Raw genomic sequence first — 144,179 nt, forward strand, 5'->3', positions numbered from 1 at the left:
CTATTCTCTTTTCAATTTTAACAGTGCTTTGTATACTTTAAACACTAGCTCTTTTTTCTATCACCTTGCAGATATTTCATGTTCATCAGCCTACGTGGTGTTTTTTTGAAAGTTTTCAATTTTTACATATTCAACATTTTAAATCTTGGTTATATATCTTTCTGGCCTTTATTTCAGGCTAAGAAAGGTCTTTACCATTTCAATATTATAAAGTATGCCTTTATAGCTTCTTCTAGTTTTTTAACAATTTTATCTTAATACTTAGTCTTTGTTCAATCTGGAATTTTTCTTTATATGGACTGTAGTAATCTAGCTTTATTTTTTTTTAATGGCTGGTTAACTATCCCAAAACTTTATTAAAGAATCTATCTTTTTTTTTTACAAATTTTAATACCACTTTTACATATGCTTATTTCCCATATACACCTAGTTCTATTTCTTTTCTACATTACTGATTTATCTATTAATTTATGCATCAAATTGACACTGTTTTAATTACTCCAGCTTTATAACATGTTCTAAAAGTCACTTTTCAGAACTTTCTCTTTTAATTTCTGATTATTCTCACATATTTTGTCTATATCAACATTGGAATAAACTTGTCATGGTTCAAAAACAAAATAAAGTTTCATTAGGATTGGTATTATTAGTGCATTATGATCACAGATTGATTTAGAGAAACCGACAATTTTATACTAATGAGTCTTCTTATCCAATACTAATGATGCAAGATGAGTCCCCGTCTAGCTAAATATTCTATATATATCCCCAGTAGAGTCTTGAAGTTTCTTCATAGTTGTCCGTGATATTTCTTGCTAAGTTTATCCCTAGGTAATTTATATTTCATGCTGCTATTCTAGGTGGCATCTTTTTCTTTTATATTTTTATATACAATAAACTATACTTAAAGTGTACAATTTTGAAAGTTTTCATATATGTATACAGCAGTGAAAGCAACACTACAACCAATACAGTGAACATATCCATCACCTCAGAAGTTTTCTTGTGCCTCCGTACTGCCCCCCTCCTCACTGTCCCCACATTTTGTCCCCAGGCAACCACTCATCTTAGTTTTTTTTTTTCTTTCACTATAAATGAGTTTGCATTTTCTCAAACTTTATATATATGGAGTAACACAGTATATACTTATACTTTTTTGCCTAGTTTATTCCACTCAGCATCATTATTTTGAGATTTATCCATATTATGTACATCAACATTTCATTTTTTTTTGTTTTTTTGCTGAGTAGTTTTCTATCATATGGATATACCACAATATGTTTAGCCATTCATCTGTTGATGAACATTTGAGTTGTTTTTTAACTTGGCTGTTAAAAATAAAGCTGCTATAAACATTCTTATACAAGTCTTTGTATGAGCACGTGCTTTCATTTCTGTTGGAGAAATACCAAGGAATGGAATGGCTGGATTATATGGTAGGTGTATGTGTAATTTCTTAGGAAACTGCCAAACTGTTTTCCAATGTAATGTCATTTTACATCCCTACCAGCAGGGTCTGAGGGTTCCAGTTCCTCCATACCCTCACTGATACTCGCTTACTATGTCACTCTTTTTACATACAGCCATTTGAATAAGTATGTAATGGCATATCATGGTTTAAATTGCATTTCCCTATTCACTAATACTATTGAACACCTTTTCATGTACTTATTTGCCATCCATATGTCTTCGTTAGTGAAGTGTCTCTCAAATCTTTTTCACATTTTTCTTCAGTTGTTTATTATTGGAGTTTTGAGAGTTCTTTAGGTATTCTGGATACAAGACCTTTTTTCAGGTATATGATTTACCAATATTCTCTCCCAGTCTGTGGCCTGTCTTTTCATTCTCTTTACACTGTCTCTGACGAACACAGACTTTAAGTTTTGTTCATGTATAATTTATCAGATTATTATTTTATGGGTCATGCTTTTGATTTTCATATCTAAGAAATTTTTCCTAACCTAGTCGTTTTCAATGAGAGCTTATTTTTCTCCCTAGAAGTCTCCGGAGACTTCAGAAAGTCTGAAGACATTTTTGCTTTACACAAATGGGAAGGTACTACCAGCTTCTAATGAGTAGAGACCAGGGATGCAGCTAAACTTCCCACAATGCATAGGACAACCACTCACAACAAAGAATTATCTGGCCCCAAATGTCAATAGTACTGAGGTGGTTTTTTTTATGGGTTTTATTATTTTCTTTGTGTTCTCATCTCTTATCAGATAACTACTGTGTTGTTGTCACTGCTGCTGTTATTGTTTTCCATCCCTACCTGAGCAACTGGAAGGTACTCAAGCAGTTTTCAGCTCCATTTGTAGTTACCTGCTCTTGAGGTGAAAACACTCTCTAAACGTTCTACATTGGAAACATATGCCTCTTGACAGTCATTACTTTTCACAGAAAACTCTTTGTTGTTATTTAACTGTCCCTGTGTCTGTCTTGTATTTACCATAATCAAAAACCTGTAGTCTATGCTTATTCTGTTATTATTATAGTCTTTTGGACCGTGCATTGGAACTTTTCTTTGAACATCAGGATACGGTGGCAAAGCATCATCCAAGGGCATTTTACACATACTTCACAACGGGATAATCTTTATCTTGTTTTACTTCCATCTGTTAAAATACAGACAACAGTTTTTCCTCACGAGTTTCAAGGGTCTTATTATTCCAAGGTGATTATGACTTGTCCTGAAATGAATAATAACCATCTTGGTCTATCTGTAGCCAGATATAAGGGTTACATTAAAAAGGAATATATTCTATGAGGTTGTTATCCTGACACTTTTGTCAAGCATCTGCACTAAGATGAATATGGCTCCTAATATTATTTATCTTCAGAAACTTGTTTCAGTGGATCGATTTATTGTTTACTTAGAGGACGGAAATGATGGTCTGGCTGAACACTCACATAGCTTTTGATTTCCAAAGAAACGTTCTGCTTTTTAAGCAGACTACTAATTTCTTTTTTTTTTAATACATCTTTATTGGAGTATAATTGCTTTACAGTGCTGTGTTAGTTTCTGCTGTACAACAAAGTGAAACAGCTATATGCATACATATATCCCCATAACCCCTCCCTCTTGAGCCTCCCTCCCACCCTCCCTATCCCACCCCTCTAGGTGGTCACAAAGCACAAAGCTGATCTCCTTGTGCTATGCAACACCTTCCCACTAGCTATCTATTTTACATTTGGTAGTGTATATATGTCAATGCTACTCTCTCACTACGTCCCAGCCTCCCCTCCCCTCTCTGTGTCCTCAAGTCCATTCTCAACTTAGCAGACTACTAATTTCTTGGTTCAATTCTGAGCCAAAATCTAACTTTCAAAGAAGATTATGTGCTATTGGTGGACAGTAGGTCTATAAGCCCTTTAGGAAGCTTCAGCAATTGTCCTCAAAGCTCCCCAAAGGCTGAAGGAGAACAGAATATAGCATAATATAAGATTTGAAAGTCAGTTCTTTGGTCAAAAATAAGTTGAATAAATAAGCAAAGAAGTCTTTGAGAAAGCCTTCATTTGACAAAGTAGAAGTATCCATCTTCTCTCTCATTTATACTATGACTTAGAAAATACATTTATATTACAAGTCATTCCTTAGACAGTGTATCCAGATAAACAGATACCAGAGCTGGCTCTCTTTTTGCTTTACCAAGCTTTATTTCCCGAAGGCACATCAACAATGTGAACTAAATGGTATCATTCCACAATTCACTTCTCGGTGCTTAAGTCAGGTGGTGACACTCCTGAGTTTAGCCACCTTGAATAATAGGTTGGAAAAAAATATATAAAGAGGAGTTGGAAGCTGATAAATAGACTCAATTCTTCTATTTCTCAGATGGATGAACTTAAAAACAAATCAGGCTAATCTGAGACTTCACTTGGGAGCTGTTAGTTCTAAGTTTAAGCTGCCACTGAATAATGTCTTGCCAAAAAATAAAGTCCTGCAGTCAATCCTTTAGCGTATGTCTCATTCCAAGGCACTGCCTTCATGACTTTTGTGCTAAGTTGTCACTATGATTGAATTGTGAACTTGTTCTCTTTGACCTCTAGAAACTTTGAGACTTGTCGCAAAGATTTTTTAAGGTCAAGATTATATTGAGAGACATTATTCTATGTAGATAAATCCCATGGAAAGAAGGATAAAGTAATGAATTGTCAAGACATAAAAGATTGTAGAAAGAAATATTAAATGTAGAAAATGTTTTTTAAAAATGTGTGTGTATGAATGAGAATCTTCTTCAGAAAGCAAGCTTGCACTCTGAAGGAAGATAAAAGTAAAAGGACTGGAGAACTTCCCCAAACAAGGGATTATTATAAACCCCCTTACATCATAAATGAAAACATATTTAAATCATTGATTAATATTTAAAAATTCTTAATTTAGGAATGCAAAGTTATTTTTTTTTCCTGAGAAACTACCCCAGGGGTTGAAATTGCTCAATAAGAACATCTGCACATCTGTTCTGAAAGCTTTGAGTTCAGAAGTTAATAGCTAGTCAATATATTGTGTAACTTGTAGGGATGGAATAAATAAGGTCTTTAATAATAATTAATTTTCTCCAATATTAGTACACCATTAATATGGCATCTAGAATTCCCTTAAAGTGTCATTGGAAATCCCCCGTATATATTTTTGCACCGTGAAAAAGTCAGGAAATTATTTTGAGGTTATCAAAGTGATGTAATTGCCAATATTGCTCATTCCAAAGCTAAGTTAAGAAATCCAGGGACTTCCCTGGTGGCACAGTGGTTAAGAATCCGCCTGCCAATGCAGGCGACGCGGGTTCGAGCCCTGGTCTGGGAAGATCCCACATGCCGCGGAGCAACAAAGCCCGTGCGCCACAACTACTGAGCCTGCACTCTAGAGCCCGCAAGCCACAACTACCGAGCCCGCGTGCCACAACTACTGAAGCCCACGTGCCTAGAGCCCATGCTCCGCAAGAAAAAGAAGACACCACAATGAGAAGCCCGCACACCGCAATGAAGACCCATGCAGCCAAAAATAAATAAATAAATTTATAAAAGAAAAAAAAAAAGAAATCCAAATTCCTTCCAATATATATAATATACGGTGGAAACAGGACTTTCTAGAATGATATTCCACTGGGTGGGACATACATAAAGAAGAATCTACAGTAAAAGGAAAGGGAAAAAGAAATGCTCAGGGCTTCCCTGGTGGCACAGTGGTTGAGAGTCCGCCTGCCAATGCAGGGGACACGGGTTCGTGCCCCAGTCTGGGAAGATCCCACATGCTGCAGAGCGGCTGGGACCGTGAGCTATGGCCGCTGAGCCTGCGCGTCCGGAGCCTGTGCTCCGCAACGGGAGAGGCCACAACAGTGAGAGGCCCGCGTACCGCCAAAAAAAAAAAAAAAAAAAAGAGAAATGCTCAGACATGATCTAATGATATAAAGGACTTAATGATAAAGAAGATTTTAATACTAGAAAAGTTAGGAGATTTGGAATTGCATTTAGCTCTGCTGTTTCTATGCAATAGAAACTTGGGAAATTTACTGGCTCTCTCCAAACCTAAGTTTCTCCTTTCGTAAAATGGGTTTAACGTTACTTATCTTGATGCATTATTATGAAGATTAGGCAAAATAATGCAGTCAAAAATACTTTATAAGCTGCAAAGCAGCTGCTGTGGTTATTGTTGTTTTTGTTGTTGCCATGCTGTTGTTCACGTGGTTTGCATACACTTTATCAATTGTTCTCAAACAAGGCTGTGCATTAACATCCACAGTGGAACATCTTCAAGATTCACATACCTGGACTCCATCTGAGTGTTGAAGGTGGGCTCTAACATATCTATTTGGAAAAGGCTATCCAGACAATTCTGATGTGCCGCCCTTAAGAACCATGAGGTTTATACTCTACTCTCAGGCCTCAGACTTCCTGGTCCCTAGTATTTTATAACTACCATGAACTAGACCACAAGCAGGCATCCTTTCTTACATGCCAAAAAACAAAAACAAAACAGTTTGGCACACATTTTCAGACTCCTTCTATGCCTATACCATGTACACACATGCACACACAGTATTTTACATAAAAAGTATCATACATCAATTTGGAAATCCACTTTTTTTTTTTTTTTCGGTACGCGGGCCTCTCACTGTTGTGGCCTCTCCTGTTGCGGAGCACAGGCTCCAGACGCACAGGCTTGGCAGCCATGGCTCACGGGCTCAGCCGCTCTGCGACATGTGGGATCTTCCCGGACCAGGGGCATAAACCCGTGTCCCCTGCATCGGCAGGCGGACTCTCAACCACTGTGCCACCAGGGAAGCCCAGAAATCCACTCTTTTTACTCAACAATATATTATGGGCACTTTTCTATGTCATATATATTTTTATGCACATAGTATAACAGTGGTATACTATTGAATATATTCAGTACTCTTAGAAGAAATAGCAATGATATAATACACTGAAATAAGAGAGCATCAAAACTGCAGGGTAATCCCAGACCTTTCCACGGCAGGAAATGACTGCACTAAGCCATCTGGGAAGGCCCTACATCATGAGCCAATATCCTGTCAGCTCATAGTTGTTCATGTCTCAAGTGTATGAGGCCCCAGGAAAAGGAAAACAGACACATGATTACCCTGCCTAACTCTAAACTCCCTTTTAGCCATCTGGCTTCATCATTCCTGGTTTGACTTAATCATCCATCCTGAGGTTTTAATTGAAACTTCCATTGATACCACATGGTCTTTAAATTAGCTTCAGTTTTGGTTCCACACACGAAATGGATGTTCATAAATCCAGCTCAAATGAGTGGGTAGCATACATAATTTGAAGGCTCCACCAGGGATAGAGCTAAAAAGCCAGACCGATAAACATACCCATATTAAATATTCAGTAAAGACAACAGTGGAGTCAGAAGACACAAATACTCACACTCACATACACGAGAACAGGCTAAAATAAAGATTAGACCAAAATCAATAAAAATCAAAAGTTTTTGAAGAACATCACATGTTAAGACTCATCGCATTTAATAGGAAGTAATTTCGAAACAGGAATGAAAGAAAAATCTTGGATCCTGTGCTGTGTTTGAAGTTCTGAGTCAGTTATCAATCAACAAAGACATGTGGAATATATGGTTTCTGGTCCCATCATGACCCTTCCAACGTGAAAAAAGCAACACCCTCCTCCCCCAGCCACTGGGCCCAGTACTCATCTTCATCTAGGCTTCCTTGAAACTAAAACTTTTAAATAAATTCCCAACATGTAAGACCTCTACTCTCAATCCTCCACACATCATAATTTTCATGATACTGTGCACTTCCTTGCCCTAACCCTGGCTCTCTCTCTTATCCCATCTTTCATACCCTTCCAGGGACCCTATAAAATTGTTCCAGAATTCATTCGCTAATTCCTCTATGTCTTTGCCCTCTTCTCCAAATTTTCTATCCACCATCTACTATATCTGCAACCCAGCTCTTATCTTAAAAGTCTCTCAAGTTATCTCAAGAATAACATCACATTATTTTCTCACATCCCATATACCCTCAATCTAGGAAGCAGGACTGATGTTCTCTTGTTCTCCATTGCTACTTTTGGATCATAATCTCTTCATTCTCCTGAAATGGAAAAGAAAGGGAAGGGAAGGGAAGGAAAAATACTCTTTGAGGCTTACATCGTTTAATGACATCAAACTCTCCACTTCTTAAATGCTGTTATCTTCTGAAGTCAGGATCACTGTCTGCAGCTCACTAGGGAATTTGATTCCTGGTTTGTAATTGTCCCCACCATCCCCAAGACACCATCCTTGTGTGTCATCCAAGTCGCCTTGGATCACCTGGCTCAATGCTTTGGCCTCTCAGTTCTTCAGTCTCTACACCTCCGATGAGCATGATCTCGCCTTGGACTTCTCTATGTCCAAAGCAATAATTCAACTATACCCTATTCTTTGACTATTAACTCTTATCCTCTCAGCTTGGTTTTTTAAAATTACTTCTGTTACAACAATCCTTTGACTTCATCGTGGTCTCCAGTCTAATGCTCACTCTACTTCCTCCCAATTTATCTGTCTTTCTTCTATATTTCCCTTCTGAGACCGTTTAGAATACATGCTTCATTGTTTCAATAAGACACTTGGCAATGCTATACATTTCATTGCCTTTCTGCTTTGTTCATTACTCCCCTCTAGGAAACCCCAAAACTGAATGTGTGTGACTCTCTGCTTTCCTGATGCCTACCTCTCAGCAGCTGAGTGCAGTCAGAGACAATCACACACCAGGCCAGATCAGCTCCATTATAAACCCTCAATCACCAGCCTCAAATGGGATCTTCAGCACTGCCTAACAACCTCATCACCTTTCTCTGGTTCGGTTTGTTCACTCTTAAACTCACCTCAATGATTGTGACACAAGTTTTCAGTTCTCCTCAAACCACTCTCCTTGTCTCTCAAACTCAGCAAATCACCTTTTCATAAAGAGGTAGGAACTTTACAAAGAACGTAAAGACCATCAGGAAGGATTTGCTTCATTTCCTTGATACCAGACAAATGTCAATCTACACGTCCAATCATCTAGATTTCTTTTTTCCTGGGAAAATAAAAGAGCGGTCTCTTTTTCTAACTCACTCTAAATTCTCTACCACCTGTGCGTTGGACTCGGTGCTTTCCTGCATGAGTTAAGAACGTTTTGCTACTTCTCTTTCCTGTATATTCCCTCCCAGTCAATTGAACTTTTCCATTAGTTTTACATAAAGTTTCTGCCATTAAAAATGAAAAATCCGGGCTTCCCTGGTGGCGCAGTGGTTGAGAGTCCGCCTGCCGATGCAGGGGATGCGGGCTCGTGCCCCGGTCCGGAAAGATCCCACATGCCGTGGAGCGGCTGGCCTGTGAGCCATGGCCGCTGAGCCTGCGCGTCCGGAGCCTGTGCTCCGCAACGGGAGAGGCCACAACAGTGAGAGGCCCACATAACGCCAAAAAAAAAAAAAAACCCCACAAACATCAAATATTCCCCCAAACCTGGTCATTTTTCATTATTTTTAAACTCAGGACATAGCACCACCACCCAAGCAATTGCTCAAACCAGAAACCTACATGTTCGTATTGACACCTCACTTTCTCTCTACGGTACATTCCAAATTCTCATCAATTTCTGTTAGAATTATGTCCTAAATATCCCTTAGCATTGCCCATTTTGTCCATCTACACACTACTGCTCTAGTCCAGGCTGTCAGGAACCCTGACCTGAACAGGTAGTTTCTCCATCTTTATTCCTCATCTACCCTCTCCTTACCCAGTTTCTGCCTCAGTTCACTACTCAATCGTCGTTCTTTTCAGGGAAGCCTTCCCTTATCTTCTCCACAAAGTCAGTTCCTTCTATCCTCTATCTTGGCTCTCTTCACAATTGCATTTATACATTTGTTTGTAAAATTATGTGATTAATGTCTCTCCCCCCATGTTCAATGGTAAGTGACCTAAGGACAAGGACAAATCTGTTTTCTACCCATTGTTTTATCCCTGGATTTAGAACAGTCTTTAAGCACATAGCCAGCAGTCAGTAAATATTGGTTGAATCAGTGAACTGCCTGAAGAGGACTGAAACTCTTTTAACTCTGGTGCAGCACTGTTTTATCCAAGAGAATTATTTTATGAACCAAACAGCTCCCAGAGTCAGTTCTCAGTTCTATGATTCTATACCCTGTGATTCTATCCCTCCTCTCAGAAGCCGGCACTTCCCCTCTCTTTGCTTACCCATTTGAGAAACATCATCAGTAGGGAAGATAAGTAAGGAAAGCAAGGAAAAGATCAATAAAAGGCATGTCCCTATTCTTCTATTAAAGATATAAAAGTTAATTTTACTGTGTACCTGGTTCAATGTCATCGCCTTAAAGTGTCTTCAGGTGCATCCCACAGGACACTAGAGGATATAGGCCTAAAGTAAGCTATAGACAAGTTGTTCCTCCATCCTAGGGGACAATTTAATGAAAAATCCATGCATGGAATAGCTTCATCTATTATTTTAGGAAACAATATGCTTGAAACAACTCAGCACTATTTGTCCTTATGATATGGTGTGGAACTCTCATCTTTAATTGTTTATCTAACATACTTGCAAACTCACATTGCATGAATTTAAACTTTGCCAATCATCACTCCTACTTCACTCTATTACTGATGGGTATGGTCTGCTTTAGTCTAGTTAGCACATTATACTGGATGACATTCCAAAAGAACAACTGTGCATTTTCTCTAAGCACACACGATGGATTACTATCCCAATAGCTTTTTGGGCACAAATGTTGACTCTGGTAATTTAACCCATGACCCTATCTCTGAATTTCATTATACAGCCCTTGAGCACTTTGGTAAAGCAATAAGTCTCAATCAGCCAAAAAGAGGTAAAATGCTTAAACTATAACACTCCAATCTTGGAACCAGCCATTTCTAGCAGAAATTTCATAGAGAAGATCTTTAATTTAAAAAGAAAACAAGATAAAACCTCAGTAACAGGGGGTATAAATTGGTGAACTAGCACAACCCCAGACTGCTGCAACAGAGGTGGCATGTGAGAGAGATGCATGTAGCAACCTAACTTCTGCGCTGTGGTGGATCCTTTTTCATTTTAAATTTGAGCTACCAGCTAATCTTAATGCAAAAGAAAAGCCCCAACCAGTATAAACCGGTACAGTCCTTCTGAGAAGAAGTTTAGCAGTATGCATATAGACACCTTGGATCTTAGCAGAGATGGAATTCAAACACTTGATTTTAATCATCACTGTAGTCATGATTCCAGTGCCTAAAAGAAGTAAGCCAGATAAACTGCCCTTCTTTGTTACTGAATGGCAGTTTTCCTCTGGGTGTGCCAAATATAACAGCAATTGCATGCTATGACCAAAAGATGTAAAATCTATCCACTGCTCTTTTTTTAAAAAATCTGCTTACTGTTTAGACACTGGATGAAGTTATGGCAGTGTTCTCTAGAGGAAATTGAGTTTGACAACTTTTTGAAAACCCCTAGAATAGGCAATTTCTAACTGGACTTTGAAAACTGAAACTATGTCTACCTTTTCAAATATAAAAAATATTAAAGTTAAGAAACACGTTTGTTTCCTAGAAAAATTAACCATTTCCCAAAGACCAGCAATGCTTAGCATTAATGAAAGTTGCCATCACCTGTTATAACCTCTCTCCAAACAAAGTCTAAATACTTATACAACTGGCAGGCTAATTGCTTAATAAACACACCCCAGCAATGCTGTCAGCTCTGGAGAAAAATTATTTCACTGACTACACCTAGTCCTAACAGGAGAGAGGGACCCATGTGCCAAATCAAATGAAATGTGTGCAATGGGAGCAAACCCATGGGCTCTGGTATTTTGGACAAAGAGGAGACTCAGAAGAGATTTTGGGGAATTGAGGGTAATTCTGAGACACAATTCAGAAGCAGGTATTCTGAGTTCTTTACACTCTGTAGTCTCCTGTCTCACTTTGAGAATCAACTGTACGGAGTTATCAGTCCCTTCTTTAGAAGATCCAACACAAAATATATAGTGTGACTCTGTTCCACATCTTTGAGGCTGGATTGCCTCCTAAGTCGGGATGTATGTTTGCTGATTAGTGGATCAGTTAGTTTGCTAATTTTCTCTACGTTCAATTGAGTACTCATTACCTGTTTATGTAATGAAAATGTTTTCCCTTTTTTTCATGAAAGTGCTACTACAATATAACAGGGATATATTAACTTTGATGCATAGTCAAGCTAACTTTTAAAATCTGAAGAAATATTTCTGCAAAAGAAGGTATATTCTACATGCTAAGGTGACAGGGAGGAGGGTGATTATTATAAAGCGGTGATGAGGAAAGGATTTAGGGCTTTTCACAATTACCAGCTGATCAAGATGATAAAAGCTTGAATAGATCTAAACTTCCCTGCCCATATTTTTTTGGGGGGGTAGGGGGGGTACTGGTGGTTGAAGACAATGTCTTTTGCATACACCTTCTGACCTCTTTGAGAGGGTAGGGGTTCTAATGCAATTTTACAACCTTTCCTAGGTCAGAAATGAATCACTCAGTTAACCTCAAAATTCTATTACCTTTCATGAGATGGATGCAATAGTTAGGTGCCTCTTTTCTCTAGCAATATTAGACAGCAAACTGCAACTTGACAGAGAAACTTCTCACTGGAAAATCTTAAGAATTAAATGGTTCATTTGTTACAAGACGTAAAATATATCGTCTGGGAAATATGCACAATAATCTTAGTGTGACTAATGTTAGAGCCACAGATGAAATCACCATTTGTGAATTCCATTGCTTCCAGAGAGGGGAAAAAAATCATTAATGGGATAGCAAGTGTTAGAAACTTTAGCCCTATAAAGGAGCATTTTACTAAAGCTTTCCTGCAAACATCTGGTTTAGATAGTATTTGGCTGGTCGTGCCCTGGGAAGTGGAGTGAAGTAAGCAATAGCTTATGGGATAGGATGTGAAGAGGACAAAAGAGAGCTTTTCCCATTAGGACAATATAGTGCCTAAAATTCCCATCATTAATCGTTCCTATGAGTAAAATGTTTTGTATATTATATATATATATTTTTTTAATTACTTATTTCACACTGCATGTGTTTGTATTCACTATAATCCTAATAAATTTGCATTATAATTAATGGACCATCAGAAGATACAAGTTATAATTTCATCACAAATGACATAGGTAGTAAGACCCAGGTGGTCTTTCTCTTAGTATAGGACTAATAAAAAGCATATATTTTGCAGCCTGTCAGGCTGGGTTTGAATCATAACTTCACCCCTAACGTTTGGTCTTGGACCTCACATCCCACATCTGTAAATAAGAACTTAAAAAACCTACTTAGAAGGCCATTCAAAGATTAAACAAAATAATCCACATCAAGACATAACATGTACAAATAAGTATTAAATGTTATTACACAGAGGAAAACAATTCCATAAAAATCATGAATATTTCTGCTTCTCTAGTGCTTATAGCTTGGAATGTCATACATATTCAAGATAACAGAAACCACCTGCAAATAATTTTTAGGTTTTTGTTGTTGTTGTTTTATACCTTCTTCTAGGGAGGGCATGTTATCTCCACGTCGCCTCTCAACACCACAGCTTTCTCATCCATTAAATCAGATGTACGGATTAAGTGTGCAGATTTTTTTAATATTTGATTTTTTTAGTTGACGAGATACTGTTCATTCAAATGAAACTTTCCCAGAAGCTCAACTATTAAGAATAGATAAAATTGAAGCTGCTCTGTTTAAAGTTGGTGTTGGGTTGGTGGCAGAACTTACTACCTTATTTCTGTCAATAGTGTATGATCCTAAATACAAACTCAATGTTTTTTCAAAACCATATAGGGAAAGATCAAAGGCAACTGCTGGTAAATGAAGTGATACATCAAGAAGAAAATTTTAATAGTGTTATTTGCTTACTGGTTTCATTCCACTGGTTATTTTAAAACTAGGTTTTAAAGACACAGGCCTGAATTTCCTATTGCAAAACTCTTTCACGAAGCCATGTTTCAACAACAAATGAAGAGAATGGCATTGTGGAATAAGATCAAGTATTTTTAAGTGCTGAAATTATGAAGAAATAATAATAATAGCTAATAAACATTGAGGACCTAGTTATGTATCAAGGAGACAGTTCTAAGCATTTTATATGGATTAGTCCATTTAATTCCCATGACAATGTTATAGAATCAAATGCCTTTTATAACATCCTGTTTTACAAATGAGAAATCTCAACAATATTAAGTAACTTGATCAAGGTCATATAGTTTGTAGAGCCGCTGGAATTTGCACCCGGACAGTCTAAAACTCTACTAATGTGGTCTTAAAAATATTTCAAAGATCTTATTCAATTTTGACAAATTAAAAGAGAAGAATCTCATAGAAGTATACATGAAATAATAATGTAAAGTCATGTACATATAAATAAAATACACTAAACTCCATAGAGGTTAGAGAACTTATTAGTTGGTGATCAAGAACCTTTAAAAATTTAGTTGTTCTTTCATAATATCTAACATGTATTTCTATTTCATTTTCACCATTCAGTTTTTTAACTGTAAATTACCTTACAAAGTAATGTTTAAAAAGAAACACAAAATATTAAACTGTAATTTTTTTAACAAAGCAGATTATTGCAAATTATAAAAACTATTTTGACCCTAAGAAAAACTGGACAAAGTGTTAGATTTCACTGTAATAATATTTTATTTCCTACAGTAAGTCTACAAATAAGCTCAAGAGCAACCTCTGTGTGGCCTTCCTTTACAGAAAAGGAAACGATACTAGTTGCTGAGAGGTAAGGACTTGTCGGTTTTCCCTTGATGAGGGCTACTCTACTTTCCTTTGAGACTATCCCCATCTCGTGGAGTCTCTGACACCCTAGGGCCTGCCATGTGGAAATTCCCGTCTGCTTTCCAGCCAAGAGGCTGGAGGGTCCTCTGACCAATACAATCCCTGATGACCTGGGCAGTAATCCCCAACTCCAAAGGGATGTCTATACATTTTGCGTGCATGCGTCCCAAAGCGTCTCAGTCTGAGAGACCTAGAGTGGTTCAAATGGCTCCAAACCGTCTTTTGAAGTCTTATCTCCTGCCTGTTCCTATTACTTTGGTTTACCAGCAGGAAGACTGTTTTGCTCCATTAATGCGCAGGAGATGCGAGGGAGATGAATGTCCTCCCTATTGAGAGGGCCGGCTGCTGTGGCAGATGCTGTCTGTTTAAACATCTCCGCTCCCAGACGAAGTGCCCCGGTGCTAAGAGTGCCTGACACCAGAATCAAGGTTGTCAAACTCCAGCACCTTCGCCCCCCTGACGGCTTTCCTCCCTCTTCCCTGGGTGCCAGTGGCGCTTCAGCAGTGCCTATTCTTCACAGCCCCAGAGACTTAATAGCCAGGCCCCCGCTGGGAAAGAGGTGAGGTTATTTTCGGGATAATCAGTCCATATCATTAAAAAAAAGAAAGAAAGAAATCAAAACCTTCGGAGCGACAAGAGGAATGTTTTCATTTCCGATACGTGCAATTCAAGTCCTTATATAACACGAAGGCAACCCATCCATTAAGCATCAACTACTTTAACGCTTAGGAATGAGGACAGCTGAGAGTCTTGTTAGGACTCCCAGTGCACATGGGCGAGGGTTGTTCAAGGGAGGCTTTTAAAAAAGTAGCTTATGACTTCTAAGTGAGCCATGAAATCAATTTCGTGAAGGGAAATAATCAGGTTTTAAAAAATGGAAAAGAGCGAAGAATTAAAACACCCACAACCATATTTTAAATGTCTTATTTACTACAACACACTAACTATAGGTAACATACATGTAAGCTATGAAGCAAATAAAATCATGACCCCCTAACGCTGTTACTTGAATACTATCCCTACATAGAACCTGTGCGGTCCTTTCCTATCCCATCTCTCCCCTCCTCATCACCACCCAGAGGTAACTATTATCATGAATTACGTTTCTCATTCTTAGTGTTCATGTTCAGAACCACAATAATCCCTTATTGAAAACGCTTAGAACTGTATGTGTCTCAGATTTGGATTTTTTTTCCCCCAGAAAGATGATATAGGTCATATCTTCTGTATTATGAACACTCCTAACAGATCAACAGTCTGGAGAAAATTCTGTAGTTAAACTCATTAATATACCCAAGGCAAAATGAGTGAATATTCACGTCTCTAACAGAGAAACATTACTAATAGCCTCATGTCTGTTTTTGCCACCAAATAAGGTTGCATATGAAAATAAACTTTCATATTTCATGGACTTATGGGTTTTGCAAATGCAGTTAAAGGAGCCTATGTCTGTACTTAAATGTACCAAATTTTCTTATCTAGTTCATCCTTTTTGTATTTTGTTTAAGAAACCTTTTCTACCCTGGAATTAAAGGCATTCTTTTAAAATGTTTTCTCTTATTTGTAAATTTTTACCTTTCCTAATATATTTAATTTATCTGGAAATATATTTTTTCTGTATGTTAAGTGAGAGGGTTCTAATTTCTTTCTTTTCCTCTATGGATAAATAATTATCCATATTTAATTATAAGACACCATCTTGGTTATATATTTTATTTCCATATATGAGGAGGTCTATTTCCATATATGAGGAGGTCTATTTCCAGGCTTGCTATTCCACTGATCAATTTTTACCTTTGCACAAATACCACACTCTCTTAATTAGCTTAGCTTAATAGACCTGGTAGCTGGTAAGGCAATTCTCTTAACCTTATTCTTATTCATCAGGAGTATCCTGACTCTTCTTGACCCCTTGATCTTCTATTCAAATATTATCATAAGCTTGTCAGGTTCCTCAAAAGCCCCTTTTGGGAGTTTGATTGGATTTGCCCTGAAACTCTCATTTAATTTACAGAAAATTGACATCTTAGCAGTATTGATTCTTCCTAACTCTGATATCTCTGCATTTACTTATTTTGTAATGTCTTTCAATAATGTTTTATAATTTTCTCCATACTGGTATTTCACTTATAGTGTTACATTTATTCCCAGGTACTTTATAATTTTTGTTTATATTGGGAATAGTGTCTTTTAAGTTGTTTTCTCTATTTGTTGCTGGTGTTCAAAAATGCAGTTTATTTTTGTATTTGATCTATCCAATCACTTTCCTAATTTTTCTTATTAACTCTAACAACTACTCGATATGTGTTTAGATTTTCTATACAGTTATCCTATTTGTAGGAAATAGTTTTGTTTCTTTCTTTCCAAAAGTTATATTCATTACTTTTTCTTATATTTCATTGGTCAGAAACTCTAGTACAATGTTGAAATAAAGAGCAATAATAGCAATTCTTGTCTTGTTCCTAATTTTAAAATTCATCATTAAGAATGATTTTTTGTAAAGTTTTGATAAATACTTATATTGCTATGTTGGAAAGGATGATAATTGTGAATGAATGTTCAATTATCCTGAATGATTTTCTGCTTCAAGTGAGATGATCAAATGGCTTTCTCCTTTCATCTGCAAATGTGATGAAACACGGTAATTGGTTTTATAATGTTAAAATACCTCTACATTCCCGGAATAAGCTCAATTTGATCACAATGTATTATCATTTTTATACACTGCTGGGTTTGTTTTGATAATATTGTTTTTCTTTTTGGCACTAATGTTCATGTGTAAGATTGTTCTATAATTTTCCTTTCACATACTGTCCTCATCTGTATTTTGGTATTAGAAGCTTGTACTAGAAAATAAGTTTCCTCTTTGTCTGTTACTTGGAAGATTTTGTATAAGGTTGGAATTATGTGTTTTCCTTAAAAATTTAAAGAATTCATTGATAAAATTGGGCTTGCTATTTTCTTTTCTTTTTTTCTTTTTTTTTTTTTTTTTTGCGGTACGTGGGCCTCTCACTGCCGTGGCCTCTCCCCCTGCGGAGCACAGGCTCTGGACGCGCAGGCTCAGCGGCCATGGCTCACGGGACCAGCCGCTCCGCGGCATATGGGATCTTCCCGGACCGGGGCATGAACCCGTGTCCCCTGCATCGGCAGGCGGACTCCCAACCACTGCGCCACCAGAGAAGCCCGGGCTTGCTATTTTCAATGTGGGGAAATTTTTAATTACTGATCTGGATTTCCATTTCTTATTGAGTCAGTTTCAGTAAGTTATAGTTTTCTACAAATCTATGCCATCTATTTTTTCAAATTTTTGATAAAAATTTTGTTACTATTACTTGTGCCTTGTCTCTTTGACTTGATAAATTCTGCCACAGGTTTATCTGTATTACTAGTCTTTTAAAGTGACTAACTTTTTGTTGTTGTTGATCCTCTTCATTATATCTGCTTTCTATTCGATTTTTATTTATAATCTATTTTCTTCTACTTTCTTTGGATTTTGTTGATTTTTTAAATAAAATCTTATTAATCATCATCAGATAAATTTTCAGCCTTTCTTCTTTTCTATTATAAGCATCAAGAGCCATATAAACACACACACACAGCCTTCAAAATATTCAGTACTCTTTGTTTTATTATAAGTATTTTATTATTATTCTGCTCTAGTTATTTGTTATTTTCCAAATGGATGATGGTTGTAAACTTTACCCTTTAATCTATTATTTCTATCTTAATAGTATTAAATCTATATAATCCAATTTTTTGAAATGCATAAAGGTCTAATATATAAAACTTCATATGTAGTAGAAAAGAATATGTATTCTCCAATGGTTGGAAATATGGTTCTATGCACGACCATTAAATCAAACTTGCTAATACATTGTTCAAATCCTCCATATTGTTACATATTTTCTTCTGTTTGTCCTGAAAATAACCAAAAAGACAACAGGAATTGGTGAATTTGTGAATTCCTTTATAGTTCTATCATGTTTGGTTTTATGTATTTTAGCGCTATTTTGTCAGATCCACACAAGTTTAGAATTGTTATATTTTTCTGGTGAATTGAACTTCTCTCTGTTTTACAGGGATTTATCCTTAATAATGCTTTGTGTTTTAAATTTTATTTTGTTCCATTTTAATACAGCTATCACAGCTTTCTTCCTTGCTTCCTTGTTTTTTTTTCTATTTCTTTCTTCCTTTTTCTATTTACATTCACCAAATTGAGCAATAGAATATCACCAGTTCCCCAGGAGCTCCTTGGTGTCCCCTACCAAGTAACCACTCAAAACTTCCTTTATACTTTTGTTTACTGTGTTCCTGGTTATCTTGTCTTCCATTCTTTTATCATCAGTCTCTCTGGGTTTCTGTTTCTCTTAAATTCAGTCTGACAGTCTCTATCTTTTAACTCCTAGTAGTTAAATTTCTATAACTGGGAAAATCATTACATTTCTGTTTATAATATAAATAACCTGTGAATTTAATATAACTACATATATTACTCTTTTTATCAGATTGTTGTTTATAAATATTTATGTCTTTACTCTTACATCATGAAAGGAGAATATTTGCCCATTCCATCAATCTTGGGATTAGCCATAGGACTTGCTTTGGCAAATAGCATGTTAGCAGATGTAATGCAGTGTAGCACTGAATTATGCTTATATGTTTCTCCACTGTAGCCATGAGGAAAACACCCCTAGGTTAGCCAGCTGGCTCTAGGAGGAGGGCGAGAGACATGTGGAGCAACTCCAAACCATTTTAGCTCAGCCAAACTGGTCACCAATCCTTAAATTTGTCTAAAGACCCATGAGCGTGGATGCTTATATATTAATCCACTGAGTTGTGGAATGATTGTTACTAAGCAATTTTGTGACAATAGTTAATGATACATTCTTATCGCTATACTACTTTGTTTCTACTATTTTGACTTCCTGCTTCTTATTTGTCCCACTGTTATCTCCTTTTTCTTTATGTAAGGTGATATGATTGAGGTCTCTATTGGCTTGTTTATTTGCTCTTTCTCATTGTAATTCATCCTTCTATTTATTTGGAGGTTGTATGTTCTAGTTCTCTTTCTTGATAAATACTCTTGAAATTTTATGACACATCATTAAAAAAGTCTAAAGTCAATATCTTATCTTTTCTCCTAAAAAAAAAACACACAAGAATTTCAGAATAAATTGATTTCAATCATTCCTTCCCAGCATACATGCTACTGTTTCCTAGTAGGTCAGTTTTTTTTTTTTTCTCCCAAATTAGGTGTTATCAAAATTAGTATTTCATACAGGTTATTTTTGCCTAGATTTTTTTCATTCTTTCTTGCAACTTAGACATTTCATCTTCTCTTTTCTAAAATACAGCTTTTGTAAGTGAAGGTTTTTAATTGTATATTCTGCCACTTTTTGTTTATTCTGAATATCTTTATTTTACTCTTGTTTTTAAAATCAGTTTTGACAGGTACATAATTAGTTTTCCCAGTAAACTGGAAATATCATTCTGTCTTTTGGCATCTATTACTGCTATTGTAAAGTCTGCTGTTAGTCTAACTGTTACTCCTTTATGCCTGATATGTATTCTTTCTCTGGCTATTATTAAGATCTTTTCTTTGTCACTAATATTCTATGAGTTTGCTAAACATTTATACTATATGGATTTATTTTTAGTTATCCTGCTTGGAATATAATCAAATTCCCATATTGGTGAATTTCTGTATTTGGTCAAGTCTGAAAATTTTTTTAGCCATTGTGTTTTTAACTATTTGCTCAAGTTAGATGCATGTTAGTCTTTTCACTCTAGCTTCCATAATAATGAAACGTTCATGTTTTTCATCTCCTTTTCCTGTGCTGCTTTTTGGGGAGCTTATTTAGATTTACATTTTAGTTCAGTCATTCTCTCCTCAGTGGCTAAACTCTGTGGTTAAAATATCCATTGAGCTTTTAATTTCAACATTTATATTTTTTATATGTAAAGGTTTTATTTTGATGATTTCAAATATGCCTGGCTATTTTTATATATTCTTGTTTTCGATTCCATATTTTACATTTAAAGTGTTTATGTATTCCATATCAGCAAATTCTAATATTTGAATTTATTTGAAGTCCTGGGGTGGGGTGGGGGTGGGCAGATGTATGTGTTGTTTGCTGTTCTTCCAACTTTCACTCATAGTAGCTAGTTTCCTTGGCCATTTTTACTATGAACTTATTTTGTTGGGCTTATTCAGTGGGAATCCTAAGTTTCTAATATGGACATACTTATATCCAGAGAAGGTTTGTACTTACTTCTGCTGAGAGTCAGAAGTTACTGCTAAGCTAGGACACTTTATCCCACTTTGAGGGTCCTAAGTTAATATGAGAATCTTGGATTCATCTCTTTTGTCTTGGTACTCACCCAAGATTTATTCTCCACTCACGAAACTGGCATAGACTTTTGCCAGGACAACCCGAAATTTCACCTCTGGGGTTTGTTCTCAGGTTCGTATTTAGCTCACTGCTTTTTTTTTGTTTTTTTTGCTGTACGCGGGCCTCTCACTGCTGTGGCCTCTCCCGCTGCGGAGCACAGGCTCCGGACGCGCAGGCTCAGCGGCCATGGCTCACGAGCCCAGCCGCTCCGTGGCATGTGGGATCCCGGACCGGGGCACGAATCTGTGTCCCCTGCATCGGCAGGCGGACTCTCAACCACTGCGCCACCAGGGAAGCCCTCACTGCTATTTTTGTCTTATTTTTTAAGTGTCATTTTGTTTTGTTGAGTTGCCATAGAGATTTCCCTTACTCCCTAAGAAGAGCAATAATCTATTAAAAATTCTGTTTGTGTAATTATTGTAGGACCTAAACATACTTTAATGGTAAGACTTCAAATATCTAATGACCCACATTTGTCCCAAAATATTTTCAGTACATAATCTTATTAAAGCTTTAAAACAATTTTGTTGATGCTGCTGCTGCATTATCACCAATATCAGATAATAAAGTTGTCTCAAGTAAGTTATTATTCTAAGGACACAGAATGCCAAGAATAAACATTTATCAAGCTGGTACTTTGGAGATAAAATAGAATTTATGCGTTGTAGGACTCTGACCCAAAGAATCTTTCAATGTAATGTGATATTCTTATTAAATCAATATTTTGTTCAGATGAAAAAACTTCATTCCAGTTAATAATTAATAATATCCTTTTTGATTTTTTTTCATTTTTATACTTGAAACCTTTAAAAATTATTTAAAAGTTTTCTAACTTACTATTTAAATGCCTCAAAAGCTACAAAATTTGACCAAATGCATCAATAGGCACTAGGATTTAGTGACAGTTTAACTTTTTAAATTATTTTTTGCTGTAACTTCATGGAGACTGAGATAACAAAAATGCTGACATTTTTTCCTCCGAATAAGCCAGTGCTCCAGAGTAAATGATTTTGAAGCCAAAGAGAGATTGCAATTTCTATATGGAGCCTTAACCATAACTTCTCTGGGGAATTTTCCAAGTCTGCAAAATAATACTTCAAAATAAATACTTGCAAATCCATAGCACTATTCATGTGAGCCTAAGCATCATTAAGCCTTAGATGACATATTCCATCCTGCAGACAGTGATACAGAAACACAGAAGCATTAAGTGACTTTGGCAATGCCACAGAAGGTCAACCAAAGCTTACTCACTAGCAATATATCTCAGAAGTATCTAAAAGGAGAATCAGTTTCAGGGGATTCTCAGGCTTAACAGACTGAAATATCTTAGGAGGGTGGTTCACAACATCACCTGGGAACTTTGATAGAAATGCAAATTCTCTGAACCTAATCTCAGACCTACTAAATCAGAAACTCAGGGTAGACCCAAGCAATCTGTGTTTTCACAAGCCCTTCGGGTTATTCTAGAACCTCCTAAAGTTTGAGAGCTACTACTTTAGACAAAAGTACAGACAAAAGACATGATCTTCCTCTTCCCATCTCCCGAGACCAGTGGTAAGCTGCAAAATCTTTTAGAAAGGAGATGAGAAGCAGAGATCACAGACTGCAAGGTCCAATGATGACCCCAATATGATTCTCTATAGAGATTCTTTGAAGGACTAATCCTCAACCTTGATGTCAGGTTAGACTAGCCTGCCATTATTTGTAAGGTAAGATGTGTGTTACTAATATAAAATAATGAATTTTATAAATTATTAATTTTATGTAAATAGAATTGAGTTTAAAGATATCCTTACAATAATGTCCTACTCAACTATGCATATTCTGATCTGTTTCCCTAAATTCAAGAGAAATATGTGGAGTTACAGCTAGAGTGCTACCAACTTCTCCAACTTGTCTTAACTATGCTACAGCAGATAGTGAGAAACCATTAATAAATCGTGCTGATGTTTTGGAGACTCGAGGTTGTTAGAGTACCATACTTCTCAAAAACTCTGTATACATTGATAGAATCATTTTCCATAAATACAATTACATATGCTAACCTAAACCTACCTCCTGACCCACCCCACAATTTTCTAATTTGAAGTAATCTGAGTGATCAGTACAAAGCAATAAGGGATACAGAAGGAAACAAGCAAGTCATGATCTGGAAGAACCAAGTTAACATTCTATTTAGCATGGGGGATAGGGAGCATAGACAGAGGAGAGGAAGGCCATGTCTTGTATACTTTTGCCTACAGCAATAGCTCTCAAACTTTAGGGTGCACAAGCATGACCTGAAGGGCTTGTTTTCCTTTCCTCTATCCCAGTCACACAGACTGCCCCAGAAAAAGCATGTGACATAACAAGTTTAACTGCATTTCAGAAATTGGACAGTATCATGTTAGGTGGTCCAACCTTATAGGCAAGTATGGCCAAGGAAGAGAGTTGACAATGACAAAGACTCTGGGAGGGTAAGTCAGAGATCAGGAGTGCAGGAGACCACACAGGAGCGTAGAAACACCAGGGCAACATTACGGACGATTGAAGGGTGGTTTAAGCTTAACTGTGCAAGAAAATTTGGGGTAACCAGGTCAGAGATTAAATGCCTAAATAATAAAAGTCTAAGATGTCAACGTAAGTACCAGAAAATTAGTCCAAACCAAGATATGGGAAATAAGATTCCAATGCAGTTATTGTAGAAGAGCAGAGAGATCAGCAGAGACCCCAACTGAATACAATGAAGAAGACAGTATTTTATATAGAGGAAAGGAAAGAAAAGATGGTGACCACAAATGAAAATAATTAATTTTTTTCTATACTCTCTCATCTGATGTTCTACTTCTCCTCATTCCCAACTACAAAGATGTCTCCTGCCACCCTTAACTTTTCCCATATTGTGCATTTGCTGCATGTAGACTACACAGCCAAAAGCTAAGGCCAGGCTCCTGATGCCCAAAGTTTGCATAGTAAAGCAATAACATCCAAATGTAACAGAGGAGAGATCTGCTTTGGGCTGTGACTGAGCAATTGGTTACGGTCTTACCCTCCCACCATAAACAACAATAAAACTTTTCACTCATCAGATCAGTCAGTGCATGAGGGGAGTTCCATGTTAGCTTGGGCTTTTTGTCTTGGGGCAATTTCCCGGCCTCAGCACAGAAGACTGAAGCTCAACTGGAGAGCAGTGGTCTTGCTGAGCTGAGGAGATAGAAATAGGAGTTCGGGGCTGCTGAGTTGGCTTGAATTTGCCTGACAAGATATAAGAGAGGAGGAAGATTCACAGACAGCAAAAACAGCAAAAGTTTGCATGGGGTTTCTGCTTAGGCTGACGGCTGATGAATGGGATGTCATGCACAGCGAGAACTACCAAGAGGCCAACCGGAAAATGACTGCAATCAGACTGAAAGCTGAGCACAGATTTTGGAGGTCATGCAGTTCCGGGAGATGTTGGAGTTCTGGCCCAGCAAGAGTAAATAAATCTCACTGAGCAACTCAGCCTTTCACTTGGGACCTTGGAAAGGCCATACCTTAATGAAATAGTCATATCCTAGGACACCAAAGACAGAATAGAAATAGAGCTACCCTGACACAGCATTGAAAACCAAGCATGAGCGTATGAAGAAGATATACCAGTAATATGACTATCTACTGCAACAAAATTAAACAACTTCTAAAGGAAAACACCATAATAGAGATTCCCTACAGTGTCCAGCATACACTAAAAATTACCGGTCATGTGAAGAAGCAGAAAACGTGACCCATAATCAAGAGGAAAAGGCAGTCAATAGAAAGAGACATCAAGATGATCTGGATGTAATTAGTAGTAGACAAAGACTTTAGAAGAGCTATTATAAATATGTTTAAGGACTTACAGGAAAGATTAATGTAATGAGAATGCAGATAGATAATCTCAGGGGGAAAATGGAAAAGCGGGAAATTCTGGAGTTGAAATGCACAATATATGAAATAAAAAACTTACTGCATATGCTCGATAGCCAAATGGACACAGCAGTAGAAAGGGTCAATGACCATGAAGATAGGATCAATAAAAATTATCTAAACTGTAGAACACAGGAAGAAAAAGATTAAAAGAATTAAGAGATCATCTGTGACCTGTGGAACATATGAAGTATCTTAATAGTCTTGATACTTGATAGTCTCCGAAGGAAAGGATAGAAAGAATGATATAGAACAAAAATTTCCCAAGTTTGGGAAATATGTTTGTTTCAGGAAGGAATCATGCAAAAATTTTCTCAAGTTGGAAAAACGTATCAGCTTCGGGAAGCTCAGTAATCTCCAAACAGTATAAATACAAAGAAAATCATTCCTAAGCATATCATAGTAAAATTGTTGAAAAACTAAGTGAATTTAACAGAGAGATAAAGAATGAAAAGGAAGAGGATCTTAGAAAAAGCAAATGTGAGATTGACTGGTACTGAACTGAAAGGATGCTTGCAAGATTTAGTACATGCATCAGAATTCTAGGAACTGTCAATGAGCTGAATACACATTTTACATCCTTGCTTAGGGAAAATTTACAAAATTCTCAGTAGTGAATTGGTTTACAGGCTGAGGTCCCCCATTATTGCTTCTTGTCTTTAGGCAATTGGATACCAATTTTTACACCCTTCAAACTGGGGTCTATATATCTCAGCCTGAAGAGTAAATAATGCTCTACAGCAATATTCTCAAATCACATCACACAAGATTAGTAACTCTAATCTCTATCACCATTCCATGATATATCCAGGAACTCTCTAGGACAGAAACTCTTTTTTAAAGGGTCATGCTTATAGTTTCTCTCCTTGCTACTGGAGGTATACATCAGATAAGATCCCTTGAGCTTGAACGGTGTCCCCAAACAATGCTAAAATAGGAAGCCAGAAATTTGATGTGGTGTTAATAGGAAACCCACTATAACTATTAGTGTTGGAACATATCTTTGCCAGTCTGGTCTTAAGGTGTGGGATGATCCTCCTATAGTTAATGATGTTTACATTGATGCAGATCCTTACCAGGACATGGGGAGTTATTCAAGGTGTTATTCATTCAGGGGTATCTCACTTCACGGAGCTGGGCTCCAATGTTTCTGCCTTGTAATTTGCCTTCACAAATTAAGGCCACCTTGATACCATACAAAGCCTTATTGTAACCTGAGGAAAATGTGTGCCTTTATACACACTTATCAATATACCTTTCCATATTTTGAACCAAGTGGAAATAAATAAATGATGAATAAATAAATAATAAAATGTCTGCAATCAAAGCACACGATGACAAAAAAAAAAAAACCCTGCACTACCCACTCCCTTCACACACTACTATAAACCCTCAGCTGTGGGCTATTTGGAAGTGACAGTTCTCTTTGCATAATAATAACAGACCACAAAGCAAACAAACAAAAACAACCTATCTTTATCTTCAGTTAAAATTTTGATACTTTTTTCATCATGGATTTTCTGCATTTATTTTTGTCAAACCAAACACTGAGCACTGAATCAATCCCGAAAGGGCAGAAGACAGTGCACTATTTACCAGTCCCAGAGGAGGACTCCAAACACTTTAGCCCATTGCATCTTGGTATTGGGGTTGCCAAGGGAAACACACAACAGTTAAGCTCTGGATGGAACAATGCTTTACTCACACAAGAGTAAAGAGTAAAGCATCTCTTGTCTCACACAAGAGACAGAGCAAGATAAGCTCCAACAGTGAGCATAGGTCCTTCATGGCTGGCAGCCCTTGCAGGGCAAATGGCCAGTGTATATCCCTCTCATACCACAGTAGAAAACCCCAACCCCTCTGCCATGGAGTCTGACATACTGAAAGCTGGAGGATTCCTGATAGCCATTGACATACATGCTTAAGCAGAGAAAAGGAGCATACATTGAATCTGAAACAGGGAAAGATATTCCCACACAAGGCAATAACCCCAGCAAAGGCTGTACGGGCTCTTTCTTTATCTTTTGGTAAGCAAGTGCTCAAGACCTGAGGGCCCATTCTTATGCATCTGAATGAGGGTCAAAAGACTGCATGCATGAAACTGCCTTCCTCAACCATTTTGATTTTTTTTTAAATTGCTTTAAAATATTATTTACTTTGATTACTGAGTTTTGGCATCCACCTAGATTTTGCACTTGAAGAGAATACCCATTCTGGAGATTATTGTTTTAGAGACTAAGAGCTTCCATCCCAGCCTAACAACCCACTGCAGCCCATGATTCTATTGGTAGATGGAATAATGGCCCCTAAAGATGTCCATACCCTAATCCCCAGGACCTATGAATATGTTACTTTATGTGCAAAAAGGACTTTGCTGATTAAGATCAAAGACCTCAAGATGAGGAGAGTATATTGGATTATCCAGGTGGGCCCAATCTAATCACACAAGTGTTCCAAAGCAGAGAGCTCTTTCTAGCTGCAGAGAGCTCTTTCTAGCTGCAGAGAACCAGAGAGATGGCGGCGTGACAAGGACTCAATTTGCCATTACAGGCTTTGAAGATGGAGGAAGGGGACCATGGGCCAAGGAATGTAGGAGGCCTTGAGAAGCTGTAAAAGGTGTATAAATCTCCACAAAGTAATATAGCCCTCCACCATGATAGTAGCCCAATAAGAGCCACGTGGGACTTCTGACTCACAACATTGTAAGATAATGAATTTGTTGTTTTTAAACCATTAAGTTTGTGGCAATTTATCATAGCAAAATAGAAAAGTAATGCAACCCCTCTCTCTCTGCTAATTGCACATCTCTGCCCTGGGACTCGGGACCACCTGGGTTCACTCCATAACAGGTTTCCATAACTCAAAATCCCCAATCCCTAAAAGAAGAAATTGATTTCTTGGTACATTTTAATCCCCAAAATATTTCTCTTCCAAATTTTCCATGACCTTCCTCCAGAAACTTTCTAATTCCTCAAATCAATAGCTTCTCTCCAAGGAAAACAATAGTACAAAAATATTCACATTCTAGAGATCCTGCTATATATATATATAGTATATTCTCTGTTTGAGAAATGCTTAAGATTTCTTGAAATGGAATAATTTGTCCCCCCCAACTGCATTCTTTAAATTAACTACCTACATGGTTTTATGAAATATTAACTGAACTGTGGTGCTATAGAACGCTTTCAGTAGTAGTTAAGGAATGAGGGTCAGTGGGCATAGGATTCAGGTGTGGCTCTGTCCAGGTCAGAGTAGTAGTTAAGGAATGAGGGTAGTTAAGGAATGAGGGTCAGTGGGCATAGGATTCAGGTGTGGCTCTGTCCAGGTCACATTAATTCCCTGGGATAGGTTTGTCTTTATGACTGACTCCTCATGTGAACACCCTGGTCCTTTCTTTTGCAATCAAAGTATAACCTTTCTTACAGACCCAGTTCAAATCCTAACACTTCATCTCTCAGGCCAAGATCAACTTAGAGACCAACTTAGAAGCAGTGGACTGGATATAGAATAGTTAGAAATGGGAGAGCAGACGAAGGAATTAAGAGGGGTTGGCCCAGCAGGAGATGGAGTTGGGGGCAGGAGGCAGGTGATAGCATTAACCACTTAGAATATCACTTGTACAACTCAGCCCTTCACAGGGCCTAAAACGTCTAGATAAAAAATGGGCTCAATAAAAGTCTAGCGACTCATATAAAGAGTATTTTAACTTAAGGAAAAAAGAAACTTTTAAAGCCCCAAAGGTGATAAATTGCAATCTCTAATATTAAGCTTATTCATGAATAGTTCAATTCACTCAATTTTTACTAAGCTTTAAAATATGAAATGCATCCACAAAATCAATTTCCCATCTGTATTTCTAGGTGAGAAATGGAAAGAATAGAAATAGTTTTAACTGGAGGTCCTTTGTTTTAAAAAATGTTTAATAAACTTGGCTATAGGACAGTATCTGCAAATTATAAGGAACTGTTCTACATAATAGGAAATTGTGTAATCTTGGCCCAATGCAAGACATTAGCAGAATGGTTCAAATTTGCCATCTGCACCTCCTAGTTTTGGAAGTGATTCTCAGACGTATATTTTCACATCCACATGCAAATTAATGTGAAGTGTCATCAACAGCTTTTCTGTTGTAATCTAAAGTATTCTTTCTTTAGCTTAAGAATAGGGCCTGAAGATTTACCAAAATCATGAAAATTAAATACCATGTCAATATCCCAGGGTTCTCTTCCACTCAAGTGACAATCTTTTTATTTCAATTCAATATCTGGAAGCCAAAAGAATATTATTATGGAAACCCCAGGAATGTTGTATTGAAAAAAAAGAAAAAGAAGAAGGAGAAAGAGAAGGCGGCTCTCAGGGTAAAAACAAATTAGTTGGTGGAGTTAGATTCTTCTTCACATTTCCAGGAAAGGGAGGCCAGGAACAGGGATCCCTTTGGAATTTTTAGAGAACATAGCTTCCTCCCACTGCTGGCTACAGAGAGCACTTGTGATTCCCAAGGCAATTCAGCACTGCCAAGAAAAATCTTGGTTCCCCCCACAAACAAATGAGCCTCCACTGACAACTCAATAGCAAGAGTGTACTTTTGTATTTCCTGGGAGAAAACAATGGCTCAGGTGGAATTAAATAAATATCAGGAAAAAAAAGGCCGTAAGTCTTCATTGTTCCTTAAATTATCTAACAACTGAGCTTCCTTTCCAACATAGTTAACAGGAAAACTATTTTAATAAGGTATAAGATGAAAATTTTAAAAGCTTGGCAACATCTTAAAAAAGACAGTCTTAGTGTGGAACCTAAAAACTAATACAAATGAATCTATATACAAACCAGAAACAGCCTCACAGACATAGAAAACAAATTTATGGTTACCAAAAGGAAAAGGGAGGAGGAAGGGATAAATCAGGAGTGTGTGATTAACAGATACAAACTACTATACACAAAATAGATAAGCGACAAGAATTTACTATATAACACAGGGAACAATATTCAATATTTTGTAATAACCTAAGATGAAATATAATTTGAAAATAGATGAAAAATAACTTGAAAATATCTATCTATCCATATATATATATAATCTCTCGCTCTCTTTATATATATAAACAGAAACACTCTGCTGTACACCTAATCTAACACAATATTGTAAATCAACTACATTTCAATAAAAAATTTTAAAAAAGAAAAAAAAAGACAGTCTTAGAAAACACATATTCCTACCAACAGGCATTTTTCACACTTGATGTAATATTATTCCCCCATGTTTATTTGAAAAAACTATGGGGCAAAGAAGCATTTGATTTTTTCTTTTGATGAAGTAATAATATCAATATAACCCTACAGTTATATTTTATGTGCATATGTTGCATATAAAATGTTCATGTATATTTTATTGATTTTTTTCTTTTAAAAAAAATTTTTATTTCATTCTGTTTCTGTTCAATACTTTCTACTAACAAGACACCTGGATCTAGGGCTCCATGAATTGGGCAGCAGCTATGCACCCTCATATATTTGCACGTATATGAGGCAAAATTCCCCACCTTTAAAGTCACAGCAGTGTGCATTTTCCAACCTAGGAACCATTTCCCAGAACTTAAAAAAAGTGGCTTTTTTTCTTATATTAGAAAAGTGTTCTAATATGTCTTCAGAATTTTTGAAAACTTACAATTTTCTTTTTTTTAAAAAAATGATTTATTTATTTATTTTAATTTTGGCTGCATTGGGTCTTCGTTGCTGCACGTGGGCTTTCTCTAGTTGCCCCGAATGGAGCTACTCTCCGTTGCGGTGCGCCGGCTTCTCTTGTTGCGGAGCGGGGCTCTAGGCATGTGGGCTTCAGTAGTTGTGGCACGTGGGCTCAGTAGTTGTGGCTCGCGGGCTTAGTTGTTCCGCGGCATGTGGGATCTTCCGGGACCAGGGCATGAATCCATGTCCCCTGCATTGGCAGGCGGATTCTTAACCACTGCGCCACCAGGGAAGCCTCCAAAACTTATAATTTTCATATATCGATGGCCGAATCATATATGGAGACTCCATTAATCCTTTCTTTGGTTTAAGAGAGATTTCTATTCAGAAGACTGGTACTAAGAGAGCTAGTCCTCAACTTCAAAAGCTCTACACTTTGGAGATTCAGATATGATGATATATATATACATATATACATACATTCATTATTTTTTCTGAAATGTATGGTTGTGTATTTATACAAACAGTTACATCTCTCTGGTGTTAGGTAATGTCAAGCAAAAATTCCACTGGATAAAGTTAAACAGGCCAGGAAGACTGTATTTAAGTTATTGCAATGGGGGAGAGAGAGTGAACTCAATTCTTGCAGAAAGAAAAGTTAGGAGCGTTTTTAAAAGCCGGGGTGAGCTAGTGGAAAATACGAGAGTACGGTAGTGGAAGTTTGATCAAGGTTATGTATGGAGAACACTGAGTTATTCCTGAGTTTACAAATGTTTTTCTCTGTGATGAGCCATCTGGATCTGCTGGTTGCTGCTGTCAGAGTTAGGCTCCTCCCCTCTCACAGAGACAGGGAGACGGGGTTATCTCTTTATGTTTACATGCCGAAGACATGTTCCCCTGGTCCTTAAGAAAGATATTTCCTGGAGAAATGTTTATACCATTTCATCAGTGGGAGAAGGTTTATATCATTCCAAAGAGGCAGAGAAAGAATTTACAAGTTTTCTGAAGTAAATATTTTAAGAAAAGGGAGGTCAGGAGCATAGAGTCTGGAAGAATCTAAGTCAAGCAAGGGGCAAGAGTGAGGTCATCTTGGTCAGTAACAAGAGAAGGGAAAATCTAACACTGAAAAAGTTGCTTTCGAACAGTATTTTAAAAGAAGAAAGGCCGTATCAGAAGGAAGGGGAAGTGGTCCAAGGCTGAGGTGGAGCTCTGCCAAAGACAAGCCGACAAGTGTCATCTCAGGACTGGTAAACAGAGCCTCAGGGGCCAGAGCGAAAAGCCTGAGCTGGTCTGAGGGTACCCATTAGTTACAGGAAACCAGAGGGTGAAGTGCCTTGACACCTGTGATTAAGAGTGCTAATTTGGCTTGAGAGGTAATTGGGCATTGGCACAGGACTCTGAGAGGGAGAATAATGCAATCAGAGAGACGGCCGAATAAGAGGATTGTGACAGCTGTGAGGGATTTGAGGGTGCAGAGGCTGACATGGGAAGACCAATAAGGAGGTCATTATCACGCTGCCCAGACTGCCCCATCTCCCCACTCACTCCCACTCTGTCCCTTTTCCTTCTGTGAAGCACTTTTCCTGTCTCTCTCCTTAATTATCTTTTCACACTCCAGTCCCTATGATGATCATTTTAAAAATCCAACTGCCCTTCTTGTTTCTTTGCAATCCCTGCACAAGGCATACTTCAGCCATGAGATTTAAGATGTAATTAAATTATCAGATCCTTCAGGCGGAAGATGCAAAGCAGTAATTATGATAGTTTCCTAAGTTTGCCTGATGATAAAACTCAGCCTGGGATGTTTTTTTAATACAATATGTTTAATATATTTGAGGGCTTCTTAAAATACCTATTCCTCAGCCCCACTCCAAACCCACTGAAACAGTGTTGTCCAGGGGAGGGGTATAGCAATGTGTTTTTCAAAGAGAGTGCCCTAAATGACAGTTATGTTCTGGCAGTTCGGGAAATATGTTAAGGAATAGCCTGTAGCTGGTAATGTCATGAGAGAGGCTTCATAGAAGAAGTGAGTTTTTAAAGAATTCGTTTTTAAACTCTTTTCCTCTCTGTTTTGGTTCCTGATGGCAACAGTACGTTAGGCTAATGGTGGATACCTAATAAATGGTGTTACCTGGAAAACTGGTAAAACCCACTGGAAGTATGTTTCTGCCAAACATTGGCCTTAGGGAATGAGGGCAGTAAGAGAAGAGGAATCTGCAGACGTGTGAGAAAGACTCTACAGGCAAAGCCACCGGATTGGGGGTGAGCCGGAAGCTGAATTCTCATGAATGAGAGTTCACTGGACACACTGCCACCGAAGTACCATATTTAAGCTGAACTTCTGTGTCTCTTTAGCCCTGTCCCAGCATAGAAAAACAGTAGTAGATAAACATCTGGACAAAGAAATGAATATGCCACCATACTGATGCTGCCAGGTCTATACAGTTGTGCACCAAATGAATCAACACTGAAAATGCTCCTTTAAAACTCTGAACAAATATGAAACAAAATTCTATTCTTGAATAAAATTTAACCTGCAGGATTATTTGAATCAGCCCAGTTTTCCCCACCAGGAAGAGCCATGAGAATATCTATCTGGGGCCTTCATGAAAACAAGTGGAAGGAATCCAAAGGGAAAACTGAAGGAAGCACTTGGAGTCATGTATAAAACAAAGGGAGGGTCTAGTGTCATTTGCACTTTTCCATTAACCAGCTGACCACCCAGCTTCCCCTGGCCTACAGTGTACCACTGGTAGCTGAGCGTACCACTGGTAGAACAAGATGATAACTCTCACCAACATCTATCACTTTCTGGCAAGCTCTGGCAGGCCCCAGTGCTCATCTGATTGTTCATAGATCCTATTTGTCAAGACTACCATTCTGCCTCTCCAGCTGATCCAGAGGTCCTGCTGAAATTGAGTGATTTTCTCTTTTCAAAGTGCTGTCTTCTTTTGGTCATGACCCTTACCTAATTTTCAAACAGAAACAAAATAATAAGCAGTCTCTGCGGAGCCTTCCGTGTCAAAAGATCTTATACTCTAAGCACGTGGGGGAATTATGTGTGCAAGGTTCATGTACAGAGTGACATGCATTATGCTAACAACAGCCCCATCCTGTCCTCTGACGGAGAGCCCTTGGGATATTTAATTTGATTTACAAATGCAATGGAAAAATTGAAGGGTTTTTATTCCCCTTGCACTTTCTTCTTTCAATGAAACTATTGGTCTGAAAAGACAAAAAGAAAACCGATAGGTAGAAAAACACAAACAGTACAGAAGAAATGAAATGACAGAGAAGGCAGGGTATTGAAGCTCTAGTACTGCAATCTAATATAGACACATTCTAGAAAAGATTTTTTCCAGCTTTATTGAAATTATTTGGCATAACACTGTGTAAGTTTAAGGCATATGTGTTGATTTGATATACTTACATATTGCAAAATGATGGCCACAGTAGCGCCAGTTAGCACCTCCATCACTTCAAGTACTTACACTTCCTGTTTTGTGGTGAGAACATTTAAGATCTACTCTCTTAGCAACTGTCAAGTATATATCATAATAGAGTACTGTTAACTATAATCACCATGGTATACATTAGATTCCCAGAAGTTATTCATCTTTTTTGCTATCAGCCTTGTTAAGTTATAATTGGCATATAAAATTGTGATATATTTAAAGTGTATATCATGGTGATTTGATAGACATACACATTTGTGAAAAAGATTCCCTGCATTTAGTTAATTAATACATCCATCACCTCACATGTTTATCTTGGTTTTTCCTTTTTTTTCCTTTTCTTTTCCTGGTGAGAACATTTAAGTTCTTCTCTCTTAGCAAATCTCAATTATATAATACAGTGTTATCAAGTATAGTCACCATGTTTTATATTAAATCCCTTCAGATCTCATTCGTTTTATAGCTGAAAGTATGTACCATTTTACCAACCTCTCCTATTTTCTCCATCCCCTAACCCCCGGTAATCACTGTTCTAGTCCCTGTTTCTATGAGTTTGCCTTTTTTTGTTTTTTTTAGACTCCACACATTAGTGATACCAGGCAGTATGTGCCTTTCTCTCTCCGGCTTATTTCACTTAGCATAAGGCCCTCAAGGTCCATCCATGTTGGCATAAATAGCAAGATTTCCTTTTTTAAGGCTGAATAATATTCCAATGTATATGCATTGTACTATGCCTGACCCCTTATTACTGTGATTAATAAATATTAAGTTAGATTTATTTTAATCTATTAAATAAATGATTGAAGCAAATATAACATTAAAACAAATTAATATTTGCCTTATTAAAGCAAATGTAAGATTTGGTTATGATATTTATGAATAAGCCACTACATAGCTTGGTTTTAAAACATACTTATGAAAAAGGTCATAAGAAAATTTAAATCGCAAATGACAAACGTGGAAGAATTTTCACAAAAATTAAAATGAATATTTCATTATTATAGGAAGAGCTGATACAAATCACTAAGAAATGTTGTTAACATTGAAATATAGGCATAGGCAGATCATACTCAGAAGAAAACTACCTATGAATGAGTTCAATGGCCTATTCAATTTTATAATAATTTGCAAATTAAAAATGCAATTATTTAATGAGAATATTCAAGACTGGCGAAGTGCGGTGACATAGGCAATCTATTTCACATCTAGTAAAAGTATAGATGGGTCTAACTTTTGTGAAAAATTCTTTGGTAATATGCCTGGAGGTTTAGAGCTGTTGATTCAGTAGTTAAACAACTAGAATGTTATCATAGGCAATAAGTGATGTGAAATAATACATTTATGATCTTAATTGTATATTTTAAAATATATTTACCCACAAGGTCTGCTACTTTGGGAGTACTTACTTCATAGTCCCCAATTTTTTTCATATTACAATAGCATATGATTTCTCCCCAAGTTCAGTTTTTACAGTGCCTAGAACTTATTACTCTGGTGTCTGCATAATGTAGGGTTTTTTTGTTTTAGACCCATTCTATTACAGAGCCAAGTCACTGCTAGATTCCCTAATCCATTTTTAACTGGTCTAAAATTTTCTCGTACTTTTCACTCTCCTTTCATGTCCCTGGCACTAGATGCTGGTTTTTCTTTCAGGATGATTTTTACCAACAAACAGATTTTTCTTACTTTATAAGAGTAAGAGATTTGGAAAGAAAAAAATTCCTTCATAAGAAGCAAATGTTATTCTAGAAAAGTTCTAGAAAAATTTGGATATTAAATCTCAGATGCTGAGGGGTACTAAAGTATATTTATCCAAAGGGGCTGGAAGGAGGAAATTACGCTGTGGTTATCCAGGTCGAAGGAGACCAAAGATTTCATTATTTATTTATTTATATATACTTCTTTATGTTTCACAATTAACAGGTTTTATTTATAATTATAATATTTTGTCTAATTATGTTGATATATGTTATATATATGATTTGTATATTATAATATAATTATGTTATAATTATAAGCAAATAATGCTTATAAAGAAATTATATATTTGTTTCTGACTGTAAAAGGCAGTATTGCTGTATGGGTATAGGCACTAGCTCTGGAGCCCTGCTGCCTGTTCATATCATGGATCCATTATGACTATTTGAGTAATCTTACGTAAGTTATTTATCCTCTCTGTGCTTCAGTTTCCTCACCTGTAAAATGGGGATAATCACAGTACCCTACATCATCAGGTTCTTGTGATGATTAAATGTGCAATGTGAAAGGCACAGATCAGTGACAGCCAAATAGTAAGTGCTGTATTAAAGCTCAACCTTAATTATTTTATTTTAAATAAATGTGTTCTAGAATGTTCTGAAAACTAAATGACCTAAAATTTAAAAATTAGAACCAAGTTTGGAAAATAGATAGAGGTTCCCAAGTACTGGTTAAAAAGTACAGTAATACCACTGCTAATTAGTTATCATTTACTTGTTTTTTACTTTGTGCTAGAGACTATCCTAATCATTTTACATATATTTACTCATTTAATTATCACAGAAAAAGTTGTGAGTTATGGTATTATTGTCCCCATTTTATAGACAAGGACACTGAATAAACACAGGTTTAGAAATTTACCTAAGGTCATAGAAGAAGGACGTGAGATACCAGAATTCAAACCCAAGTCTTCCTGATCCCAAGACTAGAGTTCTTAATCATTATGGGGCAATTAATTTTTCTGGCAAGTTACAGCAAATTAGTGATTGCTATAACTGAAATTTATAATATTCTTTAAAATTTTGTCTATTATTAATTAGTTGATATTAATGCCTGTTATTTATTTAAAGAGTAGGAGTCATTTATTATAAATAATAATTGAATTTTAGCCATGCCTATTAAAAATCTAATTGTTTGTACAATACAGTATAACCTTATCACCATTATTTCTGTGGTGACTTTTACCAAAAGACAGTGCTAGGGGAAAATAAATATCGCCTGATTACTTACTCTCATAAGCTCAAACCTATACAATCATGAGAAGATATAAAAATTCCAATGACATGGTTACTGGCACGAGCACTAGTTTGTTTTGTTATGGCTGTTCCTTATATACTAATGCACCATTTAAAAAAAATAATAAAGTTGGCGCAGTACCTTGAATATTCAAATAGTTGACCCCAGTGGAGTGAATGTCTACTGAGGGACCTTCTTAGAAGTATTATAATATGGAATATTTGAGGCCCTGCTTCTTATTCTGGGAGCGGGTATCAAGGTCCACTCCTCATTCCCAAATATGTATGGATGCACGGGGCTGCAAAATGAAAGACCAGAGAAGGAAAAGTCCCAGGTACTGCTCTAGACAGTTAACGAGCCATCAAGGCAGAGATGCTCATCTTGGGACGTCAGCAGCACCTCTCAAGGCTATGCCGTGTATTCTAATGAAGACATTCTTGGAAAATTCTTCATTACTAACAAAAGAACTAGCAAAGGATTGACAAAGTCTTAAAATTATCCTGTCCCTAGTATAAATTGTAAGCTCTTCATTAAATGCATCAGAATATGGTCTAATGAGGAGTTTGCAGCTTAGGGGGGCTGTTCTGCCACTCTCTGTGTTGAGACTATTCCAGGAAGAGTAGATTCTATGATTAAAGTGATTAAGGTAATCAGCCAGGCTGATTCAGACACTCAATCTAGCTGCTGCCAGTGAACCTACTGGTAATCACCAGAAGAGTGCACTTTGGAGGAGAATTTCTCTCTACAAGTACCCTTGTGTTTGTTCAAGTCGAAACTAAGTTGGAGAATGAACTGTGCTTGAAAGTTTTCTGGCTGCACAAACTACAACTTGCATTACAGTGTGTCCCTGACCACTGGGCCCTGCTCATATACTAAGCAGTACACGCTTTTGGCGTCTGTACTCCTTTCGAATAAACTGCTTTGCACACAATGAGCCCTGGATAAATTGTTGTGACTGAAAAAAACTCCAAATTGAATTAATCAAGGTCACTTAAATTTTATGTTTGTATCATTAAGGCCACCATCTTGAGATTTTTTTTTCATACCAAGTACTGTGCTCTTTACTAGCCGTACTGACAAAGTCCCTCCCGCCCAAAAGTTTTAGTCCCAATACCCTTCTCTTCTTCTATCGATGCTATCTAGATATTCCTACTTGTGGAGACCCTATAGCTTCCACTTTTTAATTTTAAAGCTGGAAGAAACCTGAGAGAGAATTTAGTGCAACCACCTCACAATATAGGTCTGCTTTTTCCAACGTGGGAGCCACTAGCCACATGTGGCATGAGGGGAAGGAGCCAGAAAGGCCATGTCTGGGCACATCAGGCACTTGCTGGGGAAAGGAGAGAGTACAACTTTCCAGTTTGGGGAAAATCAATAGCCTCATGAAATCATCCCTCACAGTTATTTACAGAGTTTTGAGTTTTGATGTGTGTAGTGAATTTCCGATGTGAACAAATTTCCCAAACTCTCAAAACTGTAATCTTCCTCACTACTTTCACTGGCTATAGTACAAATTTTATTCGAGAAAGACTTGAGTGAAAAGGTAAGAGCTGTCACAATAAAAGATTGTTTAATCTCCTCAGTAAATTTTCTAATTTACTGATCCTTGAGCTAATCCGATAATACCTTCCAATCTTGCCAAGTCACATTTTAGGGAGCTACAGGTGTTGGTGGCGCTACTCCAGTGATCTCTCAAGCAACCCCAAGTGTTCATTGCATGGTCAACAAGGCGACAGGAGAGGCTATAATGCACACATTTTATTTTACTTCCCAAATCTAATGTCCCCGGGGAATATTTAGTACTTTGAGCTAGACTTGAGAAGTCCAAAAGACCTAGGATCAGACTGACAGTGTATATGTAGAGGGTAGAAGCATCATCTTCACAGCAAGCATGAGCAAAAGTGGCTGAAGGGAGGTGTCTTCCTTGAGGAGCTGACAAATGCCATCAGCAAGACATCCTCCCAGAAGAAAATGGCACAGCTGTTGTGAGCACATGAGAGGTTGCCTGGGAGTTCTAGAAATACTTGGATGGATTTCTGGAGGGTATGAAGCAAGGTCTGAAGTACCATGGTTTTGAAGATGGAGGTAACAGGTCAGCAAAATCTGGTTATAAATGCTAATGCAACCTTGTCACCACAGAAGCACACATTCTGGAGTAGCTTGAATTGAACTTGGCAAACATGTCCCACCTTAACCTCACACACACCCTGTATTATCCCCGTCAGCTATCACTGCCACTTCACAATGGAAGGTCCTGAGGTTCAGCAGAAGTGTGTTTCTTAACTTGGTTCAGGATCCATTTCCCCCAACATTCCCAGATCCCAGATTTCTTTTGAGGTATCACCTTCGCCCGTTCCTTGTGGGCAGACTTTGCAGAAGAGTAGATCTAAGTGCCTGCCCTCCCACTATGGAAACCCGAGACTCCTCCTGCCAAAATTTCCTCCCGTCGCCACACCAACATCCTGTGCTGCTGAGGAATGGACATGTGACCCAAGCTTGGCCAATAGCACTTTCTCTTCTAGAATCTTGAATCTTGAGTTTGAATTGCTCAAGGATGGAAGAAACAGAGTCCATCTTCCCAGCTGCAGGGCCTGGGATAGACTCTTGAGCAGTCCCAATCACTTAGACCTTTCAAAACTGCCTTACACCTTTGCAATGAATTCCATTTTTCACTTACGTAAAAGTTTCTGTTATTTTTAACTATTATGGGTTGAATTATGCCCCTCCAAAATTCATGTGTTGAAATCCTAATCCCCAAGACCTCAGGATGTGCCCTTACTTGGATCTACAGTCATTGCAGACGTCGTTAGGTAAGATGAGGTCAGACTGGAGAAGAATAAGCCTCTAATCCAATATGACTGGTATCGTTACAAACAGAGAAATTTGGACACACACATACAGAGAACACCATGTGAAGATGAAGACAGAGATCAGGGTGATGTTTCTACAGGCCAAAGAACATCAAAGATTGCCTGCAAAGCACTGGAAGTTAGACAAGAGGCATGGAGCAGATTTTTCCTCACAGCCCCAGAAGGAACCAAATCTGCTGACACCTTGATCGCAGACTTCTGACCTCCAGAACTGAGAGACAGTAAATTTCTGTGGCTTAAGCCACTTAGTTTGTGTTACTTTGTTATAACAGATTTAGCAAACTAATGCAATAACCAAAAAACCCAACCTGACTTTTTAAAAAAAAAGGATGAATATTCCTGGGGAGTTTAAGTTATTGGTTAGGAAAGACTTGAGCAGCCTGAGGAGAGGAGTTACTATACTGGGAAATCTATACAGAAAGTTAAGAGGCTGGCCCCTAAATATAGATAAAATGCCTATGTTTTCCCTGAATTCACAGGAAAAAGAAAATTGATGAGACCAAGCAGATTATTTTGTAGTTAGCAGATAAAGGCTGGAGATAAACAATAACGCAATTTGAGCAGTTCAAGTCTGAGAAAATGATGCACAATTCTCAGGATAAGTTTCTCTGTTATAAGCACTAAGTTTTTTGCTTCTGCTTGGTGTCTAAAAATGATGGATTATATTCACTATTCTCCAGTTGATTCCTTGATGTAATGTTAGCATCTGCTCTGAGTCACAAGTTAATACGGCGTGGGCAGAAAGCCCGGTTTTGATCTGATTACGGTAACTAACTTTATCTTTTTAGTGCCCAAGGATTAAATGGCCCCTAATTAACTCTTATTCTTTCATCAAATAGCTATTGAGTATATACTTGGGGACAGGATATGATGGTGGGTAAGACAGGAAGGTTTTCAACCCCACAGGGAGCAGCAAATGATACAGGAATTAATAGTGAAGTGTATTGTGGGGAAGTAGCATTTCACCTGCTAAGTGCAAGTCAAGTGAGAATTAGCAGTCCAAAGCAGGGTACAATGTTTGGGGGGAAAAGTGTTCCTGGCAGAGTAGAAGGTACTATGAAAACCTAGAAATGAAAGGGAGTACTTTGGCAAGGTAGAGACACTGAGAGAAGTTCATCATGGACCAGAGACGAGGCTGGAGAGACCAGGAAAGCTAAATGAAGGAGTCTGGATTATCCTAATGGGGAACCATCAAAGAGTTTTAATTTGGGAAGTGACATGATTAGATGTCATTTCCTTAAGATGCCTTCCTTAAGATTATTCTAGTAGCTGTCTGGAGTCTAGATGTACAGAAACCAATTAGAAATCTGCTGGCATGGTGAGAGAGAGAGAGAGATTGAACTAGATACGATAAGGGCCATGGAAAAGGAGAGAGCATTAAGTGTGGGAGAGGAAAATGCCATGCCCCCTGACTGGGGAGGTTGCATTTCATACCAGTCTGGCAAACCCTACCATTCTTGCTTGTTGCCATGGGTTCCATGAGGCCACCTGGGAGCTCCAACATGACCCACTGCTGAAGATCAGTGAACCCCCTGATAGATTGCCCCAAGCAGCGACCATTTCCCATGAGATTTGCACGGGAACTCTGGGACTTCTGGCAGATGCCCAACAGACTGTCCATAATCCAGTACCTCTCACCCCTGGTGGCACAGCAGATCTGGCAAGCCTACAGCCCCCATCTCATCTACTTTTTTCCAAACAACACTTAGAACCAGGAAATGTTGGACTGTGGACAGCTAGGATGAGTGTCTCAGCCCCAGCCCTCCCCTTACCTAGAAGTTCTGTCACCTCTCTGCTGAATTGCCTTCTTCTTCTTTCCAACAGTTACAAGGGGAAGGCAGCAAGTCTGCTGGCTAAGCAAATATCCAACTGGGAAACAAAATGTGAGTGGGGTGCAGCCATCTTCAGGAACACTGAGTTTCCCAAAAGGGAACTCCTTCTCTCTCTCTAGAAGTCCTCTTCTATTGATTGGGGGTTGCTCGTACTTGTAAGGCTTATTTTCTGCAGAAAGTTGTTTAGTCCCAGAAACTGTTGGTTCCCTGAGTTCAGAATTCTAGGTATCTAGTACCTTTTCTAACACAGACTTGGGACTAGCTACAACTCAGAGCACAAGTTAAAATCCTGCTCAACTTCTTACCATAGTAACTCAAACGTTTGATTCTAAAATTCTTTGGGGCACCTAAATATGGGAACATAAAATTTTAGTAGGACCTTTTTTAAATGGCAGGATGGGTCGGCTGTCTACATTCTTAAAGCATTTGATTGAGCTATACATTCTTAAGCATTGAAATGCCTAATACTTTCAGGTACGTAACCTACTCACTTGGTAGGGAGTCACTATTGTAAGCACTTTGCTGATATATGTAGCTTCCTTGGTGAGACTGACAAAGAAGCAGCATAACTAATTGAAAGAATGGCATTTAGCTATGATAAGGCAGAAAAAAATTGATGAGTGGCCGTCTCAGCCCGAAATCACCCATCTCAATTTTTTTTTTTAATTAAGAGTTGATTAATAGACCAGGTCAGCCTGTCAGGAAATAAAATGTAAAGTGATATTTGAATCCACTAAACTTTAAATTCCAAAACTTTCCACCAGTCGAAGGTGGTATTGCACTCAAGTGGACATTGAGCTCTCTGTATAATTAAGGCTGATGCTTCTGGCTGTCTTTCTGAGGTCACCATCCTTACGAGGCTGATTAGATTCCACTCCTGAGAACAGATACTAAACACATTTCCAATGACAGCAAATTGCTTTAAATTCCTTAAAGCCTTCAAAATAGAGAATGTTTAATTTAGAGCTCTTAGTTAAAATAATTAGCAATTAAGGCTTCAGGAAATTACATTTAAATCACTCCTGTAGAATCCTTGAAAACTTCTAAACCAATTCAGAAGTTCCTATATGATAAAAGAGTAGATTGCTCATTGTGAAAGTTTTTGAACCACCTTTTCCTCTACCTTTTTAACTGAAATCTAATGTAGCCTTAATGTAACTCTAACAGAGCACTAGGCTCAGTTCCAGGATCGCTGAACCGGTGAAAGGGCACCCTTGCTGGGGTATTTTCTTTGGCAATTTAATCAATGGCTCCTCTTCGACTTCATCCTAAGATAGGAATATCACCCCATCACAGACCCAAAGATTTCAAAACACCCTTCCTGATTACAAAAAAGTCTAAACTCCTTCTGCCTCCAAGAAGCAGTTCCTCATGAACTGGAATTTGAGACATGATTCTGGGGGCTGCCCTCATGAACTGGGGCTATGCTTGTCTTTAGTTCTGTCCTATCCTCCTCTCTCCACCCTTCCCCCTCCCCAATTCAGGATCCACTGTTCCCAAGCCCACAGTGCCTTCCTGGTCCTTCGAAATGGCAAGGATCTCCTCCTACCTCATCTTTTGAGCAAAACTACCAGCCCTATGTCCCAGAATCTATCAGGGAGCCAACAATTTGACATGCTTATCTTAAAAGGCAGTTCTATGAAGGCATTAATGAACAACAATGGCATAACTTCCTCAGAAAAATATTTGTTTACGAATTTCAGCCTTCAGTATCTTCCTCCGAAACAGTGGCACTCTGGCAAAGACAGAGAAAGAGGTATTGTGAGACAAAGGGGCCTCCTCAATTCATATATTCCAGTCAGCGCTTAGTTTTATGATTGACTTCACTCACATATTTCATAAAATTATGAAATCAAAAGCTGGAAAGGATTTACAGATAAGTCCACACTTCCACTTCAGTGATAACCAACACACCCCCACCAAAAAAAAAAAAAAAAAAAAAAAGCAGCACAGAAAAGTTAAGAAAACCATCCCACTGTTACTGAACAGAGAGAGAAGCCAGGACTCCTGGCTCCAGTTCTGACACTTGTCCCCTTATCTCGCAGGCTTTCTGTTAATGAGCTTTCCAGAAAATATGTGTGCACTACTAATTCTTTTTATCTGTCATTCACAATTGGGCAAGGTGAGATGGGGTTGGAAAGAACGTTGGTAGCATCTCCAAAAGGCACGTTCAGATTCAAAAAGCATAATTAATATTAGAATATACTTCCAAATTGGGAAAATGAAAATGCTATTGCTTCGATAACAAAAACTACAGGTAGTAAATTGTAACAAAATACTGGCAGGGAACAATTTCATTCTGTGCATATCAATGATTCTCAAAGACTAGAGGCATATCAAAACCTCCACAGGAAGAATGAGGCTCTTAGCTTTATCTGAAATATATAAAATATTTTGACTATCTTTTTAAAATTTTGGTTCTGATTATGAAATATTTCCAAAAAATAGAAAAATATAGAAAAAGTATACTCATCACATATTCACTCCCCACACTGAAAACATTAATTGTTTGATCATACCTCTTTGTCTACATTTTTTAAATACATAAAACATACAGGCACAGATAAACTCCATCAGCAATGTGCCTTCCTGCCTCTCTCTTTGAGCGACAAGCACCTTCATCAAGTATGCAAATCTCTTTGCCTTTTAATTTATTCTATTTTACCACATATGCATATATGAATAAATAATGCATGTATTATTTTTAAAGTTTATATAAAGGATACTACTATTGCATTTATCTTTTTACAGCTTTTTTTTTCATTAAACATGCTACTCATGAGATCTTTTTCATACTGATATATGAGATCAAGTTAATTCATTTTAACTGCTGTACAACATTTGATGTGTAAATAAACCCAGCTTATCTCTCCAGTGTTCTACTAAGGTACAGTTATACTGTTTTCATTTTTGCAAACAGTGTTGCAATGAAATTTTAGTGTATGACCCCTTGTGCACATGTGTGAAAGTTTTTCTAAGCAATATAACTGCAAATGGAATTTTAGAATTCAAGGATACATGCATTTCCATGAATACTAATAATGAAATACTGTTTTCCAAAGTGTTTGTGCCAATTTATCCTCTTGCTAGCATTACATGAATCCTGTTTCCCCACAGCCATACCAACATTTGGTGATATCAGATGTGTCTTTCTTATCTCTTGGGGATGAAATAATATCTCATATTGTTTTAATTTGTATTCCCTATGTACCACTGAAGTTGAGTATATTTTCATATAGGTATGAAATAACCCATTTCCCCTTATGTGAACTGCTTTTTCATATCCTTTTTCCATTTTCTAATGTGTCATTTTCTTCTTCTTATTGATTTATAGGAGTCTTTATGTATTCTGAATACCATTCCTTTGTCACTTATATAGACAGAAAATATCTTCTCTCAGTGTGGGTTGCTTTTTTGCTCTGTTCATGGTGTATTTTATCATGCACAGGTTTTTAATTTAATGAAACAAATTTATCACTATTTTGTTTTGCTATTTTTATTTGTTGTTTAAGAAATATCTCTTATCCGACATCATAAAGTATTATTCTGTATTATTTTTTGAGTTTTAAAGGTTTGCTTTTTATGCTTAGATTTTAGTCCATCTGCAGTTTATTTTTGTAGATGGTATTAAGTAGGAGTCTAACATCCTTTTCTCTAAGGATAGCCCATTGTCACAGCACCATATCTGACGAGCCCAGCTTTCCCCCACGGGTTTTTAAGGTCACTCTATGCTACAGATCTACAATAGAGATGGGTCTGTTTCTAGGACTCTAGTGTCTTCCATTGATCTATTTCTCTCTCCCCATGTCAATAACACTGCTTCATTTAATATGATTATATAGTAAATTTTACTCCTGGTGGGATCTCTTCTTTTTATTCTCCTTATCTTTCTACACCTTATTCTCCATCTCTTCCTATAAAATTATTTTAGGCTATTCTTGGAGATCTTACTTTTATATGACATTTAGGGTCATCTTATAAAGTTCTGTGAAATTAAATTTACTTTATAAATCAATTAAGAGGACTGTTATCCTCCTAATATTAAGCCTTCTAGTCCTTCCATATGTCTTCTCTCTATGTATTTAACTCTTCTTTTGGGTCTTTCCATAGAATTTTGTAATTGTCTTCATAAAAATATTGCACTTCTTTCGTTAGACTTAATTTTAGGTATATTTACTACATTTTATGGAAGGTATGAAAGGACACTACTGATTTTATACATTGATCTTGCATGCATGAATCTAGATGAACTATCATTGGCACTAGTAGTGTGTAGATTTTCTTATATTTTTCCATGTAGACAATCATATCATTAGCAATAATAACTGTTCTTCTTTTTCTTCCTGATTTTTTCACATTAAAAACTGTTAAATTACTTAAATTGTCTTACTACACTGGCTAAAATCTCCAGCACAATATTAAAATGAAGTGGTGATAGTAAGCCTCATTTACAAGGGGCTTAAATGGTGTTTCTAATGTTTCCCCATTAAGAATGATATTTGCTGTAAACTTTTGGTTGATATTCTATATCAGATTAAGGAAATTTCCTCCTATTCTAATTTTGGTATGAATGTCTGAATTGCATTGTTTTTTTACCCTGAATAGGTACTTAATTTTATCAAATAATTTTTCTGAATCTGTTGGGATAATTACATTTTTCAGCTTCAATTTGTTTATATGATTTGTTTAATCTAAACCATGTTGGTATTTTTCATATGAACCCCACTTGGTCATGCTATATATTTTAGTACATTTTTGGATTTTTTATTAATAGTTTATTGATGATTTTGCATCATTTTCAGAAATTAAATTAGCCAGCAGTTTTCCTTTGTGGTACTATAGTTCTGACAAGTTTGGGTTTCAAACGTTTACAGTCCTTATGGAACGAATGGTAGAGCATTTCCTTTTTTTCTACTTTCAGAAAGAGTTTGTACAAAAAAAGTAATTATATCTTTCTTAAATGTGTAGAACTTGCCTGTAAAACTCTCTGTGTCTGATTAACTTTATCTGGATTTTCTTTTTTTTAAACTACTGATCCAATTTCTTTAACAATTATAAAACACTACATCTTTTGTGTAGTCATTTTGGTAAATTTGGAATTTTTTTAGAATTTTATTCTTTTGACTAAAGCTTTCAAATTTATTATCATATAGTTCCCAAATACACATGCACACACACACATACACACACACACACACAGACTCAATCTCCAATTTTTTTTTTATTCCTAATATGATTTAACTATGCCTACCCTCTTGGTTTCTTTATTAGTCTTGCTCAAAATCTTACTATTTTGTCTTTTCAAAGAACCAATGTTTGGTTTTGTTGACACTCATTATTGCGGTTTTCTTTTTGTTTCATTAATTTCATTATTTCACTAAATTTCACTCATTTTCTTTGGACAGATTGCATATAAATGTCTAGACTTGGGGTTTCCAAAACAAAGTAAGAATTGTGAAATCAAATCTAAACTCCAGGGAGGCAAAGGCAAGGTCTCCTGACTTCCAGGGGACACGTCTTCATTTCTGCTCAGCTTCTACATGTCCTAGTTGTCTCCCTATGCTGCCTGGGTGGGGGTTTTTTAAGGTCACCTTTTCATTTAGACTGAAAACACTTCAAAGGGCTTGTCTCTAGGTGACCGTTCCCGTTTTATCTTCCTTTCCTTGCCTGGACCCAAGGCCCCCCTCTCCTGACTCCATCTAAGTGTTAAATCCAAAGCATCTGGATTCCCAGGGACCCCTATGCTCCTCCCCAAGGCAGAATTAGCCTTCCTCAGTTGCCATTCAGGTTTCCAGTCTTTATTCAGTTATTGTACATGGGGAGAATTCCATTTCTTCCTTGGGGCTCAGATATCCAATAATTTTGTCGTTGTTGTTATTCTTACACGTTTTCCTGTCTTCTAGCTGTTTGTAGCAAGAGGGTGTCTCTGTTATCCTAGTTGACCATCTTGTTGGAATGGCAAGTTTTCAGTTTAGATTTGAAGACACATAGATTCAATATCTAGATAATTCATGCTTCTGTTAGATGATATTAATAAATTGCTACCATTTATAGCAATGCAACATAGGCGCAAGGTGCTTCATATATATTGTCATATTTAGTTTTTACAACAACTATTTTACAGATGAATAAGCTGAGGATTGGGGTTTTTAAAGTTTTGCTCAAGATCTCACAGTTATTCAACAGCAGAGCCAGGATGCAACTCACATCTGTCTGACCCCAAAACAGATGTGGCTGATTCCCAAGCCCTTGGGAGTTTTTTTGGTTGTTGTTGTTTGTTTATTTTGGTGTCTCTGCGTTGTGTTTTTTGTTTGTTTGGTCAGTTGGGGGTTTTTAGGCTCTTCTGCTGTTCAACATCATCCTTTCCTTATACAAACCTACTAGTTCCAGAGATTTCAGTAAAAACCTGAAAGGCAACTGTTTGCAAGGCAGAAACAGAGACACAGACGTAGAGAACAAACGTCTGGACATCAAGGCGGGGAAGGCGGGATGGGATGAATTGTGAGATTGGGATTGACATATATACACTACTATGTATAAAATAGGTAACTAATGAGAACCTGCTGTATAGCACAGGGAACTCAGTGCTCTGTGGTGACCTACATGGGAAGGGAATCCAAAAAAGAGGGGATATATATATACATATAGCTGATTCACTTTGCTGTAAAGCAGAAACTAACACAACACTGTAAAGCAACTATACTCCAATTTTTTAAAAAAAATGAATCTATATAAAACAGACAAAACTCAAAAAAAAAAAAAGAAAAACTCTCCGTGGACTTTCACCTTAAAGTGCCTCTAGACTCTCTACTTACCCACTGAAAATTAATAACTATGTTTTGAATAAAGATTTATAATCACAAATGTTACAACTTAAGGAGAGAATTAAGAAAGGAGAAACGGATTTCCACAACATCCACTGGATCATTTTTGGAGGTGAATTCCAAGCATGTGAATGTACTGCAAACCTTCCCTGAAGACTGAGTGAAAAGCAGCTGGCTGGTACTTCTAAGCTTCTCACAGTTCGGCACAGTGGCTCCTAATACTGGCAGAGCCCCTGTGTCACCAGGATCTGCAGAGCGTGGCAAGCCAAATGAAAGTGGAAGTTTGCAATTAATTAAAAATAAATGAAAACAAAAATCTTCCCCCAGTGGTTTGTTTCTCATCTTGGTTGCAATCCACAGTCAACATGTGGAGGCCATGTGGGGCATTTACCAAATGGAAAAGGGATAAGACTGTATCAAAGAGACCACAAACTGTGGCTCTGGACCACACTAATAATTCTTTTAAATCTTCTCATTCCACCTCATCAGGAGACACAGCAGCATTTTAAATCTGACTGACCCATATAAATCACCTTTCTACTCATCCGGCTGTGAAATTAATAGTGGAGGAAGACAGGTCTTGTCAAGCTTGCTGTGCTGAGCTGCTGAAGGGTTCAGAATAAGTGGGGGCGGGGACAGGAGCCATAGGAGGAAATGAGGAGCCTGAGCTGTGATCTGCACAGCAGCCTCTGTTACAGGTGCCTGCTGTTGTGGATCCAGTACCAGCACTGGAAGGGGGTTTACCAAGAAGGCACAAGTGGTCTGGCATCGTCTGTTCCACTGAAGTGCTGAAGGCAGCGAGACTAGGGGCCCATAGCAAAGGTGGCTGCAACAGATGTCACACCCTCCAACAGGTTAAACCATTGGAATTCAAAAGATAAGCCCAGGGCTTCCCTGGTGGTGCAGTGGTTGAGAGTCTGCCTGCCGATGCAGGGGACACGGGTTCGTGCCCCGGTCCGGGAAGATCCCACATGCCGCGGAGCGGCTGGGCCCGTGAGCCATGGCCACTGAGCCTGCGCGTCCGGAGGCTGTGCTCCGCAACGGGAGAGGCCACAGCAGTGAGAGGCCCGCGTACCGCAAAATGAATGAATGAATGAATGAATGAATAAATAAATAAATAAACCCAGAGGTACTTTCCATTCCAGGACACTAGTGGCACCTAAACTTACTAGTGTCCTGGAATAGGGTATTTAAACTTTCTTGATCTTGTTTTCCTAAATTTTTAAGTAATACTCTTACTAGATGTTAAGAAGAAAAGAAAAAGAAGCTAATTCACAATGAAGTTACATCAATAAATCACTAAATCATGCTGTAATTTTGTGTTGTTTGAAGACGTGGTTTAGAAGAGGTAGAACCAACCTCTTACTCCTAAACTCCCATAATTTCTTCCACAAACTCACCAATCGCCGCCATGACACTGTCGATGAGACAGTGTATTGCCTCTATCCTCATATTATATCTGGATAGCTAGCCTGACTTTAAGAAGAACTGGGGTTTATATTTTGTTCTACAGCAAAGACCAGTCTTATCATCAGATTCTTACATACTAGAAAATTAAAGAGAGTGAAAAATCACCTTGCCAGCTCTCCACCACATGCCTGTGCACACACGTGCACAGATGAAAACAGAAATCTAGATGAATGTAGATGTAGCAGCACCTATGAGGCTTTGGGCTGCACTCTGTGTGATTTGGCCTGAGGCCAGCATAGAAGGGCCTAGGCGAGAATAGCTATGATTGCATTGCATGCCGGTAGACCAGAGAAGCACACACAAGACTATTAGTGAGCAACTGCTGTTAACCATTTTATTAATATCATGGGTACGAAGGATTATGCTGATGGCCTTACGTTTATGATCCCAGGTTTTCCTCAAAAGATGTGGGACAGGATTTATTATCCCTTTTTCATAGATGAGACACTGGCTCAGAGATGTAATGTAATATCAAAGATCACAATTTATAAGACAGAAATTGGAATTTGAAGCAAAGTCTGATGCTAAAATGTCACAAAGACTTTCAACTCCACTCTATAGTCCGTTGAAACTCAGAAAGAAGAGATAAGACTAACACTGAAATAATCATCTTCATCATCATCGAGCATTATAGTTCCTCCCCTCTTCTCTTTCTCAAAGCTCCTACTTCTAAAAGAGAAAACAAAAACAAGAACATCCTAAAATGTCTTGTTCGGCTCAGGCTATTAAAACTGAAAAACCTTGGAAATCACTACCCACACTCCTCTTTCGCACAGGGGAAACCTGAGGCTCAAAGAGCTACTTGCAAATGGTCTCAGTCTTTAATGGCAGAGATAGGACTAGAAATAGGCAACATAAACTCCCAGACCAATGCTCTTAAGTTCATACCCCAAAAAAATGGAAAGCATTTTCAAGATCAGGAAATTGCTTTCCTCATCTTTCACCTTTCTCAATAGTCCTCAATCCAGAAAGTCCTAGGAAAAAAGTGGAGAATGGCAAAGTTTTCTTTCTTTACATACCCAAATCATGAAGTTATAACTGGTGCTTTGCTTCAATATGCAGGAGAAAATAAATCAAGGCTGTTACGTGAAAAAATGTTCTGTCACTTTTCTTTAAAGAGAGAAGGCTGTATTTCAACATCAATATATATATTTTTCATCCTTAGCACACTAACAAGGAAAGTGTTGTATGAGATCAGTGGTGTTAATTCTACTTCAATTTTAACTTCCCAAGCGAGTTAGTCTATAATGTTTCTATTTTGGTAATTTGAGTTTTAGTAGTTAAGTTGTACTCATATTCTGTACTCCATGAAATTAGACACTAGAGAGAATACATCTGAGGCATGAAGAAGTCTCCAAAGAAGAAATTCATAATCTTCAAGCTAGAGGAAATTTGATTTAAGGAAAGTTAAACAACAACAAAAAAAAAACCCAAGCAAAATAAATAGGAATGACTGTAGCAACTCTTCCTATGCGCTGCATATGAATAAATAGGCAAACGTTCACGTTAGGAATTTAATCCTTCTTTGAAAATATAATTGAAATTCATCCACCGGTATTTGAGTTTCTAACTAAAGTTAAGAAAAATGAGTTTTTGAAAGTAATTTTCTGGGCCATTTTCTCTCAGTTCTAAATCCATCCTTCTTTACTCTGTTTTGGGAAACTGGGGCTGGAAGTCTGCAAAATATATTTCTCCTTTGCCAGTTGGCTTCTTGTTCGGTTCTACAGATAGGAGGTGCTGTTGGGGCCAGCCTCTGGTTTCCTTAGGTATTCCCAGAACCAGGGTCACCACCCCCTGCCCATGGATAAGACCACTAGGCAGGCAGCTCCCCAAACTTAAGTGCTGAGCCTCCTCCAAGCTGCCGAGGTGCCGGCACCCACGTGCACCATCCTCTTCCCAGTTGGCTGATTGCCAGCATCACAAGGCTTCTTCCTGAACGAATGAGGTGTAGCAGCAGCCTTCAGAAGTCTGAAGGCCAGCTGCACAAAGCTCCTCGTGAGGCTCCTGAGAAATCAGAGCAGTCCAGACAGCACCCCCTCCTCAACCTCAGCTCTGTGAGACCCCTCCGCCAAACAACAGACTTTCTTGTGTGTCCCCAGCCCTAGAGCGAGAATTGCATCCTGTAGTCATTACGTAACTCTGTGTATCTGCTTTTTGCTTTTTTCAATCCCCCAACTCATATTCAACCAATTCCCTATATTAAATTATCTTGTGAAATACCGTAGAGTGTTTTCGGTTTTCTTGACTGTACCCTGACACAGAAGTAACAATAAGAGAATTCATGAAGAAACAGGTGAGTCGGTGGCCCAAAGGAGTTGGACTGAGGAACACTCAAGCAGAAAGCTTATGACTATTATTTTGAATCTGATGAGAAAATGAGGGAAGGAATCTATCATTTACTTTAAATGCAACCAAATGTTTTTGGTTTTCAAAGGGCTACCATGTGGTGGAGAACTTATAGTACTACAAAGTACCAAGAAGGTAGAACAAAGCAGCCCAGAACATGGCAGCATGGCAAAACAGAACTTCATTTTCTATGAGAAAGAACTTTCTAACAGTCATCCAAATCCTTGGCTGGGAGGGTCAGTGGATAGGAATATTGTAGAGAAGATTCAATTTAAGATTCTCAAAACCCTAAGATTCAATGCTTCTAGAAGTAGTTGGAAATAAATAGAAAGGTAAAGGAGGGCTGTGTTTTAGGGCATCCTGTATGCTAGGTTTAATCTTACAGTCCAGAAGCAAGCAGAGACCAATCTGATTGCCTGTAGGGTCATATTGATTACCCAGAAATTGATCTTTAAAGTGACTGGGAAAAAGATGCAAGTGATAATTGACTAATGTAGTGGCCTCCTGTCAGATATACCAAAGGCAATGTGAAAAGTGAGGTGTTATTTTTAAGAATTAAATAATGCACCAATTGTTTTCTCCTCAGCCACTCTATCATAGTTGAGTTCCATCGCGGGGGGGGGGGGGGCGGGGAGGCGTGGTAAACTAGCTAATGTGCAAGATAAAAAACTCGAAGCACAACTCATTTTTTAAAAATTCTTCTGATATTCTAATCTAAACGCGGCTCTGAGGACTCCTTGCTCAATACTGCATTTAGGCAAACTTGCAGTCAAGAATGGCCAAGGGGCTTCCCTGGTGGCGCAGTGGTTGAGAGTCCGCCTGCCGATGCAGGGGACACGGGTTCGTGCCCCGGTCCGGGAAGATCCCACATCCCGCGGAGCGGCTGGGCCCGTGAGCCATGGCCGCTGAGCCTGCGCGTCCGGAGCCTGTGCTCCGCAACGGGAGAGGCCACAACAGTGAGAGGCCCGCGTACCGCAAAAAAAAAAAAAAAAAAAAAAAACCCAAAAAAAGAATGGCCAAGGATGGCCAAGGGAGATTTAATCTCTGATAAAGTTTATTATAGAAGAGAGAAGTGAAAATGAAAACACAGAGCCCTTAGAATCAGCAGTGTTTCTGTATGCTGCCCTTTTCTTTCCTCTCATTCCAATATAAGTTTTCTTCCCCAATCCATGTATTTGTACTATATTCCAGTGTTCTGAACCTGAATTTTCAAGTTCTATGGTACAAGTTTGGTTGGCCTTTTCCTCTTAGAAAAGAAGATTCTTAGAAAAATAAAGGAAAAGAAAAGAAGATTCTCAGCGTATTCAAGCCATAAGAAATTCCCAAGTAACAATAACTGTCTGCAGCAAAAAGTTAGTGATAAAAGGCCCAATAACATGTATGTTTAGCGTTTTAAAGGCCATCTGAATTTCAAATGTTTGTCTCTCAGTAAGCTTTCTGAATGTAGGTAATCAACACGGAAGGAAAAAAAATACATCTCACCTTTTCATTTCTTCTTTCTCTCACTCCCTTAAAGTCCTCTCTAAATCCCGTAATTCCCTAAAAGCAGTTCAGAATATATGCCCATGATGGGACTTTCATTTGATTTTGAGAAACATTTCTGCTTCCTAAAAAACTCTTGGGAAGTATCAGTTTCCACACTCAGTCAGAAACGATTGGAAGAAAAAAGAACCAAAAGCAATGCAAAAGAACTAAAATTTAACTCAAACTCCAGAGCCTAAGGATAAAGCTCTATGATATTTTATCCATATTCTCCATCTAATAAATATTTACAAATGCAAATATAACAAGACCCATCCCAAGAAATAGCATTATAATGCTACATCTGAACAGCTGTTTCTTAACATACTGTCTGTTACTAAGAGGTCTCACAGCTTGTTTGCATCCTTTAGAAAACAGATTCTTCTGCATCTCTGTAACTACAATTACATGTGATGGCTCTTTAAAGTTTAGTTTAGTTTTAACAGATATTAACACCATGGGCTTCAGGTTTGACTTTCCCTTAAGCTTGCTCAGAGAGAGCACCGAGTTCTGGTTTTGGAGACCTGCAGTCAGGAAATCAGGTCTGCATGCCTAAACAGGAGCATAACTAAATGCAAAATGAGGTAATTTAATCGGTACCTCCACACAGTTGTTAAGCGTATGGGTGGCTAGTTACATCTCTTCATTTAAACAAAAATGGAATCTGTGTGATTACCCTGTGAGTTCAAAGACAACATAAAATTGACCCTCTAGAGGGCAATGATTGCTTTCTCTGAAAGTTCTTGCTAACACCTTAGGCCACCATGGCCACTCTGGAGACCATGTCCATGAATCTAGAGCTGATAACACACAGGATGCAAAAGCGATCATTGGAGTTCTTAATTTCACAGGGATGTGGCAAAAGTAATTACGCAGATAAGGTTATTATCACTAAAGAACTGAAATCAACAAAATGACTCTATCCTCATAATAATGCTGAACTAAGTTTCAGAAAGATTAAGTAATCTTCCAAATATTCCACATCTTGCAAGTGGCAAGGTTGACGTGGACTCAAATTTGACTCCCAATGTGTGGTCCTTTCTAGGATTCTACCACATATAAAGACAATGGTACAGCATCCTTCACTTTGATTCTGCAGAATAGAACTAACATTTTTATCTTCACCTTTCTCATTCTTTAAGACTCAGCTCAAGTCCTACCTCCCACAATAAACCTTCTTAATTATACTCAGTTAGTATTCTTTTCATCCTCTGAAATCTATAACATATGTTACTTACCTGAGGTGGCAGTTATCTTGTCACAGGCATACTGTCACCTCCCCAACCAGGTATAACGTTTCTATACAGCTTCTAGAATACCTAGTGTAGTGATAAAGACTAAAAACTCAAAAACCTTGCTGATTGGAGAATCGATTAGTTGAAGGTTTTTATCCAAAACTATTTTAAATATTCCCTCCAACCTTCAGTCCTTTTTTTAGTAGGGGGAGTATCTGGATTATTCTACCACTTTGGTATTCCAATTTACCAGTCAGTTGCCCGAGATTCTACCTTGGTTTGCACATGTAGACTCAGCCCAGGGATGATATTCAAAATATTTAAAACCATTCTGCTTGAGTACTGACCAAGCAGAATGGAGCAGGGTACCTGAGGCCACCTATTGTGTCAGGCATAGGCCCAGGGATGTAAGGGGATGGCCAGAATGGCAGGAAGGTACTAACAGGGTTAGGGGGCTTAGGGCAAGGTCTCTCTACCAACAGGAAGTGGAAACTTTAATAGTTTTCAATAGTTTAACAACTAGTATGGCCAGAGTGGCACAAATTATTCATCACCCACCTTGGCCTGGCCCCAGCATCTTCAAAAGTAGCAATTGCCAAAAGGGAAAGGAAGCAGCAGTCAGGCAAGGTCTAACGAGAACTGAGTCCTTGCATTTTTATGTGGAGGTTTTTAAAAAAAAACAAGTAGAAGAATTCCCTATCTTTTCTCCCAGGCTTCTGTAGCAAGAAGTTACATATACTTCAGAATTAATTGAACAAGAAACAAGCAGAACTTCATGTTTCTAAACTACAGCTTGAAGTAATTTATTTTAGGATTACCTAATGGCACCTAGTTTTTGAATATTAATACTTGTTATTTCTTATGCTTTCACTGACCCTGCAAACATTATTATGAATAATGATTATCTATATATACTTCACCTTGTTCCAAGAAAAATATTTATGGAAATTTTTAAAAGATACAATGCATCAAGATAAAACATACTTGTTATAAGTGGGATGAATGAGATAAAATAAAAGTAAAGGAACAAAAGAAAAAATTAGGAGTGATGTTTGTATTCAAAGTACTTGCTATAGAGTCTGATAAATTTGCAAAAAGTGAGCTATGAATTTGGCTCTAATCTTTCTAGTAGATACAATGCAGAGCGAAACGTCAGTTATAAAACACACAGAATCCACTGAGATAAAAACAAACCAATTGCTCAGAGAAAGACACTGATTCATTCTCCTGAGACTGCTATCAATAATGGAGTTATCTGCTTGGAATGGAATTATTTTACACAGCTGTTTTCTTTAATTGAAAACTTGATGTAAAAAGCTGAGAAACAAACAAAAACTTAACTTTCACAGGTTTTTATTTAAACTGAACTTTGTTTATTCAAGCCTCTCTTCTCCCAACGAAGTTCCAAGAATGATCCAACCTTTGAAAGGTAAATAAGCCAGTCTTACAATTTTGAATACCGGACTAAGTAGTTCTGAGCAAAACAATCATATTAGAAGTGTTTGTTTCCCCTAAAGTGTCAAAACCTAAATGAAATAGACACAGATTTATATAACATGTTTTTGGCCCTCGGATCTCCTAAAAGATAACCATAGTCAAAATGTCAGGGACAAGCTCAGACCTTGTAAACATGCTACAGTACTGCCAACCTCAGACCCAGAATCCCATTCTGAGCAATTACTAGTAGGCCTGTTTAATTTGAAATTCAATTTATGTAGCTCTTAATTCTAAGCAACCCCAGTATGAGAGACAGGCTTTCACAGTATACATTTGGGATATGTCCCTTTGTGTTTCTGGAGAAGAAACGTGTTTTAGAACTTTTTATGATAGATTGATGTAATTGGCTTTAGTGATTCAGAAGCAGCATTCATTTCTGAGGCATTTATGGAAAATACATATTAATAAGCAAAGACTCGTTCTCTCTCCCCCCATATCCCAAGAGGTTTCTCAGAGGAAATTGGAAGGTGTGATTTCTTTCAGTCATTCCATCACACTCTCTTTTCTCGTCTGATATATACTAAATCAGGTAACCACAAAGAGCAAGGATTGGGGCAGGGTTGGAAAAGACATGGGCTTATGCATCACCATGATCACAACCTTCTTGAGAACTCAGTGCCCAGGAACTAAAAGTCCAGTGACTGGCACTGCAGTGCCTGGGAGGCATGCAGTTAATATTGTGTGGGCCAAAAGTTTCGTTCGGTTTTTTCCGTAAGATGGCTCTAGTAGCGCTTAAATGTCTTTAACTTCATTCAAAACAATTTTGTTAGATTGTATGTGACAGCTGTCATATCAGTGTGCCTTTAAAAAAAGACTTATCAAAACTGGTGAATTTGGGCTTCCCTGGTGGCGCAGTGGTCAGGAGTCCGCCTGCCGATGCAGGGGACACGGGTTCGTGCCCCGGTCCGGGAGGATACCACATGCTGCGGAGCGGCTGGGCCCGTGAGCCATGGCCACTGAGCCCGCGCATCCGGAGCCTGTGCTCCGCAATGGGAGAGGCCGCAACAGTGAGAGGCCCGCGTACCGCAAGGAGGAAAAAAATTTAAAAAATAAAATAAAATTGGTGAATTTTTGTGTAGCCATTTTAATACTGAAGACGGAAGAAAAAAAGCAACATTTTCTACATATTATGCTTTATTATTTCAAGAAAGGTAAAAATGCAACTGAAGTGCACAAAAAGAGTTGTGCAGTGTACGGAGAAGGTGCTGTGACTGATCGAACATGTCAAAAGTGGTTTGCGAAGTTTCCTGCTGCAGACTTCTCGCTGTACGATGCTCTGCAGTAGGGGAGACCAGCTGAAGTTGATAGCGGTCAAATCAAAACAATATTTGAGAACAATCAATGTTATACTACACGGTAGATAGCTGACATACTCAAAATATCCAAATCAAGCATTGAAAATCACTTGCCCCAGCTTGGTTATATGAATCACTTTGATGTCTGGGTTCCACATAAGTTAAGCAAAAAAACCCTTCTTGACCGTATTTCCACATGCAATTCTCTACTGAAACGTAACGAAAACGTTCCGTTTTTAAAACAAATTGTGACAGGCGATGAAAAGTGGATACAGTACAACAATGTGGAACAGAAGAGATTGTGGGGCAAGCGAAATGAACCACCACCAATCTCACCAAAGGCCGGTCTTCATCCAAAGAAGGTGATGTTGTGTATACGGTGGGATTGGAAGGGAGTCCTCTATGATGAGCTCCTTCCCGAAAACTAAACGATTAATTCCAGTGAGTACTGCTCCCAATTAGACCAACCGGAAAAAGCATCCAGAATTAGTCAACAGAAGAATGTATAATCTTCCATCAGGATAACGCAAGACCACGTTTCTTCGATGACCAGGCAAAAACTGTTACAGCTTGGCTGGGAAGTTCTGATTTATCTGCCGTATTGACCAAATATTGCACCTTCAGATTTCCATTTATTTCGGTCTTTACAAAACTCTCTTAATGGAAAAAATTTCAGTTCCCTGGAAGACTGTAAAAGACACCTGGAACAGTTCTTTGTTCAAAAAGATAAAAAGTTTTGGGAAGATGGAATTATGAAGTTGCCTGAAAAAATGGCAGAAGGTAGTGGAAAAAAAGGGTGAATACGTTGTTCAGTAAAGTTCTTGGTGAAAATGAAAAATGTGTCTTTTACTTAAAAAACCGAAGGCACTTTTTGGCCCACCCAATATGACACAAGGGTGGTGAGGGTAAGAGTGCAAGAGCAAGAATGCGTGTCACATTGATGATTTTGCTGTTGACCTCTATGACTCGGTCGATTTTTATGGTAACTTTCACAACACATGATAATGCTGAATGAGGTATATTTGTAACTTTTTCTAAAATTCATAATGTATGATTAGTAATAATTTGCTTATTTTAATTGTCCTGAAACTATAGAGGACTCGAGGAACTATAAAAAATTAGTTGGTTTAATGAACTCAGTTTTCAACTTATCTCAGTCACTAATCTTATTTCCCTTAATAAGGGCATGAACAAAACTCCCCTGGCTCATTAATTCTGAAATCAGAAGTCGACTCCAAAGGGAAAATTACTTAGCATACTTAAAGTGTTGAACACTTTTACAGCCCTTTCTCATACAAAATCTTATTTAAATCTATCTTGTGAGAAAGGATTTTTTTTAGCTTGAGGTTTTTCCCTTAGCACAGGTGTCCTCAATGGGCATATAATAGACCATTAATAAATAATTAATGGAAGGAAGGAAGGAAGGGAGGGAGGGTGGGAGGGAGGAAGGGAGAAAAAGGTTCATTTTGTGTATGAGAAAATTCAGGAGTTAGTGATTTGTCCAGATATATTGGATGTGGAATTGAAACCCCAAATCTTCAAATCCATCATTCTTCATTACTAAAAACAGCTTTTGCTCTGCCTAGAAAATCAAATAAGATATTGCAATTTATAGAAAATCACAATATCATATCTCCAAATATTTGTTCACCGCTAACATTTGATTCCAACTCTTCACCATCTCTTATTCTTATTATTTTTATTAATATTCCACTCACTGTAATAATTTCTCAAATCTAGCTGCAAACATACTCTCAAATTAGACCAACATAGCCAAATGTTACTAGCAGCTGTAAGGCATGACTTCGGTATTTAACTTTTTATGTTAATTCTTAATTTGGTTCCAAGGCTTTGGGCAGAAATTTCTCATTTGCAGCTCATACCAGAGGGACATGCTTCCTTCCTTTTTTATTGTTGCCAATTTCTCCATGTCACTCATTATAACTCCTAAGCAAATAACTGAATTTTTCATTTAAACCTTTCAGAGACATCATAGTAAAAATAAAAATACATAAAGATGCAAGACAAACATGGAAGATAATATGGTTTCCTCAGGCTTAAACAGAATAATAAATGTATGATCATATTATTTGTTTCATGCCATTGTTGATTGCACAGTCCCACTGCTGTGGACTGATTTATATCCCCTCAAAATTCATGTGTTGGCGCTCTAATCCCAATGTGATAGTATTTGGAGGTGAAGCCTTTGCGAGGTAATTAGGGTTAGATGAGGCCACAAGGACAGGACACTAATGATGGAATTAGTGGCTTCATATGAAGAGGAAGAGAGAGATTGCACTCTCCCTACCATATGAAGACACTGCAAGAAGGCTGCCATCTGTAAGTCAGGAATAGAGCTCTCACCAGGAACCAAACTGGCCCGGACCTTGATCCTGGACTTTCCAGCCTCCAGAACTGTGAGAAAACAAATTTCTCATGTTCGAGCAAGCCACACAGTCTATGGTATTTTGTTACAGTAGCCCAAGGAAATTAACACACACACACCAACAATTTTACTTTGAAATATGAATTGTATTTAATCTGTAATTAATGAGATGATTAAGATGGTATTAGGGCTTCTAACATTTAGCAAATGTTTCCGGGTAATTTTCATTATTAATCTTACCAACATCACAAGTGACATGTCAATATTCTCACCTCCTTTTAATGAAGAACCTTGATGCAGGCAGGGCTATTAAGATAGCATGACAGTTTGCCAGCTCAGCCATTGAGCCAACCACAGAGACCAGACTTCAATTTGGGGGGTCAAAGCTTGTTTCTTTAGGCCTACTCAAACTCAACTTTGAGTCACATGTTTCTGGAAAGGGCATTCCATGTTAAGGAATCAGTGGTGTAAATTAAATTGCCCTCCCTCCTTGACCTTGTATGTTCTTCTACCAGTTCTTATAATACCATAGTTCTACATATCAAACTCTCTCTGCTGGGCCCGGATCACGTCTTATTTGCTGTTGTTTTTCTTCTTATCAGCTGGCATGGAGCCTGGCGCAAACTAAACTTTCATAATTGTTTGGTGAGTGAATAAAAAATTGAATGAGAAGGCTGAACTAACATACGAAAATACCATGATAAGGTGATTAAGAGTGTGAGCTTTGAAGTCGGGCAACATAGATTTGAATCCCAGTTACGTAATGTCCTAGAGGGGTAACTGCAACCTCACTAAAATTCCTTTCCTCATCTGTAAAATGGGACTAGTAACAGTATCTCACTCAAGTGAGGATTAAACAAGGTAATACATATAAAGGACTTAATGCAGTATCTGGCATAACCTCTCATGAGTTGTCCCACCTTTGTAAATAACCTATGTTGTCTCAGGACATTTTTTCTCTCTCTTAGTGCTAGTTCCTAATGGGAAAAAAAGGGGGATCGTGAGGTTTAGCTTAGAGGGTTGTGAAGAAAATTCAGTCAGAAAAGATAGTGAGTTTGAAAATGTAATAAAAATGCTAGGCATGATTATTATTATTTCACTGTCCAGAAAAGTAATCTCTCTGGAAAGCAGTTGTGATAAAGTAGAAGAAGCATCAAACTAGGATTTGAGAACCAGGTTCTAATGCTGGTTCTACCCTCATAAACCTAGACAAGGCACTTAACTTCCCTGGGCCTCAATTATCCTCTTTCTATAAAATAAGGTGGCCTATATAATTTCTCAAATCCATTCTACCTCTAAAATTGTATAAACCTAAATCACTATCATTTAAAGGTCTGAATTTTTATGACTTGCCTGCTAATACAGCTATGAAACATCACCATGATGAGTAGTCAACAGATATTCTAGAGACGGGCAAACTGAAATGCTGTCTGACCAGTCCCCAGTCCAGCCAAGGTCACTGGTAGAGGAACAGATTCAAAAAAGAGATGCTTACACCCAGTTCAGGAAAATGCTTTTTCCAGTGAGTTTCAACTGATTCTATATCTAAAACTCTCTTAGTTAAACAAGTTGTAGTACCTGTGTAGGATTATGATACTCATTAAAGTGAATTTTTAATACGGTAAAAAGATACTGATGAAAAATTAAGTTACAAAATGAACATTATATATTCAGTATGTACACACACACACACGTCATTAGAAATACTGACAGTCTCTGAGGATAAGAAGACATGAAGGCTCATGTGGGGGATATGATAAAGAATTGAAAGTATATTAAAAGTCCTGAGGATCAGGCCAAAGGGTTAAGTTAAGTGTCTCTGCAAGTGCATGATTCCCCAATACTTCAGATTTTGTGTCTTGTTTGGAACCTATAAATGTGGATGCTATTGCTTGCTCACCAGTTTTTTCAGAAAATTAAATGAGAAAAAGTATATTAAAGCCTCTAGCCCAGTGCCTGTCCACACAAGGTGTTGGAGAAATGTTAGTTCTCTTCCAATCCCTGTGCGAGGCTCTGCTTAGTAAGGGCAAGAAAAATGTAATCCTGTATTCCTTCTCCAAAATTTAATCCCATTTTTCAAAATGGGATTTTTAAAGAATACTTCCTAAATAAATGCATTTCTCCATTGATTTTACAGTGAGTGTCCTCCTGCTTTTTCAGGTTGAGAAACAATAGGTTTTCACTTCATTGCTGTATTTCTTCATTTTGATTTAACTCTAAATACTTACTGTCTGGACATATTTTGATAGAAAGATTGTATAAGGTGCAAAAGCAAAGCACTAGTTTTTGCTGTGCCTACAACAGAGTCGCGTAATATATAGATTTTATAACCCACTCTTTCATCAATGTCTCTCTATGTCATTAAGCATTTTTCTGAGTCTACTGATATTCACTCTTTATTGCTGAAATTTCTTCATTTCTGACACTTTCCGCTGCCCATACACACATATTCCTTAGTCCTTCCATGCTTTTTTTCCTAACTAATCACTTATTAACAAAAAAGAAGGGGATGTTCCAGGGATAGAGTAAATTAGAGATGCACAAACTGAAATTGGTTTAATGAGTTACGATATACTGTTGTACAGAAAAAATGTCTTTTGTTAATTTCACTGTCTTAATTATTTTATTTAACTAAGGTATTATGCTCCTGTTTCTCTCCTAGGAAACTACTATTCCTTCTCTCAAGGTACAGCCAATCGTTTCTGACGACCTCACAACTATACTATCCATTTTATTTTCCAACGTTAGCTTATGTGGGTATAATAATAATAAAATGCCTGAAACAGCTAAATCGGATGCAACTGCAATTCGTGTATTCCCTAAAATATTAAGATTTGGACTTCTCTAATATCCAGCTCTCCTGAATACTATGTATCAAACCACACCCAACAATTTAGCTTAAAAGAGATAATCACCCCCGCTATCTTAGTTCAGGGAAGTACAGAGGAATGTGGGGAGGAGGACCAAGGATTTGAGATATTTGTTTACTACCATGAAATCCTGCCAGTTCCCTTCAATACATACAGGTCTAGGATATTATGCTATTATGCTAAGCCTTACTCTCAGTTAAAGAAATACAAATTAAGATAATTATAAGGCAGTAGTTCTGAAGCTTTAGCGTGCTTAAGAATTGCCTTGAAAGCTTGTTCAACATGGGGATTTTCAGATCCTGTCCCAAGAGACGCTTTGAGTAGATCTGCAAGAAAGCTAGGTTTCTGAAATTTTTAACAAGCATCCCAAGTGATTCTGATGCAGAAGTTTCATGTCCCACTCTTTGAGAAAAATTGCTTGGTAGTCCAAAAACATGCCTGATAAATTAGCAAAATAAGCAAATATTATAAAATCCAAAATTGGCGGGGCTGTGAACAAGGACATTACTAATTGCACTATGGATTTGCTACAGATTAGAGAAGAAGGCACAGCAGAAGCTATTAAAACAACCAGAGCCTGTTTCTTTCTTTTAGGGGAATTATAACCCAAGGAAATATCCCAGAATTTTTATTTTAAAGTTAATATCCAAAGACAGTCAATGAAGTACTATTTATAATACAAAAATATTAAACAAAAATTATCAACACTAATGCAGTTTGTGTATTTAATATGTGTTTATTTAGCACTTACTATGAAAGATAAAGTACTAAGCCCTCTACAAATATTACCATTTAATCTCATTTTAAGAAAACCTTATTATGGCTAAGCAAATAAGATTTATTAACATGAACATATATTATGTGGATTTTAAAATCACACATGTGTGGGTCATAATGATTCACAGAGATATGTAGACTAATATAAGGCGAAAATGGCAGAACACAAAATAGTAATAACCTAATTACAACTTTTTAATAGGGACATAGGGATTATCAAAGATTATCAAATGAATTAGCGATAGAAGAGTAGTTTACGAGTATCAGGTATTTTTTCTATTAAATTATTTGCGTTATAATTTTTTTAAACACAATTCTGGATATTCACAAGCTAAGACGAATGCTGAAAATTTACTGTATGTCAACAATATGAAGATTAGAGAATGGAAGTTATAAAAACAACCAATACCTACAAATGAATGGTGGTATTACAGATAGCGAGAGTAATGAGTTTTTTATATGGTCTGATTAAGATCTGAAGTTCTAAGTTAATTCTAAAATATTTTTTGAAACTTAGAAATGTTTTTCAAAAGGTTTAGAGTAAACTTTAAAAGTCAACTAAGCACTGGATTTTACTACTTCCCCCTAGTTTCTTTCATCAGCATTGGCGAGCAAATGCTGGTCAAGTTTTTCTTGCCATCATCAAGTCCACCTGGATTCCATCTCCTAGACTCCCTTCTTTCAGTAATAAATCATGATTTCAGTTATTCCCATATATACTGTCAAAGAAAAGCTACAAAGGCAGCTGCAAAGATAACCCCTACAGTGGCTCAGATCCAAAATGAGTTTATGTGTAGCTCAATCTTGCACTGAGATTTTTTTAAGTCCTTTTACATTGGTACATTGCCAGAGAGGCGTTGATATTCTTGATAATTTGTTTTAGCCATATATAAATATATATATGTGTGTATATATATTATACATATCACACACACACACAAACACACACACATGAATTTGCACTGATATCAAAATCCATAGGAAGTTATTTCAAGTTTACTGACATTGAGCCACTTGGAGGAAAACTGGCAGATTCATTCCAAAATAATTAATTTTTGCTGAACACACTCAGAGGTCTGTGTTCCCAAAGCAGCCCCGTGAGCCATGTGCTGCGCTGGAAAGGGCATACTTCATTGGACACCATCACTGCTTTCCCATCTGGCAACAGGTGGCCATTAATATGAAACATCAAACTAACACTGAAATGAAATCCTTGCATAATCAGTGATTTTGGAGAGGGCATAAGTGTTTGAAAGTCTGAAAACTGCTCATTTCTCTGAACAAGCAAGCTTTCATTCCCAACCCTTCAAAAGGAGAAAATGAGCCACTGCAAGCAGCTGTAAGGAAGTGGTTACTTTTTGCATTTGCAGAAATTAAATCATCTGGAAAAGTGAAGTGTAGAACCAGAATCCTTCTGGTTAAATGCAGAGTGAGTACAGTGATACCACAATCATAACGGCACTGTGGGTCATGGTACTCCACGGGGCCCATTTTAGCAATCACTGTTCTGAAGAAACCTTTTGGACCCTAAATGGACTCTTAGGCTTCTAAATGTGGTGGCAGGAAAATCAGACAGAGAGTAGCTCATACCCTTGACTCACCGTGAGGGAGAAGCTTTGATAAACTGTGGCTTCAGCCCTTACACACATCAGTTCACGTATCTGGGACGCTCAGCCAGCCATGATCCAAACTCAAAATGGGTGGGAGCACATATCAAAACCAAGGGTTATTCTGAAGAACCTAGATCCATGCCTTTGTTGAATTCTGGAATTATGTCTTTGCTTTTATCAACGATTGTTATCCAAAATACAAAGAACTCTTATAACTCAACAATAAGAAAACAAACAACCTAGTTTAAAAATGGGCCAAAGACCCGAAGAGAAACCTCACCAAATAAGATATACAGATGGCAAATAAACATATAAAAAGACGTCCCACATCATATCTCGTCAGGTAAATGCAAATTTAAACAAGATACTACTAAATAGCTATTAGAATGGTCAAAATCCAGAACACTGACAACACCAAATGCTGGCGAGGATATGGACAACAGGAACTCGTTCATTGCTCGTGGGAATGCAAAATGTTACAGCCACTTTGGAAGACACTTTGGCGGTTTCTTAGAAAACTAAACATACTCTTAAGATCCAGCAATTGCACTCCTTGGTATTTATCCAAGGGAGATGAAAACTGATGTCCACACAAAAACCTACACATAGATATTTATAACAGCTTTATTCATAATTGCCAAAACTTGGAAGCAATCAAGGTGTACTTCAGTAGGTGAATGGATAAACTGTGGTATATTCAGACAACGAAATATTGGTTAGCCCTAAAAAGAAATGAGTTATCAAGCCATGAAAAGACATAGAGGGAACTTAAGTGCATATTATTAAGTGAAAAAAGCCAATCTAAAAGGCTGCATACTATGTGATCCCAACTATATGACATTCTGGAAAAGGCAAAACTATGGAGACAATAAAAAGATGAGTGGTTGCCAGGGTTTACAGAGTGAGGAGGGATGAATAGGCTGAGGACAGAGGGTCTTTAGAGCAGTGAAAGTACTCTGCATGATATCATAATGGTAGAAACATGACATTATGCATTTGTCCAAACCTATAGAATGTACAGCACCAAGAGTGATCCATAATGTAAACTATGGACTTTGGGTGATTATAATGTGTCAATGTAGGTTCATCAATTGTAGCAAATGTATTACTCTGGTGGGGGTGTTTATAATGGGGGAGGACATGCATGCAGGGGAGCAAGGGGTATATGGGAAATCTCTGAAACTTCCTCTCAGTTTTGCTGTGAACCTAAAAGTGCTCTATAAAATAAAGTTATATTAAAAGAAATATTCCAAGCAAGGTAGACTCATTGGACTACGGGTCAGTCCTCTATATGTGATGTTCATTTACATGTCTAATGCAAATGTGTCTAAGAAGTCTCAGTGCCTCAGAGGTACATCCTATAAAGAACATGAGCTCAGAAACAAAAGACCTAGATTTTTGGCATTCCTAAATGGTCAGTTGTGTGCGTGTGCACGTATGGTTGAGCACGCACCTGTATGCCATGCTCACACCACTGCAGCATATCACAAACCTGGATATTCTTTGAGTTTATAGGACAGTATATTCAGTGAACCCTAATGTGAAAAATATTCTGCCCTAACCCTCAGAGAATGTGTTGTGAAAAGTCAGGTTTGTTAAAATTGTGTTCTTCTGTTTCAACGCGTCCCTTTGATGCAAATGAGCCTGACTACGCGCCGCAGCCTGTTGTCTCTTCTCACTAGGATGCCTACTGCTTATTTCTATTCTGTTTGTCTCAAGTTTGAAGTTTGCCAAGATCACAAGCTGCTAGAAAAAGCTTTCTCTTTTTAATTTTCTTCTTTCCTAACTAAATCCTTAATTGTCAAAAATATTAAAATGGATATAATCTTTCACTGGAGTATTTGTGAAAATTAGAGAGTCCTCAGTGACTTCCGGTGTGACTGGGACCAGTTGCTAATAGTAACTCAGATAACAATGCATTTCAAACAACTAATCTAGTGAGGCTTTCTAAAAATATTAATAATAAAGTCCAAGTGATTTAATTTCTCTAGATGAGTATAACACAAACTCACTGGCTCTGTGTGTCATCGGGCTCTGGTTGCTAGGAAATCCATGAATAGAACTTAATATGCATTCAGCAACAGGCTGCAGACGCAATTTATCTCCATGGATGCTCCCTCAATTGCCTTTGAAATGACACTAAGATAACTTTGAAGCATTCGAGACAAGCCAGATTCGGTGAACACAAAGGAAACAAGCCGTTTTTGGACAACCATCTGGACTTCCGGCACAGCCCTGTGAAGTTCACACTCCTCGGGCTGTGCATATCTAAATGTATATTCTATGTAGGTAGGAACTGTGAGTCAGGAAACTAAGGCCATATTTTGAGGAGCAGATAAGGGGCAAAGAATGATGCAGAAGTGTGAGCTTTGGAGGCAGATGCATCTAAAATCAAATCCCAGGTCAGTGACTTACTAGCTCAGGGATATAAATTTTTCTGAGCTTCAGTTTCCTCTCCTATAAAATGAGAGCAACAATACTCACCTTACAGAATAATTGTAAGCATTAGGCGTATGTACCTAAAGCCCCTGACATACAACAGCAGTGAAACTAATGATATTACACAAAATATGAACACAAATATTAACAAAAATAGTAGAAATAGCAGTAGTAGGATTAGTAGAATCACAGCAGAAGTAGAAGGTAGTCATTGCTATCAATACCACCACCACTATGATAACCACTGCTAGTACTAGTACTACTATTACTACTACTACTACTATGGAAATAACTATGTAAAAAGAGAAGAATCTGTTAGCTTTAAAACTCTGCACCATCACTGTGACCTAAAAGCAAACTAAAATGATAGGTACTTCTGGCAGACTAGCGTGTAAAGAGCCCCAAAACTGTCAGTTTCAGCAAATTTCACTACTTTTTTTATTTTATTATTTTTTTTGTGGTACGCGGGCCTCTCACTGTTGTGGCCTCTCCTGTTGCGGAGCACAGGCTCCGGACGCGCAGGCTCAGCGGCCATAGCTCACGGGCCCAGCCGCTCCACGGCACGCGGGATCCTCCCGGACCGGGGCACGAACCCGTGTCCCCTGCATCGGCAGGCGGACTCTCAACCACTGCGCCACCAGGGAAGCCCTCACTACATTGGTTTCTAATTCTACCCCTGAAAATGAGGATTTTTGAAAAATATCCCATCTTTTCTTTAGTAAGTGTGAAAAGTTAGGGAGTTTCATTTGCCTGTTTGTATTTTCTACTCCCTGAAGAGAGGAGAGCATGAAGCATATCAAAGAAGTAGGAAGAGGGTATCCAAGAAGATCTGACTTACTCAGTGTGTATAGTTCAAGGGTGGCAACCTCTTGCATAAGGGTTAAATGCATTTAGAAGTACTCACACATTACACGGATCCAGGAAATAAAAAAATCACAAGTGACATCTAGACAGCTGGTTTTTAAAAAGCAGTTTGGCTTGAAATCGTTCAATTTGAGCAGGAAATTACAGAGCAGTGGAACAAAAGGGCTGAGAGGGGACTGGGCCTGGCCCTGGGTCTGGCCTCCGCTGGCAGGGTCGCTGTCTGGTGGGCATGGAGCCTTGCTAACCTTCAATTCCTCATCTGAGAAATGAGAAAATCAAACCTGCCCTCACAACCTTCTGAAAGAGTTGATGTCTGTTAGAGACAAGAAAACTCACTCTCAGAAAGTCCCAGAAACAGCCAAGTTCACAAAGCTGGTCAGAAAAGAGCCAAAATTCAACACTCAGGTCAGCTCACTCCAAGGATGACATGCAACCTATGCTCTGCGGTCACCTGCCAGGTGAGGAGGGAAGTAAGTGGCAAATAAGCAGGGATCCAGAACCTTCCACTCTTAACTTCAGCAAGAGCAGCTCTACAAAGATCATTTGTATATATTGAGTTTCCATACCCGGTTTTGTTCAAGAAATTATTCCCTAGCTAAAAGAATACATTGAAAACCTCTCCTGTACCATGCTGCCTTCCAACACATGCCTTCCGTTTCTCGAGCAGTGCTTTTCCAATAGGGTTTTCAGTGATGATGGAAATATTCCGTATCTGCCTTGTTCAATACAGTAACCAGTAGCCATCTGTGGCTATTGAGCACTTGTATTGTGGGTAGTGTTATCAGCAGACAAATTCTTAATTGTATGAAGTTTTAATTAATTTAAATGTAAATACTGTAGCCACATGTGGCCCCTAGTTACCATATGAGACAGTGCAGTAATCTACAGCAAGAGCTGAGGAGGGAAGGCCCTAGAGTTAACTAATATTGAGCTAAAATTTCTTTTTAAGGTTAAACACCTTTGTTCAGAGTCATGAGAAACTGAAGTGCTTTCCCTTCAAAAAATGCAATAAGCAGATAGTGTGGCTTCCGTTACTGTTTGTTGTTTTCTCCCCAGAGCTGATTAAACGGCTGCCCTCATCTCTGTAATAGGCAGGTGAGAGTTAAAGGGAGGGTACCTGTGTTCTCTGCACAGCAGCTTGCCTACACTGAGGCAACTCTATGTGTCTCTGTAAGCTACTATATATCCAACTTGCTATTTACAAAACAGGTGATTTTCTAATGTAGCAATATTTTTTCTGTCAATAGGATAATTGAAAGACTAATCTCAATTTGCTTGCTCTTGAATTGTTTTAAAGCAGACCCCCTTCCCCCTTCTCCTGGGCTGTGTTCCTCTCCTACCTCCCCTGGTGAAAGCCCAGGCACCTGGGTTTTATTCTCTGCTGATCAAATGACCCTACCCCAAAGGGAGAAGGGCCTGAGTCAGGGGGCCAGGCCAGGGAGAATTCCCCACTTCAAGTCACTGCTCACAGAAGTGAGAAAGTCTTCAATTCAAATGTCTGTCTCTAATGGATTATTGCTACAGCTAACTTCTTCAGTGACTGAATAAACACAAAATCAGATTTCTTTTTTTCACCTGATTCCAAAGAAACTAGCGCATTCATAGCTCAATTCTCTCCCCAAAGGTGTACCCTTCCCCACCCCCCTCCATATCTCAGTGAATCAAGAATCAGGCCACCTGACGGCAGAGGCTGGAGCAATCATTTCTCATATTGTCATCTGATGAATGCCTGAACAATGCTTCGTTTAAACAAAATCTGAGTCCCGCAGTTTCAAAATGCCAGTCCCTTTCCCCCAACCAATTCCACAGTGAGTCTGCCTTAATTCACTCTGACACACTGGAGTTAGACATTAAAATTAAAATAGTCTGAACCAGATTATTCCTCTCCATTGAAATGAAAAGGGGTCAATGGACCAAAGCTGGAAGATATAATGTAGCACCCAGACAGAAATAAGACTTGTTAACTTAGGAGTCTTTAAGGAGACTGCTTACCCAGTTTAACCCACCAGAATCTTGACTGCAATCATTATGCAGGGCCCACCCAACTCCTCTATGGCAGGCATGATCATGGGGTCGTCAGGGTACACTGATGACAAGTCTCTGCTCTCACAGAGCTAAGATTTAATAAAAAATTAAATAAGTAAGAGAATTCACAATTTTGTGAACATTACAAACTATGAAGGCAACCAACAGGATGATGTTGAGAGGGGATGCAGCTCCTTTCAACTGCATGGTCCTGGAAGGGATTTCTGAGAAGATGATGTTGACATTGAGACCTGAAGCAGGAGCAGGGGCAAGTCATGGAGCTGGCTTGGTGATGAGGGTCCAAATGGAGCATCAGAAAGCAAGAGGCCAAGCCAGAGAAGAGACTGCCATGTTCGAAGAAATGTGACCAGCACCCAGAGCGGGTGACCAGTGGCACGAGATGAACTTTGGCGGCGGCAGGAACCACATTCTCCAGGATGCTGAGGGTCATGGGGAGAAGTGAGATTTGCTCACAAGTGCCCTGATGCAGGTGGTACCAGGGTTATAAGCAGGAGGGCAGTAATAACTGCAGGACTCTGTGAAAATGACAATGAGGATTTTTGAGAATGACCAAGCCAGAACTCTGTAGGAGGTCAGGTTCTCTCTGTGAGGCAGGAGGAAACTCTTAGCACAAGGTTAAGGAAAGAGTTCTGGGCCCAATTGTCTTTTGCTTCTGTGAGTCCCACTTTTCAGACTTCCTATACCAGCCACACCAGCCCCCTGCAGAACCTGGTCCTTTGCACCTGCTCATTGTACAGTCCTGAAGTTCTGAGCCTCTTCAAATCCCCTGCTTTTCCCTCTACCTGGAATGAGCTTCTCCATGTACCCACATGCTCCACACTTCCTTGCTTTCTCAAGGTCTCTGCTCAAATTTCACACTACCAGAGGGGATTTCTCTGACCAGCCAAGCCAAAAAAGAACCCCTTGTCCTTCTCTCTCTCTCTCTCTCTCTCTCTCTCTCTCTCTCTCAATCCCCCTTACTCTGCTTTATGCATCTTTATTTTTCTTCATAGCAATAATCACTACATGGCATGATATATATTTATCTGTTTATCGTGTGTCTCCTGCAGATACAGTATAAATTTCTAGACGGGAAACCTGTGTCATTCACTTGTTCCTCCTCCGTGTTTACATTAGTGTCTGGCAGTAGTAGGTAACTGATAAATATGTGCTAAATGAAGTACTGCAGTCATACTTGTCCTTTTATACCTGAGAGCCCAGAATTTGGTGTAGGCAAACCTGTCACCAGTCAGCATCTTCTGCAGTAGGAGGAGGAGGTGACGCCCGTTCCAGAAGGAAAATCACCTCTTGCTCAGACACTAACTCAACACGGATGCCCCCACCGCATACCCACAGATGCCCCAGGCAACCCTCAACTTTCCCCACTGAGCAGCAGCTCAGGAGCTATGCTATTTAAATTCTTCATGCCAGTATCTTCTATGGGTCTACCTTGAAAGACATTTTTCTTTGAAGAGAGGAGAAGATTAACACATGGATCAGCAAGAAGAAGTGTAGGTCTATTCAAAACCAAGAAGAAGGCATAAGAACCAACCTCTGCCCATTATACTGTGATTTTTCTCCATGGCAGACCCCATAATTGTTCATCAGGGCACCCCCAGCACCAAGGAACCTAGTAGATTCTCACTATGTTTTTGTTGAGTAACAAACACTGTAGTTGAGGAGACGTGATTTACACACATAGAAATCAACTGGAGAGCAAGCTCAGCACAATAGGACTTGAAAGCCAGGGAGTCCCGACTTTTCCTAAGCCCTCCAAGCATGAGTCACCCTCAGAGAAATGAGTTCTCCAATGTACAAGGCTTGCCTCCTCCAGGAAGCCCTCCCTAACTGATCTAGTCCAAGCTAGATTCTTACTGTCTTCATAGCTGCTGCCACACCTTCTATCACTTAGCAGTTTTCCAACACTTTAAAACAAGGACTGCTTGCCTCAAAGGCTAATATCTCTGAGAGTCAAATGTCAAATATTTGTGTCAAATATTCATATACATGCCGCCCAGTGCCCAAAACCATGTGGGGAATGTAATTAGTAGAGTGTATTTTCTAGGGGTGTGCTGGTTAATTAACAAGCAATCTTTTTTCCATTTTCATTTCTCTAAACCATAAGCAACTTAACTATGTTTTTCCTCTTATTTGCATATCTGCTTACAATGTCATCGTGTTTTACATATATATGTTCAGTTTGTTTACACAAAAGGAAGCTATTTTTCTGCAATTACTGGAATACTGTTAACATCCAGAGCCTAGAGTTTCCCATCTGGTTGCAAATCCCACAACAAAGAGCCTTTTGGAAGCTTGGTTAAATCCTTAAAAGAGATGCATTTCACAGCTCAACTTTTATCTGATGTCAACAGAAACATATTTTTGCAGCATGTGGCTCGGATGCAAGTATGTTGAATTCCTAGTTTAAAATGCAGAAAGACGGAAGGGGTTGCAGGTACATTTAAAATTTTAAATTAAAAACATATTTAGAGAGTAGTCGAATTAGTAAAAGCCTCTGGGAGGGCTTGAGCCATGACTCCCCTGGTCCAGGCCACAAAGAGAACAGCTTCCAATTAATTAATGTGGCCAATATTTTTCAAACCCCTTCTCTGGGGAAGACACCCTGCGAAGTTTGGTGGGGAGAGTTCAACTGGAAAAGATAGATAAAAATCAATAGACGAATACAAGCAAGATGAATTCTTTCTTTTTTCCTAGATCACTATTTCACTTTCTGTTCTCCCCTCAAATCTCTAAGCCTCTTCTCTGCCTCTCAATCTCAACTGAATTGGCTTCTCATTTCACTCGGGGGGCGGCGGGGAGGAGGGGAAAAGCAGTGAGAATTGAATTTCCACAAGCACCACTGTCACCACCATCTTGACCACCACATCTAACAAGGTGCCAGCATCTGGACCCATCTACTCTGACTTTGCTCCCGTTGCAATGGATAAGTGGTCAGTGCTCCTAAGGCCAAGTCCTCTCTTACCTGTTAAAGGACACAGCTGCTGCAGCTGTTCTCTCTCCTACGTGTGTCATCAAGTTTTCTGTCTCTACTGGATCAGTCCATCATCATGCAAAAAAGTGTAGGACCCCCCCACTCACATCCCCTCTAGCCACTTCCTGAGTTCTCTGCCTTGCTTTACACTACAGCTCTAGAATCAATTGTGTATATTTGCTGCCTCCACTCTCCTCTTCTCATTCAACTCACTCATGGGGTCAGGCTTTTGACCCCATTAATCCACCAGTAATGGAGTCCCCAGTGAGCAGATCACTGCTGACCCAAAAGCAAATTCCTAGTTAACGACATTGACGCAATTAAGCACTACTTTCCTCCCTGAAATGCCTTCTTCACTTATCACTGGCTCTTAGGTCTCCTTCCTTCTTACTGGTTGCTTCTGTGGGTCTCTTGTGCTAGTTTTTCCTCTCTTTCCAGAATTCAAGTCTCCCTGGGGTTCAGTTTTGAGACCCCTTCTTTTTTTCTGTTCTCATTCAATCTAATGACTTTAAAGTGCCTTCTAGACACTGGCGATCCCCAAATATATACATTTTCCCCTGTATATTACACTTGTATGTCCATCTACCCACTTCATGTCTCCATCTATATATCCAATAGCATTTCACACTCAAGGAGTCCAAAACTGAACATGGGATTTTACCCTCAAACTTGCCCCTCTCACTGTCTTTGTCAAGGAAATGGCAAATCAATTATTCTAGTTTCTCAGTCCAAAGTATAAGAATATAAAGTCCTTGGGGGCAGGGTCTTTGTACAGTTTGTCTCCCTCATCTATAACAGTGTCTGGCGCACAGTAGGTAACTGACAAATACATGCTAAATGAGGTACTACGATGGAGGTCTAAGTAAAGGAGGTAGGAAAGGGCCACTAATCCTAAACTTAAGGCAAGAGGAGAGGGAGCAGTCAGGAAATGCTTCATGTAAAAAAAAAAAATTCTAATTTGGTCTGGAAGGATTAGCAAGAATTTGACAGGAAAATAAAGAGAAACATTCCTGGCAGAGAGAACAGCATGAACAAATATAAAAAGATGTGAAAATGTGTGTTATGTTTAGAGAAGCAGAACCATGTCACTGAGGTATAGGGTAAATGACAAAGCCCACTGGGAGATAATTCTGGCAGAGTACTTTAAGGCTGGATCTTGGAGAGTCTTGTTAAGAAACGCGGAATTTATTTTATAGTCTAAAGAAAGCCGTAAAGATTTTTAAGCAGAGGAATAATACTTTATAGTACAGTGCTGGGGACATAGTAGATGATTAATAAATGTGTCTAGGGAAACAAAATCAGGAGCATTTTGTTTGGTTGTTGGTGTGAGGGTAATAGATTGGGGATGTCAAGGGGAGAGAATGAAAGTATGGGAATCTAAGGCAATAGTTACAGCAGAAGATGGAGAAGCATGCACTAAACTGTGATGATAAGAATGGCCAGGAGAGGGCAGCTATAGGAGAGGCTGTGGAAACAATTGTTGCTGGTCCCTTAAGGGTGAAGGAGGTTAAATAGAGGCACAAAAGGTTACTAGTCTCCAGACTTCTTCCCTGACTCCCCAGAATCTTTTAGAACAACAGGAGGAAGTGCGTCCGAAAGTCCTGGCACTCTTAGATGCTGAGAGCCAGATGAAGGACAGACCAGCTATAGGCAAGGACTGGCTCCAGGCCCTTGGGTTGAAGTCTGTTCCCAAGGTTTATAGTCATTTCCTCTGCTCAGTGATCCAATGGGGAAGCCAAGTAGCCATTTCTCCACCATTCTGGCATTACTTTTCGGTGGGATTCCACCACAGAGGTCTAAGCCAAAGTTAGGATAAGTGGCATGCCAAAGACTGGAGGTGAGAGAAAATTCCACTATTACTAAATGTTGCTGGTAATCAGCGTGGCTTCCAAGAAAGAAAAGAAAATTCTTTCTCTGTTTCCCCCCTGCATCATATGGCTCAATTCTACCCTGAGCCCCCAATTCTTGCTTGTTCTATTAGTTTCATGTTAAGCTGTATTATGGTTTAAAGAGATTTGGAGGCAGAAGCTAATTGGAAAACTCAATGTCATTCATAAACCTATTACTATTAGGAAGAATGTGCTGAGTTTCTAACTACAAATTTATAAGCAAACTTTTGTTACTTAGTCCATTAACACAGGAAATAGGATTTCATGTTCTGTTCTTTATGATTCGTATTTCCACTTCTCCATCAATTACTCATTATTACACAGCTTCTAAGAGGGCACAAAGTTAATAATAACAATTATATTAATGATTGAGTTATTAAAATTTAGTTTAATAGCCACTATATTTGTGATGATAATTACAGTTATGACTATGATTATAGCAGCCATTGTAATCATAATAAGCTCAAAGATGGTTTAATGCTAATTGTTCCATCATAAAGAAATTAGAATATAAAACTGTTAAATGGATATGCTTATGATTGTAATGCAAAAGAATATATGTGGTTATTAGTGACTAGATGTTAGCCTCCTCTATGAAACTAGAGCAAAGAAAATTTTGGTAAAACCAGAATTGGTTCAGATCTGCTTTAGGCCTCCTGAGAAAAAAATGGGTATCATTCTTGAAACTAAATGCCTTACATTGAAACTAATTTGACATTTAGGGAATATATTGATAAGATATTGGGACCTTATTTAATTTCAAGTGGGCTAGAGATAGAAAGCAACACCATGGACTACAGCCTTTGAAGCACACTAATGAAAGAAACTGCCCAACCATCAAGATCCTATGAAAATATCTAGAAATGGGGCATTTCTATTGAAAAGACTCCTGGAGCTCTCTCCTCTTTTCATGTCTCTTCATACACTATTGGGCCACTCTGGGGACTGACAATTGTAGAGATGGATGGGTGAGATTTTTGCAATTCATAAATCTTATAAAAATTGGCATCCTTGCCCATTGATTATTTGTCCTTAATTCTATCTAACCTTACTTTTTCTCCTGTGCCAGAAAGATGCCACTTTTAAAAATTTCAAGAATAGCATGAGTAAGCCGTTAATTTGGAGTGAGTTAGTTTACCTTTAGGCATCCAAGGTAGAGGAAGACGAACTGAGCCAACACAATCCTTATTAGATAGAAGAAAATGTCAAGTACCATGCTTTTAAAATAAACACAAGATATACTCATTTTCACACATATTTGCTACAGATGGAAATTTCATTTAATGATGAAAATTTCATTTAATTGTGGACCCTGGCCAAAGGCTTGTAAATACCAAGAAGACATCATTACATGAGATAGCTTCACTCTTAAAGCGGTCACACAGAGACCCCAAGAACACCACCAAAGCTGGTTTCTGATGAAATATTTGATGATTACAATGACATCAAGTTGTTCCATTTGAACCAATATACATTGTTATGGAATCATAATAAAATTTGCATAATGAGAATTTTCAAGGGAGTTGAAATTCTTAACAATTCAGAAAGTCCTGATGGAGAAGGGAAGGAAGGGATGATTTATTTCTGATTTTCAAGGGTATGAACTTAAATAAGCTTCAGTTACATCATGGGTGATGAGCATAAGAAATCTTGAATTGACTCCCAATCTGCAGTGAATACACCAGCCAAGAATTTTCCAAGGTTCTGTTGGCTATCCAAACTCAGAAGGCTTCTCAAGCCTCAGAGGCCCTCTCACCAGTAGAGGATGCTATTCTTCCATGCATCGTAAGCCCCCACCAACCCCAACTCCATCCAGAAAACAGTCCGTACAGGGAAAGGATTCCTACCGGGCCATTTTGTCTAAGTGTGGTTTTGCACTTCAAACAAAAGAAAGGAATCTTTCATTCAGCGAAAGTTAAATATTTTGGCGGTGATTTCTACATCTATCATTTTTCAAGGAGGTGAATATATTGGGGTGGAGTGGGAATGAACTATATGCTGCTGCCTAAAACACAAATATCAGATATCAGACACTGTTTTCTCTTCTGTGAATTTCTAGCTCCTATTAGTGAACCTGAAAACAATGCCTTTCAATGAAAGGAGGGTGCTTCTTGAATTGATCAGAATTTTCCCTCCTGTGAATACAGAAAAGTAAACAAAATAAAGGCTGTGGGCTGGAGAACAAATGAAAAAAAGATAGTCATTCAAATTAGTAATAATATATATATTTTTAAAGCTGAAAGGGGAAAATCTGTCTCCAGGGGAAATTTTTTTTAAAAATGGAGATGGGATTGGCCAGGAGGGAAGGAGAGATAAAACATAAAGCTCAAGAAAATGAGTATAACAAAAAGGAAAATCGGAAAAGGACTCATTCCTCTGGTTTAAAAAAAAAAAAAAAAAAACTTACAAAAATACAAGCAGGATAAAATTAGACAGGGACCCTTTCTCTCCCAGTAAGTAGCCTTTCATTCATTTGACGAGCATTTCTTGAGTGTCTCACCTTTGCAGAGAACACTAGAAATGCACGTACAAAGCTGAATGGCACCCAGGTCCTATTTCCAGGCATCGTAGAATCTAAGAGCAGAGATAAACCACATAGAAATTGTAGGGTAAAGAAGAAAGTAATAAATGTTGTGAGAGAAATAGGTAGGAAGCATTATTATGACAAGTAGAGGGGGAGTTGTCCTTGTATTGATGGATGAGTCAAAGAAGACTTCATAAAAGGAACAGCTTTTCAGTTCGACCATTAAAGAATGAGTAGGATTTCGATAAGAGGATTTGGACATTCCTTACAGAAAGAAGGAATGACATGATTAAAGGTTCAGTGATGGGAAAGTAATTTGTTTTTAACCTGTGAGTGTTTGAGGAGAGAAGTAGTAGGTGGCAAGACTGGTGAGAGGCTCTTAGAAGCCAAATCATAAGGGCCTTGGGAAGTCAGGCTAACAAGTGTAGACTTTTTTCTTCACGTAAAAGGTTCTTAATCTGGGTTTGTGTATAATTTTCAAGGGGCCCATAACCCCTTATATGTTTTTGTGATTGAACATTTTCTCCTGGGAAGAGATCCATCAGTTTTCATCAGATTCTCAAGTGAGTTCATAACTCAAAACAATTTAGAACATAGGGAAGACACCTCTGATAAAGTACCTGTCCAGCTCACAAAGATTCCTCTATTTTTTGGATATTGACCTTGACAGACAAGGATGTGGCCTCTAGCAGCCAGAGCTGTACTGTCTGACCACGTCACAACAGTCGCAGTTGAACGAGGCTAGGGAAACAACTGACTGGGAGCTGGCCCAACCAGATTCCGAGGGTATGCAGATGTGACCTGGAAAACCCTGACACTGGAGGTGTGGGAATTAGAATTCTAGAGAAAGTATTCATGAATTAATTATTTTCAGGTATTTCTCACTACTTTGATTTCTGCCCTTTATAGCGCTAGATTGTCAAATCTTTCTTGAATTCCGTGAGACAACCCAGTATCCTTTTAATATCCTTTTTGTGTGTGTGTTGGGGGTGTGGTTTGCTGGGAGGGGAACTGGCTTCCTTCACTTGTAACCAAAAGAACTTTAATTAATACAGAAACTGTATTTCAAACACTGAAATGAAGCAGTCAGCAAAGTATTGAAATGTGTGCACAGAAGCATGACATTATCTAAAAATTATTTCAGAAACGTCAGAGTTATCTTTAAATTTTTTCTCTACCCCCAATCCTCAACATCAAATCAACACTAACTTTCACCCGTTTTGCTTGCACACAATGACTAGTATCCATTCTCACCGAAGCTATCCTGGTTCAGGTCCTAGTCATTTTTCTCCTAGACCATTGAAATGAGCTTTTAAATGGTCCCACTAACTCCAAGCTCCAATACATTCCCCACACTGCTGACAAGTGTCTTTTGCAACTCATAAAATCATATGCACCAAAATCAACTCGAAAATCTTAGCCCACACACTTCTACTGAAAAAGTCTAAACTCTTCAGTCCACTATTCAAAGCTCTTCAGAATCTGGCCACAACCCACCTTTTCAACATTACCAACCACAGGTAATAACTCTCACAGTCATCAGACTCCATTTCGGATCAGATTATGGGCTCCAGATCTCTACACATACTGTCCCCTATGTTCCAAATGACATTTTTCTTCTTCCTACTCTGGTCACTCAACATAAGTGTCACCTACGTTGTCCTTCCCTGCTCCATCCAGTTGAAATTATTCTCTCCATCCTCTGTATTCTTGTAGCAGGGCATTCTATTACAGTTCAACTTAATACGGATACTTGCTCACCTCTGCCTCCCCTCCTATCCTATAAGCTGCTCCAGAGCGCATCTTATTTATCTTTATATTTAGGACCTAAAGCAACACCTTCCAAAAGTGGGTATTAGATAAATATTTAATGGACACGCAGAAGGAATTGGGAGATGTAAGAACTAATGAAGGTAAATATAAAGAAGACATCTGTGGAGAAGTATAGCGAGGACCTGGTATGGAGCATGGCTAATCTCAAAACAGCTCCAGAAGGTGGGATTGGCCAACGGTGTCCAAGTCTGGAGAGCAGTGAAGGAAAGGATCAAGGGTAGGAGAGGCTCCTGAATTCAATGACGGGAGGCCACTGTGATGATCTATTCATAATGTGGAGAAGAATGACTGGAGAAGCTAGAATGCCAGTGCGTGAGGAGGTGGGAAGAAAGCAGAAGAAAGAGAAACAGTTTACTTCTTTGGGAAGTAGGAAAATAAAATGAGAGGGACAAGTCCAGGCCAGTGAGGCAAGGAGGAAAATGAGAAGCGTCCTAGAGAAGAAGGCAGAAGCTAGAGGAGCTGGCATTGTCAAGACACAGAAGAGCCGCCTCTTTGAAACAGAAAATAAGTCTGGATACAACAATTACTTTGGAAGAAAAATGAGATATCTTAAATCTAAGAAAGGGATAAATAGAAAGGACTGCAGTCCTCAGTGTCATCAGTTTTCACTCATCAATACAGAGTATTTATTTCCATTGCCTCTATCAAGAACTCTCCCCTGCAAGCAAAGTTCATCCAATATAGTGTCAAGACAAAGGTAGAATAACTATAATTTTGTAAATGGGAGACATTAAGTACATAAAGACAGCAAAGATCACTTGAATTGTATCCGTTTCACGTCAAGGGCACCCTTATAATCACATTTAGTTACACAGGGATGGGCTGTGGAAACAGCTGGGTGGACCTTAATTTAATTTAATTAATTGATTTATTGGTTTCATTAATTGCTGTCAAAGGATACAAATACTGTCCCCAAGGGCCACAGTTTAGTTGGTCATCACTACAGCTTCTAGAAAAGTAATTGGATTTCTTAGTTTAGCCCTCAAGGTGAGCTATCAAAGAGCTAGCAGGATTTAACAATATAGTGTCACGGAAAATAAAGACAGAGAACAACCTATTGATGTAAACAGCGCCTCCTTCTTTTTCATTTTCCTCTGACAAGGTCTTTTTCCATTAGTCTTTTTTAATTCCTTTTTAGCAGAGTAAATTACTTTCATTTCTTCCCAAGCACTCTCTCTACTATCCTTTTCTTTGGATTTCATCTTCACTTTTAACCTTGGCTTTTCTCTAATTATCTTAGATGCCATCAAATCTTCTTCGTACATAAATGGAATATGAATCAATAAATAATTGATAAAATTGTTAACTGACTGTTTGGTTTCCCCTGTTAAATTGCAGTCTCTGGACATAATGCTAAAGCCCAGAACCTTGAATTAGAGATATTTCTCTCTTTTTTTTTTGAGTAAAATTAAAATATTTACCCAATTACTTTTAATAAAAATATAAAGTTTTGAGAAGAAAATAAAAATAATTCAGAATCTCAGATTTATTACCTTTTGATATTTTTCCTATGTACGCCTGAATCTCAAGGAAAAAGAGCTATAAGTAAAACCTTCAAATGCTGCTTTACTCTGTAACACACCAAGGCATAAGTAGCACTTTTAATCATGAAACAAAATCAGGGAGAAAAATGTTCTCTTCCCTTCTTCCATCTTCCCTGCCTCCTTCCCTCCCTTCCTTCCCTGTGCAGATTTGGCATCTCTAGGATGCTAAAGAACCTGTGTTAGGGCCCAGTAAAAATTAGCAGTGCCAGACACAGTAGCTAACACCCCTGGGAAAGCATAAGCATCACTAGGTGGGGAACTATAATGCTGGGCAAAGCAGAGGGAAATGATGTACAAACATGTAGCAACAGTTCAAGAGAAGCTGCTTATATCTGCACACATAGGAGAAATCTCCTGGAGATACTTTTCAAAACATTTGGTAGAAGGATGGGCACTTTGAAGCTGCTTGAGTCCAACCTCAGTCATGTAAATCAAATGATCCAATGAAATCTGAGTCATGGCCATTGCTATGACCTCACTCATCTGCCAAGGCCGGAAGAGCCCAGGGAAAGTCAGGTATTAAGATATTTTTAGACTTCAAGGACATAATAAATTTGTGCCCCATTTCACAATATGTCCTCTCCATTCTCCATACACCTTCTATAATTAATGGATATGCCCCATTGCGAAATGCAGATTTCCTTTTAAATATTTAAATTTTGATTCCCACATTAATTTAGGATTCCATTTCTTCTGAGAGCGTGGATAAAAATTATCTTACGCTGGCAGGATGAATGCAACCATGTGTATTGTGATTAATGCAGGAATAAGAAGGCTGAAGCACAGGGATAATTTCAATATACCAATGTCAGCTCACAGTCTAGAGGAAAGGTTTTGCAAGAGAAGCTCTCTGATGCCCAAAGGACTGCTAGAAATAAACATGGCTAGTTTGAATCTACAGTTCTCAACTCTCCTATTTAGTTTGTGCCTCAACACTGCCTCTCATGCCATTTTATACTTGAGCAATTTTGTTATATATATAAACTCTGGTGCCTTTGTATTAACCCATATTGTTGTTATATTATTAAGGAGCTATTGAAATACTAGAGTTCAGTCCTTACAAAATAATAATCATATGACTTTAACTGCCTGTAAAATAGTTTGCTTACTACAGCGACATTCATACCGAATTACAACACAGTTGTGCCTTCTACAATTTAAGACCCTTGATATGCTTTTAGCTCTTATGATTATGATTTGTTTTTAACTGTACACGTAAAATATATAGAAATATTTGATGTAATGAATCAAATGATCTCAATATGCTAAACTATAGCCCAAGAGAGTCGGAAACCTTTGAAAACTACCTCAATGTTTTCCAGCCAGTGAACTTCCTTATCAGCATCACAGCTAATATCATCTTGTCATCCGGGAGGCCTTCTGACAGAAGAACTTGTTAGGCAGTGTTGGGTGGAAATATCACAACAGTAGGATATCAGGTGGCTGTGCAGTTACCTAGACTCTCTCTGGGCAATCAGCCCTTTGGATAATAATTCTGAAAATGGATTCATGGGCTCTTACAACTAGAAAGTCTCTTAGAGATCATCTAATGTAGCTAGACTTCATGTCCATTAACTGAAAGCTGGCATTCCTACAGTGTAGCTCTTTTTATTTAATGTGAAGAATGGGAGCCACCAGAAGAGAAACTGGATGAAGCCAGAGGCAGCTGGCACAAGAAACTAAGGCTGCACAGCTCCAAGGACTAGCTGCCCACCTCGCTGGAGCTTTCCCCAGCAACTGCTAGTGAGCTGGGGATTAGTCAAAGACGACAAACCGACCAGCCGTGAATTGTCTCTGATATGAGGACTCTAAATCCTGCTCATTCTTCAAAACCCAGTTTAAATATCTCATCCTCCTTATGAACTAATATTAATAATTAATAGCATTTCCCCCGAGTCCCAAGCACTTTGTATATAGCTGTACTGTAGTTGTTTAAGAGTCTATCTTCCAGTGGGATAATGCAGTTTATTGAGGAAAGTGACTCTATCTTATCACTTTCGTATCTTCAGTGCCTGGAATAGAATAGCTGTTTAATAAATGTCTGAATGTAGAAGAAAATGTCAAAGAAAAACATGAAGAAGATAGCATACTCTTTGTATTGAACATCAGGGAGCACTGGAAAAAGAATGTAAAAATATATGAAATCTCTTCTCCTCTTTGTATGACCAGAAGAAGCCTACAAATATAGTCAGACAATCCTAAACAGTGCAGTAAAATCACTTCTGAAAATGAGACATATTTACATTGCCTCTGCACCTCTGATAACTCCGGCCAGTGTTATTTAAATTGTTTATTATTTGTTCAGATAATTCTCAATGCCACACATGCTTCAATAATGTTAACCGATTGCACACTTGAAATACATAGATGGATTGTAGAAAAGTGCCAAGGTTTTCTTTTGTAAATACATAGCACATAGCATTGTCATTGTAAGTCATTTCATTAATGTCATCTGAAAAAGAGATTGCGTTCAGGAGCTATTGTCTGTGGTATTTTGCTGCTGTTTTTCTCTGTTCAGTGTTCTGTACTGTAGTCTTCACAAAAGAACACTAGAGGGATCAGCTTCATAGTTTTCAGAGGCCTTTGTGTTAACCAGCCAAGTACAATTATGGCTCTTCCCAGAAGAAGGGAAGAATAATGTTGGCAATAGGGTGTTACCACCCAGAATCACACAGAAAAGCTGCAAATGTAACCAGAGTGGCTTTCTCAGCCTTTATAAACCTAGAAACCTACGTGGCACTTTCTACAGCCAGAGGCAGCACTTTGGGAAATTACCTTTAGAAAACTGGGTAGAGGTCTATCAGAGCTTTGGAAAGAGCCCGCAACCCGGGGAGGGATTGAAGGAATAAATAAGCAGACATGTTGTTTAATAAGGCTGCCAATTTTTTTTTTTTTCACTTCCAAGGGACAAAATCAAGTAAATGTCAAATTTTTCCCAGCTGGCAAGCACATTCAGATTTCAGACTAAAATCCTCCAAAAGGAGTAGGGCTGATAATGAGAACATAAGAAAAACATGAATTGTTTCTTTTCAAAATAGGATAAAGAAACAATTCAGTCATCTTTAGTCTGGTCCATTTTTATTTTCACTTTGTCTAAACCGTGGTCATGAATAAACACATAAATGGATGAAACAGTATAGTTTTGGCGTATATGGACACAAACGAGGAGAACTAATCAAGCTGGTGATCCAAGTTTGTCAGAAAAATTACAGGAAAAAAAAAAAAACACAACCCTTGTCTGTAGGGTCACACAGTAGCTTTAATGTGTCAATTTCAGAAAGACCTTGGCAGCTCCTAAACTGGTTTGGTTAGTGAATTATCTCGTTTGCTGATCCTCTCATCCCCCTGGTCTCTGTGGTTTGTCTTAATTAAAATAAAAACCATACTGCTTTAATAATTTGATCGCATCATGTCTCTTCTCAAAACTTTGCAGTAGCTCTTAAATTGCACTGAAACCTGGAATCCGATATAAAATCGATACGGGGGCTCTAAGTCCATGTCTCAAATGTTCTCGTGTCTCTGACCCAAGTGCTGACCTCCCAGCTCTACGCAGCCAGGGATGTCACTCCAGGCAGTCAATCTGCTTGACTCCAATAATAGCCTGACATGATTCCCCTTTTCTTGGTTGTACCTTTCTCTCCTCCAATAAATAAACACTCAGAGTGCAGCTGCAACAGCCTGTTTTTGTTGGCCACGCCGGGTTGTCATTGATAGGATTTCATGTGCAATGTGTCTTGTCTTGTTTCTTCTGCAGTCATAAACTCCATGCTTCTTGACTCCTCGATAAGTCCACAGCACTAACACAGCACCCGGGGCTCCATAAAAGTGGTCGATTCTTTCATTGGAAGAGCTCTGAAGGGAAGCTCAAATCTTTGTCTTTATAAGCCAAGAGTTATAATGTAGATTCAAAACTTTCTGGAAAAGCAATGTGATTCCCTTCAGTCATGCCCCTTCATCCCTCACTGTTGATTTGGTCCCTCCCTGTAAAAAATGGGAAAAGAATCCTGGCTTTCCTGTATGATAGAACTTTCCAACAATGCCCTTCCATAAAAGGGACGGGTCTTGTATCAGAGCCAAGGGATCTGTCTCCAACAGCTTGGCTGGGTGGTGGTGGTGCCTTTTTTTTTTTTAAATATACTTTTAGACAACGTGGAAGTGTCTGGAATGGTGCCTTCAGCCCCAGCCATCTTAGGAATGACTCAGTGTTTCAGGGCCCTGAGCCAGTAACTGCCTCCCAACCGCTGCCCAACCACTTGTGCCACGTTAGCTCTGACAGGGAGGTTGGTGAGCTGTGGACTCTGGAAGGCCCGAGTGCTGGGGTCTCCCAGGCTGAGAAACACTCTACAGGATCTACACCAATTCTCAGAGGCAAAAAGCACCCACCCTCTTGCCCTACTCCACCCCCCCGATAGCGAGTGAGTTGTTCAGACCTCATTCCCATCCAAAGCTCCCCAAAGTCTAAGACACCAAGACCCTGAGAAGCAGCCCCACCCACCCAAGCAGGCTGGCCCAGAGCTGCACTCGTCCAGATGGAGCTCCTTGTCCTAATCTGTCAGCTGAAAGGGGAGACTTGGGGAAGGATGCCTTTTACAAGTTTCCTCCAGTGGGGCACATACCTTATCGTAATAATTCCACCTACAAAAGCCATTTTCCCTAATTCCCTCCAAGAAGCCCTATAAAGTGGCAAGTGACCTGGCCTTTAAGTGTGAAGTGGACCTTCACACACTGAAAGGATTCACTTGTTTTTTGGGGGGGCTGGGGGCAGGTAGCATGCTGGTCCCCAGCGATGGTGTCTGTGTCACCTCCTCTGCAGCTGTCAAGTTGGTGGATGCTCCTAACATCACAGGATCCCCAACCTAGAGTTGGCAAACTTGAACCAGATACACACCAGGAGTTTGAATTTTTAATGAAATTAAGCATGAATAGAAAGGTGAGGCTTGTTGGGCCACGTGGGTTCCGCCAGAAACATGGATCTCTTTGGTTCCAGGCAATCTGGCTAGGTATCTTGCTCCAACCAGCTTTACTGACCCATGTAAAGAGCTACTCCCTAACCAACAGGTCATAATGTGTTCTTAAACACACACACACACACACACACACACGCACACACACACACACACACACACACTCTACACACTGTGAAGCGTGGGTTTGAATCTTGCTTGCCTCTAACACTTATACCCTGGGCATCTTATTTTCCATGAATATCAGTAAGTTCATCTATGAAATGGGGTAGAACTGATATCAAGCCCACTCCCCCTGCCTCATGGTTTATCCCCACTTTCCCAATATTTTAACATGGGTTTTCCACAGTCTCCCTTGGTAATCTAGTCTAATGTCAAATCACTGTTCTGGTCGTGATGTAATCTTCCTATGGGCAGGGACCTCATCTGTTGGGTTGCTCTGTATCTTTAATATCTAAAAAAGTGCTAGGTACAACAAACATTGATTGAATTAATGAATGTCAGGAAAACCTACTGTCTTTAGTTTCACCTCTGCTACAAACAAGCTATAAGTAATCTCAAGCAAGTCATCTGAGCTGTCTTGGCTACCATTTCTTTATCTATAAAACAAAGTGTTTGCAGTACAAAGATTTTGGTTCTCTAAGACACTCTTTCTCAGTTAGGAGATTATTTTGACCTCCAGTTCTTTTCTCTGCTGAACTTTTATCATTTCAGGCATATCTCACATCAAAAAGACATCTCATCGTGTTTCAGAATACAGACTTCCAAGCCAGACTACTTGGGTTTGTATCCCAGCCCTCTCTCTAACTAGCTCTGGGATTTGGGGCAAGCTCTTCACCCTTACTGAGCCTGTTTCCTTATCTATGAAATGGAAATAATAATAATACTACCTCAAAGAGCTGTTAGGATGAGTGACTAAATTCCTGTAAAGAATCACAAAAGTGTATGATAAACAGTGAGCACGCAATAAAAGTTCACTATAATTACATGACCATCTTCCATTCCCATATTTTGAATTTAGATAACTAATAGTGGCTGGCATTTGGGACTTTCCAACAGCATTCCAGGTTTTACTTCAAACTTCTCTCTTTTTGATCAATGGTAGTCTAAATTCTACATACTGAGTATCAAGAATAAGGATAATAAAAACATCCTGGATGCAATATCCATCTTATTTATCAGGAATATGACTAATAGCATCTTCTAAAAATCACAGTGAATGTGTCCTTATGCTGATCCGAAGCCACAAAATGCAGGACTTCAATCGGGGTCAGCCCATCTTGACCTCCACATCTTTACTCTCATGAGGAAGATCTTCATTTCCTTACATTTAAGATCGGTTTTATTATCTTCTTCATTAAAATATTAGGAGTGAAGGGAGACGCAAGAGGGAGGGGATATGGGGATATAGGTACACGTATAGCTGATTCACTTTGTTGTACAGCAGAAATGAACACAACATTGTAAAGCAATTATACTCCAATAAAGATGTTTTTTAAAAAAATGGACAAAATTACATTGCTTGTTCTTAATGTTTTTATTGTTACTGTTAGTAATCTTGCTCCAGCCATAGAACCGGAACATAATTTTTCCTTTGGTGGAACTTGGTCATTTTGCTACTTTGAGCAGAGTTTGTGAAGACTGAAGTTGAAAGAGCTGTGAACTACGGATAACCCATATATTCCTTAATGGTTGTTACATTATTATTTTTCTCACAATTATCCGGAAAAACAACCCCCACAGATTTATTTGGAAAGACTCAGAACAATGAAATAAATACAGTACTGATTTCAAATGCAAATGTCATGTCATTTCTAAATGAGTCAACCTTCAAAAGACAATGATAAATCAACCAGATAATTTCTGCGTTTCAAAGAGTTTTAAAGGTGATAGCTAGTAAATCGAAGTACACATCAAAGTTTCTCAAATAAAAATGTTAAATATAAGTTACTTCGTCATACATATCTAAAACCTGTCAAGTTCAGGGGAAAATAATCTGCCCCACCCCCACCCATTAACTGAACAGATCACAGACATAACTGGCATCTTTCCACCTCCCAGGAAGTGGCCTCAAGGTAGAGTGGCAGCTTCATGGTTACAGCTGCCTGAGAGTGATGCTGAGTCCCAGCCCCTCCAGCACCAATCGTGGCAGGGCGGCAGCATGTCCAAATCCAAGTGGCAATGTCCAGGATGCAGTCAGAATGCCAGATTCAAAAGGCATTTCTGAATCTGTCAAGGCTCTAGGCTGTTGGGTTCTAGCATATTGGTCATCTCAGCCAGAAAGGACAAGGAATGATTTATGAAGATATGCACACACCCCATAGAAATGCACTTGGAGTTGGATTCTCTAGACCACTGAACTTCCTGCACTCAAGCAGGCAGGGTCTTGGACTTAAAGGTGTGGGTGTTCAAGTTAGTGACAATACCTATTTTCACCAGCTCATGAAGCCCGAGCCCCCCAGGTTACATGTGTCTTACATATTTTGAAGACAGATTGATGCTACCTGTTGTTAATTTATGAAGTGAGTGGGCTGAGAATCAAGGAGGCAGAAAACTTGTGTGATGTGCAAATGATTTTTCCTCCCCCTATGGATCAGAATCTTAATCATACAATAATTCTTATTCTCCATGTGGACGACGCAGGTGATCTCAATTTCACAAGGGCATATAAAATTCAATCTGCCTTTATCCACTCCCAAGCGAACGGGATCTTGAGTAAATTATTGCCTTTTCACTGGAATTTATGTTTAGCAACAACGCAGCTGGAAATTAGAGAGTAGCAGCCCAGTTACTTGTTAGCACCCATCTCCTCTCTTAAGCCGGAATCCATGTGCTGTGCCTTTAACGCAGGGGGTCTAGCTGGCAACTCAGGGCTGAACTCTGCCCTCCCTGGGCAGTGAGTCAGACTCTGCAGGCAGAGAGTCCATAGCCTTCCACAGAGAAAAGACATCAGAGTGCCTGAGGGGAATGTCTCCCCTGCCAACTGACCTCCCAGCACAGAGGCCATAAGCATTCTTTCCTGAGAGGACCAAGACATCCTAAAAGCCTGAGAAAATGTAAAAATGTAATTCATGATGCAAGCAAAACTTTTCCCTGCCTCCATCACCTAGGACCACATAGGAAAATACAGACGTGGACTAATGCCAGGTTCAGGCAGAGGGGGACCACAGCCAACTCTTTTTCAGTCTTTCCACAGTACCTACACCACACACACACACACACACACACACACACACACACACACACACACACACACACACACACACACACACACACACACACACACACACCCATACTATAAATTATTGTCTAGGGTTTGGTGAAAACGATGTTTCAACACATGCGTGAGAAGAGAAATTATGTGAGAGACTACAACTCTCAGCCCAAAATGTGTGTGTGACTGTGTGTATCTGTGTGTAAGAGAGACTCTTACATCTAAAATGTGTAACTTTTAACAACTTCTTAGATTGTTTTTTTTGTAGCAGCATAACTTTCTTTAATCTTATTAACCTAACAGCAAACTTACCCACTAATCAAACACAGTAGATAATATATGAAAAGAGAGAGAGAGGAAAGAAGGGAGGGAGGGAGGGAAGAAGAAGGAGGAGGAGGGAGGGAGAAAGGAAGGGGGAAGAGAAACAGGGACTAGGCGGGAGAGGGGAGAGAGGGATGCGGAGAGTGAGGTGATAAACTGAAAGAACGATCAAAACAAACTCCCTTCTCCCTTCCTCCCACACTGCTAGATTTGTAAGCAACTTCCAACCCTGCTTACATTCCCAAGGGCAAGCTTTAAAAAAATGCTCAAGAGGCCCATGAAACTCAGTGCTTGGACACACTGGAAACTTTCTGAGATAATGGTCTGGATGGCAGCTCTTAAACTGAGCCTTCTAGGAGGTCTGTGACCTGGAATGCTGCTCTTAAAAAGAATTCTGTAGCACAGAATTCTCTGTGCTCTCCCTCCTAAACCTCCAGGATAGGTAGTGGGGTAAGTTAGGCCACTTTCTCCGAAGGCCTGGAGCTCAGGCATTTCAGTGGAATTCCTCTCCCCACCCCTGCACTGGCTGGGGAGAACATCACATACTTTTGTTTATCAATGTTTCTGTCCTGTTTGTTCAAATGTGGGCAATAATATCGGCAAGAAACCAAAAGGGATAGCTCCTTTAAATACAAAGAAACAGTTGATGTGAATACAGATCAAGTGAAACAGGACTTTACTTTGCATCCCAAACTGAGGAAATGGGATAGATTTTTTTAAATAAAGTCTTCCTAAAAGCAGAAATTAAAGTTTACTTCAGCTTTGCTTCGTAACACTTTAGTGGAGTACTAGCTTGTAATCTAGTGTTTGTAGTTACTTGGTTCACATTCTGTAATGGTATTTTGATTTAAGTTTGAAACACTAAGATGGAAGTTAAAGATTGGCTCATAATTCATTCTTAATCAAAGGATGCAATTCAAGAAGTTGTAACTTTTAACAGCTTTTTAGATTTTTGTAACTGTAACCTTCTTTAGTTAATCTTATTAATCTAGCAATACATTTATTCACTGATTAAACATATTAGATAATAATGGGAAAAAATTCAGAAACCATTGCAATGTACTATTGATTTTATTTCCCTCCTGAAGAGATTTCCATGGGCTTCCTTTCTCCAACCAATTCTTTGCCCTTGAATTCAAAGCCTGATGCTCTGATTACAACCCTTTTTTTTTTCCTTTCTTTCTTTTCTTTTTTCTTTTTTCTCCTACTAATGTCCTTATGAATTTGGAGGCAGCTGAATCCATCTATTTATCTCTCCATAGCGTCCCTCATGTTATTTCCCTTTTCTGGAATGACTCCCCCCACCCCACCCTGACCATTTTAATCCTACTCATCCTCCTAAGTCTAACAAACACTGCCATCTATTTAAATTCTTCCAACTGGGTTTTCAGACATATATGGTTCATGAATGTCCTCCTTTGTGGCTGCCTATATTTCTTATGCCCCTCAGTACATGACATTTCCTGTGTTCTATTCATTATCATATCCACCTCCCCCCCACATACACACCTAGCATAATCCTCCTCTGTGTTTTAAAAACAAAACAAAATAAACAAATGAACAAAAAACCCTTAATTCCTTAATCCTCCCCTCTTGTAAATGAGCAAAACAGAAAACACCAGAGCAACAATCAAAAAAATTTTTTTTCAATTATCGGCTCACATCAGCAGATGAAGTTTCCTTTAGTGTATCCAGTTATCATCCGTACGTAATACAAACAAAGCGAAATGCTAGGTCTCAACTACACAGAGCTGCCGAGCAAAACGAGCAACTTGAAGAATCATATCAAGCCGGATCCCCAGAAATGCTCCTCACCCTGGGTCTCCGTATCACCACCACATCGTGCAACTGTGGAGTTGCGCCTCAGAAAATTGAATTGACCAAATGTGTCCATTTGTCTGATTTGGTTTGCTTAATCAATACAAAGCAGGTTTACTGCAAGGACCAAAAATGCTCTTGTCCATTCCTCTAGAAATCCTAGATCTTAATCTGCTTTCATAGAATCAGCTACTGGAGGTCTTTATTTTCCAGAGTTTATTTTCCAGAGTCTTCCATTTAACTTACGAAGCGCTCCACCAAGTTGCCTAAAGGTAGATATTAATTTACTCACAGGAACTGAACTGTTTTCCCCTTAATTAAACACTGCCTTCTCAACCCCATTATATGCTTTTCAAAAGAAAAAGACAAAACTATATATATATATATATATATATATATATATATATATTTGCTGAAAGGGTTGAGGACTTTTATGAAGCATTTCAACAGATTTGTCAGAAAGCAATATGCAGTACAGCTGCTCTCTACCCCGAAAGCTGGCCTCTCAGATTTCTTCCAGAGCCTTTCTTCCAACCTCTCTCCCGCCTGCCTTCAGGCATACTTTCCGTCTCTGTTATTGCTCTTTCTTGCTTTCTCTCTGCCTGCACCCTTTCTCTCCCAGCTCCTCACTGGTGTGTCCCAGAGATAGAAGGCAGGGGTGTGAGGAGAGAGCACAGTCATTTCGGTGCACGACCACATCCTTAATGAACATGAGAAGAATTCACTAATCACTCAAGCGCAACGGAAGCAATAAACACAGAAGAGATACAGAAACAAATTTTCCAAACAACTCAAAATGACGCACAAATTATCCTGCCCTTTACAAGGTTAAAAAAAAAAAGTACACTGCTCAGGGAAAATAATATATACCTCAGAAACTCCTACCAGATATAAATCAATGCATTTCAGAAGTCTAGATTTTCCTGCATAAAATTCAGAACTTGGAGTTTGATTTCCATATTCCGAACCAAACAAACACCAAGTCCAAGAGAATTTTACTTAAACTAAGAGCATCTCACGGATTAAGATATTCTTCTTCATCAGCATTAATTGTTTTATGTGTTTCTCAGGAGTAAATTAAGAAAATAAATCAGGGACTTCCCTGGTGGTCCAGTGGTTAGGACTTGGAGCTTTCACGGCGATGGGCCCGGGTTCGATCCCTGGTCGTGGAACTGAGATCCCACAAGCCGCATGGCATGGCCAAAAAAAATAAATAAATAAAATAAAAACATTAAAGAAAGAAAATAAATCAAACACAATCCTCGACCCTTCAAAAATAAAATTCAAATGCTTGATCTACAAGTATAAGTGATGCGTTTGGTCCAAGGTAGAAAGGTAGGGGGTCAGAATGAAGAGACAGAGGTCTCCCCTGAGAGTTTATAGGTTTTACTGGTCCTCACAAGCGTCAAGGGTATCACAGAGTTGTACTCAAATCTAAATAACAAAGCCAGGTGACGAGTATGGTGTCTTCCACATAAAATGTAATCTATTTATCTATCTATCCTCCATGTTTTTACATATTTATTCAACTCAATATTTTTGCAGTGCTTATAATATTCTAGGCACTGTTTGGGTTTTGCAGACATGACAAAGAACAAAACAAAGTCTCTGCCCTCCTGAACCTTACCTTCCAGACAGACAAGGGAGAAATAAACAGATAGATAAATGGTATAGCAGATGGTGATAAATGTTAAGACAGTGGGAGCAGTTGCTGCTTTACATAGGTTAGTTTAAAAAGCCCTAACAGAGAAAATGACATTTGAGCAGAGACCTGAAGGGAGTGAATGAGTAAGTCATGTGGATAATTGTGGGAAGACTACCAGGCAGAAGGAACAGCAAGTGCAAAGGCCCTGAGGTAGGAGCATGGCTAGCTAGTACATTTCAGGAACAGCAAGAGGACCAGTGAGGCTGGAGCAGAGTGAGAGGAAGAGAAGTATGAGGTAAGAAAGGTCAAAGGGAAGAGAGTGCACATCCTGCAGAGCTCTATCAGCAAAAAAAAAAAAGGACTTTGGAATTTATTCTGGATGAGATGGGAAGAGTTTGGATGACTTTGAGCAATGGAGGGACAAGACATTAAATATTTAAAAGGAGTATCTGCCTGCTATGTGTAGAACAGACTACAATAGTGGTGGCAAATAGCAGTAATAAGTAACGATGTACCTAGAATATAGAGCTGCCAGGATTCAACTGGTGCAGTGGATGGAAAAGGGTAGGGGCAGTGAAAGAAAAAGAAAATTCCAAGCTTCTTAGCTTGAGCAACTGGAGAGATAGATTTGCCATCTGCTATAATGTAGGATACACTGGAGTCAGGAAAGGGGTTCCTTCCCTCCTTCCTCCCTCCTTCCTCCCAACTTCCCCACTACTTTCTCCCTCTTTCCTCCTTCCTCCCCTCCTTCGTCCTTCTCCTTCCTCCCTCCTCTCTCCCTCCCTCCTTCTTTCCTCCTTCTATCCTTCCTCCCTCCCTCCTTCCTTCCTCTCGCCTCCTTCTTTCCTCCTGCCTCCTTCCTTCCTCCTTCCCTCCTTCCTCCCTCCCGCCTCCTTCCTTCCTCCTTCCCTCCTTCCTCCCTCCCTCCTTCCTTCCTTCTTCCTCCCTGTCTCCCTCCCTTCCTTCCTTTCTTTCTTTTCTGATTTTTTAAATGACAGAAATTGCAGCATGGCTGTATTCTGATGGAAATGATCCAACAGATAATGAAAGAAATGATGGTGCTAGAGAATAAGGAAACAATTATAGAGTAATGTCGTTGAGGAGGGGAGAAGAGATGAGAGTGGCTTTAGTTAAGAAGCATGGCAAGTTAGTCCATGTAACAGGAGTGAAGACAGAGCTGCAGGTGGGTTAGGAGAGGTGGTGGTGGGAGGATATACAAATTTTCTTCCATTTGGTTCTATTTTCTCAGGTCTTCAGTGAAGAGTGGGGGTAGGGCATGTTTCCCATTATCCTTCCTACTTTGCCCCTGACCAAGTTGCCACCTCTATACCACCATCCAAACCCACCACTGTGCCCTCTGGAATTGCTTATCCATAGCCAGCAGGCCCTCCCCTGCCAGTTATTCAATGTTTTCTCTCAGTCTACACCTCCCCACCTACACTTGCATCTACGTTGCTGGGGCTGGGAGATTGCAAACATATTTTTGCAGGCCCCCTGCTGGCTGGCTTCCTTCTGCCAATAGAGGATAGTGGAGAACAAAGGTGGGAGGGAGGGAGCAGCTTCTTGCTTCTGGCTCTGAGGGTATGATAGCTGTTGGCAATTGTGATGTGGCAGTAGGAATCAGGGGGTGCAGCCCAGTTTCTCCAGTAGCAGAGCAGCAAAGCCTGGTTTACGGTCATTAGCAGTTTCTGACCTCTGAGAATCTGCTTCCGTCTTTAGACTCCTTCCACCATCTCACCTCTCTCCTTTTGTTCCTCCAGTCCTGCCAAGAGCTTTGTAACCAACTCCGTGAATTAAATTCCAGCAGTACGAAAGACATGGAGTAGTTTCATTTCCTTGACAATGGGTCCCTGTCTGATACACAGTCAATACTTCAGCCCCCTTTTCAAGGGTTTCCTCCATCTTCCTGCTTTATTTAAAATGTATCTGTGTCTCAATGACACCGTTTCTCTGCAACACACTCATAGATCACTGTTTATCATCTCATGTCCCAGCTATTCTAGAGCCAGGAGGTAGTGGGGCCAGGTAAGGAGAAGGCCATGCCTCCCCATTGCTGCATTCAGACAATTATTCTCCTATTTGTCTTCTCAAATCCTTCTCAGTAGGACCAATTCCATTTGACTTTACTAACATTTAACAATCCCATCTTTACCCAAGCCACCACCTTGTTATTCCCTTTCTTTAATCAAAGGTTTTGGCATCCAACCCCACACTTGGTCTTTATCCAAGCCCTGCTGAAATCCTGAATGATCTCAGCGTCTACATGGATGACCAACTGACCCATTCAACGTACTGAGCTTTCAGCATCTTGGACTCATCCAGGTTCTTCTCCACTCCATTCAGTCCCTCTTTCATGTCATCACCTCTATTTTACCTGTTTCATAACCAAAATCATTAATTCCCATACTAACTTTTTACTCTCAGACTCTCCTATATTTGACATACTTGATTGGGTACCCCCTGGCCTTTATTCAACCTAATCAGCACTGCCAGTGTATCGATCCCTCTATTTTCTGCTATTCAATCAACACTTTCTTTCCTTTCCTCATCTCCCTCCTGAGATAACTGCACGTCATGACTCATTGTTTCAGCAGCACTCTTGTCAACATCTTAACTCTCTTGCTATATTATCTTCTCATCATATAAGTCCAGCAAAACCCCAATATGAGTTGTCCAGAGTTGCCCAACTCTTTCTGCATGTCTGTACCTGAGCATCTAAATATAGCCAGGAAAAAAATCATGTAACATGGCAGATTGCTTACTTTCTTTACAACTTCAAAAGCCCGATCTCAAACAGGCTGAACCTAACCAGCTCCAACTATCTTAATATTTATCTCTGGTCTACACTCTCCCACTTTCTCTAATAACTTTTTCAAATACAATTTCTTAAATTCTCCTTAAATCTTTAACCCAACCTTCAGCCCCTTTGCTCTCAGCACATGGTGATCTCATGTCAATTCATGGAGAAAAAAGATGCCATAATAGGTAGGGTCTCTCCTCAACTTCTTGATAACCAATGCCCAAACCCATCTATACCTGTCCATCATTCTTACTTCCTTCCTGTTACAATATAAAGGAGCCATTCCACAAACTTGTTTTAGGCAAGTCTCTCCACTTTTGCTTTAATTCTCTCTCTTCACAAATTCTCAGAAACCTACCACTCCATATGAAAGCTTCCCCCTGCTTTTTATCTGGAGTCTTCCCAATAACTTCTCTTTTCTTTCTCTTTAAATTGAGGTAAAATTCACGTAACATAAAATTAACTATTTTAAAGTGCACAACTGAGTCACATTTAGTACATTCACCATGTTGGACAGCCATTACCTCTACCTGGTTCCAAATATTTCATCACCCCAAAAGGAAACCCCTTATCCATTAAGCAATCATTCCCCATTTTGCCTTTCCTACAGCCCCTGGGAACCACTAATCTGTTTTATATCTCTATGAATTCTTCTATTCTACATATGTCATATAAATGAAATTATACAATTTGTGACCTTTTGTGTCTGGTTTCTTTCACTCAGCATAATATTTTCAAAGTCCACTTACACTGTAGTAAATATCAATACTTAATTCCTTTTTATGGCTGAATAAAATTCTTTGCAGGGATATGGCACATTTCATTCACCCATTCATCAACTGATGGACATTTGGTTTGTTTCCACCTTTTGGCAACTGTAAACAGTGCTTCTATGAACATTTGTGTACAAGTTTTTGTCTGAACACCTGTTTTCAATTTTTCTGCATGTATACCTAGGAATGGAATTACTGGGTCATGGGGTAATTCAATGTTTAACTTTTTGAAGACAGGCAAACCATTTTCCACAGTGGCTTCTCATCAACTTTTTTAAATGCTCATGTCTATCCAATTTAAAAAAAAAAAATCTGAATCCCACGTCCTTCAGCTACTGATCTTTCTCTCACCTCCTCTCAGAGGACTTCTTGGAAAAAGTTGTTTAAAGGCTCAAACTTCTTTCCCCAGTTATAAAATGTTGGCCTCCTCTAGACCCAGTCCTACGCCTTTTTCTTTCCTTTTTTCTATATTGTTTTCCCCATTGATTCTGGCATCCTGCCGGTCTGTTCTCCTAACTACAGCCAGTGTGACCTTTTCAAATGCAAATCTGATCATGCCACCCTTTTTCAAACAATTAAGAGATTTCTATTGCTCTTAGGTAAGACAAAAATCCCTAACCCACCTGAGCCTGCATGGCCTCACTCCACTTACCCTCCGGCTATTCCTGTCACCAGGTACTCTGTCACACTAGGAACACAGCCATATGCCCCCTCTTGTCTACCATAGGCCTTTGTTCTCACCATGTTCTCCTCCTGGATTATACTTTCTCTACTCGCATATCTTCACTTGTTAATTTCTATTCTTCACATCTCTGTTCATTTCTACAGAGCCATCCTTGACCTCCATGGTTTGGTAAAATCCTATCATTTCTTATAGCACTCTTGACTTAGCTCATGCTGCTATAACAAAAATACGGTCGACTGGTGCCTTATATAACAAACATTATTTCTCACAGTTCTGGAAGCTGGGAAGTCCAAGATCAAGGCACTGGCAGAGTGGTGAGATCCTGCTTCCTGGCTTGTATCAACCACCTTCTCCCTATTTTCCTCACGTGGCTGAGAGCAGAGAGGAAGCAAGCCCCCACTAATGAGGGCTCCAACCCCATGACCAAATTACCTCCCAAAGCCCCACCTCCAGATACTATCACATTGGAAGTTAGGCTTCAACATATGTATTTTGAGGGGACACAAATATTCAGTCCATAACGACTGTAATAGGCTGGACTGTGACCCTCCAAAATTCATATGTTGATATCCTTTAACCCCCCCAGTAACTTAGAATGTGACCGTATTTGGATATAGGGCCTTTAAAGAGGAAGTTAAAGTAAAATGAGATCATGTGAGTGGGCCTTAATTCAATATGACTGGTGTCCTTCTAAGAAGAGGACGTCAGGCCACAGACAAGACACCAACCGAGGGGCAGCACTGTGAGTACCCAGTGAGAAGCCTGCCGTCTCCAAGCAAAGGAGAGAGGCCTCAGAAGAAACCAGATCTGCTGGCACATTGACCTGGGACTTCTACCCTTCAGGACTGCGAGAAAATTAATTTCTGTTCTTAAACCACCCATCTGTGGTATTTTGTTATGGCAGTCCTGGCAAACTAATACAATCACCAAGGTTCTTTCTATTTTGACCCTCAAAGTCATCTCGTTGCCTAAGATGGCAGCTGGAAGAAAGAAGAAAGGCAAAAAGATTTTTTTTTAAATGAGTGTTCCCAAATAAATCACTTTCCTGTAAGCAGCTCTCCTAGAAGTCACACACAACACTGCCACTTCGCTGGCCAGATGTTGGTCTCATGGCCACCCCTAGATGCAAAAACGCTGGGAAACATAATTTATAATACCTGGCCTGCTGCTGCCCTGAATAAAATCAAGATCCTGTTACTAAGGAAGAATGAGAGACTGGAAACTGTATGGCAGCTGGCAATCTCTGCTACAATGGGTAAGTGTCACATAACCCTAGAGAATTTAGGCATAAATATATAAATGATGAAGTAAACTAAACCCACAGTATTAATTTGGGAGTTACATATGTGTATACTTGTTATTTTTATATTTTTAACGCATAAGAGAATTTGGCATTTTGGAGTATCCAGTGGGTTAGTTCTGTGATTCCCATTTAAATTGTATAATTAGATAATTTATTAATCGTTTTGTTTTAATTTCAAAGGCATAAGAGAATTTTAGCATCAAGGCATTTAAAAAGAACTTAAATTTCATCGATTTTGAAAGTTTATTAATTGGATTTCTTAAGATTTACTTTAAAAGATTTTACTTGTCAATCAGATAATTTAGGACCTTTTAAAAAATCAAGTGTTTTAAATTTATAAATTTAGTTTAAAATGTTTAAACAATTTTAATTAAGTGGGTTTAAAAATCCCCTTGAAAGTGGTTGCTGAAATATGCTACATTTTTAATAGGATAATAAGATTTCTAAGTTGAATGTAAAAGACTGAGGAAAAATTAATTTGAATTTGTAATATGTCAAATATTAATATGAAAATCCAAAAGAATCACAAATAGTCTTTTCTGTGCATAGAAGCTGCCCTCAAGGACACTAGAAAAACTTCACATTGACAGACACATGCTTACAGAAAGCTTAATGACTTCCAAGTATCGGGGGCTTTTTTCTCTAAATAATGTGAGTTCATTGGAATTCTTGGAGCAAAAGAATGTCATGATCACATTTGGGTTTCATGAGATAATTTGGATGACAGTGAAATGCCCCTTCCTACTTTTCTGCCCAGTGAATTCTACTCAATTCTTCAAGCACCAACTCCAGGGTCACCTCCTCCAGGAAATCCAAACAGATACACAACCACAGGCAGCACTGTTTCTTCCCCTACAGTGTTGTATTTATTCATCCTGTACTATGAGCATTTCATTTTATTGAAGTTACTTGTGTCCGTCTCCCCTAGTAAACCATGAGGCAATACTATCTTATTCATTTTTAGATTTTTTTGTGCCTAACATGGAGCCAGATACATTGTGGTCATATGATATGTATTTCAATTGGATAGAATGCAATTGAAATGCAAAGTTTAGGACCTGATTCTGAATTCAGTACAAACCCACCAAAGTATAGCGGTGATCTCTCCTTTCCTCCCACTTTCAAATTTTTACTGCAATTATAATTAAATAAATAGTAAGTCATAATGATTAATTATTTGTGTCGAAGATACATCTAGCACCACAGAAAAAGAACTGGCTCTTCCAACATTTCCTATCAACAGGTTTTGGGCCGTGTACTCACTTGCAAATGATTACACATTCGCAGGAAAGAAATGTGTTTTGGTTGGGAAAAGTCCCAGCAGGCCCATTGGGTGGGCATTTGATTCCTTGATAAAAAGCCAAGTCCTGCTGTCTGGAAAAGAGGAAATTAGAAAAGGGGCAAAGGACCATTTGCTTCAGGGCCTGAAATAACACCAATTCCAGCAAGAACCATGAGCAACAAGATAGATGAATTAAACAGCGGAGAAAAATTGCTATCTAAGGCTTCTTTAGCTATAAAGGAGCTTAGAAAATAACTTCAGAATAATTTCCCAGCCCACAACAATATTTTGACCAAGAATATATTGAAAGGAGATTTAGCAAGATGTTTTAGAAGACTTTAACACAGTAAAAGATATAATCTTTTTAGATCCAGGAAAGATAAACAAATATCAATCCAACAACAAAAACCCTTTAACGTACCTTTTGATCCTGAGATTATATTTTGTGTATGTGAGTTATTTCCTTTGTGTATATGAGTATGTGTCTCTTCTCTCCCTTTCTCTCTCTCTCCACCTCTCTTTTTCTGTCTCCCTCTCTCTCTCTCTCTCCCTCTCTGACTCTCCTTCTTTCTCTCTCTGTCTCTCTATCTCTGTCTCTCTCTCTGTAATTATACTGTAAAAATCAAACCAGCAGGAACTGCTTCTTAACATTCAGTCATTATCTACCCTGGCTGTTGTAAATTTTTTTCTTATCTTATTATGGAGCAATTTTTCTCTCTATTGCCAATACTTCTCTCCAGCACATTAATTATCTTTCCAATGACAGGCCCCTAATCCGTTTTTTTTTCCTGTGAAATCTGTAGCACTTAATGAAGATTATTCTCACTTTGTAAAGGCTTTAGAAGGGACTTTTCAGGTCCTGTCTAAATGAGGGCCTCTTAAGTCATATGATGAGCTGAGATTGGAGGCCTGTTCTCTCAGATTTGATTAGCAGGTCCCGATGGCTTGCTACTACTTTTCTCGGCTCTGTGATTTTAGCAAGAAAAGAAGCAAAAAGAAAAACAAGAGTAGCTATCTGGATAATAGCAGGTACAAGTCAGGGAGGGGAACATTCACCTGCCATATGCACTATAACTGAATACAGTCATTAGCTACAGATGCCCCGTAATTTGAAATGGGGGCCTTTCTGCCTCTTATCTGGGGTAGTCTCAGAGTTGAGACCAGTATGTATAAATAAGAGCCTATTCATATTCCACTGGGGCTTAGAATTAGGGATCCTAGCATGTGGTTTTCCCTTCCTGTATCTTCATGACCTCTCTGCCTTTTAAACAATCAGGACTTCCTGATTATGGTCTGCTCAGGTCTGCTTTCACTATTCTCCCTCAAGAAGAAAAAATATATAATGCATTAAGTCCCAATTCTGAGAAAACAGGGTCCAGATCTAAAAAGCAGATGTCATTGTGATTGTCACTAAGAGCTTTGATGACATGCTTCCCATCTTCTCTCACTCTTGGGGGGAAAGCCATATTCCAGCCTTATGCTGTCAAAAACACACACACCTTACCAGGTGCTAATTATATTTGGAGTTTCCAATATTCAAATATTCCCCCAAATTAGTGATAAACACACACCCAGGGGTTTTAAATCAGAGCTATACATCTGGCAACCTATGGACCACCTGCCGCTGGAATGGTAAAATCAAAGTCTGGGAACAAGATATCATGATTCTTAAATAAATCTAAAGAACAGAGAATAGGAAATGATGGCTTTTTTTCAGTAATGATAATTAAACTGGCTTCTCCTATCCCTTGGAATCAGATGAGATAGGAATAATAATAACACAAACAACAATAACTAACCTTTACCAAATGTACTAAGATACTTCTTTCACTAATTCTTTGAATCATCATAACAAACCTATGAGGAACATATTTTTTATTATGGTTTCCATGTTAAATGTATGTGGGAAATAAGTTGTAAATTTGTGTTAACTTGCCCAAAGTCATAGGTTTTGGAAATACAAAAATTGAGTTTCTAGGCTAGGGTTTTATGTTAGAGCTTAAACTCTTAATTAATCACTACTTCTTCTCCATTAGGGTCCTATCATCCTAGGGCCCTAAGTTTACCAGAGCCCCAGGTAGAGCTTTGCCCACATGCCTACTTCCAAGGCATATAGGAACCCAGGCCCATACCACTGGTGAAATCCCACCAGCCAACAAGCATGAAAAACAGTACAACTAGATTGCAAAATTTTTGTCATGTTGATAAGCATGACCCCAAAAACAAACATAGGAATACTATCTCCCATAAAAAGTCCTTCCATAACCTGATGCCTAAGGTAATCAAAATCCTAGAATGGAGCCTGAAACCTTTTACCTTCCCGCCTTCACAATACTGTTCCTCAGCCTAGAAAATTTGCTTTTTTTCCCTCACTCCCTGCTCCACCCCAACTTCGATTGGAAACTCTTATTTCTTGCTTCCAACTCAACTTAAAACTTACTTCCTCCAACAAGCCTTCTGCAACCCCCTAGTCCAGGTGAGAAATACCCATTAAGGGTTTCTGTCATCCCTATACTTTGCTTATCATAACATTTATCATCATTTATCATATTTCGTTTTATTGACCTTCTTCCTTACTAGGTTATAAATTCCCTGAAAGTTGTAGAATCACATTTGCCTTATTGCTTAATACATAGTTGGTCCTATATACAAAATTGTTGAATTAATGGGTAAGTGAATGAATGAAGAAGCAACACGTCTTTTGACAATACCAAGTATTAAATTCTGAAATACCTCTTATAGATAAAAGATAGAAATGTTCTTCACCTGAAAACCCTAAAAAGCACGATCCATGGTTATTTATCTAAGCTTAGTTAACTGTCCTTTCTAGGTCCCTTCTAGTTTTATAAATCTTTTTTTTTTTAACAAAACTGCCAATGCAATCTTTAGATTAGTAACAGCAGTGTTGTCATTATTTCACCACTTGAGTAGATGAATGCCTGCCTGACACAGACGTGAATAGCAAGACTGGCCTCCATCTAATCAAGTGCTCAACAGCACTCGTCTCAAGGTGTGACGGCAACCCTTCCACTTCTCAGCATTATTGCCATTTGATGAAAGAGGCAATAAAGGCATTTTCTTTAAGTAGAAGTCTTTAGTCTGTGTAATTTTACCCTCACCACTGATTAATTTATCAATCTTAACTCCTTTGCTCCAGGGTATACAGATTTAAAAAAAAAAAAGTTGAAGACCCATATTAGCTGTGTGAATTCCCACACAAGTATTTTAATATGTTCATTGAACAAAGACAAGTAATTTATGACATGCTATTTTTAACAATTACCTCTGCCAATACAACTGATTAATCTGCAATTTGTTTCAGAAATTGGACTGACCAGTTTAATGCATAATTTTTAACATAAAATATTCAACAAACCTTTCTGCATTGATTAGGGGCCACTGAGTATGGAAAGTTATATTATTAATTTCCTGCTTCACCCCAATGTAAAACTTGACAGTTTACCATTGAGTTTGTAAACTAGAATATTCAACAAAATCTAAAAATGAGGGGGAAAAGATCATCATTCGTTAACATAAAATACTCCTTGTAAATTCCCATATTCCCTGAAGGAACCACCTGAACCCATTTAATCTATGTTAGTTGAGAAAACTGAGGCACTGAGAAGTCTAAGTCATAATAAATTTTAGTAATCTGACAAGAATTTTAATGTTTGTTCTTGACTATCTTGATACAGTGATACTAATTTGGAAGAGAAAACATAAAGGACCTAGAAAGTAAACTGAATTATGAAGTTTTTTAGATACATAGATCTAAGGAAAGGCATTGGACCATGAGATCTTTGAAAACAATCTATTGTCTTCTGCCCCGTACTTCCCGCCCAAAGTCTGGGGTATATTTAGTGCTTTATACAAGTCAAATAAGTGAATGAATAAATACTGGTAATATGTCCATTTCTCCTTCATAGATGTTTAAAATTCTTAACAGGGTTTATGAGGTTCCTCAAGACCTGTCCTTCACTTATATCTCCAGAGTCCTCTCTCAACAGCCCTCCCTTGCTGACTACCCTCCAGACAGACAGAACTTCTTGCACTTTTTCAAATGTGTTTTGCATTCTTTTGCACACTTGAAAACTTCAAACATGAGGTTCCCTCCACCTGCACTAGCTTAAATGACACTTCCTCTGGGAAGTCCTCCCTGGAGGTTCAGCTTCCTTGTCTATGCATTCCCAACACCCGCATTTCCCAGTCTCAGCACCTATCCCACCACTTTGGCTTTGCCCTCCTACCTCTGGGTCTCCAGTAGACGTTCCTTGAGGGCAGAGACTGTGTCTGTTTAATATTAGATCTCTTCATGTGCAAATGAGAATAAAAGCTACTGAAACTCAGCTAAGCTAAAAAGGGATTTAATAGCTATATATTCAGGCATTCCAGATCCTTGTTTGAAGGTATCAAATCTCTCTCTTCTCCATCTGTTTCTCACCTGTGCTTTGCTCTATATGCCAGTCTTCTATCTCTGTCTCCCTTCATCTTCCATGTTCTATCTCTATTATCTCTTCATCTCTCTTTCATTTTTGTTTCTCTCTATGATAGTCGTCTTCTTTCTCACTGCGGGGAACTTCCTCCACGTGTCTGAGAGAAGGTTGTGCGTGGTTTGGCTATGAACAGCTCCAGGTTACATCATCCCAACTTAATGATCATGAAAAAAAGGGTCTCTCTCTCTTGGCATTCAAGTATAAAATCTGAGGGTGAAGTCCTGGATTCGGACCAATGCTCTGGGATTGGACTAGTGCTTGGACCAATCACTGTAGCCAAGGGAAAGAACAACTAAAATCAGTCCCACAGCATATTCCCAGGATGTAAGCATCCTGGGCCAGTGGGGTCATGTGACAGGCAGCCCTACCAGAATTGGAACTGGGAAGGGACAGTGTCCTCAAATGAAAAGAGGTACTGTTACGAAGAGAGAGGAGGAAGTAATGTTGTGTGAACAAAACAATACAATTCTACCCATACTTGATTAACATTGTATTCCCAGACCCTATCATTAAATCTGGCATATGATTGTTGAGTAATAAATATGTAGTGAATACATGAATAAATTAACTTAGGAAAGGATTTGGAAAACAATATTCTTGATGTATTAATATCTGGAGTAGTGTAACTCATAAGTGAGAATGAAAAGAAACACACGATATTTCTTGTTACAACAAGAAAAAGAGAGCAGCATATTGCGATGGCTAGAAAGCAAACACTATGCTTGGTAAAAGATTTGCAAAAGCAGTATACCTAAAGTCACATCACAGGAATGTCTGGTGGAAGGTTAATATATTTTGGTGATTCCTCAGTCCTGCCTGGAACCTATTCCTAGACCCAGGGAAGCCTGATTAGCAGTTGTGCCTACAAAAACTCTTCGCCTTTAAGCTCAGGTCTTTTTACTGGGCCAATAAGTATTATAAGCACTGGGTATATATACATCTCAATTTTTATGGTCCTCTATCTCAGAACTGAGGCATTCTTGTGACTTCAATGCCTTGGGCCTAGATACCTACCTTCTGTCTCATCTGAGCTTCTGTACACCCGTACCCTGACCCCAATCATCCTAGCCTTGCCTGTGTCTTCTTTCATATTTGAATCTAAGTGGTAGTATCCCTCTTTGGTTTCCTACAAATTCCTTTGATCATTGGACTTTGGATACGTTCATGCTTACTAGATTTCCTTTCATTGTCTGTTCCATTCCTAGCTGGATTGAAATGGTAGACCTAGAAATCTGAACCGACTCACCTCACTGTACTCTATTCCCCTAAAGTGATTTTCTCATCCTGGATCCTTTTTACATGCTCATTGCTCACAGATGAATAGCTCCTGGACATAAACCTCGTTTTGACATGTAAGTCTGATGGGCCCTTTCCATTATGATCTATTTTTTGGCTACTCACTCCAATTGGGATAAATAATAATTTTCCAGAAAATTTTGTTTTCTGAGATTCTAGAATTAGTAAATAGAGATACATTTAAAAATGACTTCCATTATGTAATCTAACATTAGAAATGTACCACGCAAAAAGAGTAGAATATTTAGCATCATTTAACGCACCTATTAGCTTTCCTAGTAGGATGACGCATTGTGCTATTTGACTCTGAAAGATCCTCATAAAAAATTGTAGTTGGGTCAAATGCTTCCTTGCTCCAGCAAAGAAAAGCCTAAATGATTTACTACCCAGTGTTTTATCAAATATTAATTTCTTGAGTCTCATGAGGATACAGCACTAGCTTTCAATTATATCCTTAATATAATTTCCAGAATATGCTCATTTCACGATATATTTAAATGTCTGTCTGGCTTTTTGTGTTTATACCATTAAACATACCATCCCTAGGGGTATCTTTCTAAAATCACATAAACTTAATAGTTCCATAACCTGAATGTTGATCAAGTTCTATATTTCTCTGGTCTACATATATGTGACAGAAAAACCAAAAAGTAACCACTAACTTAGTCACTTGGAGTGGGGAACTGCTTCTCCCTTACCTGTCAAAGTAATGATAATTTCAGTCACATGTCAATTTGAATTTCCGAGAGGAAGAATAAACCACCTCATTTTTCTTGTAATTTTTCAACAAGGACATCTGAGAACTAGTGGGCAAAGTATGTCTCATACATTCATTCGATTTTATATTCTCTATCATGACAATTGGTATTCATCCATTAAACAAATATTGGATGCCCAATATATATCAGGACAATACTAAACACTGCTTGTAATATTTAAACAGTAGATTTGAGCCCTTAAAGTCAATATTGTATCTCACCACTAAAAAAGAAATGCCAAGAGAAATTTTCTTCCCCCATTGTTTGGTGATAGAGCTACAGCTCCTTACCTTTAGTTTTAAGAAACTCAATTCATATTATCTTTATCATGACTCAGATTCACACCATAAGTCTCACACATGAAAAATCCGAGACATACAGATTTTTAAAAATTAATCCAGTAAGGGCTTCCCTGGTGGCGCAGTGGTTGAGAGTCCGCCTGCCGATGCAGGGGACACAGGTTCGTGCCCCGGTCAGGGAAGATCCCACATGTTGCGGAGCGGCTGGGCCCGTGAGCCATGGCCGCTGAGCCTGCGTGTCCGGAGCCTATGCTCCGCAACGGGAGAGGCCGCAACAGTGAGAGGCCCGCATACCGCAAAAAAAAGAAAATTAATCCATTAAAAATTAGGCATTAGAGAACCAAAATAAAATTTCAGATCAATTTGTCAGCATTCTCAACATTTACTATTCCTAACTCCTTAACAAGGCATTTTACATTTGACTGAAGAACACTCAGTTAATTTTATGTAAAATACTCGTGGATGACTAAGGAATATAGTAGAGGAATAAACTTCATTTTGTCTCCTTGGAACTATTGAAATGAAATGCAGTCATTTGGGACATTACCCTCCTCTGATACAGGCAGTAAGAGGTCCCCCAGATGTAGGTACAGAGCTTTTTCCAAGGTTGACTCTCTGGATTCACCAGGGGTGGATATCACACAGGACCTGACCTCTTTTGCTTTCTCTCCTTTTGGTTCAACTGCTGCACATCTGTTAATTTGGGGGTTTGATTCAGGTAAAAAGGTTTAGTAGGGAGAGGCTAAAAGTAAGAACTATAATAAGAATTGAGATTATCTATGAATATAAGTTTCACTTTTGCTGTGACCGCAAATAATAAAGAAGATATTTTAAAGGTTAATAATTAAAGGCAACTCCACCCCCTTTCTCTTTGGTAAACAGGGAAAGCAGGCACTAAGATGGTGCAGTCTGCAATACTGTGGTTCTAAGGAATGACTGCTAACGTGGTCTCCTCCCTCTTGGAACGAAACCTATATCATTTGGAAAACCTTTATTCATTATGCAGAACCTGAGAGACACACAATATTCCAGCTGGTTTCAGAGACTAATGTTACCAACAGCCACGTCACCTTCTCTCCCTTTCTCTTTCCCTTGTTCCTTTTATTTTTTTTTCTTTCTTCCCTTGCTTAACTCCTTCCTGGATTCCTTCCTTCACTTCTTCCTTCCTTTATTCATTCCTTTCTTCCTTCCAAATGAGTGAGTTTCCAATTTTCCCTGTTATTCTTCATTTCCATAGCTTGTGTTTGGAAAACTTTTTTTTTTTTTTTTTTTTTTACATGATGGCAAACAAATCTTACTGGAGACATTCAAGGGTTGGGCTTTTTTTTCTCCCCTGTAAATTTGCCTTGGTGCAGTTAAAATGGATGTTACTAAATCCTTTTAGAAGGGCTGTTTCCACTGCTCTAGAGAGTTTGCCCTTTGCAGCAAGAACCAGGGGACATGAGGTAGAGAGGCAGCATGCAGCCAACCAAGATTTAATACCTACAGTTTCTGGGACCCCATCCTTGACTGGAGGAGGAGAATGAGAATATAACAAGGAATGATTGATCAAAAATGAAAAGAAACTCCATAAATTCAAGACTATGTGCTTGTGTGTACTGAGGGGAAATTACTTTTAAAAGGAGAAAGGAATTTAAATGAAATTAAATTCTGGCTACAAGGAAAACATACAAAATCCCAGGAATTTATAACTAAAAGTGTTTCTCAGACTCTACAACTACTCATGAGCTTTTAATCTTCTTAAAAACCTCTCTAGTAATAAAGAGAAAAACATTATAAGTGTTGAGTTTCTATAGTACAGCTTATACTGGTCTGCCTGCCTGGAAACACCAATAGTGACATATGATTTCAATTAGGTTCAGAGTTCCACAAAATATCTTCTCTACGAAATAGAAAAAGAGCTAGAAGTTACCAGTGTTGCTAAAGACCTCTTGGCTTATCCTTGGGCATTTTAGTAAATTGTTCCTGATAGATTTTCAGTAACAAGATAATGACATTCCAAAGCCTCAACAAAGCCTAACTTGGAACAGTATATAACATAAATGAATGAAGGAAGGAAACAAGCAATGCCATTAGTCACATAACTCAATAGGAAATCAGATGTTGAATGGCTGAGTTCTGGAGAATCTTTGCTTCCATTTTCTAGGCTCTGCTCTGTGAAGAATGGTTATCTCAATCTTATTTGTTTTTTATTCTCAAAGGAACTTTGTGAGAATTTGTTGGGTAATACCTCAAAAATATTTTGAAAGCCATACAAATGTAAATTTCAAATCATCATGCCCTCAAGTACCAAAATTGCATCAGTTGTAGCTCTTATACCTCTCAGCTACAATTCTTCTCTTCTTTGTCTCTAGTTCCATGGGGTGGGGGGGGAGCAGAAAATATCTTTTTTGTACAATCCTTCTGGTTAGTCACATAATCATACCCCAGAAGCTATAAGTATTCATACACCTAGAAGATACTGCTTACAAAACTCATTTGCCTTAATTCCATACAGAAATAGTCTTTACTGATTAAGGTTATAGTTTAATAATTATGTTTAAGTAGAGTTCACAAGGAAAAAAATGACTCATTAACTTGATAATTTAAATTCGTTATTATTCACTAGTATCCTTTGTAAAGGAAAACATAAAACTCATCTTTCTCAGAGTTGAAAGCACTGAGCACATTAGACCAGAAAAGAACCTTCCCTCCAAACACACTGTGAATATTTACATTCAAATATTCAGACACCTACAATCTTCTGATCATTCTGGTCAGACATAACAAAACTCAATAACAAGAAGTTTTCAGACACTCGAAGACAAAAGAGCTGTTGTGTTTATGCATTCTACTTTGTCTTCTTTACATAATTATCTAACACTGAAAATAAATGTATAGGTATGTACCCTGGAGCCATACTCACTCTAATCTAAACTCTGAAGCCTCTGTAGGATGGCTAGGAACATGAAGAGAACTAGAAAAAGAAATCCCTACAATTACATTCAATGGGAATGGTACCACACTACACGAAGCCAAAGGAGTTATATCTCCTGTCACCAACTGGCCTATAAATATTTTATACAACTAGATGAAGAGTCGTGACTAAGGGGAAAAGTGTGTGATTTCCTCCCATAAAGGGAGAATTCTAAAACTGGAAGAGAACTTGGAGATCATCTAGCACAATAGCCTCATCCTACGGATGAGAAAGCCAAGGCCCAGAGAATTCAGTTTCCTTTTTCAAGGCCTCCCGATGATTTAGTGAGCCAAAGCGAACTGGGACCAGCGAAAACAAAAGGGATTTTAATAAGACTTATTTCGGAAGTGTAACAGTTACCTTACAAAGCATCCCATGTCACATTTTAATATTTTAATATTTCCTGTAGGAGCTGAGCTTCCAGGAAAATGGAGTCTGTATCTTTCACTGATGATAGATTTTCAAGCCCAAGTATAACTAGTGTATCAGTGTCAAACTGGTCATAGAATTAAAAAAAATTTAGAGCTCAAAGAGCTTTATGGGACATTTTGCCTAAACCCCTAAATTTCTAGTGGGAAGCTGAGACCTAAAGAGAATAAACCCATTGTCCAGAACATGAAGAGAACCCGTGGATATGAATGCAAGATGTGCAGTTTCCACGCTAGAAGCGCAGGACGGTCATTTTCAAAAGGCATTAGGGAAGACCTCGTTAAGAAGATGCCATTTGAAGAAAGACTTGAAGGAGGAGAGGAAATGAGCCATGTGGGTATCTGGGAAATAATTTTTCAGGCAGAGGCCTTATCCAGGAACAACAAAGAGGCCAGTGTGGCTGATGCTATGTGAACCAGATAGAGGGTGGTTGGAGATCAGTTCAGGGAGGTTATGAAAGGGCAGATCTTGTAGAGCTTCAGCAGCCATTTTAAGAACCTTCGCATTTACTCTGATTGAAATGGAGAGCTCCTTGAGGTTTTTGAGCAGAGGAGTGGTGTAACTTTGATTTTTAAACGATCGGTCTGGCTGCTGTGTTCAGAACAGCCTGCAGGGGGGCAAAGATTAAAGCGGAGAGACTACTCAAAGGCTCTTCCCATAAATCCAGGCAAGAAATGTTAGAGGCCCAGACCTGAGTGGTGAAATGAGGTGGTAAGAAATGGTCAGATTCCATGCGCATTTTGAAACCTGACGAATTGAGTGTGAGGGAAAGGGAAAGAACAAGGATAACTCCCAAGTTTCTGGCCTGAGCAACTGGAATGATGATGTTGTCATTAACTAAGATGAAAAAGACTGTGAGGGGGGTGGGATAGATCAGGAGTTCCATTAGAGACGTGTGAATTTGGAGATGTCTATTATACATAATGTGGATTTGTCAAGTGCACTGTGGATGTACAAGTCTGGAGTACAGGAGAACGTCCAGGCCTGACATGAAATTTGGGAGTTGTCAGAATATATTTGGCACAGGTGGTACTTCCCTTTTCTTAAGCTAAACAAATACAAAAACGACATGTAATACATGAATTGCCCTTGACTGTACATCATTATCCACTTTAAAAAGCTAACAAAAATGCAATGAAAGAATGAATCAAACCTTATGAAATTTCAGGCTCCCTTTGCGATTGTGTTTCTGTGCTCATCCTAAATATCGGGAAACACTAATTTACTAGATGAAAACACAATCAGTCAACAAGATACCACAGGGTTGCCTTCTTATGATTTAACTAATTTCCTGGCACATATACATCAGATTGATATTATTATTATAATTATTGTATCAAAGACGACCTCATCCTGAGTTCCTACATAAAATGATATTTTAGCCTGACATCTAATTACAGTTTTCTTCACTTTTCATGATCTGAGGAAATTGAGACCTAGCCTGATCTACTCTAACATCTTGCCTTTTCGCTAAGAGAGCAATTCAGAAAATACACAAAAGATGGGTTTCATGAGTATGTACTACCCATTAGCAAACAACATGAGGATCAATTAATTAATCATTAAATTTTCCCTATTAAGTATTTTGGCTTATATCTCTATAGTAAAGTCACTAATGAAAGTCACATATCCTGAAGTTTCATTTCCCTTGAGAGAATACATATTAAAGGATTTAAATTAGCCTTCTTTAAATATATATAAATCACTCTCATCTAGAATATTTTAAATAAAACTTCCCACCTAGATTTAGGGAGCCTCTCTTTTAAAAAAAATTAGATAAGTCTAATTAATATCTATTCCCAGAAGGAAAATCTCCCTACCGGTTTTATTTTAAACTGAGAAAATAATGAATAATTAGAATGGTGTTGAAGAAGATACTTAACATGCGACGAATCTTTGTGAAAAAATGGAGGTATGTGAGTTCCACAGATATTCTTTTAAGAGTAAATTTTTGTGCTGAGACAAGATTGATAGACTTGTCTGCTTTCTCTGCAGATTCTTGCCTCCCCCAGAAAAAAAACGTACTTAGGATGTATTTAAAGGAGATGGGAGATCAGAAAACAATACTAAAGGAAACTCAAGTAGAGGCAGCTGTTGGATTTATTTTGTTTTGGCAGTGTAGAAAGGTAACTAAAAACAGAAAGGCATATGGAAGGGGAAAAAATACAAAATTTACAAAAGGCATAAGCCATCCAAATACCCAAAATACACACTGAAAAATCAAAACACTTTACACACAGACCATCATCAGTGAATAAACAATCTGTACATGACATGTGTTCCCCTTTTCTACTCTTATTGTGACAGTCTCAACTGTCATGTATCAGTCATTCAGTCAACAAATATTTATAAGCATCTCCTCTATCCCTGCACTCTGCTAGGCACTGAGGATACAGCAAGGAATGATCTCATGGAGTTTCCATTCTAGCAAGAAAGATACATATTAGAGCAGGCAATAGAAAGAGGGTGAGTATTTCTAAAGGGAAACCTCAGTCTCCCCTTCTCTCCACCGCTCTCTTACTACCATCACCTGTCACAAGCGATTCTCTCACTGCTGTCTTCCATTCCCCCTCTGTCCAGTAATTTCCACCTGATCATCCAAAGGAGTTCAGAATGCTACTGCCCAGGCAGGGGAAGTAAGCTCTTCATCTCCTGCATTGTAATTGGCATAAACTACTTATACAAATATTTCAATTCATCTCATATACACCTAGTCCCTTCTATGTACAAGTCACAGGAAGGCCCAGAAAAAATAAACCATGTTCTCTGCTCTTATGAAGTTGACCCTCTTAAGCATAGACAGATATGAACATGAATAATTCTAATGCAAGGCACCATATGATAAAGCATTCAAAGTCATGTATAAATGACATTGTTTGGAGGGGTCTAGGTTAAGGAGGGGAACACTCCATTCAAATCAGGAAAGACTACCCAAATAAAGAACGATATCTGAGATGTACCATAAACAGTGCTTAGAATTTCAATAGACAGAGAAGATAAAGGACTGTCCAACCTAAAGAAAAAAAAGATAGCAAAATCACAGAAATGGAAGAATAGGGTGAGATGAAGGGACAGCAATTGTCTGGAAGGGCTGGGCGTGGAAAGAACATTTGGCTTAGTCTGTGTTTGTGTTTGTTCCCTTGTGTATTTGTGGGGGAGTTCTTGTATATTTCTTGCATTTTGATGCCCCCATTACATTCTCAAAAGTATGAAAGTGGGACTTCCCTGGTGGCACAGTGGTTAAGAAGCGGACCACCAATGCAGGGGACATGGGTTCGAGCCCTGGTCAGGGAAGATCCCACATGCTGTGGAGCAACTAAGCCCGTGTGCCACAACTGCTGAGCCTGCGCTCTAGAGCCTGCGAGCTGCAACTACTGAGCCTGCGTGCCACAACTACTGAAACCCACACGCCTAGAGCCTGTGCTCCGCAACAAGAGAAGCCACTGCAATGAGAAGCCTGTGCACCGCAACAAAGAGTAGCCCCCGCTCACCGCAACCAGAGGAAGCCTGCACACAGCAACGAAGACCCAACACAGCCATAAAAAAAAAAAAAAAAAAGTATGAAAGTGACAAAGTACTGACCTTGGACTCAGGAAACCTCGAATCCAATTCCAGTGACTGTGTGACCGTGGGTAAGTCATGTTATCTTTCTGATGTCAGGTTTCCTCTTCTGTGAAATGGAGAAGATAACCATATCTGGAAAAAAAAGTCCAGGGCTGTAATAGACAATATACCTTTGAAAACATCCCACACTATAAAGAAGACCATGAAAATGCTTAAGATCTTTCCTAATAGGTGCTCATAAAGGGTTTTGTTGTTTCATAAGTCAGTACAACCAGCCACAAGTCTTTATTTAATTTTAAGTTATCTGTTTCACTTGACAGTTTCACGGAGATCACTCTGTCACAGCAACATTGAACCCACCATTACTCTTCTAAAATATTTTGTCTTCACAAAGTAATGATACAGATATCAACATCATCTGTAATATTTAACGGTATTTAATTTTGGGTTTGAGATTTCTGTTAGGGAGAGATGGTATATCACTTTTATTAAAAAAAAATCACAGCATCTAACATGGTTGTTATCACTTTCTGCAGGAATATTACAGTTTATGAAAGTTCAGCATAGCACTATAAATTCTTAAAATTAAGGAGGAGAAAAAGAAAGTGCAGAGGGGATAAAGGAATAGTTAAGAGGTGATGCTATTTCATTTCCTCTCCATGTCTGGAAGATATCTTGGGGAAAATACACATGAAGTTCAGGAACTGAGATAAGAAGCTTTATTGTTTTAAACTCATATGTAAATCTAGATTTAATAAAGACTCTCTTTCTTAAATCTCCAATTAAAAAGTTTGAGTTTTTTCCCCTAGAGTGGCATTTTGGTGTATGAAACTTAGAAACTCACAACTGCTTAAGAAAGTGTTCCATATTAGATTGTCTCTGTGAATTTCTATCATTATGAAATGCAAAACAGTTTTCTTTTGAAACTCATATTCAACATCATTTCAATTTCATATAATTCTAATGCTTCCTTGTGTCCACAGTGGCAAGCAGATATTACTAAAATGAATTTTAGTAATATTTTCTTTTTTGAGTAGTCCATTGAAAGAGGAGGCCTACATCTCAATGAAATAAATGGTATTTAGTATGTATCATGCTTTCAAAATACTGTACAAATACCATTTGGTACAAGCAAATAAAAGAGTCACCTCCAAAACTGACGTGGCTACTCATATATGATATAAGGACAACCCTTGTCACTGGCCTTGCAGTGACATCTAATGTGATGGATAAAAAAAAAAATCTAGGTAGAGTCTACTGTGTTTGCACATTAGGTAGAAGACGGCAGGACTTCCTGGAAAAGAGCAGTGGTTTGGAAGCTGGAGAACATAAGTGAGCCATTGAACTTCTCAGGACCTTGTTTCCTCCTTGACAAATTGAGAGGCTAGCCCTAGACAGACTTCCTAAAAGCAAAACAAGCAAGCGAACAAACAAACAAACAAAAAAACCCGCATGATTCTAATCATCATTTATTTTCCAGTTACAAACCGTAAAGATGCACAGGAACTCCATAGCAAATGGTCTCAGAAAATGACCAGAAACGAAATCAGAAAAAAGTCACACTGTTAAGAACTACAAGTCCTAATATCCTCATCTTTTCTCTCCTTTGTTCCCACCCTAGCGGGGGAGGTGGGGTGGAATGGAAGTGAATTGTTGGAGCGGACTACGAGAGAGTGCTGGAAAATCTTGGGAAAGAAAGAAAGCTATTTAGTTTGTCATGTTTGGTTCCAAATGGATCTCTGGTAGTCATCCTTTAATGCGTCTCACTTGGCAGCCGCTGAGTCAGATGGGAACCTGTCTCTCTCTTAGATCAGACACAGCTCCTAAATTGTCTCCACAGTGAGTTCTTCCACCTCCATAACTCTCGGAGCACTTAACATATACTGACATGTTATTGCAGGCTATTTTTAAAGTATAAAACTTTCTTCTTAGAACAAAGCACACTGCATACTGTTTGCATTTGGGGTCTTTCTGAAACCACAGTCCATAGAGCAAGGCTTTCCATACAATGGTCTTTAATAAATATTTGCTTGTAAATTAATAAATTAATGTGGTAGGGAGATTCTGTAACAGCTCCCAATAATCCCCACCTCCTAATATTCATGCCCTGGTGTTATCCTTTCCCCTTGATTGTGGGCCAGACTTAGTGATTCTAATGAATAGAGTACAGGAAAAGTGACGGGATATCACCTGCCAAGATTAGGTTACAGAAAGAATGTGACTTCCATCTTGCTTGCCACCTCTCACTCTTTCTCGGAGTGCCTGATCTAGGGCCATATTGTGGCCATATTGTGAACAGCCCTGTAGAGAAACCCATATGGCAGGGAACTGATATCTCCAGCCAACAGCCATCATGACCATGCCAATAACCATGTGAGTGAGCTTGGAAATTGATTATCCCCAAGTCAAGCCTTGGAATGACTTAAGAGCCCCAGCCAACACCTCGATGGTAGCATTGTGAGAATTTGTGGCTCACAGAAGCTATGAGACTATAAATGTTTGTTGTTTTAAGCCTCTAAGTTTTGGGGGCAAGTTGTTACACGGCAATAGATAATTAATGCACTAGCAAAGCAATGAAAATCTCCAAAGAAAACATTCAGGAGTGAAACATTCAGGGATGTTTAAGCTTCTTGTATTGATTTTCTTTGAAGCCATATTAGGAAAAACATCCCATCACCAATATTCCTCACCACCACTCCATACATACATACCCACATGAACCTTCAAGTAAAATGAACCAAGAACCTGTTTCTATACTTGTCATAATTTTGTGTTGGTCTATAACCAATTACATGCCATTAGAAAGATCAATCTTAAAAGTAAGAATCAAATCGAGAAGGGGGAGGTTTATGTAATCTTGACTATGAAATAATTAAAGATATGGTTCATCCACAAGCACAGCCCATTGTAACCCAGGTGAAGAGGCTAAATGGCTGCTGCTTCCTCTGTCCTCAAAACCAGTCAAGGACTGAGTGCTTCTGCCTGGAACTCTCCCCTTGGTTCTGGGTAGAGGAGGCAGATGGGGATAATATGAACAGTATCCTACTCCAACTCAACAATTCAGTCTTAACATATAGAAGTATGAAGCTTTATACCAATTCCTCTAATTTGAGTTAAGCCTGCATGTCCAGAGAGAGGAAAACATTAGGGCTGGTAGCAGTAAGCTCATGGAAAAAGAAGAGCATACTTGGAATGCACCATGAGCGCTCAAAACCTTTAAATATATTCTGGGAAAAGGGGAACAAAAAGAGCATCTGGGTTTCTCATTAAGACCAACATACTCAGAAGACTGGCCATTTTCTGCCAAGTTCTACTGCCATATGCCAAAGGGTTTTGTTTTATTTTGTTTTGTTTTTTAAAGCTTTCTCAGCTCACTGCCTTATACCTCACCCATCTGGGGCACTTTCCGGTGCATACGTGCAATACTGTGGAACCACTAAGTCCAGGTTTCACCACCTTGAGGAAAAAACAGCTATACCCCAAAGCATAGCAACCATGACTTCCTGCTTTCCTAAATAAGCAAGAAGTTCTTCTTTCTCCAGGGTTCTACTAACCTTTGTATGTATAAAATCCTAGAAGTAAAAGTTGGTTGCCCTTGGTGCTAGCGCCTGGGAATGCACCCCAGGAGCTGTATGTGCTAGAAGCTAGAGGAGCTGAAGATTAGCACGTCAGGACTGGGCCCTTAGGCAGAGACCCAGTGATCATGGCTCAAAGAGCAGAGAAGACATTCATTCTTGGATGCTCAGTTAAAAATGAGCAGAAAGGTCATCTAAGAGGCACTCCCCAAAAGGTCACAGTCCTACAAGGATACCTCTCTTACTCTCACCATGTACCTTGATTCTTCTTTTTCCTCACACCCTTTATCCAATCCTGTTGGTCCCACTTTTAGAGTTTATCCTAAATCCAGCCACTTTCCACCATCTCCACAGCTACCAACACGAGTGGCTCTCTTTTCTGGACTACTGCAAGCTTCCTACCCCTGCCACCCTCAATCACAGCACCAGCGATTGTCTAGAAACACGAAAACTCAAAACCTGCCAATGGTTTCCATATCTGCACAGTATTTCAGGATCCGCTGCGTTCACCAGAATGACCTCCCACTACCTTCCCCCTTCTTCTCTCAGCCCTCAGGCTCTCACAATGCTTCTCAATATGGCAAACTAGCTCCCCCCTCATGTCTCATGCCGCTTTTTCTGTGGTGTGTGCTCTTACCCACATGGCCAAGTGGTTCACACTCTCACTCCATTTCATTTTCTGCTCAATGTCCCTCCCTCAGAAAGGTGTTCCCTGAACATCCTGTCTCAGACAAGCCCCCCCAATACTCACACTCTTAATCACACCCCAATTCCTCATTTTTACCTGAAATGATACTGTATATGCATTTATTTCTAGGAAATGAGCTTCATGTTGGCAAACATTCTCCCTGCCTTTTTACTTTTATATCCTAAACACTTAGAGACGTACCCAGCATATAGTAGATCCTCAATTAATATTCTTGACTAAATAAAGGATTGAACAGCTATCCACGTGAGCTAAATGACCCAGTGGTCCCACAGGGACACATTTCTGACGAGGCATCTGCCCCTGCTGCCCCTGGTGTCTCAGCTGTTACCACCATTAACCTGGAGGCATACTGATAACAACTGAAAAATCCCCAGGTGGACCACACCCACTCCTGTGCCCAAACGCCATAGCCTGCTCACGGCCCTCACCAGAGGGGCAGGGCTCTGTCTGTTAGACCCAGCCATGGCATTCACCTAAGCGTGAAGGTGATAGAGTGTCCCTTTGATTTTATGCCCAATTAAGGGCACTTCATGCCAAGACTGGCTTGGATGCTTGTGACACAGCTCTTCAATTTTACTCACATTACCACTTTTCTTGGATCTAAGGCTGCTACCAAGAGAGTGAGGTCAGGATGGATTCTGGTAGCAACTACCAGGAAGAAACCTGAAGGAGGTTTTTCAACACTTGACCGTCAGCAAAGAAGACAGTCAACATGCACCCTTCTCCCCCAAATTTTGTTCATTCAATCCTCAAAAAAAACTCAATCTTCTAAAGAAGATGTTGTATGTATATACAATGGAATATTAACCATCAGCCGTCAAAAAGAATGAAATAATGCCATTTACAGCAACATGGATACAACTAGAGTTTATCATACAAAGTGAAGTCAGTCAGAAGGAGAAAGACAAATATCACATGATATCACTTATACATGGAATCTAAACTATGGCACAAATGAACCTATCTACGAAACAAAAACAAACTCACAGACATAGAGAACAGATTTGTGGTTGCCAAGGGGGAGAGGGAATCGGGAGGGAAGGATTGGGAGTTTGGGATTAGCAGAGGCAAACTATTATATGTAGGATGGATAAACAACAAGGCCTTAATGTATAGCACAGGGACCTATATTCAACATCCTGTGACAAACCATATTGAAAAAGAATATGAAAAAGAATATATAAATATAAATATATATGTATAACAGTCACTTTGCTGTACAAAAGAAATTAACACATTTTAAATCAACTATACTTCAATAAGATTTTTTTAAAAACTCAATCCTCAAAGCAGATTTGGAGTGCTGATCAAAGCAGATTTGAAGTGCTCCTCCTGTAAGTCACACCTGATTTTTATATCAATTTGTAAAATCAAACAGACATGACTCCGTTGAGCAGTTTCCTAACTCCATATATCAATGGATATATTAAAGTAAGGTGATATACACGTAGATAGCCCCAAGCCCAAGGCTTGAATGAACCAAATGTTGTATTAACCATGGGAAAAATAGGGTACTTCTCCAAAGTATGACATTAGCAAATGCTCCAGATTGAGCATCCACCTTATAATAGGCCCTTTGCTCAACACAGGGGGATATAAAGGTAAGTAAATATCACCTCTGCCCTTCAGGAGTTGATCTTCTAGTAGGAGAGAGAGATACAGTGATATGAGTGATGAAACCCAAGTTTGTGCTAGATAAAAATTGTATCACTGGGCAAGACCAGGAAACACTTTACAGAGAAGATGATGGTTAAGCTGAGTCTAAGAGTGAGTAGGAGGCTGCCAGGTCATTTCAAGCAAAGGGAACAGCATCAGCAATGGCCTAACAGAGCCTGACTGTTAAAGAAATTTACCTCTCCAGCCTCATCTTCCAACACAGCTCCCTGGGCCACTTCTGCTCTAGCCACAATGATCTACTTTTTGTTCTGTGAATAGGAATAATCTGCTCTTTCTCACCTTTGCAAATGATGCTCTCTCTGCCTAAAGCAGTTTCTCCTTGCCCTCAACTCCCAAACCTTGAATGTGAATAACACCTTCTCAGCCTTTAGGTCTAAACTTGGTATAACAGACTTCTATGACCTCCCTAAGTCTGAGTTAGATGTCACTCCCATGTTCCCTGACTGCATGCCATAACTTCCCTACTGAAAAGCTTAACATACTCTAGAGTAACCTCCTGCAGACTTTTCTATATTCCCTGTAGATTGCACATTCCAAGAGGACAAGACCATCTCTCTCCTGATCACCATTGTATCCCCAGGATCTAGCAGAGTGTCTGCCACATAGCTGGCAATGCATGCAGAATGAATCAATTGTTCAAAATTTCCAAGCATAGGATGGGGTTGGGGAAAGGTAGGTTATAAGATTGAATTTATAGATTAAGAATTAAAGCCTGAATGACCAAGGGTGCCCTGCTGAGTATATGTGTTATCCACTGTTCAACAGGAAGTCATAGAAGAGTTATAAGCAAGAGGAGAACAGCAAGGCAGCAATAAGAGGGCCTGAAATAGTGGCAGGGGGCTGGAGACAAGAAGACCAACTGCAAGAGATGCTGCCTTTAAGAAGTCATATCTCTAGGACCTGACGATTTATCACATGTTTAGGTAAGGGAGTAGGAGAGCAAGGATGACTCACAAAATTGGTGAGATGGAAGATCTATGGGGAATATCTTTATTTTTCTCTTACACGAGAGAGATGAGTAATACAAACAGTAGGATGGCCCTGGGTATTCCAGACTAAAAATGCGTCTGTTGTTCATTACTATGTGCCTTGATATTGGCAGCTCTGGAAGCTACGGAGACATTTGTACCCCCAAGGGTGGAGAATGCAAAACTTCAAAAGACTACTTTATAATTGAAATAGGAGAGCAATAGATAGGATGCCTTTTTAAAATAACACAGAATAAATCATCTTTAAGCTCTTTAAGAAATGCATAGTAAGTGCAGGTTGAATCACTAAATCTTGACTTAGGAAAATGACAAATTATCAGCCTAGTTTTTATATTACTCTTTGCCTTCAGATTATGAACTTTACCAAAGATGAAAAAAAATAGGCAAACAACGTCTCTCAGGAGATGTTTATCCAAGTGGAAATGCTGAGGAAACATTATAATAGAGATAGGGGAAAGACACGCTTGATAAGTGAGAGAAAACTTCAGTGTCAAGAGAGGAAATGGTTTTCAGGAAACATTTTGAAGAGATGAGAGAGGACACCAGGCAATAACAAAATGCTTTCATATGGGTGGGAGATAGAGTTTCTGAAGGAACCAGAAAATCAAGAGGGCTTGAGTACAGAGAGAGAATAACTTTTAAGAAAGATGAGAAAAATAGGAGGGAGAGATGGAAGCAAGCTTGTGGTTGGAGAAAACAATTATAAAGTAGCCCCCCAAATCTCACCCTGATCTGGAAAGAACAGAGAGATTGCAAACAGGCTTAGAACACCATCAGAATTCTTAATTTGGTAATCAAAGCCTTGGTTTCCTCATCTATAAAAAGGAGATACCATTAAGGTTTGTATTAGTCATCCCAGGCTGCCATAAAAAAATACCATAGACTGGGTGGCTTAAACAACAGAAACTGATTTTTTCACAGTTCCAGAGGCTCGATGTCCAAGATCCCAAGGTCTGGCAGAGGTCGTTTCTGGTGAGGGCTACCTTCCTGGTTTGCAGACTGCACCTCCTCACGAGGTAGACAGAGAGAGAGTTGTGATGTCTCTTCTTCTAAAGGCACTAATCCCATCATACCAGGGCTCTACGCTTATGACCCTATTTAACCTTAATTACTTCTGTAAGGGTCCCATCTCCAAATCCAGTCACATAGGGGCTTAGGGCTTCAACATATGAACTTTAGGGTGACACAATTTTGGACCATAGTAAGGTTGTTATAAGAAATGTGTGAAATGATGCAAAATGCATGTCTGGTACATAGTAAGTGCTAAATAAATGTTGGTTGACTTTAGCCATAAAATCATCATAGTTCAAGGCATCAGCTCTAAAGTAACCTATGCTTTTTCTTTTATATTTTCTAAGGAGTGGAAAAGACAACTGCTTCCTACTGCTCCTGAAAATTGACCAGCTGCCTAGCACACTAACATGTCCTCAGGCCCATTCTAGAAACATCACCCAATGTAGAAGTAGACATAAAAGAAGTAGAGATATGGTGAGACGTTGGAGGAGGAGGAGAAGAAGGTGGGGAGGGAGGAAAGGACAAGGAAGGACTGAGATCCAGCAGATTCGATCTTCGTCTCATACACCTACAGTATGCAGCTAAGTTATCTGATGAAAGAAGGGACATTAGAACTACCACCACCAGGAGTGTTCACTGCAAATTTCTACTGAGGAGGAGATAAAAATGCCACTTTAAGACACTTAAGCACTAGTCTCATGCTATTCCGTTCAGAGAGACCATGGTCGATAGATCAGGCTAACATCTCAGGTGGGCACAAACTTAATTGGAAGGTTGTTTTGACTTACGAAAACCTTTGAGTTTGGAAAACATGCTGCTACTTTTACTCAAAGGGAAATGTCTAGAACAGGTTCAAAGGCTAAGACCAGCTATGAATTTAAAGAGTCCATGGAAGTATAAGAAACACTTTTAAAAGGGCTATGAATTTTCCATTCCCTAATGTAGATTTTTAAGTAAAAATACAGCTAGAAAGCCACTATATTGAAAATCCAGGAAAATGTAGTCTGTTTGAGTTACTTAAATTATCACAAACCCACCTTCATATATTCTAAAACTACCTTCTGAAAAGGGTAAGATGTTCTAAGTTGAAATAATGCCCTGCTTGGCTCTACTATAAATAGAATGGCCATCATTTTTTAGTGCCTAGAATGGCAGGCACTTTACAAATACTGTCTCATTCATTTATTCCTAAAAACCCTGTTAAGGTTGCTATTAGTTTTACCATTTTACAAATAAGTAAACCGAAGAGGTTGCTCAAGGTTATACAACTAATAAATGAAGGTTAGAATTCAAACCATATCTGACTCCAGATACATCTTCTCTCCTTTACCCCAGACTCATCATCCTTAGGGTGTTGGAACATGTGAGCGTGACTAGAAAAATGGGTCAGGCTGGTTTAAAAGAAAAAGTTAGCATTGATTCTTAAATCTACGTATTTATTTTTCAGTATCATTCTTAAGAGTATTTACTTACTCAAATTTGTAAAAATCACCTGAAAAATACCTCAGGACTGAAAAATTGCTCTACCATTCTAGTCACTTGATCATATAATGGGCTTTTTAGCTTTGATGCTAGAGCGGAAGATCTGGGTTGCAGTTCAGTGTTGCTGCTTCGTAAGTATGTCATTTCGGGCAAATTGCTCATCTCCTCTCAGGATGCATTCTCGAGGGAGGATTATCACCTATGTCACAGGGAAATTTTAAGAATTACATAAAGTGAAGTCTGAAAAGCATAATCGACTGCCACATCAATGTTTATATTTTAAAAGCTGATGAAAACACTGCCAACATCTCTATTTCTGAATAAGGGCAAACAGGAGAGACTGCAAGAATTTTTACAAAGAACCCTAATGCCTGAGATTTAGGACTCATTACCATGTAAACTCCAGACACAATCAAAGTTGTTTTCAAACTCCATTGTTCCAATCTAGTTTATCTCTTTTCTCCCCCAGTTATTCTGATGGGTTTTCACAAACTATGCAGACTTCAAAAACTCACTCTCTAATAATATACTCTGGATAATTGTTAGCTTCATGAAATGCAATTGCCTATACTTTAAGTTATAATTAAAGGCATTACTTAAACCCTCAAGTGGCCTTTGGAAATCTGAAAATGGAAGTTGAATTCATAAATACTAGAGAAGAATAGGAAATCCCAGAACCCTAAATCAACTGACTCAAATTCATGTGAACTCAACTGAAAGAGAAGCCACCTCCTGCTTTGGTTATCACCACAAGACTTATACAGACTAATGTAACACCAGTGCTACAATTACTAAATGAGAAAACTGGACTCTTTAAAGTTCAGTACATTTACTGATGGAAAAACACTGTGATTCAGCTGAACAAAGGAAATGCAGTTTTAGAAAGACCCGTTGAGTAAGGGGCAATTCTAATCATGAAGAAAGTCCAAATGTGCCTCTGTGGTATCTGATTGAATGAGAATGGTAAGGATTGTAAGTCGGACATTCTATGATTTGGTCAATCTGGGACCATTTACCTCCTTTCTCATGGTATTATTCACTGTTGTCAGAGAATGACCTGATGAGCCATATAGAAAGACCTGTAGATTATTGCCATCATTGTCAGCTTGAGCATTCTACTTTTTAAAGAAATCAATTATTTGTCCACATTTTAATAACTCTGTCAGAAGAATTCTATTTTACCCACTATTCCAAAATGACGTTAAGAATCATCTCACCCTAAATTCCTGGTCCAAGTTCTATCTTTTTTTCCATTACTGCTTAAGCCTTAATTCTCTAATATCTACATATACCACAATAAACTAAATTCTACCCTTCCTACCTACCCAGACCATTAAAAGTAAAATATGGGCTTCCCTGGTGGCGCAGTGGTTGAGAGTCCGCCTGCCGATGCAGGGGACACGGGTTCGTGCCCCGGTCCGGGAAGATCCCACATGCAGCGGAGCGGCTGGGCCCATGAGCCACGGCCGCTGAGCCTGCGTGTCCAGAGCCTGTGCTCCGCAGGGGGAGAAGCCACAACAGTGAGAGGCCCGTGTACCGCAAAAAAAAAAAAAAAAAAAGTAAAATATAAGTCTCTAAATATAGAACTAAACTCCCCTCTCAATAGTGAACAATTGTTTTGATTCTCCTGTTAAGTTCTCGCTAATACACATTATTTTTTTACTCTTATGGCCCAAGTGTTGTCACTAAGATGAATAAGCCATGAACACTTCCCTCAAAGAAGAGTTTTTCACAGAAAAGTAAAACTTACATGACACCTCTATTATAAAATGTAGATGGAGTACAGTTCATACTGATCCCATCTTTCTTTCAAGACCTATAGTCCCTGATTTTCTCTTAGATTATCTCTTGCTATATCACTCCACTAACATTATTGTCTGGACCACTTTTTTTTCCTAATTAGAATCAGATTAATAGAGCAGAAAATGGCCTGACGTCATTGAATCCAACCTCCCACTTCAAAGATGAAGAAAATGAGATCTACTACAATAACACGTGTGATTGAGAAAACAAAACCATTCCCGTTAACCATGTAGAAATGTATGATAAATGGAACAGAAGAAGAAATTGTTCAATACATAGCCTGCCTCAAGAGAAAGAAAGAGGGATCCCCAGAGCCAATAAGAGAATGGAAATCCATTCTAGTAGGAATAGTAAGTGCCAAAGTAACACTGCCATAGTTAGAGGTTTTGGACCTTACAACTGGTCAGATCTCTAATGCCTCAGTTTCTCAGGCAGTGTGGACCGACGTGATAACGGTTTGTAGTGGCCATTGAGGTACATTCCGGAGATCTCCTTCTAGAGAACTATGCAGGCCACTTAGTTGACTGAGAGTCCCAGCTGTGTCCCTTGGGATTCATACTTTCCCTGGCTGCCCCCAGCCCCCCAGGCCTGAGCATAGCATGGGGTACGAGAGCCAGCCTGTTCCTACCTGACACTGGGCTCCTCCAACCAGCAACCTTTAGTTGAGGAGTCTCCATTAGCTTGGCCTATGTTTTCTGAGAACTGTGCTGTGGCTGAGATGCTTCCAATCCAACCCTCCCTTTGCTCTCTTCTTTCACAGGAGTCAAACCTACACTGACAAACCGAAAGGCTCTCCCAACCTCATCCTACTCCTTCCCCCTTTATCTTTCACAAGCACTTTCCAAAATATATCTTTTGCACATCTAATCCCATCTTGGTATCTGCTTCTCCAAGGACCTGAACCGACACAGAGTCTAAGCACATTTTTAATGTGGTATGATACATCAATTGGGAACTTGGGAAGCTCTGCACTAGAGAAATTTTCAGACATGTGCATAAGGAGACATTATGCAATGATGTTCATTACAACATGGTTTAAAGAGTAGAAAATTGGAAACAACCTAAATGTTTAAACATAGGGAAAGGGATATTTGGGGGTATATTTATTTAATGGTACAGCATATAAAGAGAATAAATAGAGCTACTGGTATCAACATGGAAGAATCCTAACAATATAATGTTAAGTGAACAAAAGTTGCAAAAATAGCCACAAACAGTGTGGCACAATTTATTTAAATCTAAAAATACATAAACAGTATTATGTAGTTTTTGAAAATTACAATAATTTGGGTAGCAAGAACACATATCAAGTTGATAATCTCTGGCATAAAAAGGAGAGAAAATAGGATAGGGTAGATTTCAATTCTTTCTGTAATATTTTATTCCTTTTCTTCAAGGATAGCAACTGTTAAATTTTATTGGTGAATACGTAGATGTTTGTTATAGTACTCCCTGTACATTTCTCTCTCTCTATATATATTTCTGAAATATTTCAGATTTGTCAAATGAAATAAAAATTTGTTGAAGGAAAAGAAACTGAGGTTCAAAGAAAGTAAGTGACATGACTAAGTTTACATATTTAGTTAATGACTGGCTCCCAGTCGTCTTGGCACCTGGACTGGCTCTCTGGCCACCACATGCTGCCTCTACTGTTATGTGTCCATCTAATGAGGAAGACTATGGTCAATGTGTCTTTCGTATCCTTCACAATACTTGGTACTGTCCTAGGTGTAAGAAAGTAATTAAAATCTACTAGATCAAACTGAAAAATAAGCATTGAACCTCTAATGCAAAATTATTTTATCCCTGGAATTATACTCCAAGAGAAGAAATCTCATGCTACATTTCTGATTGCTAAGTGTTGAGAAATGTGTAGGTCATGCACTCAGCAGGTCTGGTGGGCCTAAGTGCTAGCCCAGATATTGTCCAGAGGCACCAAAAAAATTGGAAGGGAGTTCTTTGTCTAAAAAATCAGACATTAAACTAAAAATCTGAAGGCACTTGAAGTCTACCCATAACATATAGGTGATTTTGGAGAGCTTACAGTCTTCCTCTGAAGATTTACATTTACAAGAGCCCTACCACTCGCTGTACTCAGGAACTCCTTTGTTCAGAAACTGGGAAATTCAACGGCTCCACTCTATGCCTTTCAGTGATGAGGCAGGCTCCTTCTTCCCTGAACAGAAAGTGGAGGATTTACTGACCCTGTAACCTGTGGTCCTACAGAATGCAGCTGAAGATATATAGTGTCCATTCTCAAAAGCTCTCCAATCTACAACACGTGTAAGGCCAACAGCAGCCCAAACAAAACACACTCAGCTATTTTAAACCTAAAAATAAATGGGCTAATAACCACACACAGAAAAGAACAATTAGGTTGTACATTTATTAGAATCCTTTTTTGTATTCCTATTGTGAAAGGTGATTTTTTTTAATGTTAGTATAACCTAATACCTTTATACTAATTTTGATTACATGAAAATTTGAGGTGAATATGTCCTTGAGGGTAAGCTTTGTCTTTTTCATCAGTATATTTTTAAAAGCTGGCCAAGTGCTTGGCACATTATTAATGTTTGTTGACTGTATGAAAGGATGAATAAATGAATATAAGCGAAATTAAGACATATTTCTTACTGACAGACACTAATGACTAAAAAAGGGTTCCAACAAATGAGCAGTTGACAATTAAAGTGTAAATAGGAATCTAATGAATGTTCTAATTGATCTTCCCTGCTTTAAAATGTAGCCAGGATTTTTTAACCTTGAGATACAATGCTCAGCAAATTAGTAGACTGTCCTTGTGCAAAAATCTCTTTCATCAATCTAATAGTTTGTCTGCCCAACTACAGGCTTTAAGACCTCTGCCAAAGTAGCGTTTTGTTTTGTTACTCTTAATAAGAATTACCTCTTAGTAATAGATTCATATACAGATGTGTAGTTTAGCACTTTGGACTTCTGTGACAATAGTGAGAATATGTTAAATTTTTTTTAGGTCTTCAAAGTTAATAAACCTGAGAGAGTAAAGAAAACTTTCATTCTTTCTGGATAATTCTGCCACCAGGAAAACAATATACCTCTAGTGTCTGAATAAGGTTTTAACAACATGTCTTTTAAAAATCGATTCTTTCTCTTTTGTTTTACAGAAGCCTCAAGATAATGGGTGCTAAACATTCTTAAACCCATTGAGGAGTTTGATACCATCTATACAAGGACTGCTAAAAGGTGGTAAAAAATTTTTTCTTTTTTTTAAAAATTTTAACCCTGACTGTAGGAATTGGAATTTTAAAATAAGATTTTGTATAAGAGCTGTTGGTGAGTACTGAATCCCACTCAGTCCCCAGGCAGGAAGGGTTAGGTACGCTTTCCCTCAGCTCAAACCCCAGGAATGTGGCTTCACTGGAACCACTTAAAGAGCTGAAGCTACTGCCCCAGCTACTGACAGAGGACAATGGAATATGGAAAAACTCTATTCTGATGGAAGACAAAGAAAGACTGCCACCAAGAAAGATAGCAAAAGAGTTTCTTGGTGCAACGTATGTGTGAGAGTTTACTGTGAATGCAAGAGCAAAGAGCTAGACTTGGGGTTCTCCAAATACTGCCCAAAATGACTACCTCAAGGAACAGAGTAACCTTAACAAAGGAGTGCGCCACCAGAGTCCCATGGACAGGGGGAGAGCATCACATAAGCACGCAGCCACAATGATGAATTTCCTAGGATATCAAAAGAACTGCAGGTTAGATACCCCAGTGATTTGGGGTTGGGGGGGTGGGCAGTTTTCAAATAATGCACTAAAGTTTGCCAAGAAAAAGTGTCAGCTTTCTAAAAAAGAAAAAAACCTGCCATGTGCAGAGAACACAGACGTCAGCTCATTTCAGCCCTGATCAAATAATGCCTTTTCTTTCCTCTGACCTCCTCCCTCTCCCTCAGCCCCCTCCTCCACCAAAGGGGTCAGAAACTGCAGTTAGCAAAGCTGAAGGAGGAGAGGGCACAGAAGCAGGAAGTAGAGAATCAGAAACAGAGCTCACCAGGTCGGCCTTCCCCACTTCAGGCCTTCTTTCGGACAGACCTAAGCTGGAAGAGATGAGATGCCTCACCTTCAAATAATAATCAAGGTTATTACTACGTGGAAGTGGGGATTTTAATGACCCACATAAAACCTCTTGGGTGGCTAGAAGAGCACAAAAGGTTTCCCTGCCTGGAATTCATGCAGGGCCAGAAAAGAATCTGTCCCACTGAGCAGGTTGGAACAGGAAGTAGGGAAAAGATTAAAGCTGTCTTATGATTCTCAAGAAGACTTGCTTGTTCACTATAGCAAGGTTATTTGCCACATCAGAATTCCAGTAAGTTCTGTCTTCTGGTCTTCAGGATAGGTATTCCAAGAAAGAATGAGGCAAAGAGCACACAATTTTTTGATATCGACATGGTTCAGTGGGGAGAAGAGTTAGGGACAGGTCATGAAAGATTCCTCCCAGTTTCTCTAGCCAAGTCCCTCACCAACTCAGACTCAGGCTGGCAAACAACAGTGTGAATTCACTTTGCTGCCCCGAGTTCAGTATCAGCTGAGGCTGAGTTTGCTTTCTCCCTCCCTTAATCCCTTCCCCCCGCCATTTCTCCTAATGGCCCAAACTGAACACTTTCTTTTTTGACTGTGTAATGGTAATCTGCTTTCCCCAGAGAGACTGGGACCTGGACCCTCTGTCCCAGGTGCCCTGCCACGAGCCAGGGTCACTTTCCCAATAGACTAATCTCCTAGGTTCTGCCTGCCTGACAACACATTCTATCCACCCTCTGTGTTTCCTCTGCCCTGCCCCACTGACGGGATTCCACCTCTTTATAGCAACACCCGCCCACAATTCTGCCACACCCCTGAGGAAGAGCCTGCAGCCATGAATTTTCTCAGCTCTGACTTCAGCCTCTACCCACCAGCCTTTGCTACTAAGATCCCAGTATGCCTTGCATCTGAACCCATAGAAAGTTGGAGCCAAAAAAGAACATGGAATGACTCATTTGCAACTATTTGTCATTAAAAGTGGCACAACCCTTAAAGAAGAAAGGTGGGAGGTAAAAATTGGGACCTCTGTTATCACGTAAGACTAGGAAAGTAGCCACAAAGTGTTCATAATGTTCCTCAGTGGTTATCATTTCAAATCAGACTCAAACCAGGAAGATGCAAGGATAATCATGAAATATGAGGCTCACTGCTGCCGAGCACCAGTTAGTTCCAAATGTGTTCATTTATTCATTTGCAGTAACAGCCTCTGAAATCAGTGGAGTGGTCTCTAGAAAGTAGAGGAATAAAATAATTTTCCAACTCTCATAGTCAGAGGGCTAATTCAAGTTTCAAAAGCAACACTAACTTGCTTAAAGTACCATAAAAAGAGAGAGTGGAAATTCCATCCTGCTTTAATCACTGTCCACTGCAAGTTCCCTTAATGATTTCCAGCTGCCTCCATTTAAGTTGTTGCTTCGACAGAACTTTCATACAAGCTTGGAACATTTTAAAGTTTAAAAAAAAAAAAAAAACCTTACTTTTCCCTCAACTGCATTCTAACCAAAAGCAGATTTCTCTTGGATTATATAAGAATATGATGAGCTGGAAGGGAGCAGGGGAGGGGAAAGGAGTAAAGCGTCAGCCTCTGCTTTTTTGCAGTCTCCACAAACCATTCCACAGGAGGCACAAAGGAAAATGTGGAAACCCAGGGAGAAGCCCACACCCTTGTGGAAAGTCAAAAAATGCTTTTACTTCAACATACCACTGCATTCCTAAATGAAGAAAAACTATGCAGAATTAAGGCACCATGAAATAATTACCTCCAAAGTCGTATAAGTTAAAATTTTGTGTGTGTGTGTGTGGGGGTGTGTGTGTGTGTGTGTGTGTGGTGTGTATGTGTGATTTGTGTTTGTGTGATGTGTGTGTGTGATGTGGGGGGGTGTGGTATGTGTGTGATGTGTGTGGATGTGTGTGTGATGTGTGTGTGTGATGTGTGTGTGATGTGTGTGTGATGTGTGTGCGTGGGGGGGTGTGTTTGTGTGATGTGTGTGTATGATGTGTGGGGTGTGTGTGTGTGGTATGTGTGTGTGGGTGTGTGTGATGTGTGTGTGTGTGTGGGGGTGTGTGTGTGTGGTGAGTAAATGGAAGTATTTACAGACAAAATTGTACTGGCCAAATAGCCTGTAACCCCAAATAATTCATTCTTTGCATGTGGGACGGAGTGGAGAACAATGGAAACATGGATACACAATATAATAAAACATTAGATATTAACTATCAAATAAGGTATTTTGTTACAAATCATGAGCTTGAGGTTTCATGCCCCTTTAAGGTCGTAGTTTTCTCTCCAACATGGTCGTATGCTCTTAAAAAGTAAAGAGCAACCATTTCTTAGTAATCTTTGTCTTCCACCACAGCCCCTAGCACTAGCAACTCAATGAAAACCCATTGAAGTAGACAAAGGAAAATTTTCAGAGACTGATGTTAGTCAAGCAATAGGCTATGTGGATGAAGAAAATACAGATGGCTTGAGAATAGATGAAATAATAGATTCTTTCATTCTCATGATTCCGTCAATCTATAATTTTTTCACATATCATTAAGTTTTCCATGTAGATATAGTCCTACATTGTAGAGCAGAAAGGAACCTTAATAGGTCCTCAAATTTTCCTCTAAAAACTATCCCAGACTACTGAAAATCTACTCTCCTTTAAAAAAAACAGATCTATAAATTAACCTGTTAGTATTTTTTTCTCGTCCACCATGTCTGTAAGGAAAAACTCTACCTATCCCAAATCCTTTATTTTGCACATTGAATCCTTTGATGGTGGGGGGAGGGATTCTTAACAATATTAACAAATTCATAAGTGTTCTATTTAAAATCCAAAACAGGTACAAAGGATGTACAAGAAATAACAGCTAAGTCAGTCTTTGAGTCACTTCTCATCCTCATCTTCATTCATTTTGACAATGATTTTTGAGTACTTAGGGTGAAGCAGATGTTGAAAATCCCATAGATGTTCCTCATAAATCTCATTTCTATCATTTAGGAGCAACTGGAGACTCTAGAATTTCTATCTATAAGGGCCCTGGGGGTAATAATCTGGTTGGCCGGCAAGGATGTCAACTTCTGAAGCTGCAGTGAATGCAGCTTCTGCATGCAGTTCTGAAGCTGCATGTGAATACTGAGGACACTGTTTTACTTGCATTGCATCTTTATTTGAGGGCTTGAAGGGTTAAATTCCCCCCCTCCTCAAGCCACTTGGTACTGTCCCTGTTGAGGATCTCATTTTAATACATTTTTGAAATTTTATTCTGAATCTTTCCAAGCTCTCCATATTATTCTCAAATTCTAGTGCCAAAAATTGTACAGAAGACTCTAATGTGGGTAAGCACATTAGATGAAGACAAATTCATCAGTTTATAATTGCTGGGTTTTGCTTATTTGTAAGCCTCAGTAATTACACTTTTCAAACAAATTCACTGCTCTTTTGATTCCTTATGACTAGATAATTTTAGCTGACTATCACTGCAAACAATCATTTATTTTCAAAAAAGTGTTCTGCATTTGAAAGCCGTCAATAATATAGAATGTGAGTATATTATATCCGTACTGATCCTTTCTTTTGCCTACTCTTTCTATACATACCTGCCCCTTCCATTTCTTCTCTTATTTGTCTTTCTGTTAAATATATTAATACATAAAATACTATTAATAAATATTCCTGTGCCACATGTTTTTCTTTCGTGGTCTATGTGTTTTACCTTCTTTACTAGATGTAAGTTTCTTAATTATAAAGACATTGCCTAGTCCATCTTTGCATCTCAGTGGCCAGCATCTGGCACACAGAAAATATTAAGAATGGTTTGTTGAGTGAATGAATGAAAATACCAAAACCTGAACCCTGGAAGAAAGATACAAAATAAATCTTTAATACTTTAATAAATGGATTCAAAACGTGTTTCAGATAACTATTAGCAAGTCCTCAAATCTAACACTTCTAGGAGGCCCACTAGGGAGGGTCAACATAACCCCATAAGGGCATAAACACAGCTGTTGTTCTCTTCAGGATATGATTAGTTTTGATTTATTGCACACATCCACCTGCAAGGCTTCTCAAGCACAGAGAGTCATAATCTCCAAAGTCACCTGGTGACAAGTGAGTCCCTCAGGTCCATTGCTCACCTGGATCAGCAGCTCTCATTTATCTGTCAGGCAGCTCAGAACTGCTCGCAGCCTCAAGGCCCACAGACTTAGGCTTTGTCAAATCAAATGGGTAATAATTTACAATTTAAGTATCTTTTACAGGATAGTGAGTTATTTCTCTTCTTCATCTTTTTTCCTCACAAAATAAAACCTTGGAATTATGGACCGCAAATAGATATATAGCTAGTGCTTTTCTTTTTGAGAAGATAGGTGCATTATCCTGTCATTGGTCACAAGGAAGATGAGGCAGGGAATTTAAAGGATCCAAGTAAACATATCAACACTTCCCCCAGAAGGGCTCAAAGTGCATGGATTGGTTGCATATGGCAAGCCACAGAATATGCCAGAAGAAAGGAAGGAAATCAGGTAAAATTCAGTTTTGAAACTGAGATAGAAATGTAAAATAGGAATGAAAGACAGAATGTCCGCAAGGAAAGCTATGCTCCCTAAGGAGTTAAATCCTGAATCCTGAGATGGTAAATTCTAACCAGGCTTTAAATCAGATCAAGTTACCTCATGTACATATAACTTACCTCTTCTGTGAAGTTTGTTCTTACTTCCAACTAAAATAATGCATGAACAATAAATACTTGACCACGTGCAAAGAATACCACAAATGAAGAGCAGACCCAAAAAAATGTGATTCCCCAACGGAAAAAGGAAATTATCCTGTAGTTATTCTACATTATAAACACCACTTAACACAGGATCCCTGAGTAAAGTATGCCATGCAATTAGTAGTCTCATCCATATACAAAGTCTGGCCCCTTTCATCTTTTCTTAGCAGTCTCTGCAAAGAGAAGGGAGCATTTCAAAAATTTATTTACCCACTGATAGGACACTGAATTAGGAATTAAAATTCATGTTCGAATCCTGGTTCACTCTCTTAGCACTGTGTGAGTTTTTAGTAAATTACTTAAGATCTCTTCAATTTTTTTAAATGATAAAATGGGGAGGTTAATGACACTTGCCCTAATAACCTCTCATATGGCTGAGATAATCAAATGAGATGTTATATTTAAATGTGCTTTGCGAGCTCTAAACTGTCATGCAAATGTAAGATATTAATCGAATACGTTTGATAACATAAATGGCTTTCATAGAAATTTTTCTACCATTCTATAAGACAGAAAACTGCTGTGAATCTTTCCTATAACAAAAGAACATAAAAATAAATAGCTCTAATGATACTTAAACAGCTTTGCCCTATCTACAAACCATCTGTCACTACTAAAAACAGCTACTAAAGTTACAGAGGTAAGCAAATTCTTCCAGGTAGCTCCTTTCTCTTGTTTCATTGAGCTTTGGGGAAGTATTTTTTAAGTTCTCGTCTATTCCTCCTAACTGGTTTCTGATGTACATATGAAGGATAACTCTCCAGACGCTCACTCTTTCCAGAAAGTATTTACTTAGAGAAAATTAGAATTTAATTTATACTGGATGATCAATACAGACCTTTATGCATGCAATACATCTAATACACTGCAGCCAGATTAATTTCCCTAGTCAGTGATTAATTGCCTTCTCTGTCCCAGGCGCTGGAGAAGGTGTCTGGAATACAGCAGAGAGCACAGTGGGCAGGGTCTCTGCCCTTCTAAATGTCAAATCCGTAGTTTTGTTTCAGAGCTCATCTTTCTCCACCTCCATGACATTTGATTTTGCTGCCAATTCACCTTCTTGAAACTTTCTTCTCTCTCAACTTTGAAGACATTATTCTTCCTTAACGTAGCGGATACCACTGGCCAAATGCCCCAACCTGAATTTCCAACCTCTTCTCCTTCATCACCCTCCATCTAGGGCTAGAGATGTGATGCAGTTCTGATTAATTAGATGTAAGATGAAGTCTATGCTGATGTTCCTGCAATACATAGGAAGCACTCCTTCCTCTTACTGATTCCTTCTGCTAAAATGTAGATTACTATATAGAGCTATAGTCGCCAACATGCAACCATGGGGGAAAGTCATGGCAGTTACAGTCTAGGAGTTAATTACACTCAGCTAAGTCAAATTCACTGTCAGTCAGCTTACATCTCCTCAAAGAGACCTCCCCAAACCTCCCAATCTAAATTAGCACCTCGTACTAGATATTTTCAGAGCACTTTGTGATCTTCCTTAATATAACCTATATATTTTTAGTTCTATAGTTCACTGTGATAGTATTTATTTTACATCTTTCTCCTCCACTGGAAAGCAAAGGAATAATTAAGTCTCTTTATAACCATTCCACATTCAGTGCCTCACAGATCATCTCGCACATGTTATGTGCTTAGCAAATACGTATTGAAATTTGATGACTTCTCTAGACTTATGTTTCAAATTACCTTCTGGGTATCTCTAATTGAATATTTTGCAGCGCTTTCAAAACAAAGACCCAAAGTAGATTTCATTTTTACTGAATTTCTATTCCCAGTTAATGGCATCACCAGAGACCAAAGCCAGAAACCTCCAAATCCTCCTTACCTTTGACTCCTCCACTCCCCCTTGCAACCAGCTTGTATCTAAGCCCTCCCAGGTCTGTCAATTGAATATTTCTTCACCCTCCTCTTCATCCCCTTGGTACTGTGCATCCTTCCTTACTTCAAGCCCTCATTATACCTGCATTACTACAGTATTACTATTGCAGTAGGCTGCTCATTCATCTTCCTGTGTATTTGAATTCCATCCTTATTCATGATCTTCAACTAAGTATCATGCCCATTTTACAGATCAGAAAGACTAAGCCTACAAGAGTTCAAGAAACTTACCTCAGGTCACCCAACTAGTAAGTAGCAGAGCTGGAATTTATACTGGTCTATATCCCTAAATCAGGAGACTTGGGAGAGATCTTCTAGACCTCAGCATGACCAAATGCCCCAATCCAGGCAACCTGAATTATAAGACTATGTTTATACATGGATCAGCCCCAGAAGTCTGTGCATTTCTTGGGAACAGAGAAAAGATTTTCATTTCGTCCCTCTCCATCATCCATCACCGCCCCTTCCCCAGGACACAGCATAGTATTTGCTCCATTGTAGATTAGATTATCAAAGGATGTTTGAGACAGAAAGGAGAAAAAAAAAAAGGAAAGAGAAATAAGGAAGGATTCTTCCAAGGGAGAGAGAGGGAGAGGGGTCCAAAGCAATAAGACATAAGAGATAGAGAAAGGAACAGAAAACATAACTCACTTCATTTAGATTCTTGTTCAGAAGTTATGTTTTTTCAAAAAATGTTAAGTTTGAATTTCGGCTGATGTTTTACTTAGTTCAGCACAGGGAAAATTCCAACTTGGCCTTTTCCCTCAGGAACATTTATGAAGAGTTAAGAGTTAAATGATGATGTGAAGTAAGAAAAGTCAATTCACATATACCCTTCCTCAGAGTAAAAGTGAGCGGCTAAGTGCCACCAAGTAAATCACCTCTCCTCTAAAAGCTCTACCCTCTCCCCTTCAAAACAATTACGGTCTAAAAAGCCAGATTGATTTGTCACATTTTTATGTTTTTACCATTTTGTACTTTAAAAGTAATTTGGGACTGTATTTAGGGCTGCAATTTCTCCTCTATAGCAACTAAATACCTTAAACCTTTCAGTCTGATCATTAACCTACCAAACTATTTCACCCAAATAATCTTCTGGAAATTTAACAATGTACCCCCCAAATCTTTTCTAGGCTGGTTTTGCCTCAGCACCACTAACTCACTCAGTATCATGTTTCTCATAGGCGGCAGCTGAAATGAAATATGCATACTATGTAATTGGAAAAAGATTCTGTCTCATTTGCCTCAGCTGTTCTTCCTTGTTGGAAATGCAGAGGGAAAGAAGGCAGTAAGAAAACCTTCCTGCTGACAGTTTAGAAGAAAAGCCATCATCACAGGGCCACATCAGCAGGGGTGGGCCTGAGTTCTCTGCAGGCTTCTCACAAGGCCCTTAGACCCCAAGACACTCATCATGGTCCCTTGACACTAAATGAGAAGCGTTTCGATAAAACAATATGGTGTGCAATTACAAAACACATCATAAGTGCCCCCTACTCACTGGGTCTGTTCCATTTCCAAAATGCTCTTGTTCTGCTTTTCAAAAAAAAAAAAAAATCACCTCTAGCCAAAGTGCCACATGTGCAGAGAAATAACACATTCTGTTTTTATTCTTTTATGTGTTTCCATAATCCTGGTAATAAAACATATTAAAATGAGAATCTCTCTCATTAGGCTGGGGTTTATATGGGAGACAATTTAAAATTTTATAAAGTTGCTATCACTTATAGCTTCAGTTCTCTATTATTTAGAATTTAATTGTTCAATTCATGAAATAGTTATAGCTAGCGCTTATTATACTTTCCACGTGCCAGGCACTGTTCTAAGTAACTCATGTATATTAATTGTGTCCTCAAAAGCTCCTATGAGGTAGGTGCTATTATCATCACTCCTATCTTTACAGATAACTGAAGCACAGCGAGGTTAAAAAACTTGCCCACATCACCAGCTAGTAAGTGGTGCCGACACCATAGTGCCTCTTACTTAGATAGGTTATCATTTATGTGTCCACTACTTCTTTCTTCCTCCTTTCTGTGTTCCCTTTGGTGCCATTTTATTCATCTATCCATTTAGCAAATGCTTACCCTTAGAGAGTGTCATCAGTATATGGAGGAGATATGAGGCACAACCCCAAAGTCACAAGAGAGGGAAATAAAGTAGGCTCAGAGAATCCTTCAGAAATGTGGCAGAAGCAGCCAGTGCTCCCTGAATATCCATAGGTTCCTTACTTTTCCAGCTTTCCTTGAAGTTGGAGGGAGCCATGTGACTAGCTCTGGCCAATGAGCAGAAGTAAAGTGAAGTGAGAAAGTGTACAGAAAGAGCATTCAACTACGTCAAATCCCACTGGTAGGTCAAATATGGTGGGAATTGAGAATTGATTGTGATACTTAACCATGTGGAGGCTATTATTGAGCATGATTAGAATAGTTTCTCTATAGAAAGTCATTAGCAGCATTATTGAGCCAACAATATAGAGTACAAGAAACTACTTCACCAATGGGTACAGAAGACAGGTATATAGAAGTTAATCAATAATTGGTATTGAGTTATAGAACCTAGATCCTTCTCCTCAAACGTATGTGGTTCTCTTACCTAAGCCACTCAGAATCCTCTTTTGTTTTCCTTGTTCTATTACACATCCACATACTCACACACATATATCAAGTTGTCGTAAATTGAATTATTGGTCCAAAGTCTTTTACTCTCCTATAGTAGTGTTATCCACCTGTAGTTTTGCCATGGTCTTATGGTAAATAGAGTATACTTCTAAGCCCCTTAACTTTGGACTTGGTCATATGATTTGCTTTGGCCAGTGGGACATTAGCAAAGACAACCTCAGCCTAAAAATCGAAATTTGCAAAAAACAAAACAAAACAAAAATGAAAATGAGCAAACCAAGCCAAACAAAAACACACAGATACAGAAGAACAAATTAGTGGTTACCAGAGGGGAAGGGGAATGAGGGGAGGGCAAAATGAGTAAAGGGGGTTAATTGTATGGTGACAGATGAAAACTAAACTTCTGGTGGTGAGCGTGCTGTGGTGTATAAAGTGGAAATATGTTGTACACATGAAACTTATATAACATTATAAACAATGATAACTCAATTTCCAAATTAAATAAATAAAAGTTGAAGACAGAAAGAGAAATTGAAATTTACCTGAGCAATTGGACTTGCCCTCTTGCAGGTCTACATAACCCTGAGATAGTCCACACACCCAGGATATTCCATTAGTCCCATATAGACACCCCAAACTAACCTGCAACCTGGAATCCAGTCCAGCCGACATCAGCCAAACTTCAGGTGACCTGCAAAGGCATGAGTGAGAAATAAATGAATTTTTTGCTAGAAGCTAGCAAATTTTGCAGTGTTTGTTATACAGCATTACTGTGAATATAGCTGACTAAAACAAAATTAAAGTTATAAATCTCTCAAATGTCCTGAAAAAAATAAGGCACAAAGTTTTGCCTGGACTCTTCTCTAATTATAAGCCTCAGATTGACCAGTGCATAAAGCCACACCACCCAATACCCACACCACACAGTAAAATTGTTTCGTTCTCCTCTTAAAAAATCAAAGACCACGGCTTCCGGGAAGATGGTGGAAGAGTAAAACGCGGAGATCACCTTCCTCCCCACAGATACACCAGAAATACATCTACACATGGAACAACTCCTACAGAACACCTACTGAACGCTGGCAGAAGACCTCAGGCATCCCAAAAGGCAGGAAACCCCCCACGTACCCGGGTAGGGCAAAAGAAAAAAGAAGAAATAGAGACAAAAGGATAGGGACAGGACCTGCACCAGTGGGAGGGAGCTGTGAAGGAGGAATGGTTTCCACAGACTAGGAAACTCCTTCGCGGGCGGAGACTGCGGGTGGCGGAAAGGGAAATCTTTGGGGCCGCGGAGGAGAGCACAGCAACAGGGGTGCGGAGGGCAAAGCGGAGAGATTCCCGCACAGAGGATCAGGGCCGACCAGCACTCACCAGCCCAAGAGGCTTGTCTGCTCACCCGCCGGGGCGGGCGGGTCTGGGAGCTGAGGCTCGGGCTTCGGTCGGAGCGCCGGGAGAGGACTGGGGTTGGCGGCGTGAATACAGCTTGCAGGGGGTTAGTGCGCCACGACTAGCCGGGAGGGAGTCCGGGCAAAAGTCTGGACCTGCCGAAGAGGCAAGAGACTGTTTCTTCCCTTTGCTTCCTGGTGCGCGAGGAGAGGGGATTAAGAGCGCTGCTTAAAGGAGCTCCAGAGACGGGCGCGAGCCGCGGCTAAAAGCGCGGACCCCAGAGACGGGCGTGAGACGCTAAGGCTGCTGCTGCCGCCGCCAAGAAGCCTGTGTGCGAGCACAGGTTACTATCCACACCCCTCTTCCGGGGAGCCTGTGCAGCCCGCCACTGCCAGTGTCCCGGGACCCAGGAACAACTCCCCCGGAAGAACGCACGGCGCGCCTCAGGCTGGTGCAACGTCACGCCGGCCTCTGCCGCTGCAGGTTCGCCCCGCCCTCCGTGCCCCTCCCTCCCCCCAGGCCTGAGTGAGCCAGAGCCGCCGCATCAGCGGCTCCTTTAACCCTGTCCTGTCTGAGCGAAGAACAGACGCCCTCCAGTGACCTACACTGGATTTGGCGGGGCCAAATCCAAAGCTGAGCCCCTGGGAGCTGTGAGAACAAAGAAGAGAAAGGGAAATCTCTCCCAGCAGCCTCAGAAGCAGCGGATTAAAGGTCCACAATCGGGCTTCCCTGGTGGCACAGTGGTTGAGAGTCCGCCTGCCGATGCAGGGGACACGGGTTCGTGCCCCAGTCCGGGAAGATCCCATATGCCGCGGAGTGGCTGGGCCCATGAGCCATAGCCGCTGAGCCTGCGCGTCTGGAGCCTGTGCTCTGCAACAGGAGAGGCCACAATAGTGAGAGGCCCGCGTACGACAAAAAAAAAAAAAAAAAAAAAAAAGCTCCACAATCAACTTGATGTCTGTGGAATACATGAATAGACAACGAATCATTCCCAAATTGAGGAGGTGGACTTTGAGAGCAAGATTTATACTGTATAGCTTTGCTTCCACCATTTGTCCTAGGGTTCTATCTGTCTGTTTTTTTTATTTCTTAACAATTATTTTTTTATTTTAATAACTTTACTATATTTTATCTTACTTTATTTTATTTTACTTTATCTTCTTTCTTGCTTGCTTTTTTTCCTTCCTTCCCTCCTTCCTTCCTTCCTTCCTCCCTCCCTCCCTCCCTCTCTCTCTTTCTTTCTTTCTTTCTACTTCTACTAATTCTTTCTTTCTACTTTTTCTCCCTTTTATTCTGAGCCGTGTTCAGGAAAGGCTCGTGGTGCTGCAGCGAGCAGTCAGTGCTGTGCCTCTGAGGTGGGAGAGACAACTTCAGGACACTGGTCCACAAGAGACCTCCCAGCGCCACATAATATCAAACGGTGAAAATCTCCCAGAGATCTCCATCTCAACACCAGCACCCAGCTTCACTCAACGACCAGCAAGTTACAGTGCTGGACATCCTATGCCAAACAACTAGCAAGACAGGAACACAACCCCACCCATTAGCAGAGAGGCTGCCTAAAATCATAATAAGTCTACAGACACCCCAAAACACACCACCAGACGTGGACCTGCCCACCAGAAAGACAAGATCCAGCCTCATCCACCAGAACACAGGTACTAGTCCCCTCCACCAGGAAGCCTTCACAACCCACTGAACCAACCTTAGCCACTGGGGACAGACACCAAAAACAACGGGAACTACAAGCCTGCAGCCTGCAAAAAGGAGACCCCAAAAAAGTAACAAAAACAAAATGAGAAGACAGAAAAACACACAGCAGATGAAGGAACAAGATAAAAACCCACCAGACCTAACAAATGAAGAAGAAATAGGCAGTCTACCTGAAAAAGAATTCAGAATAATGATAGTAAAGATGATCCAACATCTTGGAAATAGAATAGACAAAATGCAAGAAACATTTAACAAGGACCTAGAAGAACTAAAGATGAAACAAACAACGATGAACAACACAATAAATGAAATTTAAAATACTCTAGATGGGATCAATAGCAGAATAACTGAGGCAGAAGAACGGATGAGTGACCTGGAAGATAAAATAGTGGAAATAACTACTGCACAGCAGAATAAAGAAAAAAGAACGAAAAGAACTGAGGACAGTCTCAGAGACCTCTGGGACAACATTAAACGCACCAACATTCGAACTATAGGGGTTCCAGAAGAAGAAGAGAAAAAGAAAGGGACTGAGAAGGTATTTGGAGAGATTATAGTTGAAAACTTCCCTAATATGGGAAAGGAAATAGTTAATCAAGTCCAGGAAGCACAGAGAGTCCCATACAGGATAAATCTAAGGAGAAATACGCCAAGACACATATTAATCAAACTGTCAAAAATTAAATACAAAGAAAGCGTATTAAAAGCAGCAAGGGAAAAACAACAAATAACACACAAGGGAATCCCCATAAGGTTAACAGCTGATCTCTCAGCAGAAACTCTGCAAGCCAGAAGGGACTGGCAGGACATATTTAAAGTGATGAAGGAGAAAAATCTGCAACCAAGATTACTCTACCCAGCAAGGATCTCATTCAGATTTGATGGAGAAATTAAAACATTTACAGACAAGCAAAAGCTGAGAGAGTTCAGCACCACCAAACCAGCTCTACAACAATTGCTAAAGGAACTTCTCTAGGCAAGAAACACAAGAGAAGGAAAAGACCTACAATAACAAACCCAAAACAATTAAGAAAATGGGAATAGGAACATACATATCGATAATTACCTTAAATGTAAATGGACTAAATGCTCCCACCAAAAGACACAGATTGGCTGAATGGATACAAAAACAAGACCCATATATTTACTGTCTACAAGAGACCCACTTCAGACCTAGAGACACATACAGACTGAAAGTTAGGGGATGGAAAAAGGTATTTCAGGCAAATGGAAATCAAAAGAAAGCTGGAGTAGCAATTCTCATATCAGACTAAATAGACTTTAAAATAAAGACTATTAGAAGAGACAAAGAGGGACACTACATAATGATCAAGGGATTGATCCAAGAAGAAGATATAACAATTGTAAATATTTATGCACCCAACATAGGAGCACCTCAATACATAAGGCAAATATTAACAGCCATAAAAGGGGAAATCGACAGTAACACATTCATAGTAGGGGACTTTAACACCCCACTTTCACCAATGGACAGATCATCCAAAATGAAAATAAATAAGGAAACACAAGCTTTAAATGGTACATTAAACAAGATGGACTTAATATATATTTATAGGACATTCCATCCAAAAACAACAGAATACACATTTTTCTCAAGTGCTCATGGAACATTCTCCAGGATAGATCATATCTTGGGTCACAAGTCAAGCCTTGGTAAATTTAAGAAAATTGAAATTGTTTCAAGTATCTTTTCCGACCACAACGCCATGAGACTAGATATTAATTACGGGAAAAGATCTGTAAAAATACAAACACATGGAGGCTAAACAATACACTACTTAATAACGAAGTGATCACTGAAGAAATCAAAGAGGAAATAAAAAAATACCTAGAAACAGGTGACAATGGAGACACGACAACCTAAAATCTATGGGATGCAGCAAAAGCAGTTCTAAGAGGGAAGTTTATAGCAATACAATCCTACCTTAAGAAACAGGAAACATCTTGAATAAACAACCTAACCTTGCACCTAAAGCAACTAGAGAAAGAAGAACAAAACCCCCCCCAAAGTTAGCAGGAGGAAAGAGATCATAAAAATCAGATCAGAAATAAAGGAAAACAAAATGAAGGAAACGATAGCAAAGATCAGTAAAACTAAAAGGTGGTTCTTTGAGAAGGTAAACAAAATTGATAAACCATTAGCCAGACTCATCAAGAAAAAAAGGGAGAAGCGGCGCTTCCCTGGTGGTGCAGTGGTTGAGAATCTGCCTGCTAATGCAGGGGACACGGGTTCGAGCCCTGGTCTGGGAAGATCCCACATGCCGCGGAGCAACTAGTTCCGTGAGCCATAATTACTGAGCCTGCGCATCTGGAGCCTGTGCTCTGCAACAAGAGAGGGTGCAATAGTGAGAGGCCCGCGCACCGTGATGAAGAGTGGCCTCCACTTGCCACAACTAGAGAAAGCCCTCGCACAGAAACGAAGACCCAACACAGCCATAAATAA

This window comes from Lagenorhynchus albirostris, chromosome 8 (assembly GCF_949774975.1).
Source record: "Lagenorhynchus albirostris chromosome 8, mLagAlb1.1, whole genome shotgun sequence".
Taxonomy (NCBI): Eukaryota; Metazoa; Chordata; class Mammalia; order Artiodactyla; family Delphinidae; genus Lagenorhynchus; species Lagenorhynchus albirostris.